Genomic DNA, 132,287 nt, shown 5'->3' on the forward strand with positions numbered 1-132,287 from the left:
ATAGTGGTGCAGCTGATACGTTTGTACGACCATTACTTACTTACTGTAGTGGCAACGGTCCGCTACTGGTCCTGCGCCGAACGAATTATGGTCCTCCAGTACCGTCGGTCCTGGGCTGCCCATTCTCCAATCCCCACGAACACCAGCTGAACGTGCATCGTCTTCGACAGCACATACCCACCGGGTGCGGGGTCTGCCTCGGTGTCTACGGCCTCTTCCTGGTTCTCTACTGAAAATAGTTTTGGCTAGTCTTTCATCGGGCATTCTGGCCACGTGTCCAGCCCACTGCAGCCTGCCACATTGCACTACCTTCACTATATCAGCATATGTGTATACTTGGTACAGCTCGTGATTCATGCGTCTACGCCACACTCCATTTTTCATTTTGCCACCAAGTATAGATCGCAGAATTTTACGCTCAAAAACCCCAAGCACTCGTCGATCAGCGTCCATGATTCGTGTCCCTAAAGGGCCACCGGGAGGATTAGTGTTCTGTAGAGCGCTTGGTTTGTGCGAAACAACTCGTCGTTTCACTTCGCGGCTTACATCGTTGTCACGTCACGAGTGTACCAAGGTATATAAATTCCTCCACTACATCATATCGTTCCCCATCTAACTCCACCTCGGCACCAACACCACTTGGACTCCCACGTTCCCTACCAGCAACCATGTAGTTCGTTTTGGCGGTGTTAACCCTTAAATGCGCACGCTGAAAAAATTCATTTAAAAAGAAAACTTACTTATCTATAGGCGGTAAACATAATTTACTTTTGGGATGTTTTTCACTATGTTGATTTAAAACAACATTGCGCATTTCCCTACAAGCACACTTGTTTAAAACCTGTTGTGGCAACCGATTTATGACTGATTTCAGTCATAAATAAGTTTCTGCAACCATAAGTGCGAAAAGTTTGCTGCTTGGGTTAAGGGTTAATGGTAAGTCCCAATCTCGCCGCTTCCCTTTTAAAAGGCCTGAAGGCCTCTTCCACTGCTCTACGGTTGATTCCGATGATATCGACGTTATCTGCAAAACCAAGAAGCATGTGAGATTTCGTGATGATAGTTCCATTCCGTTCCACGTTTGCCCTTCGTAATGCACCTTCCAAGGCAATGCTTAATAGCAGGTTAGAGAGTGCATCCCCTTGCTTCAGTCCATCCAACGTCACGAAAGCAGCTGAGCTCTCACCCGCTATTCTAACGCATGATTTGGATCCATCCAGCGTCGCACGAATCAGCGTAACTAGTTTCGTCGGAAAACCATGTTCTAGCATTATCTGACACAGCTCATTTCGTTTAACTGAATCGTACGCCGCTTTAAAGCCCACAAACAGATGGCGTGTCTTCAAGTTGTACTCCCGGAACTTGTCTAGCAACTGACGCAGGGTAAACATCTGATCCGTCGTGGAGCGAAAACCAGCTTGGTACTCGCCGACGAAGGACTCCGCTAACGGTATCAGTCTGCAGAACAGGATACGGGAAAGCACCTTGTAGGCAGAATTGACCAATGTAATTCCTCGATAGCTTTTACACTCCAGTCGATGTCCCTTTTTGAAAATGGGGCAATGTTTCCATCCTATCACTGTTCTGGCATTTGTTTTTCCTCCCAGATCCTGACAATGATCCGGTGGATTGCTTCGTACAACCGTTCGCTCCCCGCTTTTAGAAGTTCAGCCGGGATACCGTCCTTCCCAGCAGCCTTACCGTTTTTCAGCTCACTGATTGCTTTAACCTCCTCCTGTGTTGGTGGCTCCACAGCTTGACCATCGCTTACAATTCCTGTCTTGTCCCTGCTGATCTTCGCATTTACCTCTCCATTCAACAACTTCCATTCTGGAAGTGCTCCTTCCACCTGGCTGCTTCCGCTGTTTTGTCGGTAAGCAGGTTGCCGTGCTCCTCGTACTCGCGTTTCTCTAGACGATGGATTCTTTTTTCTGCAGCTCTAGTCTCTCTGTACCTCTCTCTGCTTTGACGCATTGCCGCAGTGAGCATGCGACTCCCGGCCTGGTTCTTTTCATCTGTCACTCTCTGGCATTCGGCATCAAACCAGCTATTACGCTGTCTTCCATGCGTCGTGCCTACCACCTCTCTCGCAGCTGTTTCGATGGCACTATGGATGTTCCTCCACAGCCCATTTATATCTTCTCCTTGTACCTGCTGTTCTGCGATTCGTTTATCAAGCTTCCTGGCGTACTCCACTAGCTATGACGTCTGCCGTTAACCGCTGGATGTTCAAACGCAGCGTTCTCTCAGTGTGAACTTTCGCAGTATTCGACAGCCTTGCGCGAATCTTACTCACTACGAGATAGTGGTCAGAGCCGATATTTGGTCCCCGAAAAGACCGTACATCGATAACATCCGAAAAGTGTCGACCGTCAATAAATACATGATCTGAGAGCTAGAGTCTCCATTTGGATGCCTCCAGGTGTGTTTTCGAATATTCAAACGTGGAAAGTAGGTGCTACAGATGGCCATTCCTCTGGCCGCGGCAAAATTTATGATCCTCAAACCGTTACCATTGGTCGATAGATGAAGGCTATGTCTTTCAACTGTACGACCATTATTCGATTCATATTCCACAATTCCTTTTAGCAATACTGCTGATATGTTTGCGCAACTTTTATTCCACTCTTATTTCACACTTGCTCTCAGTAATTAGGTGAGGCAGCGGACTCTTATCCTACTCGTATTCCACACTTACTGTAATGCTGCTGAGTCACTTGCGCAACGTTCAATCCACACTTATTCCACTGTTATTCCACACTTATTGGCAGTAATACTTCTGATATGTTTGCGCAACGTTCATTTCATTCTTATTTTACTTTTATTCCAATTAGTTTCCTTGGTTGCCTCTATCCAACCGGTATTCTACACCTGCACTTAGCGGTCCTGCTGATGCCTGATGCATCTGCACAACATTTGTTCGAGTATGACTTTTATAACGGGTGGCAACTCAAATTTTGGAATTTTTTCGTGGCCCTTATGCTCAACAACAAACGAGCTCAGAGAGAAATGAGAGTATGTATGGTTTAGCTATCTCCCTCCTCTTTTTGTTAATATTTTTTGTTTTGTTTATGCTTGCCTAAAAATGGCGTCGAAACCAGAAGCACTTCGAGAACGCGTTGTACACTTCTACGAACTGCAACAGAAATCTCGGCAAAAAGTAGACGGTACAACATTTAAAAAGCAAATATGTTGCGGCTTCGACTGTTTACCATATTCTACGATGCCTAACAACTATTCGCTAGCAGGGTAGTGGAAGACCAGCTAAAATTATGGACGCAGAAGGACATCGTTCTCTTTCTCGTTTCTTCAACAACAAGCCCTCTGGTTTGGCTATCAATTAAGATGCACCAGATGAATGTTTGAAGAAAATTTTGATCCCGTTTCTACAAAAACATCATGCAGATGGACAATAAGTGTTTTGACCGGATAGAGCATCATCGCATTACGCCAAAAAACACAATAGTTTATGAATATCCCATTTTTACCTGAAAACCACGACCCAAAAAATCAGTCTCAGTGCGCCCAATTGAAGATTTCTTCAGGATTTTGAGTTCCTTGGTGTACAAAAATAACTGGAGAGCCACGAATTGCAAACAGTTGATAGGTAGAATCAAGAAATGCATTCGCAAAGTTGACATGACGGCCGTACAACGCTCCTGTTTCGACGTCAAACGAAAGCTTCGCCGAACAGTTGATTACGGACCGTTTTCAAATGTACATTAATTTATTTTCAACAATGGATAATGTATCTTTAATTTCGGTAAATCAGATCTTCTTCATGCATCTTTGTCTTTTTTGACAGCTTGAGAAAAAAATTCCAAAATTTTAGTTGTCACCCGTTACAACATGTACATCAGCAATTTCATTTATTCAGCGCCGGATGCTACAACACAGCAGTTTTTTCACATCTAGTCTTTTAAGTACTGCTGGTTTGTTCCTTGGGACGTCATTGGAGTTTGTTATTCAATAATGAGTTAGATATTGACAAACAGCTTCTAATTTAAAAGAAGCGGCTTATCCTCAAACTACCGAGAGACTGTTAACCTTATCACAAACATTGCTTAAAAAAATACACAGAATGTGGAAAAAGCGCTAGTTTTGATGTATGGAACTTTTAACCAGCAAGTTTTTCAACACAAGTGTTATTCAGCTACCAACGCTTGTGTTAAGCACTTATTCAATAGCCATGTTAATTAATGACTTCAAATTGTTTTTTGGGACACACCCGATTACCTGGAAAATCGTCAAGGGAATACTTCCAACCAAATGCTACTTTTTAGGAATGTCGAAAATTCTTTATTTTTGCTCTTACAATAAACATTCATTGCTTGGAACTGCTTGTCGTATCCAGATGTAGAATCACACGTCTGTTCTTCTCGAAAGTCGCACACAGAATCGTCTCTTATTTTTCTAATGTTACTCGACCTTACTAGAATGTTGGCCACACGTCGAAGCATTCTTTACATGGTTGCCGTCTGAATTAGTTAGCGTTTGAACACTGCTAACATACACATTCATCGTTTTCATCAGATCTTCAAGTTAATGAGTGAAGGTGTTTTATAATTCCTACATTACATTCAACTTCGTCACTGGTATTCACTACACTGCTCAGGTTTAAATTTCGACTAAAAGCAATTGATTAAGAATTATCTTTAAGCAAAAATTAAAAAAAAAATTAGATTGACATATTTGAACTCGCGTTCGTAAATCAAATGAGCAGCAACATAAAAATAAGGAACATTACATTCCACGTGAAATACTAGATATTATCATTTCAGCCATCGGTTTATCCGGTGAAAATTTTGATAAACTCTGGAGTTTTTGATCAACGTGAGAAATTCTGAAAAAAGTAAATGCATAAAAGTACTCAACGGCTCATGTGTCTATACTTTGTATTGAATTTGTGCTACAGTAAACTTTAGCTTTAAAATTATGTCAGTCAATTACAACTTGATTGAATCGAAAGTCATCTCCAATAATAAGTGCCAAAATCACACGTTTAGGCAGATCACAACAGATTACATGCCAGCGTTACAATCAGAGACAATCACAAGTCGAATTAAATGTTAAATTAAATTAAATTTCGTGTCCAATTTAATATCCTATTTGAGGTTCAATTTCGACTCTAATTTAATTCCAATTTCCAATTCAATTCCAATGTCCCATTTTAAGTATAAATTTAAATCCGTTCAAATCAATGATTTCTGATTTCAAACCCAGTTTCAAGTTTAATTTCAAATCCAGTTGAGCCCCGATTTCAAATCCAATTCCAATTTAATGTCTAATTTTAAATGATAATGGAAACCGGAAAACGTCCCATTTCAAGACCAATTTCAAGTCTTATATAATTCAAATTTCATCTCCGATCTCCAGTCCAATTTAATATACAAATTCATGTCTAACTTCATGTCAAATTCATTCATTAAGTGCAAATTAAAGCCCAATTTTATGTGCAATATCAAATCCAATTTCAAGCACAATTTAGGTTCTATATCAAGTACAACTTCATGGCTCATTTGAAGCCCAATTTCTAATTTAGTTTAATTCCAATTTATGTCCAACTAGAAGTTTTACTTCAAGACTATTTTAATTCCAATTTATAAATACAATTTAAAGTCTAATTTCAATTCCAGTTTATGTTTAATTTTTTCGTACGACCTTTGAAGCAATACGACCATTAGTTTATTGTGGTATCAGTTCAATTTTGAGTCCAGTTTTAAATAAAACATCAAATTCAAGTTCGAATTTAAACGAAATTTTGACTTTAATCTCCAATCCTATTTGAAATTATTGTTATAAAGTCTGCATGGTGGAGCTCTAAAGTCTTAACTCAATCCAAAAGTTTGTAACGTAATCGGTAAATAGTAAGCATAGTTTCTTCACAAACTGCTAAATTTAGTGTACACGTAAATTACTTACTACAAAAAACATAGAAATCAATATAATTGTTCATAGCATTAAACAAACAATACATAACACGAATGGGTTCATTCTGGGCATATTCGTTGCGCCTGAAGTTCGGTTAAAGAAACTCTCTATTTCGTGAAAAGCTTGGGATGGCACTGAGCCAAGATGACAGGGCAATCCAACTCACCGACTAAAACCTTTCAATGTTTAGTCTTCTTTCCAATGTGTCAATAAGTATAACTAGTTTGTATAAACCACATTTAAATGCGTTATTTTTAGTAACCATTCATCAAAATAAATGCTTTGTCCGGTCTCCTTCAAAATAAAAAGCAATAACTATAAAATATTACCTCACATAGATGCACGTCCAATTCTTCAACACTATTCCATGTAGCTACATTTTTGTCGACCCACTTGGGCTGGATTATTGCTCAATATACATAATTAGTTATGTATGCAAAAAACAATACTTCGTTAGCGACCCCAGCGGGAACTCGACGCGAAGAAAATTCCAAACTCGTAAACAGCTTCGAGACTCAAAGGCGCCGCCCCGACCCTGCGGATGCTAAACGAACGCTTCTCCAAGTAGAGCCATTCTCGGCCTGGCTCGTCCTTTGCTAAAACATGTGCGTGCCCCAGTTGCTAGTGCACATAATAATTCGAAATATACCACTAACCCACTCGCCACATACCGACGCATTTCATATGCTCTCCTTTCACGTTCCACACTTTCGCCGCCCAACTGCCAGTCATGCAACCATGCTAGTTGCGAAAGTCCAAAACTAAACGCACAAAACAAAATATTTCCTGACACACCAATTTGTCCACTGACCGCAAATGGAAACCCTTATTTCACCTTTTCCCGCTCCCTGCAGACGTGAAATTAAGGTAGAACCTTCTTGGAACGCCAGAACGCCAGAAAATCACCCAAAATGCCAAAGAAGGTGGAAGAGCCATTCGATCAGTTCCAGCAGTACTACCGGACACCGAACGACAAAACGGCCTGGCAGAACTGCCAGCTGTTCCTATGGAATCCGGACGAAGGGGAAATCTTCGGCAGGACACCGGCCAGTTGGTGTAAGTAAATCACTTTATTTTTCTGCTTTCACGATATTCACCTGCCTAACGATCGATTAGAATGTTGATACAGAATCAAATGTTGGTTGTACGATTGATACTAAAACAGTACGGATTTTTACACCTAGTAAAATAATATATTTATGAAACACTTTTAGACTTTTTTTTTGCAGTATGACGTTTTTGGCTTAAGACTTTGTCATGTCTTATATCCGCCATCTGCTCCCTTTAGTTGTGTTCCAGCCATATCCTTCAATTTGCTAATTAGCTCAGCATAAGCTGGGCCATTGTTTACGTTTAGTGCAGTAGTAGGGTAAGGAACGAGCTAAGCAGTGTCACCTATTTTAATCAGTTGAAAATAAATGAGCCGAAAATGCACTTTTTTATTCATATTTTCAAAATCTTTTGATAGGATCATCTTCACAAATCACTTAACCATACATTTGATTCACACAAACACAATTTACTGGGTTTCCGACAAGAAATTTGATGAAATAAAAATTGTTGTCCAAAAACGTACATTTTTCATCTGCTAAAGGCAATCGCCACCTCGCTACTTACGAATACATCACATTTTTCAGCACTGATTACAACCACTCTAAAAGTCAAGCACTCAATTGTCACATACCATATCGTTCACTCTCTTTTTTTTATTATCTAAGGCTTTGTCACTAGCCGAAAGTTTTATTATTTTACAACAAAACTGAAAACAAATTCTGAATTGGCGGAACCTGTTCACCAGTAGCAGCAGCTGCAGCAAAACTGATAAACTATCGTGTTGCCAAGACACTGTTTCGGTTCTGAAAATAAGAATTATAGGTTTGAAATTAACTGAAACCTCCAATGGTGAAAACGTGGTTCAATACTTTCAAGAGAAATGTATGTTCATAATTAATTTTTACCTTTGTTATACTATAACAAAGGTTTAAAAATTGGTCGAAAAACACGAAATTGATCCGAGGCCCGGAGGGCCAAGTCACATATACCAATCGATAGGGTTCGACGATTTGAGCAATGTCTGTGTGTGTGTGTGTGTGTGTATGTATGTAATGATTTTTTCTATCGCCTGTTTCTCAGAGATGGCTGAACCGAATCGTTCGCTATTACTTTTGTTTGAAAGGTATTATTGTCTAGTAGATCACTATTGAGTTGCTTCGTGACACGACGTTTCGTTTAAAAGTTATAAACAAAAATGTGAAAAATACGTGACACGGGTTTCTCTAGAACTACATGACCGATTTCAACGATCTTAGTATCAAATGAAAGCCCTTATTAAAGCTAAATTATTCAGAAATTTTTAATTGAAAACAAACATGTAGTTTAAAAGTAATGCTTAAAAAACCTGTTTTGACAAGGTAATAATTATCGCCTGTTTCTTAGAGATGGCCAAACCGATTTATGCGCTATTAGTCTCATTTGAAAGATAATATATGCTAATAGATCACTATTGAATGGTTTTTTGATTGGACGTTTAATTTGAAAGTTATGAGCAACCGTATAGACCACACCAAAATTAACAATAATTTATAATGATTTTAACCAAGATAATTTACCTAATTTCAATTATTTTAATATCAAACGAGAGGTTTTGACACTACGAATATATATGCAAAATTTCATAAGAATTGGTTGTACCGGTCAAAAGATATTAACCCTCGAACACTTGCGCCGACTTTTGCAACACAGTTACTCGCGCGCACTATAACCCCAAACCAAAGAAAACGTGCGCACTAGAGGTTTGACTGGGAAAACTTGGTTTTAGGTTTATCGAACTTTTAAAATAGTTTCTTGAAATTAAAAGCTCTATCGTCTGGTGGAATCTAAATTTTGATTAATCCCCCTAAAAGTGAATAAAAAAAAAATTTTCTTCAGTGTCAATATAACACATTGATGTGTTCTGCAAAGTTATAGAGCATATTATTACAAGAAATTTTGCTAGAGACAGTAACCTTCCATCTGTACAGCTAAGATAGAAAAATCTTATTTATTGTATATGAATTTGTAAACTCAGTTTTTATATTTTTACTCTTTTTGTAATTGTTGTATGACTTTTTCTTGTATTACAAAATTGTACAAATGATAAAAATACACAACTTTGCTGAATATAGTATACCTCTATGTTTGCTTGTTTAGGAACTGTAGAACTTTGATTATAAAAAATACCTTAATTTTGACTACGAATTACTCGACTACCAGCAGACGGATACATTTTAAACATTTTACATTGGCTAGTTTTGCTGCATACAGACTCCATTTTTCCATATGAAGAAACGAGAGAAAATTCCACTTGGGGTCAATTGCGGTACACCTCGCATGCTGATTGTTTCGTTTCTGTGATGGCGGTTTATGCTGATCTATTTTTCCAACAATTTAAATTATTAATGCATTGAATAATTATGACATTTTGCTCAGAATAAGTTTATTGAAGAATATTCGTTAGTTAAACAACGATTTGTAACTTTATAACAATATGGCGTTGAAAAACCTACACGTGTTGTACAAAATACAACAGCGTGAGTAACCGAAGGTTAATAAAAATTGATTAAAATTATTCAAGAAAACTCTATTGATGTGAATCAAATAGAATGGCATTACAGGAAATTATGCATAGTTCAAAAACCTATAAACTAGACCTTTACTAGGCAATGTATATGTTAAAGAATAAGATTTCCTCTTACAACTTATTTTTATTTGCACTTACTCAAATTAATAACAACTTACTTATCCTTACTCAGCAATTACATGAAAAAAGGATCTATCAAAATTTAAAAGTGTTCCTATTTTGTTCAAAATTTGTAAACTTATTCAATTTTCAAAAATTTTATGTAAACCAACGCATTACGCAACGTTAACCACTCTGAAACAAAAACCATGGTATCTCGCACAATTTTGCAGAAAACGCATGCTTTTTGTAAGTACCATGAAAAAGCTATTCAAATTTACCATGATTCTTGTACAAGTAATATGTTCTCAGATAATTTTACTACCTTTCATGGTCATGTCTAGTAATTTTGACTACGATTCTGTTATTTTTCTCATGTATCGGGGTAACGCCGAAAACAACACATAGTAATTTTGACCAGAACACTGCTTAAGCTAAACAGAAATCTTTTCTGCAAAAATTCACTGGTGTGTCCTCTTAATTTTACCCTCTAATATGGTAACAATTACCATGATTCTTGTTTCAGTGCAATAGATGAATTGTATTCCGAAAACGTGTCGATTTCTATCTCAAATACCAAGTAAGACCGTATAACAAAGGTTCCATTCACCACTAGGTGGATTAAATCGGTTTTTTTTTTATTAAAAACAACAGAAAAGACCGCTTTTTCAATAATTTTCGAAGATTTTCTCAGTGATTTAATGAAGCAACGATGTGTTTCAATGTTATTTGCTTTGACAACACTGTTCTGAGTCGGACCGTGCGTACTGCTATGTTTACCTTTTTTGTTCTCCCACCATCCTTATGAACAGCGAGTGAGACGTCAAACTCGCAGTTTCCCATAAGAACACTAGAGAATAAAAGAGACGACGAAAACTGTTTGCCGAACGGTGCGGTGAGTGTATGCCCCGACAAACAATTTAGACAGATGGCATTTCACGCATCTATGCCGATACGCTATGCCGATTACGCATCAGATGCCAATTAGTAGGTCGCGGATAGGAACGCGAACTTACTGAATAGGGGGAAAAGTTCAAGGAATTTTTTACGGGGACGTAAAAAAACTCAGATTTCAGGATTGCTTAAAAAAGCACCTTGAGGGTGAAAATATGTTCGGTCTGATCAAAATTAGTTCCACCGCTCCAACTTTTAGAGCGGCAAATCAAAAGTTTAGCACAACAATAGTGTCTTCCAATGATAACAGCTTGAAGAAGTAAAGATAGCAAGAAGATTGGTATGCTAATATCCCCCACTTAGTCAACCCATCGCTTGTAATAAGGTAAAACATTCAGTGACACGCTTAGATTGCTTAAAACCGGTTCTTTACCCTAATTTCATTAAAAATTGCTTGGCTGCTTCTGTCGTAGTTAGAGATGTTGTTGTAAACTGATATTTTCAGTTTCGTTTTCTATTGCTTTACGTTTTCGTGTTGAGGTATTTGGATTTTCGACATGCTTCTCGATATTGTTTGTTTTCTCTTGGTCCTCTTTTTCCTGTGTCGTATCGCGGTAACTTATACCGTGGTCTCTTGCTTGTGAATTCGATTTTCCTTTTCGTGATTGAGTGCATTGGTTCAAGTTCAGAACATTTTCCTTCTGTTGTTGTATTCCTTGTTTAACCTTCTCGAGAAAGCTTTCCTTTATTGACATGAATTCATCTGCATTATAGTTACTATATATATAGTTCGGCGGATAGAAAACCAGGCGAATTGGCATCCCTGATTTATGTAATTAAATTTGAAATTATGGTGAAATGTGCAGGTTTTTACAAAAAATAATCACTGGCGGGTGTTGAAAATGACTAGTTCTATGAAAATAAAGTGTGTTTTTTTAACATTACTCCTGCATTTTGGATTTTGAAAAGCTTTTAGCTCCGCTTTTGACGTTTATTTGGCTCCCGATTTTCTATCCGCCGAACTATATATATAGTAACTATAATCTGCATGCTCTAGGACAGCGTTTCCCTAATTGGGGTTCACCAAAACTTTAGTTCGCTGCAGAATAGTATAGGGAAATCCGCCAGGGGGTTGGCGAACCGAAAAAAAATCTGAGGGGTTGTGCCCAAGACACGATCGCATAGGTGACGTAGGACTACGTAAGTCGCTTTGTAGCGATAGTAGGATGTATCCATGTATGTAATAACACGATTCTTCATGTATACAACCTACTCTGAAACAAAACCTGATTTAATCCACCTAGTGGTGAAAGGAACCTTTGTTATACGGTTATACTTGCTATTTCAGATAGAAATCGACACGTTTGGTTTACATGAAATTTTTGGAAATTGAATAAGTTTACAAAATTTGAACCAAATAGAAGCACTTATAAATTTTGATAGTTCCTTTTCTCATGAAATAGCTGAGTAAGTTGTTACTAATGAGGGTAAGTGCAAGTAAAAGTAAGTTGTAAGATGAAATATTATTTTTTAACATATACATTGCGTAGTAAAGGTCTAGTTTATAAGTTTTTAAGCTATGCATAATTTCTTGTAATGCCATTCTATTTGATTCACAACAATAAAGTTTTCTTGAATAAATTTCATCAATTTTTATTAACCTTCGGTTACTCACGCTGTTGTATTTTGTACAACATGTGTAGGTTTTTGAATGCCTTATTGTTATAAAGTTACAAATCGTATATTACGTATATACTAACGTATATTCTTCAGTAAACTTGTTATGAGCAAAATGTCAGAATTATTCAATGCATTAATACTTTAAATTGTTAGGAAACAAGATTAGCATAAACCGACATCACAGAAACGAAACAAGTAGCATGTGAGGTGTACCGCAATTGACCCCAACTGGAATTTTCTCTCGTTTCTTCATATGGAAAAATGGTGTCTGTATGCAGCAAAACTACCAGCAAATATAAAATGTTTAAGATGTATCCGTCTGTTGGTAATAGAGTAATTCGGGGTCAAAATCAGGTTATTTTTTACAATTAAAGTTCTACAGTTCCTAAACAAGCAAACATAGAGGTATACTAAATTAAGCAAAGTTGTGTATTTTTATTATTTGTACAACTTTGTAATACATGGAAAAGTCATACAACAATTACAAGAAGAGTTAGAATAGAAAAACTGATTTTACAAATTCATATACAATAAATAAGATTTTTCTACCTTCACTGAAGAGATAGAAGGTTACTGTTTTCAGTAAAATTTCTTGTAATAATATGCTCTAAAAGTTTGCAAAACACATCAATGTGTTGTATTGCACCTGAAGGAAAATAATTTTTTTATTTCACTTTTGGGGGGATTAATCAAAATTCAAATTCTACCAGACGATAGAGCTTTCAATTTTAAGAAACTCTTCCAAAGGTTCGATAAACTTAAAACCAAGTTTTCCTAGTCAAAATTCTAGTGCGCACGTTTTCTTTGGTTTTGGGCTATTGTGCGCGCAAGTAACCGTGTTATAAAAGTTGGCGCGAGTGTTCGAGGGTTAATATCTTTTGACCGGTAAAACCAATTCTTATGTAATTTTGCATATATATTCGTAGTGTGAAAACCTCTCGTTTGATATTAAAAAAATTGAAATTAGGTAAATTATCTTGGTTAAAATCATTATAAATTATTGTTAATTTTGGTGTGGTGTATTCGATTGCTCATAACTTTTAAATTAAACGTCCAATCAGAAAACCATTCAATAGTGATCTATCCGGCTATATTACCTGCCAAATGAAACTAATAGCGCGTAAATCGGTATAGTAATTTTGACCAGAACACTGCTTAAGCTAAACAGAAGTCTTTTCTGCAAAGATTCACTGGTGTGTCCTCTCAATTTTACCCTCTAATATGGTAACAATTACCATGATTCTTGTTTCAGTGTACATACGCAACGTTTATCCAAGCAGTAACATTGTATACGTTCAATCTTCAACCGATTTTGGACTTATTTCCATGAATTGATTAAATCTACGGTACGCGCGAGTTTTCAAAAAGCTGAAAAATTTGCGGAAAACTTTTCTGCAGTTTACAAAAGAAGAACACTGATAATAAAGCATTAATAAGCTGCAGACGTTTTGAAAGTGGCAGAAAATGTCGCCCGTGACCAGAAAATTTATCCCCGTCATTTGTTGGTCGTCCGCAACGGCGAAAAGTTCAACTTTTCCCTCGTTGCCTGTGTTATTATGGTATTAACTGGGCAAGAAAATATAATAAACTCTTCTATCGTTGTGTGATCTTTAAAAGGAACGATTGTTTGATTATCATAACTCTAGCTTGCAATCAACTTGCATTAACGCACCTAACGTAATTCTCTTTTCGGTAAATCGGAGTACCGATAACCGCTAACCAGGCACGGCTTGTAGCAACGGACCAGCCGGAAAGCCTCAGCAGCTATGCGATCGACGAAGCCGTTCGTGCATGGTCATGAGTCACGATGAAATACCAGTCCAGGTGGCCAACTGCAAGTGACGTGGCATAATTCTGGTCGTTTTGTTGTCGCGAGCAGCATATTTCCTGCCAATTCCAGAACTTCAGCAGCCAGATATTCCATCACGGCAGCGAGACGAGTGCTCCAGCTCCAACACGCTCAGCATACTTTCCTTTCCTCAGGAGCCGATGAACATGACCAACTGATGACGATGTGCACCGTAAGGCAAACAGTGTTTCAAATATAAGCTTTAAAATTATGCCGCGGATGTGACTCGAAAGCTGCCTGTCCGATGTGTCGCCAACGAAAGCCGCTAACCGACTGACGATGCGCAGCAAAAGGCATAGCAGCCAAAACCATATCGTTCACTGGCGGATGACTCGATGGATTCTTCGGTTTGTTGGCGTCTCGCTTGGTGAATTTGGTTATCTTCGTTGCCTTATCCGGGGAAGCAGCAACAGCTGAAGCTCAATAATTTTCGATCGGATTCTATTCTAGCGTAAATTAAATACAATCATAAGGAAGTTTAACCCGTAGCTTATATAATATATATTTCTGTCATCCGTGCTAGGGAAGCACTGACGTGGGAAGGCAAAAAAAATGAAAATAATTCAATTTTCCAATGACGCGCATTGAAAATCAATAGTTATCTATATTTTCAATATTTTCCAAATCGATTTTCCGATCAATTGGTATAAATATCTCGGAAATCTATTAAAAATTGACTGAATTATAAGCCGAAGTGTGAAAACGCATTTCCACTTTGATGACGTCATTTCCAACAACCAATCACGAAGCGAGAATTCTGGTAAAATTTAGGTTCATTATTTTCAATTTTTCAATAGCACGTGCCTTGAGACCAATAGGTTTAATTATTGGTGTGGACGCGTAGAAGATTTTCCAATCGATTGGTGTAAGAATATTGAAAATCGAACGGAAACCCGCTGAGCTATTAGCGCTCAAAACCTATCATTTTTCGTGACGCTCGCATTTTTCGATTTTTTGGAATGACACCCTATCTCAAAACTTGCCGTAAGACGTAGTGCTACGTCAAAATAACATGAAAATCATGTGTACGATAGTAAATACATCCCCAAAAATCTAGTATATTATTGCTACGAAAAAGAGATAGATCATTTCCATGATTGAAAGAAAAGTGCCACCCATACAGCGCAATTGAAAGATTATTGTCACGTAATTAAAACCACAAACTATTTCGTAATAAGTCATCAAGCAGCTGCTGACTCGCTTAGCGTTAAAAATTGAATTACATTTCACATACGTATTTATAACGACAAATCGACCGAATCTGCAACATTTCAAATGTAGAGGGCAACCTTTTCCACCGCACCCTAATGAACTACACCATGCAACTGGTGCCTGCTGCCTGGCGCTTGCGATACTGATACCGCGCGCACGGTATAAGTTCACTGGCTAGACGAAAAATTCACTCGAAAACGTGACTGTATGCGCCTCGAGCACGCACTTCGCTATGGCTAGGGTGTGGAGCGCCCGTCGTCAGCCAACCTACCTGTGACGCTGTCGCCTCGCTAGAACTTGTTCGTTCTTCCTTTCGGCCCTTCTGTCGGTCGGTCAGCCAAGACGGAACCATACCATAATGCGTTCTTTCGGTCGTTACACATGCGTAGCTCAACACGAAAGAGAAACTTCTCCAACCACTGAATGCCGAAGTTCTGGCTGTTTGTAGGAAAAAGGGGTTTCCGCGCATCTTGGTGTTTGTATGTCGATGCAATGAACACCGCATACCGTTACAAAGTGCGCGGTTGTGTAGGAAGAATAGAAAGCGCACTTCGTACAAAGAAAACTGGTTTTCCAACCTGTACGTGTGGCGGTGCTTTGGTTTCCGTTAGGGTGGTCAGGTACGGACGAACTTGGTTGAATAACGGTTGCTACTAGGATGCCAATCCAAGATGGTGACCCTACATTCGCCCGGTTGGCTGTGTTGGTGTTGCCACGACGGTTGGCGCAACGAAGAAAAAAGTTGCTTACTGGCAGAACGATCGTTGTAGCATCAACAATACATACAGTTTCTTCACGATCGGAGACCTGTTTGGACGGTTCCGCGGATTGGGAACTCCCTTCGAGATAGAATCTATCTTTAGTTGAACTTTATTTTTGTCTTATTATAAATAAGAGTTCCCACCCCATTTTACGCCTTTCGCCAGTCGAATAAGTACACACGGTTGTTTCGGCGGTCGTTATAATTTTCCAACTCTCGTTTTTCGCGCGTGAGAAAGAATATCAGAGTGAGTTTTTGCTGAATGTTGAAGTGATACAGCATAGCGAAAGAAGCTACCGTGTCTCGCGAGTTTGGTTTCGGAGATCTAAATTTGGCCCAGTATTACTTAAAATTATATTTCAGTAAAGTGCAAGACCGTCGAGGCGGCAGTGTTGCGTTCCATCAGCTCTGTAAAATCCGCGCCCAGCCCGAAACCAGTAAGAGTCTTTCACTTGAGGCCTTGAATAGTGTGTGGCGTCAAGGTGCTTTAGCGAGAATCTTAAGTTAAAATAAATCACTTGCATAGGATTTACAATTTAAATTGTGTTCGCTCCCCAAGCAAGTTTAAGCAGCACAATGTCCAAACAAATGTCTCCTATTCACCAAGCGGAAGCAGAACAGAAGCAAATGTTTCTGCGAGAGAAACCACCACCAATTCCGTTCAGAAAGTTTCTGTACAACTCCAACGAAGGAACAGTTCTCGGCCGTACCGCTGGATCATGGGGTAAGTGGTCATTCAGTTGAAGGGGGTCAAAGCGCTAGCTTTCTCGCTAGCATCCAAACGGGTTAGAACCTCACTGCGGGGCATTTATTGAGGCCCTGAATTCGGTCGCCTGCTGTTAATGATCTGTCAAAAAAAATGTGAATACCAATGCCTTGCATGCAAATGACTTTGCGCTAGCACAAAGCAAAATATTTGCCCAGCTTTGCGCTGGTAGTGGTGAGGCACAGTAAACATAGCTTTATGTATAATACATTTAAAAATCTTACGCGTGGAATTTTGCACACCTATTTATAATTCTGACACGGCAGAGTTCTTGAGGAGAGAACTATCGGATAGCTAAGTGAGAGGTTCTCGGTGCAAAAGTTTCGTTTATTTCTACATTTAATCACCATTCCAAGCGACATCGAACAGGTTCTTTTTTATCAACAAAACTGTTTTGATTGTTCATGGCTGAGTTCCGCAAGGCACTAAGCACAGCATGCTAGTATAATGGGGCAGCGTGCTTTATCTGATCCTTTTTTCCTGCGCTAATTTCGATGCGAGATAGATTGCATTGAGAATCTAGAGCACGTATTGTTTATTGTGGGCGTACCGTGAAGAAATTGATATCGCTTATCACTTTTGGCAATGAAATTATTTACTACAGTCCAATAGAAGTGAACATTTTAAATACCAATTATGGAGCAAAAAAAGATTGATCAAATATACCGGATTCTGTTATCTGGTGAGTGGATTTTCTGCTGTTGAATTATTGATTATTTATATGTAGCCCACTTTTGACCATGTTTATTAAGCGTCAAAAGTGGGCTACATATGACCATGTCCATGTCAAAAAAGCGTCTCGATTTTGGCACGGTTTCGATTTTGGCAACATAGGCGACCCGCAAATTTAAATTCCTACTGTATATTCTAAAATCTATTGTGAAAATGATTTAAATATTTGGCAAAAGCAAAGCGTGGCTTTAAAAAGATCAAAATTAACTGCCCGAAAAATATTTTTATCGCTAGGAATAAACATTCATATATTGAAAGCTAACAGTAATTTTAACAGTAGTGGGACTGCTCTCCGTGCCATACAGTCAGTCCACAATCATGGGTCACACACAATTATGGGTCGTTTTAGCTTTTTCTGCCAATTAATGCGTGAATATTATACTATTATTGATTGACAAAATTGTTACTTATATGTAGCACTAACAGTTTGATCAATCATTAGGTGATATTTAAACGGAAATCAGCAGCTAAAGCTAAAATGACCCACAATTGTGTGTGACCCATGATTGTGGACTGACTGTATACGTTCAACGATGTAGCAAAATTTGTCGAGGAACGAAGGCTTATGAAATTTCTTCAAAGCATTCGATCAATGAGGAAAATCTGAATTCGGAACAAAATCACTAGGGTTTATTTCTAATCCCCGTCGTAGTAAGTAAAGCCATTCTAATTTTAATCATTTGTTGGATGGATTTAATGAATACTCCAAAAGTTCTTGTGCTGATTTGACTAAAACACACTTACCTTCCGATCCGTGAACTTTGAAATCACTGAAAAGCGATTATTAAAGCATATTAGGCCATTGCAAATAATTTCAAAAGTTTTTGTCACCCTCCCCTACCCCCCTTGGAAGTAATTTGTAGGATATGAGTTTTTTTTTTTCATAAAATCAACTGTCTGTGGGTTCTACAGCCTGACTCGAAAAATGAGTGTTCGAGTTGAGTTAATGCCTATAGCACGAAACAGAAATGAAAATTCAAACAACGGAATTTCCGAATTTTTTTTCTATCGTTTTTGTCTTTTTTGGTAGATTTTCGCATGGAAAATAATAACGTATATATTTAAAGCAAGAATAGACTTGGTTTTCATGTTTAAACTTTAAGTAAAAATGCCTCAAATCAATATTTTTTTTTTGCTCGATTAAATAAATAACAAAGCTATTAACTTAAGCTTAAACAAGCTATTATTTTCCCTTACAAGAGTTCATCAAGCTTAAACCCGGGCACTGACTGCTCGATTACGATTGGAGTGAACCTAGGCATGACCATAAAGAGAAAATTATTATTTACAGCTCACCTAGAGAAAATCAAAACGAAATGTTCACTACTCATCCACTTATCAACAGAAAATCAGTATTATATTCCCTGTTCTAAGCTATGCTGCTCCGGTGCGGGAGCACTGTGCAAAAAGTCATAAGATCAAATTACAAATCATACAAAATGAGGCACTCAAAATGACATTAAACTTACTCTATCATACATGAATGCTAGAGGTGCACAGACTGGCACAGTTTGATAAGTTAGATGTCAAATTTGAGAAAATTCCGTCAAAAATATCGTACCTCAGAGTACGATTTAATTAACGCACTATTTGCATAAATTTTAGGTTAGTCATTAGGATTAAGATTAGATGAAAAATTTTGTTATAAAACTACTTGTTAAATAACATCAAAAATTTGGTCTCGCCGAAAAAAAGGTTAAACTCAAAACTAACCACAATATGATGAATGAGTAATTAAAGATGAAATAGTTTGTCTAAGTCTAAATCAGTTCAAATGTACACTTAACTAAAAATTGTTATAATATTATTACTGAAATAGGGTCTTTTTCTAATTCGCGTCGTAATAAGTAAAACCATTCTAATTTTCATCATTTGCTGGATGGATTTAATGAATACTCCAAAAGTTCTTGTGCTGATTTGACTAAAACACACTTACCTTCCGATCCGTGAACTTTCCAATCACTGAAAAGCGACTATTAAAGCATATTTTTGAAATTACGCAACTGACTTTATTTCTAAAATTCGTCGTACCGTTTTAAAATCCGTCCATCAAAATTTTTCATCGTCCGAACTAAAAATCACAACAACGTTTACGAAGCTAACGCGCATGTATGTGTGTAGAACGGCATGACATATGTTATTAGGTAAAATTTCTGCAAGTCAGGCAAGTTTTCCTGGCTGTAGAATACCGACAATGCCTTGTGTGAGTTATTTTCATTCATAAATGACGGAAATTAAAATGATTGGTCGACATTTTCTTCTTCGTCGTACGAAAAAACGTAGGAACTTTGGCCGGTAAGACTTCTTTAATGATAAAACGCATTTAAATAGATCTCAGGTCACTTTGCATGATCGCGTATGATAGACAACTAACTAAAATATTAGGGAATAACTAGTTTTGCATTGTGTGTCATAAAAATGTTGATATTTTTAATAATTTGTTTTGGATAGGACGGGAATAGGCAATTACGACGATGTAGCAATATACCCTATATTTAATTCTTAAAAAAGCATCCGCTACAAAACAAACTGCGACCGTCAGGAATACGTATAAGGTAGGACGGATCAAAGGCCTCCCAAATGGGCTCCAGGTGTGTGTCGCTGGGCTAGCAATCCAGTACACTTGTACGCTCTAATCTCAGCTGGGACAGGTTGTTGCAGTCAATAGAACGATACCGCTAGCCCAGCAATTGTCTAACAGCTGGCTGCGAAGTCAGTCGAAGTTCTTTCTGACAGACGCAAAGAACACAATGATAAATCGTCGTGAATATGCATTTTGTTTCAAACATAAAAACTGCTTTTTAAATCTCAGAAATCGGGGACACGTGTTTGAATAAACCTTAAAAGTCTGCAAGAGAGCCTAGTAAAAACGATGCTGATGAAATGTTTTGAGAAAAAAAAGTTAAGGAAATGAAAAAATTAAAACGATGATGTATCCGCGGTCGGAAATTACATGATGCAATTGTAGAACAGATAACGACTTAAATATACATAATATATTAATATATTAATACATTATATTAGTTGTGCAACAGATAATGGAATGAACGGAAACATCGAAATCAAAAAGATGACAAATGAGGTAAGAAAAAGTACATCGGACTACTTATGGAATCTAAGAATAGGAATAAAGGAAACACAGCGGAATCTCTAAAAAGTTAATCGAAAGGGGAATGGCCCAAGTAACAATGTCGGATTCTTTACACTCTTATAGCGGTTCTAGGTATCAAAATTGGCCATGAAAATCGCAATGAGAGTGCATTAAAACTCCAAGTGCTACTTGAGTCAATTAACTTTTCCGAAATAATTACTTCTTCAAGCACCTAGTCCGAAAAGTTATTCAAAAGCGATATTTACAAAAGCGAGAAATAGATTCGCGAATGTAAGATAAACATACAAATATTTTTATAAAATGATATTATGAGAAAAAGAAAGTCTCCTAGTCTCTTTTTCGATAATGTTCGTGCTCCTTTTCTGCCTCTGCCTCAAATATAGGAAATGAACATTTGACTACGTAAGAGGAACTAAAATCATTCTTAGGCTTCTTGTTGTTGCTACCATAGTTGAGTAGTTAATCATAAGCCAATATTTATGTTCATAGGATATGCACTAAATCTGCTATATCAGCGAAAGTCAAATAAACAACACAACCTCTACAAAACAACTGAAATTGTGAATCCCCTCTATCGCCATATCATGCAAATGAATAATGTTGGTGATTTGGTGAAAGATTGAAAGAAAAATCAATCTTTGACAATTTACTTCCTTGTTAATTTACTTCCTCAGTAATGCATTGTTCATGAAATTTGCTTCAAGTTCAGTTAGAGCGACGGGGAAGAGTTGTTACATCTTATTTTAGAATAGACACTTTGACGGACGACTGATTTCCAGCAATCAATAAATATTCCTTTCGAAACCCTCACGGTATAGTTGTTCAATGTTGTGTGATTTGCAATTCCTCGAGTGAGAACTTGATCGCCACAAAATAACACACTCTGATGACAGTACAGGAACTAAGGTAAACTTAAACAAACCATGGCTCCGAGCGTTGATCGGCACAGCAGCAGCGCAGTGCGGAAGAAGTCATCATCATCATCAGGCGTAATCTGGCTAGGTAGAAGGTACCTATATCAGTGTTTTCTACCTGGTAGAATGTGCGAAACACCGGCCGTAAGTGTTCGCGTCGATTGCTATCCTTGCATGCAGGGAAGGTCTAACGACCGCTACGACGTGTGACGTGCCAATGTGATTCCGGTACCGGTTCTAGCACTAGCTAGAACGTGTCCCTGATATTAATTTCACTTCAGGTTTTATCGGTGTAATATCATTTGATCGTCGGGTGATTGATGTAAGCGGCTTTTTGTTTTGGTAATACAGGACAACAATATATTGCATATTTTTGTGTCATTCTTTACTTTTCGAAAAACATCATTAGAATATTTGAACAAGTAGGTATAATAAACGATAACGAAAAAGTAACCAGTAGTGAAAACTGCTCAAGTTCACACAGGATATTTCTTGTTTCAAAACAGTAGCCAATGAACAAGATTGATGAATGTGGCATCTTTCCGGAGGCCTAATGCAGTTAGTGACTATGGTCGCTATGGTTTTGTCCATAACATTGCAATTGATACTAAAATTCTTTATAGTCGCAATTTGCGAAATCGAATATTGCGTGTTATACTAGGAATTTAATTATCATGTTTTTGTGAATAATTGAAAAAATTTCGCATCTATCAGCTAAACATTTATTTAGTCGATTTGATATGCATTGAAGTATATTTTTCTAAATGATAATACTTCTTTTCTCTATTGTGACAGTTCAGTCATCTATGTTTACTCTACTATCTATAGTCATGAATAATACGACGACTCGGTAGGTGTTGCGTTGAGCAGCATCAATTAAAGCAATGATTTCTCCTGGAAAAATGTTCCATTTCACCGTGTAACTAAGCATTTCGTCTAGTAACTAAGCAACCAGATGCGAAACTGTGCCAAATGAGATGCGAAATACTGTTTATAAAACATGCTGTGACTCATACAATAGATATCGTATCATATATACTCTGGTCGTTATATTACGAATGTTATTCTCGATTAGAAATGGCTGATGATTAATTGACAGTAGGTACTACGTAATAATTGCACAATGGTATATATTTATTTCTGTCCTATTTCATACCATGCTTAATTGGATGTTGCCACTTCGGCAAGTATTTCGGTGTTTCTTGGTTTTACGTTTGTGCCTCTTTTATGCGCTACAACATATCTCATTATTTTCTTATTGTTAAATTGACATACTTGTAGTGAATCTGTGAATTCGTAACCTTGATTATTTTGCTATTTGTGCAGTAGTACGATAGCTATGTTTCATTTGATTTGTGATTTATGTAATTTACAACTAATTAGTCAAGCTTAGAAATTTATTTGGTTCGAGATTGGACTGGACCAATCCTCTGTGCTTCAAGAGTTATGCAATATCGGCGAATTCAAGTTTATTTTCAATCACTTTTTGGCTTTTACGAAGATTTCCCTTCATAATAATCCAAAGTTTCTCGTTAGAGGGAAATCAAGATGTTTCGTGAGCTCTCCTGATGTACCTGACGGGCCGGGCATAATGGCAGGAAATAATGTCGAGCCTTTGTGAGATCTCAAGAAGAGCAGAAGTCGCTTTTGGAGATACAGTCGGATTTCGAATTTGGCATGGTTCGCTTTTGGCATGCCTCGATTTTGGCAACAAACGTATTCGCAACAAAAGTTAATTTTGGCAACGTAGGATATTTCACTTCCATAAATATGCTAAAATATCAATCAGTTTCCGCATGCATGCTTTAAATGACAAAAAAAAAATGCCCTCAGTATGTTCATGACAAACAGTTATGTGGTTTCAAATAATAATATTTTTATTGCCATAGGACTACGTCTTACTGTAGAGTGGCAATAGCTTATTTGCACCAGAATGATAGCTCTTGGCAGACTTTTTTTAGAGTTTCAATTTTGGCAACCTAGGCGATACGCATTTGTGCCAAATTCGAAATCCTACTGTATTCGTTCCTGTAGATTTGTCCGTTGACAGTCGCTTCCTCTTCCGTACACTCTTGAGGACTGCCAACTCAAAGGTGATAACGTAGTATTCCTGTTTCAGAATTTGTCTGTTGTCTACAATGAAATAGGTTTTATCATCCATCACATAGCAGCCATACATACACCTTTGCTAATCGTTTGATATCCTGTACAGGTTGCTTGCGCGAGCTTGGATCGCGGTTTTTAGTTTGTAACTCCAATTCAGTGACTTCCGAACTTTGTACACGTGTGGTCCAACCAAGTCGACAAATAATCATATCACTCCGTCAGAAATCTTTATACGAATTGGACAATATAGTGATGTAATCTGGGACGACAATCTGCCATCTCATTCATTTCCGTTTTATTTGAAAAACAGTGACCATATCCACTCGTCCCAACATGTCACGAACTATATTCTTTCTTGTTATTGTAAACAAATTTTACATCCTAAATGTAAAATCGTTCGATCGTATCCTACAGCATTTTAAAAAGGCATAATCGAGCTTTCATTACTACAAACATACCCAAGCTTACGATCAAGCAATACCGGAAAACCACAAGCTTTGTGGTTCCATTATTATGCTAGGGGTCTGCGCAAAAATTCAGGTAGAATTTCATAATAATCATTTAGAATACATCAATACAATTATTTAGAATACATCAACCACAAGTCTGGAGAGCGAAAGATTAGATTAGAAAAGACTAGATAAGATTAGAAAGATATTCGCAACGTAAAGTAGACAATAACTGAATAGTCGAATTTCCCGATGGTTAGAACGGTGGTCTTTCTGAAGATATTCAACGAATGACTGCTAAACTAAAATGCATCTGTCACACTTTCGGGAACTGAAGCACATACTGGGGTGTTGTGACTGAAGACATTCAGTCAGCGAAATGAATTACAATGGTCTGAAGAGTCTCACAAGCGCTTGCTTGATTTTCCTGCGTCGACAAGTTTCAACAGAATATTGATTTCACTTGATTTTCAAAAACTCTGCCTCACAGTTCTGGGATAAGTGCCAGAATATACAAACAAAAATTTTCAACACTTTCCCAATGATACTGAAGCACATTGAAAATGCCGTCAGAGCCCTGGGAATTAACCGGCTTAGAAATTCTACTCGCGATATTAAGTGTACGATAGAGGAATGTAACCTAAAGGAAAATCTACTGAGAGGAATCGTTGAATGGTGGCAGTTTAATTATCCATTTCCTGTTGACAGCAGGGATGAATATGAATATGAATATATGGTACTACCACCTGCCTTAGCAGAACATCCGTTCATAGCAATGAGCCTATCATGTCAAAAAGAGTTGAACATATTCAACGATTGGCCATGCTTCCCAACTCTTGTATGAAGGGCCAAAAGGGAATTGGTCGATAAGCAACATCACTTACACGTACCAGGATTTAGAGAATCTCCTTCCAAGGGCTAAGTCACTGAGTCAATCGTTGAATAAACCGTCTTAATGCAGAATGACTCCAGCAGGTGGGGAGAAGAGCCCGCTCATTATCCACGATGTGTTGTTAATCGGGCCAAGATTAACCCTAGAAAGTTGACTGTTTCACTCTACCTAGGCCCACCGCTTCAAACAAGTGCTCTGATGGTCCCTCCCTCTTCCCGATTCTAGTTTATTTATGAAATGTGGTATATATGGGTAAATATAGAACAATCTCACCAGCACTCCTTCGAATGGAATAGAGTTGCGTCCTTTTAGATTCCATAAATGCTTCTAATAATTAATTTAATTTTTCTTCTGGTATCCAATATCCATGTGCAGTATTAACACTCGTATTGGCCAAAGTTTTCACTATAAAACAGTAAATGATTTATAAGCTAAAACGAAAAAAAATATTAAAATAACTTATATTATGCTTACCCACACGATCTGGCTCCACCGTCTGCCCAAAACCTCGATTATGAGATCAGGCAGCCGGGAACCACACAGTATCGCACCTCCTAGTTTGGCTACTCAATAGAGCATTACCGGGTATGACCACGTGGAGGCGCTAGGTAGGGGCTTGGGATAGCTAGAGCTATATTGGACGCTCCTCATTTGCCTTCCCCCTTTTCATACCCATTTCCTGTTGACAGCAGGGATACACCAAAACTATACTTGAAAGGAAATTTTCCCAACTATAATTCTGATGCGCTTGTAATATAGAAATCGGAGTCAATTCCGATAAAAAAAATTTTTTGCTCTAGGTATTCTGTATCAAACATCAACTTTTTATTTTTGTTATAGTTGTTTTTTGACTACGTCTTACTAAAAGCTAACGAAGGTAGAAAGTAACGAATTTGATGTCCTGAACGTAAAACGTGTTCATAAAGTGTACAACCATCCCTTGCGCCTGACAGTTTAAACCGATATTCTATTAGAATCTAATCGAAACTGATGTCTCTTTCGAAAACGAAGGTAACTGAATATAGCTTTTCGTGCCTGTTACTGAACTAATCTTAATAGTTCATTGCGACACAATTACTAAGGAATCACATTCGAGCTCTAACAACACATTTATCCCAGAATTGATTGGGACAAAACAAACAGTTAACTGTTTCTGTAGCCCGAAAAAGGGGACAAAACTCGCTTATTCCGTACGCCGATTAGTCGTGCGTTCTTTCGTTTTCATTTTCGGGTTTTTGCTCAGTAGGTAGATGCTCATTTGGCTACAGTGAAACAGAATTCGGATAAGCAGTATAAAGAGCAATTGTAGAGGTAATTATTATCTACAATATTGTTCAAGAAAGTAGAATTGTGTCGTTTGTATTTACGGTGCCATTGGGCTGCTACCCGGTTGGTAGCCAAATGATCGCTCTTTTTGAAATTCAGTCACTCAAACATGTTTGATATTAACAAAACAATTCACAGCTTGTAACGTCGTACCTCGGGAAGTATAACATACAACCGTGATTAAGAAACTATAAATATGTTCAGCTAAATTCCCCACATCACTCCTTTTGACGGACTAATTAGCGGTAGGCTTAACACCTTCAGCTGTTGCAGTGCACTCGTTGCTTGTGTGACATTACTGGTGAAACTAGAGATGTTCAAATTCATAAACACAAATTTAAAGAGGCTGTCACATTATTCAAACCAACTTTTTCAGTTCAGGTGGGGTTCCAAATATTATGTTCATTAACGGACATTCCCACTCGAACGAAACGTTTGCATTTGCATGCCCTCCCTTGCCACTGGAAGCCTGTCCTGCTGAAGAAGCTTGTGCTACGAATAATCACTAGCGAAAACACGAATAAATTACCACCGTCTAAACCCTTTCAAACTAATGAATCCACTGTCCGTAATGGGACAATTGTGGCTTTCTAAGGCACCTTTCTGTATTCGTCGTCACCTCACCGGAGCCGTATGTAAGTGCTCCTCCTCCCATGGGGGCCCATAAGCGCAACAGTTTGGCAAGATCTACTACTAACGTGCAGGGTGGAATCTCCCCTTTCGCTGTGATGTCGTTCAACTGTTTCCGACGTGTTATTACGACGGTGCAAAAGTTCTTTCACCAATACTCACAACTCATACAATTTGTTGAATGAACAACAAAACGATCACCTTGCTTTATTCCGTTTCTTGTGAATCCATCGGGTGTGGTTGCCGTGGTTACTATCGTTTGCTAAACCGTGTCGCGTGCGCTGCTGCACACAAGCTATTGAATTGAATTGAATGGCATTGATGCCTACCTGCTGTAAAAGACAATCAAATTCTCCTGCATCACTTAATCCCCTAATTCTGTACACCCGTTTGCATTGTCGTTTCGCCAAATTTTGACCGATTGTATATAACCAAGACCGGCTTCGTACCGGTAAACCTTGCCGAAGGCCATCCGTGAAAATAAAAGCGCATACCTGAAGCCGTGTTTCGCTAGACGCAATGGTGCAAAACTGAGTCTCAATCCGGTTTTGCTACATCGTTGAGTGAACTGCTTTATGACCCCGTTCACGGTAATTCACCAGCCGTATGCCTTCCTCCATTAAGTCTAGAGTAAACGAAACACGTTGTTGACCGCGGTTGATCGCTTGTCTGAGTCTGGAATAGTAAGCAAGCTGTAAATGACGACAGTGACTCACTCAAAAATGCAGTGCAGCCAGCTTTCTGAACAAGCTTTCTACTATCTTCGATGACGAAAATAGCCTCTGTAGGCAATTCTGATAAAAAAAAACTGCGAAATAGAATTTTCGTCAGAGCACTTCTCGGTCGTCAGCACTGATCGAGTCCGTCCAACGTCTTACAGCCGCCGGTCAACGCAACTCACACATACACAGTTGGCTGGCACCGCTAGGTGCTAACCCTCAATGAATCAACCAACAGCCGCTCGTACTAGATTAATTAATTCAATTGCCATTGGACCTCGCGGTCAGCCGAATGCGCATGGGGTAATGAAAATTGCGTGATCAGTACCGATTACCATTGACAGACTGAGCACTGATCATAACCTGCATCGAATCATTCATTGGGATGGCACTGTTAGGTTGTGCATAGAGTTAGTTCACAATAACCATTCATGATACCATTTAGCTCAACCTGAAAGGTGGGTGCGGTCCTCCTGGTGACGCTATCGAATCTATTCGTCTTGTATATGACAAGAGAAACCATTGAACAGTTGTTACAACAAGCTGAATAGCGGCAAATCCACTGAGCAACAGCGTGTCTTCGCTTACTGACTAACGCACTAACAACGTAGGTGATAGCAACATATTGCCGTAATGTCAACATGCGGCTTCCAAAACACGCGGCACGCGGCAGCGAGCAACCACGACAGATGCACTCCGCATCCATACGCCGCGGCATGGCTGTTTGCATGGAAACAGAGCTTATAAACAGATCCGTTAGTGGAAGTTTACCTCCCCTTAAAAACTAATCGTAAAACCATCACAGCATAGTTGTGTGTTGCACTTCTCGAATATTATACGTATTTATGATGGAGTCAGTTTTAGTGGACTTTGCATACGTTTAGCCTTTTGCCCGGTTCATTTTGCGTCCAATCATATGTACATATGTACGTTTAGTTGTCGGTCTTTTGGGTATTGGTAGAGCACCGGTCGATCGGATGAATCTAGGGTGTGAATCAGGTAGCACTTTTTTGACACGAACTAGATGAATATGAAAATTAGACTTACCCAGTTTAGAGGGGTTGTTCATGCCGTTGGGAATAACTGCAATACAAAACTAACTGCAATACAGTTTGACAACAGCTGATATTTTTTACCAGTAATAACACCTCTTTAGTCAATATTTTTCACAGTCTGCTGTTTGTTATTCTTCCAATTCATTCAATTTCTTAATCATTTAAACTATGTTTACTCTTCTCATGACATTACGTAGAAACAAAGACCTTTGAAGACTAATTGGGAAATTTGAAATTGATTCCGATACCGATTCGTAATTAATTAATCTTCACTCCATTGAATAGAGAAGTTCCAACAATTTTATTAATACATTTTAAGACAAGATGACTGCAAGATATATTTAATGTAAGCAAAACAACCGCTCATAGTAATGAGCCTGTCATGACTATACAGTTAGTAATACCGTACTGTTTTAGAGACACTTGAACCCGAAAAAGTAGTGAAAGTAGTAGGAAGTAGCGCCACTGCTAGGAGGATTGATCAATCGGTGTAAAACTTTGGGAAGTTGGGTTACCAAAAATGTTTCCAAAATTAGCTTCTAGGGGCCAGAAAAGCCAAATTAATAGATAATTTTGGAATAAGCTTAAAGTGGCAGTAAATACTTTGAAAGTCCAGAAATGAAAAATATTGCAACTATCTTAAAATAACTTAGAAATAGTTGAAGAACACTTTTTAAGACCACAAAAGATCGAAACAAAATCATCTACGCATCAGGTACAACAAAAGACAAAACGCTTCTAGAAGAAGTGTTCAAAATAAAAATTGTTCGAAAAAAAATAAAATGGGTAAAAAATGCTTCACTGGGTGTGAAGCGGCGTAGAAACGATATGCAGAAAAATAACCGAAGTTCAGTTTAAAATCGCTTACCCTTTCAAAAAAGCACTGAACAAAAAACAAATCTCAAAGCGCAACCCAAGTAACCATAAGCATTAATCCAAAACCGTATATTGAAAATAATTCTGCATCCCTGGTGCCATAAACTTTTGTATATTAGAAATCTTAATGCTTATAAAACGTATATTAACAATCAGGCTTGGCATACACTTTTCGCTTTGATTTTGCTCTTTTGATTACTGCTCCTCAGCCAAGCAGAATTTGAAAAAGTGGTGTATGGGGCATATGTAGAGCTAGTAATTATCTATAATATTGCTGAAGAAAGTGAAGTTCTATCTTTAGTATTTACGGCGCTGTAGCGCAGTAATGTCGTTGGTAGCCAAAAGAGCGCTCTTTTGGCTACCAAGAGGGTAGCAGCCTTATAGCGTCATAAATACAAAACGCACAGTAACGCTTACTTCAGCAATATTGTAGATAATAACAAATTCTACAAACGCCCCATACGTCACTTTTTCAAATTTTGCTTGGCTGAGATGCAGTAATCAAAAAAGCAAAATCGAAGCGAAAAGTGTATGCCAAGCCTGTTAACAATGTTGATGCATAGAAGCATTAACGTAAATCAGCATTAAAGAAAGCAATATATGCGCATATAACGAACAATATAATGCATTTAGTCAATAGCATTAAACCGAGCCGTAAGTGTTGATAAACGGCTTGTACTTGACTTCTTATTTTGCTATTCGTGCGCTCTTCCATCTGTCTTTTTCTACCCTATTGGTAATGCAGGACAAGTAGCTATGATATGAGAGGAAATATCACAAGATTTAAATACGACTAATTTCAACTCACTCAATCACGTCCGCTATGATTTAAATAGCAAAGGTGCAAGGAAACGTATGAGGTTGCATGGCTAATTCCCGTTTCGAGCACTGTCTAGGTGGTAACAGTATTCAGCATTTCAAAAAATGGTTCTGTTTATTCTGCTCCCCTTGATATGATGCAAAAAAATCGCTTACTTTTTTAGTTTTTTAAATTCCGACCGAATCTATTTTTATTTTCCATTACAAGCAAACGATATACTGTCTACATTTTCGTCACGTCGATAATGTAGACAAAATGACGTTTCGATTAAGCCTCAAACAAACACTAATAATGTTTATTGAATACTTGTGGCGTAGCATTTTAATAATCCGCTATTTCGCCTTTTTAGCATTATGTGAGTTCTACAGAAGTATATAAAGTAAAATAAGCTTTTAATCATAGTTCTGTATGCTTATACAATGTTGTCAAAGGACTAGTGTTAGTGCTTAGTGCTTACTGGTTACTTGGGAAATGCGACGTAGGGTAGCCTGGGGTAATATGCACCGTTTAAGGAAATCTTGGTTTTTCTCTATTAAATCTTAAAGCAAATATCAATCTTGACTACTGAGAATAATCTCATGAATATTAGTTAAAAGTTTCTTAAGCTATCATGCTGGAAACCTTTGTGAAAAAGGCGTGCAAAGTGATTTTTGATACTGAGGCAAAAGTCTGAAAACGCAACTAGCCGGGGCAAAATGCACCCATGCATGTGTTTTATCAATTAATGGGAATATATTCAATGAATTCAATAATTGTAATACAATTCGTGCGTGCTAACTGACAATATCGTTTCTAGTTTTTACCAAATACTGTGATTACAGTACCTAAGCGAGGGAAGGAAGATGAATTATTGGAGGTGTGTTTTCTTTGGAATTCCGTGTACCCGAGAAGCATAATTTTTGAAACACAGTATTTAACCGCCTCCAGTGCTGACTGCAGTTGTTTAACAGTACCTGACATATTAGACATTCGGACGTAATTGCGTGTCATTTTTAAAAAGAAGCAAAGTAAATAAAGCATGTTTGCTGAGGGTGCCTTGTGCCCCGAGTAACGGGGTGCATTTTGCCCCGAACTTACACAAATAATGTTCCTGGTAAAAACAAAAGTAATAAATATCAAACCTTCTGATGTTTTATCAGAATTCTGTAGCTCAAACCACAATTAATCGAATTATAACATTTACTAGCAATTAATATGGCCGGAGCAGTTAAAAAGTGATAGTGAAGCGAAGCCAAAAGTTACAGGTTATTCATAGAAACCATATTTTTGTTATTATTTACGTTTCCTTATTAGATAGAACTGCCAAATTCACATAGTAGCCAAAGCAAACATCGATTTAACTGGCAGAATTACTTTTTTATTTTTAAATCGTGTTTTGGCTTAGAAACAAAGGGGGTGCACTTTGCCTCGACGGTGCTAATTACCCCAGGTGCCCCTAAACCTTTCTAAAGATAAAGATCGAAACGAAAAATGATCCCAGGCAGTGCTCAAACAAATTGACAGCTTCTACATGAAGGCGAATATAAGTAAAACGCATTCAGTGCAAACACCCTTACCCCTGATAGTATACTTTTATCTGTCAGCCCTTGGAGATGACTACCCAACTGCTGACAGTGTTTATCTTTCTCAGTTTTCTACCCTTCAAAACTAGTCATTCATGAATTGTAGTACTAAATGATTGCACGACTAACCTGTTAGTCAATTTTCTTGCTTTTGACTTATATTTGATTAAATGTTAAAATTTAGTTTCCTAAACTGACTGCTTTTTAAAATCAACCAAAACCTGGCTGAAGGAGCAATGTTTACATGATTTTGTGTGCCGTTGTCGGCTGTTGAAAATGAATGAATGATTCACATTTGATTCCATTTATGACGAGCTCGAGACGTTTCTCAAAAGAATCACACGCGGCACGCACCTGGTCCATGGGCATCTCGTCCCAGATTTTGGAATTGAGCTTTTTAAATTGGTCCATAGTGCTCACTTTATGTTCGCTCTGCGTGGCCGGCATGTTCGACCCAGTGGCGACTCGTCCGCATGTTCAACCTGTTCATAGGACAGGCAACAAAATTCAACCCGACAAAATTTTTTTTCATCACACTAGTTCATGATTTCGTTTGAACCGACGCATATGCAATACGAATAATTCGGTAAATTATTAGTTTAGTTTACGAAGCTGCTGAGCAAACCGTTCAACACGACGTTTGAACGTTGCTTTGATCTCAATGCACAAGCATATACCAACACATTATTCCTGGTGTTGATTCTGGGTACGAATGAGATAAAAAGAGAACGTGAAACAGCTTTTACTCGAAAGCGCGGGCGCATTATTGTCTCATTACTCGTTCATCTTCAGCATTGAACAACTTACTACCACATATCCCTATGGCCTGCGCTTTGATTCCATTTTATCTAGTCACGAAGCTAATGAGCAAAACGTTCAATACGACGCTTGAACGTTACTTTAGAGATTAGCACCAGGAACAATGTATTGGTACGAAGGGGATGGCATGCATTATTCGCAAAATTTTCTCATTAACTCGTTCATCTTTAGCATTGAACAACTTACGCATATTGCTTGTGGTGCGTGTGGTGGTTATTCTTGAATTTGGTTCAATAGATAAATTGAACGGAAAGTCTTAGGTTCGTAGTTTAAATTCAGAGACGAGTTTGCTGGTAAAGTAAACCGCCGTATTCCGTTGTTATTTAAATAATAGGAGTATTCACGTAGCGCTTGTTATGTTGCGTATACGGAGTATTGCGTATTTATACTGCCGCTACTCTGCCGCTTGCATAGAAACCGGAACTGCTATGCGAATTGCGGCAGCATATACACGAAATACTCCGTTTACGCAACATAGCAAGCGCTACGTGAATACCCCTAATGTTTGTTTTATGAATAAAATATAGAATTTCGATAATAAAAAAAGCTGCGTATTAATTTGTATTTTTCGCTGGTTGAACAGGTAAGCTAAACCACCACGAGTCGCCACTGGTTCGACCATACATTAAAATCCAGGGGATTAAGATCCGGATAGCTGGGAGGCCACAAAATCTTATCGAGAATGATCTTGAGTATGAAATCATCTAATGATCTTTCCCGGACCCCTTAAATAAGGCCCCCCAAACCATCACCGACGCAGTGTTCTGAAACCGCGGGATGTTTATGTGGGACAGGAGGATGCTGGCCAACGTCGGTGCCCACAGCTGATCATTTTGGACATTGTACGGCTGTTGCAAGATGAAGAGTTTCTCATCACAAACAAACTCTTGACCAGTGTGCCGCGAAAGTATCAGTTTTACTCTCTCCAGCCTCTTCTTCGTTGTAGACTCCGTTACCCCGTGAACCTTGCGTTTCTTGTACGGCTTGCATCCCAGGTCCTTCGCCATGATGATGTGGGTAGTCCCGATCGGCATATCCAGGACAACAGCGGTCTTCCGGATTGAGCAGTTCATTTTTCGACGAATCAGCTCCCTCACCACGTTGATGGTTGCTGGCATCCTCGCCGAACGCGACCGCCCGGATCTAGCACGGTCCTTGGCCGAGCCCGTCTCCCGGTACCGACGGATGGTTCTATAGATATTCCGCTTTACCTCGTGGGATTTCAACCACCGAAATACGCCGCAGGGTCGCTCACCTCTCGCAAATAACTTTACTACGACGGCCCCATGTTGAATTTTGGGCTGACAAAATGGGCAAACTGACAAAATCGGGAAATTTTTTTTTCGAAATTTTTTTCAAAATTCAAGACTTAAGACCTTGCAATATCGAAGACTTCTATTAAAAATTAAATTTTAACCCTCAATCGCTCAACCGAAAGCTCAATGAACCGGGCACAGCATACTGGTCCAGAACCTTTTTTGGTGCGCATTAGCTTTGAGCGGAAAAACTTGGTTTTAGGTTTATGGAACCTTTGGAAGACTTTCTTAAAATTAAAAGTTCTATCGTCCATCGGAATTCAAATTTTGATTAATCCCCCCAAAAGTGCAATAAAAAATTTATTTTTCTTCATTTTTAATATAGCACATTGATGTGATCTGCAAAGTCTTACTGCATATTATTACAAGAAATTTTGCTGAAGACAGTAACCTTCTACCTCATAAGCAAAGATAGACAAATCTTATTTCTCATAAATGAAAAATGACTTTTTCCTGTTTTACAAAGTTGTACAAATAGTAAAAGTACACAAAATTGCTGCATGTAGTATACCTCTATCTTTGCTTGTTTAGGAGCTATAGAACTTTTACAATAAAAAATACCTTAATTTGGACCCCGAATTACTCGCAAGAAAGCATCATTTTATTCAAAAACTCTCCCTAGAGAATTAGAATAGTTTCATGCAGGCCGAAAAGTTTTTGTAAATCATGTTTAAAAGCACAAAAGTTAAATAAAATTTATAGGCTGACAAAATCGGGATAGAAAACTGATAAAATCGGGGGTAGACAAAATCGGGAGCTGACAAAATCAGAACATTACTGTATATGTATAGGGCTAAAGCTGACACGAATACCAATACACAGAAGGCACACGATGCGCACTTACACAACGATGAAAAGTTGTATGCTAACTTATTGAACACCCTGTAAAAGAACCGGAGAAGGACTAAATTAAAGCATAATCTCTGAATAAGCTTAAAGTGTTCTGAAACTGAAACTGAAACTGTTCTTATAAAATGTTGTATACAAAATTGATATAAATTTGTAAATTTTTGTTATCTGATGAAAAACTGTTTTTCTGCAAAACTTTCACGACCTAGAAAATAATCGCTTGTATGCAACAAACTTATTTGACATTTTAAAGCAAAAACTAGGTGTCCAGAGATGGCAAAATATGACAGAAGTAACGGTTCGAGGGTGTTTTCCCCATAAGAGTACATTACCCTAGCATTTTATAGAACAAGGCGTAAAAGTGAATTCGAAATTCTACACTGACAATGTTTACAGAGTCATAAGCTTTCCTACGCTTCGAAATTGTACGGAAAATGTAAATTTTGCATTCAACAGGATTTTGCTTCATCCCATGATTCGAACTCGTCTAATCAGGAGTGGTATCAGGCGAATTAACTAGGGTTCATGCCCCCTAAAAACAAAATTAAAAAAATTAAATATTATTATTAAAAAAAAGGAGGCGTTATAAGTTAACTAACCAAAATCAAAACCCTGAAACGGTTGAAAAGTTGTCAACAGTTGGAGTGAAACGAAAAACACCGAAAACGATTCTGTTGCGAAATTGAACAACATTTACGTGATTGAAGGAGCGAAACCGGGAAATCACAACCCGCCCGGTCGTCCCTTCTGCCATAATAATCAGAGCGGAAACTTTTCCCAACACCCACTATGTAGGTATTTGATACGAAACAATACCATAGCTTGATTTTGTTTGGCAGCTCCTCATTCGCCTTACTTTGTAGAACAAATAATCGTCTAATCAAATCATCGCTGTTGCGGCTGTATGCAATCTCTGATTGAAACGATTGAATTTCGTTTGTTTCTTCGGCGGTATGGAAACATAAGCAGAATATTAAGATTTTCAGAATAGGCATTATTTTCTATTCATAAATCAACTAAACCAAAGCTAGGCTTGCAATCAATTCTGCTTAAAAGAAGCTTGTTGGAGAAGGAAGCAAAAAATCACATTTACCCATAGGCTTTGTCAAACTCATAAAGAAATTATTGAAAAATATGGTTTTTAAGGAACACATTAATACAAAAATATAGTTAAAAAATCTGCATCAACAATATAAGGATCGTAAAATACACCCTTTAGATTGAAACCTTGGGAAGAGACTGAAACTGATTTTTTATCCTTTTTGATCATGGAAGTGACTCCCTTAAGCATGGCAAAAACCCATGTTCAACTGCACTCAAGCGGATTATGAACGAAACCCAAATCGCTTAGACATCACAAAATAGAAAGCGGAAAAAAGTTTTCTCATCAACATGAAATAACCATTTCGTCTATGTAGTTGCTAAATGAGCAAAATTCGCAGAAACTGTTAGGCATGTAATCAGAAAAAAAAAGTCTATGATGAAAAAGAGCCTTGTAAGTAAACACTAAACACTTATCATTAGTAAGAACAGTCGTACATTTAGCTAAGCTATTTCGATACCATTTCATTATTGCTCGTGATAGTTTTGAAAGGACGGGAGGAAGACTTTCGATTCAGATGGTCGTCTCTATGCTACGCTGTGCTGGGAGAAATCCAAATGAAGAGCTAAATTCGGTTGGGGAGGCAATTTTTATTGATAGCTACAATTCTAAATAACCACAAAAAATGTGGGTAAATAGAAATAACACTGCAAAAGTAAACAAGAACTGGAGTAGTGCACCAGCATTTCAAATGTCAAATTATGCTATGAGATACAAACTGACATGTGTGTCTACTACTCTTTCCACTTTACATAAGGTAGTATTCACTATCTAGAATACTGATTTGGAAAGGTACTGAGTGCATCCCATTTTGATGTAGTTGAATTTTCCAACCAAAGCAGAAGCTTGTAACAAAATTACCAAGTTTGTTTTATATCATGAATGGGATTGATCCCAGATGGAAACTATTGCTTTCCACAGATTGCTGTCCCTTCTTATCGCTAGACACACAGCAACACAGAATTGGTGGCGCCAGAAGTTGCCGCATTTTATATGTACCATCCCGAGAATGACCTGCTTCATCACCCATGAATCTCAGTGCGTTTGATTATTATGCAAGGGATATATGCTCAGCAAAATCGAAAGGGTCACAAACTTCTTCTGTTCAATGAATGATTGGGACGGAGGACACGCTTCGAAAAACCGTGCGTGCCGGTTGCGATGTGCTCTGTAAAATTCTACCAATGCACAGTGGTTTGATTGCTCGGATTCGTGAACTTTTTTAATAACTCTTTTCATAGTGCTTTTTTCAATATGGCGTCTTCGGAAGAATTTCGGTATATCAATAGACGCAACAACTGGTGCTTAGTATTAGTTCGGAACTCAAACACAGGTGGCGCTGCAAAATTTAACTTTCTAATTTGATGATATAGAGCTATAGTATGTTCTAGAAAGTTTTAGATAATCTTAATATGAAGCTTTTTGCTGAAAACATTATTCCTCTAAGTATCACAGTTTTTGAGATATTAGGCATCTTTTCTGACGGACCCCTACAAATCGGGTTTTTCACTGTAGCTTCAAAACTATGTGATTTAGGGGAAAATAGTGTTCTACAAACATTTGCATCTATTAAAATCACACACTTTTTCAGAAGAAAGTGAACACGTATTTTCTATACAGAGCGAGTTACTAAACGATTTAGGTAAAATTAGCCATATTTCGTACTGCTATACAATAAAAACTTGGAAAAACTGGCGACCGAGATATAATTAAAGTGAAAGTACGTTCAAAACTGATTTTAAAACATGCTAAGTCATTTGTCTCTTTAAGTATCTTCATCATTTAATTTGCATTTCCAAAAAATGTTACTCAGTCTTTTAGAGACATATATATCATAATGTACTATATCCCATCGCCCTGTTAACAGCAAGGTACGATGCTAATCTAACAAGCCAGTCGTCGTATGTACTAATCTCGGCTGTGTGGTACTGCTAGAGTTTAATACGATCCTTACACTAGCCCTGTAATTGTCCTGTACTCTTATAACCGGCAGCGAAGCCTGCCGATAAAGAAGGCTAATATCCTCAAGACGGTTACCCCCAAAGCTTTGCTCTACTTGCATCGCAAGAGACTAGTAAGAAAAGCAAAAAAAATCCTTCCACAATTCAAAAAGCTTTCGTTTGTCGATTGCAGCTGAAATATTATGTTTATATTGTAACTTTATATAATATAAGAAACACATGTCTTTCTATGGAATAAACTGACATTTTTATTTCATCGATTTTAAATTAACTGAAGCGCCATGGTCGTCGCATTACACTAACCTGCATTATTGAAGGACATGCTTCTGGTTCTTGGATCTGTTATGAAACTGTAACAATTACCTACCTTATTATTGTTTTCCAATGATACAAAAGCTCACGATTATGAATTTGAAAAACCAACCACACGTAGTGAAACGATTTTTTTCATTACATAGTTTACTAGGATGTTTTTCACATATGCGCATTGTCACTTAGACGACTAGATGGTTTTTAAAATGGAAATTAAATGATGAAGATACTTAAAGAGACAAATGACTTAGCATGTTTTAAGATCAGTTTTGAATGTACTTTCACTTTAATTATATCTCGGTCGCCAGTTTTTCCAAGTTTTTATTGTATAGCAGCACGAAATATGGCTAATTTTTACCTAAATCGTTCAGTAACTCGCTCTGTATAGTAGATACGTGTTCACTTTCTTCTGCAAAAGTGTGTGATTTTAATAGATGCAAATGTTTGTAGAATACTGTTTTTCCCTAAATCACATAGTTTTCAAGCTACAGTGAAAAACCCGATTTGTAGGAGTCCGTCAGGAAAGACGCTTAATATCTCAAAAACTGTGATACTTAGAGTAATAATGTTTTCAGCAAAAAGCTTCATAATAAGATTATCTAAAGCTTTCTAGAACATACTATAGCTCTATATCATCAAATTAGAAAGTTAAATTTTGCAGCGCCACCTGTGTTTGAGTTCCGAACTAATACTAAGCACCAGTTGTTGCGTCTATTGATATACCGAAATTCTTCCGAAGACGCCATATTGAAAAAAACACTATGAAAAGAGTTATTAAAAAAGTACACGATTCCAGAGCAATCAAACCACTGTGCAATGGTTACAAAAGAAACGGGAGAAAGAATCCAACTGAACATGTGATTTTATAGCGATAAAATGTAGGCTTCAGGAAACTGAAACATTTGTTGATATTGAAAATTTCATTTTGATTTTATGAACAGTTCAATCCTGGATAAAACGAAATCTGGACGTGCCTCGTACGCCGCCATAGCTTTTTCTTTCTTTCGCTGTGCTTTCCCAAATAAAAATGTTGCCGCTATATAACCATGCTGAAAAGAATGTAGCACACATAGGGTTACGGACCCTCTTCGTCATACGTAAACACGATCCAAACTTTACTGCGAGTTTTCATAAGAATTAATCCACAAGTACTCAAGCTTTTTACACCAGATAAACCTGACACATTTTGCCTGTACGTGTATACCCATTTAGCCTGAAAAAATATTTCGGAACTTACATTTCTCAGTGGACCAATTTTTCATGCTCCAGCGGGAGTTCGTCATACGAAAATTCACTTGGTCATAAGCAAGATTTCTTTCGTTTATCATGGACAGACAGTAATCTTTGATCCGTGTCCAAGAGCTACCCAACTACCATAAAAAGAGTAAAAATAGTTTGAATCACAGCTCAAAATTTCAAATAGTTACTCTTCGTCATACTCAAGCTTCTCTTCGTCATACTCAAGCTTCTCTTCGTCATACTCAAAACTGGTAGAAAAACCAAAAGGACTTCGATTTTTTTTAACAAATATTGAAAAATAGTAATTTTCTAAAATAATTTTTTCCTGGATAGCGAAGAGACAATCCATAAATATCAATACCAGGTTGGTTTGACTGTAGTTCGTATCGAAATTGGTTATAATGCTGTTTTCTTGTCGATATGTCTGGAAAGTAGACGAAGACCCGCCGTTGACGAACCCATCCAGCATCCTACGCTTAAACTAGTTTCGCAAAAATGCACGTAAGCTGGTTTTTATTAAATGAACATCAAAATCACTGTTTCTCTACTAGAACCTAATTAGGCCGACGAAATTGAAGTAATCACTATGCAGCAATGTGTCACCGCTCTTGATGATGGTTTGAAAAACATTTAGAATCTTTTTCTAATTTCCGTCGTAATAAGTAAGCCATTCTAATTTTCATCATTTGTTGGATGGATTTATTGAATACTCCAAAAGTTCTTGTGCTGATTTGACTAAAACACACTTACCTTCCGATCCGTGAACTTTGAAATCACTGAAAAGCGACTATTAAAGCATATTATTGAAATTACGCAACTGACTTTATTTCTAAAATTCGTCGTACCGTTTTAAAATCCGTCCATCAAAATTTTTCATCGTCCGAACTAAAAATCACAACAATGTTTACGAAGCTAACGCGCATGTATTTGTGTAGGACGGCATGACAAATGTTATTCTACAAAATTTCTGCAGGTCAGGCAAGTTTTCCTGGCTGTAGAATAACGACAATGCCTTGCGTGAGTTATTTTCATTTATGAATGACGGAAATCAAAACGATTAGTCGACATTGTCTTCTTCGTCGCACGAAAAACGTAGGAAATTTGGCTGGTAAGACTTCTTTAATGATAAAAAGCATTTAAATAGATCTCAGCTCACTTTGACTGGTCGCGTATGATAGACAACTAACTAAAATATTAGGGAATAACTAGTTTTGCATTGTGTGTCAAAAAATGCTGATATTTTTAATAATTTGCGTTGGATAGGACGGGAATAGGCAATTACGACGACGTAGCAACATACCCTAATTTCGTTCACGTTTCCTTATTTCTGAAAATAAACAACTATTCATAGAGTATCTTTTAATAAAAAAGGAACATAAAAATTCCATTATGACACAAAAAATGCGGCAATTTACTCTCACTGGGTATTTGAAAATTCAAAACAATTTTAAACCCAGCCTAAACAAACTGAGGCGCATCATCAACACTACTATAAATGCACAAAGCAGAGGTGTCAAAAGCCTTTGATAAGCCCGAACAATTGGCCAAATATCAGTTTTATTTTTTATTGAGCAACTAAGAAATTACGGTGGGCGCACGCGCAGCACCATCCATTACGATGCTCGAGGAACTGCTGTACCGTGGACCCCCGTTCGTTTGACCATTTTTAATTTGAACCCCGTTGGTTTGCACGACGTGCAAATTAAAAATGGTTCAAATGTCATTCTGAACATGACATCATTTGTTTATGCAGACAATGCACATAAACACGTTTTTTTGTACTGACCTAGCGTGTTTAATCGGTTTCACATTTCATTTTCCTAACGATTAGGATAGAAATCCGATCGGAAAATGCAATATTCGCATTTGCAACTGCCAACTAAAACAAACCACCAAAACAATAACAAAGAGTAGGGCGGCCAGTTCACACAGGTTTCAGCATATTTCGGGTTACCAGTTGTTTAAATTAAAAAGTAACCCCGTTAGTTTGCATGAGGAATCGTTCAAACGAACGGGGGTCCACTGTATAAGTTTTGTGATTTGCATCATACAGGCGCAGTAGCGCAAAGCAAAGCAAAGCCTAGGTGCTACATTTCGTTATCGAAACTTGACCTTCTGTTTTTATACAGACTTCGCAGCCAGCTGGTAGAGTACAGGACAATTGCAGGGCCAGTTGCTACGATCCTATTGACTCTAACAGCCTCTCGCAGCCTAGATTCGAACATACGACGACTGGCTTATTAGGCCAGCATCATACCTCGACGCCAACTGGGAGGCGGATTAGCCCTGGATTTGATGCTTTCATTATTGTTCTTGAACGTTACACGGAGGAAGCTGTGGCCGAAAATATCGTCAGCGATATTTCTGTAAATCCTATAAATATGGAGTGACCCTGCTGCTGATTTCCACGACGAAACAAATGTTGCGAATTTCAAGGCAACGTTTGATTCAGTTAAATGAAATACAGATGTTGCAGGTGCTGGAAACTCCATATCTTTTAGCCGGTTAGAGAGCGAATATCCATGATATGTTGTCACAAAAGAGCTGTTGCTTTAATTGAGGCCCAAACACAATCTTTCGCTTCTCCTTATTTGGTCTCGTTCCATTTTTTATTCGCCTTTTTCTGTTATTGCAGCTATTTTGACTGATGGTCGTAAAATTTCTCAAAAAGCACTTAGTTAATATGAACTAGTATTCAAGGAATACAGCTGAACAGTCAACGATCAACCTAGTTTTATTGCATTTCATTTTTTACCATTGATACTGTTCAATTCTCGTTAGCTAACGTACTGTCGAAATGTTTTCACATTTCTACAAGTCACATACGTGCCAAGAAAATGCTTCACAGTTCCAACGAAAACAACAAATGTCCATATGCATCCATAAAAATACAACACTAATCCGAGCCATAGGCTAAGCGGCTCTCAAGCCGTGCCAAAGGAGTATACTTGAATATAATAATAATAATAAGGCAAGGTTAATATGTCAAAATATCTCGGGCGCAAAAATAAACGCGTTAGGTTGGATTTCATTTCTCTGTGATCACTCGGCAAACAATCGCTTTTCTTTCTCATGTTGTGTGTGCATACATACTTTTGAACAAACATCGTCAGAAGAGAACAGAAAAAGAAAAATCAACCAAAAATAAAGCTGGGCTTGAGCTCCGCTTTCGCCTGCTGTTGGATGGAAATATCGCACTGCTGGAGCATACGAAAATTGTTTAACATACAAACCATTTTATTAATATGTATCTGTTTGTTGAAAATCAAGGTTAGTCTTCAAAATAACGTTAGAAAGCAAAAAAATATTGACTTTTTTCAATGTCAGTGTGCCAAGGAGACGGAACGGATTAATTGTTTCGAAATTGTTGTAACAGTTTACTCGAATGAGTATGATTACCTTTTCCGTCGCAATGAAACAATCTAATTCCGTTCGCGAACAAGTGATTATTTACTACACTTCAGATAAATATTGGCCCAGAACGTTGTGAAACCTTCGTCAATCATGTGCCCGTACGGTTCGTCTCGGTCTACGGCAGCCCGGCGTCATCCAGTCTTAATGTGGTTCGTGACAATTTTGCACTCATCTGATACGAAACTATCAGAAAGGCACTCGAGTTTGACTGACCACTTAGTTCAGATGATGATGATGATGATGATGGCGGTAACACTACGTTATGGTTACGGTCGATTCGACACGTTCTTAGTGAGAGAGAGTGAGAAATAAATAAGCAAAAAGAAAAATACAGCGGACTTATCGATAGCACTGTCAAGTGGCCTCAGGTAGCGATCACCTCGCCACGAGAGGCTTTAGTTTCATTGAGAAATAACCGGTGGTTTATTGTTTCGAAACGGGGTTTTACTTCGATTGCTTGTTGCAATTATTTAGCACGAGCGTCAAAGTTATGCGAATCACGTGGCTGCTGATTGGTAGGATTCTGTCGTAACTAAACAGGTGTACTTGAGATCTACAATAAGCCTGTGATATTCAATTTGATTAGAAATCATAGACTGTTACGAAAGTATTTGGATGAAAATGAAAAATAATTTTGAGGTTCACATAAAACATTTATAGTAAAGAACAAACTGCTTACTTTTTGTAAACTGAATGCCAAACTGAACCTTATAACGACCGGTTTTATGACCGGTTTAAGAACAATTATTCTTAATTAATTTCAAGCTGGTTAACCAGAAACTAGTAAGTGGTTCCAACTACTCACGCCTTGGCGTAACCTTCCCTCACTAAACTATCTCTTCGTTCACACCGCATTTGTTCCATTTAAATGGGTATAAATATCTTTGGACGCTCACAAAAAACGTTTTTCTTTTTCCACCAAGTCATAAACCTACTCCTGACCAGTTTAACCTCCCGCCGACATCATCACTACGATCAGCGGACAAAGCTGCGCAAGTACAGCACGTTTACGTCACAACCTAACGTCCAAAACCTGTTGCGGGGACACGTTTGGCAAAGGAAACCCATCGGATGCTACGGCTACCGCCGACAGAGAAACAACTGCGATTCAAGGTGGAAAGTTTTACGGTCCCGTCCGGGGGCAGTTGGAGCTGTGAACAGATACGAACGTACGCCTGGCCGAACTAACCGGCCGACGTCCATCAGACTATTTATAGTGAATACGTCACATGGCGCGTAGGGTAAATGATTTTGAAATGGACCTAGTCGAATTCTGATCTTGAATGGACCTATTTTTAAATAAGAATTTTAGGATATAATTATCAAGTCTTTGTACTGTATTTAGCTTTTATGTTTATCTTTAATCATTTCTGAACGTAAATATACTAAAATTAAATTAAAATTATAGCCAAAACTACTTTATTGCCGCGTATTTAAAAGTAGCTGTTTTTCAGCGTTTTGGCAGTCACCATAGAGTATTTTCAAACTGTTACTACCCGGAACCCTTCTGGTTTGAAATAAAACAATACTCTTGAAATGATGCTAAAATATGTGTAATTTCAATTTAGGTATTTAAAAGTTCAGTAAAACCAGTAAAATCTTCAAATTCTTGAAAAATGTTAACCCCCTTTTTTGATCTTGAATGGACCTAGTATTGATTTTAGAATGGACCTAGTTTTGCGCTCCGAGACATCACTGCCGGTAGCTATCATTGCCTACCACCAACGAACACGCCGTTGTATATTCCATAAAACTGCTTGTTGTCACTATAGTATCTCCGTTTATAATTAATCTATAAGCACGGGATATTGAAAGTAGGCTTGATTTATAGCCTAAATAAAAACTTAATTATATTGATAAAACTAACTATCACTCATCCTTTTTTGTAGTTGCTTCATAGTGTTTGTATATTGTAGCCTCTAGTTTTGAAACTAAAAAGTCTTCCTAATTAGTTAGCTAACATATGTCATTTTATGCCTAAAATAATATAAACTTAATTTGTACAAAATCGGTATTGTACAAAAATTTTAACCATCATTGATTAAAAGATAATATGGATCAAAAGATAAGAGGGATACTAACTGCCTTCTGTTAAGGGGGCATAGTACCTTTTCAATTTTTTAAAACCTAAATTTTTTGATTGATTTTTTCGAAAGATTAACATTTTGACCATATGTGTTTGAAGTCGTTTGCATGAATTCCAAATATTGACAAAGTTACAGCTATTTGTACCACGCATGTCTGGAGCGATTAAACAACGAGTAAAAACTTCAACGTCGTTTTTCTCGAAACCAGATTTTGAAAGTCGGTACCATAAATATCTCAAGAACGGATCAAGCAATTCTTATGATTCTTTTTTTGTTTGAAAGCCAACAAAATTATCTAGTGTTTGACCCATCCTTTTCTTGATATTGTAATTTTTGTATTTTTTAGAAATGTTTAAAGTCAATTTTTTCGCTTAAAAACCATACTTTTATGTATTAATTGTCGCCATTTTGTTATGTGTTCGGATTCTAAAAAAGGATGGATCAAACACGAGATAATTTAATGTTCTTTCATGTCGTTTTGGAATTTTTCAATTCGGATAAGCCCCCAGCGCCAATCCATGGTACCGCAATTCATGGTTTTTTTGAACGACTATCTTCAAGGAGCCGTAGGGGCAAGGGCCAAATCTGTTCATGCTTTTAATATATACGTTATTATTTTCCATGCAAAAAGGTACGAAAAGAAGACAAAAACGAGAGAATTTTTTTGGACGATTTTCGGAAACTACGAATTCGAATTTCCATTTCTGTTTCGTGCTAGAAGTGTTAAGTACACTCATTTTTCGAGTTTTTCAGGCTGTAGAGCATACTGACAATTGATTTTATACTCATAGCCTACAAATTTTTTTAGCCCCCCGATTTTTCAAGCCAATTTCCAAAGGGGGGGGGGTGACAAAAACTTAAAAAATATTTGGCAAAGACCTTATATTCCGCCGATAAGTAAGCAGGTTGACTTCACATCACCTTTTGATCGATTGATAGATCGATTAAAAATCAGTTTAGTAAAATATTCAAAATCATGCAACCCGACTAACGTTGTACTACGTCATCCGTGGTCGCATCTTATACACAACCCCTCTGATTTTTTTCTTGGAGGATGTAAAGTTTTCTTTAAGAACCTCTCCCCTCTGACTTGTGACAAAATTAATACCTCCTTGTCCACCGAAATTGAGTGACCCTGAGATCTAAAATATTCAACGGTACCAGATAGAAAAAAGGAAGGTTCACCTATTTTCTATCTGGTACAGTTCTTCATCGACTATCATTTAAAATTAAAACCTTGTATCTAACCTTACCTTTAAACCTAGTAGAATTACCAAGTCTAATTTTTGCAAGCACCATTTACAGTATGCTTTCGAATTTGACAACAAATGCGTGTCGCCTATGTTGCCAAAATCGAAACCGTGGCAAAATCTAGACCATTTTTTAACTGAAAAAATTGCATATAAATGTGTCAAAAATTGAATAATTACCACTAATTAACGAATTTTTTACGATTGCAACGGTTTTATATTCAAAATGTTCGACAGGGGCTGTCGCAAACCTTTAGATACTTTGCAGTAAGACGTAGTCCTACGTCAGTAAAAGTCTGACCTTTCGAAATATGTAGTCACTAAATAAAAACTCGAACCCCACTGTACTTAATAAACTACGTTTAATACAAGTTATATTACATATTTTTAATGAATGGTTTAAATTTTTGAAACTAATAGGCGACATAATTTTTTTATGACGTAGAAATCGTTTCAACCATATCTGAACAACAGGTAATAATAAATTTCCAATATACAAATGTCACACACAGATACATACATAACGCATATCAAGTCACTGAAACATTGTTCAATTGTTGGGCTGACATAAAAACAAGACCCTCGGCGACTGTGACTGATTTCAAATTATTCAACCGACTTTCATACCTTTCTAACAGAGTATAAGAAAGGTAAAAGCTGTTCAACCTTGTGTCCTATTAATAAATAGCAGTAGTATAGTTGTACTATTAAAAAAAAGTTCTTTGTTATTATTTTGTTCATTTACATGGAAGAAACTATGACTTTGACAAATTTAGGTCCATTTCAAAATCAAAAATAGGTCCAATTCAAGATCATGTTGGGTCCATTCAAGATCAAAAATAGGCTTTGGCTAAAAACGATATATTTAATAAAAGTTTCATCAATTATACATTTTTAAAGTACTGATAATGTAGAAAAAAGGTGGTACTTTCCAACAAATAGTAACATCACCACATATTATTTATAAATGACGAGTAAACTGAGCAGGAGTGCGAGTGGTGGTGTTAAAAAGCGCTAAATAGGTCCATTCAAGATCAATTACCCTAATAATTTCAACCTATCAACATCATCACGGGAGCTGTCGGTTCGTCCGTCCGTCCGTATCCACCAACCACCACGAACAGTGGAGCAGTTTCGTTTGGTCCCTCCGTCCGTAGGGACGGTTGTGCAAAATTCATGAACTGCTAGTTTTCGACGGAAAATCTCACATACCTGCCGGTGCTATTATTGGATGCACCCTTGGCGCGAAAAGTGTAACCATCCATCAATTCAAATATCATGTACTACCTCCCTGATGATGCAAGGCCCCGAAAGTGTGCTCTTCTGTTGCCATTTGCTACGTGCGTTACACTTTATCACATGAATCCTCCCCGGACGGTGGGTACCGACCGGTGAGCAGCCTATCGATCGCATCGCATGGTGACTATCATCACATATTTATGGGAGCGTGTGATTGACAATTTCATTCTTTTGCTCGCCTGAATGCCATCGAAAGGTGCACAGGATGTTTGAAATTAATACTTAATTTAGGTTGCCATCTATCAAATTCGTCACATTTATTAAGTAAATATTACGGCTGGCTTGGTTGGTACATTAATCAAAGTTATAAAAAAATATCAATACACGTTTTCATCACCAATTTTTTTTATTTTATAAGTAGTCGACCAAAATGTGTCTTTAAAATTAATTTTATTGATCAAATTGACGATCTGTTAGAATGAATTTCATGCAAATCAGTGATACTAGTTCATTACGTGACTCTACTTTCACCAGGAAAAGTAGGTTGCTATGAAGCAAAACAGGGCATTATGAAGACTAAACTCCAGGTTAATCAATATATGCTGTTGGGCTATGAGGCTGTGAAGTCCAACGAAATGATACAGTCACAAATGATGCCGAACGTTCTGCATACCCCGGGGCACTCGTAAATAAGTCACAAAACAGTATTAGCCGATCGTAAAAGGAGGATGCGTATGATAGCTGAGATCGTAAAATCGTTTTTACCATGCAACTTTGGGGGTATGGCCAAATTATTCGCGCCATGGGTATTGTGCTTGCTGGCAGTCGACCAATAGCGAAAGAACTCGGTGATGATTCAGAGTACTACAGTTTGAAAATGTTTAAAAGGAATAGAAAACATTTTTATAATCGGTATGGTGCGAGAACATTGTGTATTTTAGATCCGTTATTACACTTCTGAATGGGAATGGGAATTTTAGGATACGCCTATTAACATTCTCGTCGAATAGATAGGGTAAAGGTACCTGAAATCGCCACTTTTGCAGACAGAAAACCAAAATTCGTTTCCGTATGGGGACGATTCAAATATGAAGTCCACCAAACTTCTGCTTTTATAGACCCCTCCCCCCCCCCTCCCACCTCTGTCCGATTGGGTCTCAATGCTCAACCTCTCCCTTCCCCTTTGGACGGCACACAAACCCAAAATAAAAATGAAAAGGATTTTGCAAGTAAAAAGTGGGTTATAAAAATAGTTTAACCTTTTAAGAGTTAATCAGCTTCATTTATTTGCTTCGACAATGTCAGGCCCTGCTGCGATCTTCTGAAGTAAGATAAGTTCGAAAATCGAAATGAATCGATAAGTGATGAATGACTGCAAAACATATTTTTGCAGCCTTATTCTGAAACTTAAATTTTCTTCGACGGATGTCACATTTGCCTAAACCACCTCCCCGCTTTTGTAACAACCTGTCAAAAAATTGACAGCCCCGTCACTTCCCTAAGGAATGGACGTCATTATTGAATGATCCCTAATACAGGGTGTGCGACGAATTTGTGGGGTTAAAGACATGCCTTGGAAAATTAAAACCAGTTAGTAATATAACGGGTGGCAAATAAAATTTTGGATTTATTTCGCGGCCCTTATGCTCAACAACAAACGAGCTCAGAGAGAAATGAGAGTATGTATGTGTTAGCTCTCTCTCTCTCCTCTTTTTGTTAATATATTTTGTTTTGTTCATGCTTGCTCAGTTTTGCTAAAAATGGCGTCGAAACAAGAAGCATTTCGAGGGCGCGTTGTACACTTATTCGAACTGCAACAGAAATCTCGGCAAAAAGTATACGGTACAACATTTAAAAAGCAGATGCCCAACAACTATTCGCAAGCAAGCTAGTGGAGTACCAGCCAAAATTATGGACGCAGAAAGACATCGTTCTCTTTCTCGTTTCTTCAACTACAAGCCCTCTGGTTTGGCTATCAATTAAGATGCACCAGACGAATGTTTGAAGAAAATTTTGATCCCGTTTCTACAAAACCATCTGCATGGGCAATACGTGTTTTGGCCGGATAGAGCATCATAACATTACGCCAAAAAAACACAATCGTTCCCGAATACCCATTCGATCCCATTTTTACTCAAAAACCACGACCCGAAAAATCTGTCTCAGTGCGCCCAATCGAAGATTTCTTCGGGATTTTGAGTTCCTTGGTATACAAAAATAGCCAGAGAGCCACGAATTGCAAACAGTTAGTTGGTAGAATCAAGAGACGCTCCTGTTTCGACATCAAACGAAAGCTTCGCCGGACAGCCGTTTACGGACCGTGTCCAAATGTACACTAATATTTTTTCGACAATGAATAATGTATCTTTAATTTCGGTAAATCAGATCTTCTTCATGTATCTTTCACTTTTTTTGACAGCGTGAGAAAAAAAATCCAAAATTTTAGATGCCATCCGTTATGTGAGGAATGTTTCGTGGCTTATTTTTTTTTTCTTAACATATGGGAATTGTAAATTAATTTCATTAAAAAAAATCCCCTTGGTTTTAAAGACTGTTGATAGACGCTTCCGGAAACATTTACCATGTTTCGATCCATATACGTCATCACCTCGATGATCTTAGCTTTGAGCGACCTAAGGGTGGTGTGAGGCGTCCTATTGGTATCCCCTCATAGACACCCCACGCAAAATAATCCAAAGGATTGATATCAGGATTGCTACGGGGCCAAATTTCCTTCTCCCAAACCACCGGAACATTTTCAGCAAGCCATTTTTGTGTTTTGTTGACATTATGAGCAGATGCTTTTTCGTAGGAAGATCAAATGACGGCCAGCAGCAACCTCCTACATCCACGGGACAACAACATCCTTCAGAACCTTCCGGTATACATCGGTTGTTACCTTTAGTTCTTGTTCAAAGAAATACGAAGGCATTCCGTCCCCCTTGCTGGAGACTATGCCTAGAACCATCACATGGGTCGAAAACTTTGTTGACATGACGATAGGAACCTGACTGTCATTTTTTCGATTCCCCTTTTTATCCTGATTGAAGCTTTTTTCATCAGAGAAAAAGATGACAGAATCATTATGATGAGCATGCTTCAACCGACTCAGAAGTTTTTTAGCTTTCTCCAATCGCCGTGATTTAGTCGCAACACTTATAAATTGACCTTTGCGTAGCGTATGCGACTTCTAACCAAAGTTTTTGGCCTCTACTCGCCGGATTGAGAAGTCCGAACAACCGATTTTCCGAGCCATGGACCTCATTGACCTCGCTGGGTTTTTTCATCATTCTTTCCACTTTTTTGACCCCTTCCGAGTAGGTGTGTAGGATAGTTTATCACTTTCCCAAGCCTTCTTCGTACAGTCAGTACAAAATCACGGGTCACACACAATTGTGGGTCATTTTAACTTTTACTGCCGATTAATACATGAATGTTAACTAATTGATTGACAAAATTGTTACTCATAAGTAGAACTAATAATTTAATCAATTATTAGGTAGGGTTTATTTCCAATTCCCGTCGTAGTAAGGAGAGCCACACTAATTCTCAGCATTTCTTAGGTGGACTTAATGAATACTCCAAAAGTTCTTGTGGTGATTTGACTTAAACACACTTACCTTCCAATCCGTGCACTTTGAATTCACTAAAAAGCGAATAGTCAAGCATTTTATTGAAATTACGCAACTGACTATATTTCTTAAATTCGTCGTACCGTTTTTAAATCCGTCCTTCAAAATTTTTCATCGTCCGAACTAAAAATAATAATAATGTTCACGAAGCTAGCGCGCATGTATTTGTGTAGGACGGCATGACAAATGTTATTCTGCAAAATTTCTGCTGGTCATGCAAGTTTCCCCGGCTGCAGAATAACGACAATGCGTTGCGTGAGTTATTTTCATTTTATGAATGACGGAAATTGAAACGATTAGTCGACATTTTCTTCTTCGTCGCACGAAAAAACGTAGGAAATTTGGCTGCTAGGAATGTTATGATAAAAAAAAGCATTTAAATAGATCTCAGCTCAATTTGATTGATCGCGTATGATAGTCAACAAATTAAAATATTAGGGAATAATTTTGCATTGTGTGTCATAGAAATCGCTGATATTTTTAATAATTTGAGTTGGATAGGACGGGAATAGGCAATTACGACGAAACAGCAACATACCCTAATAATCTATACCTATAAAGAAGGATTTCTGTCTGTCTGTCTGTCTGTCTGTCTGTCTGTCTGTCTGTCTGTCTGTCTGTCTGTCTGTCTGTCTGTCTGTCTGTCCGTATGTTCCTTATAGAATCGAAAACTACTGAACCAATCGGCATAAAAATATGCATGTAGAGGTTTTTTGAGGCCAGGAAAGGTTTTAGTGATGGTTAGAAACCCCTCCCACCACTAAGAGGGGGGGCTCCCATACAAATGAAACACAAATTTCTGCATAACTCGACAACTAATCAAGCAAATAGAACAAAATTTGGCATGTGGGTGTTTCCGGTGACAAGAATTTATTCTATGGTAAATTGAGACCCCTCTCCTCTTTATAAGGGGAATTATAACTCCTCTCCTCTTTAAAAGGGGGGGCTTCCATACAAATTTACTCATAACTCGAGAACTAATCAAGCAAATGGAACCAAATTTGGCATGTCAAGGTTTTCGAGGGCAAGAATATTTTCTATAGTAAATTAGGACCCCTCCCCACTTTAAGAGGGGGGGTTCCTGTACCAAAGAAACACAATTTTCCTCATAACTCGAGAACTAATCAAGCAAATAGAACCAAATTCGACACGTGGGTGTTTTTGGAGACAAAAATTTTTTCTATAATAAACTGGAACCCCTCCTCACTTTAGGAGGGGGGGGGGCTCCTATACAAATGAAATACAAATTTCCTCATAACTCGAGAGCTAATCAAGCAAATGAAACCAAATTTGGCATGTGAAAGTTTTCGAGGGCAAGAATATTTTCTATGGTGAATTAGGACCCCTCCCAACTTTAAGAGGGGGGGGCTCCTATACAAACGAAATACAAATTTCCTCGTAACTCGAGAACTAATCAAGCAAATGGAACCAAATTTGACACGTGGGTGTTTCTGGAGGCAACCATTTTTTCTATGATGAATTAGGACCCCTTACCTTTTTAAGAGGGGGGGCTCTCATACAAACGAAATACAAATTTCCTCATAACTCTAGAACTAATCAAGCAAATGGAACCAAATTTGACATGTAAGTGGTTTTGGACGCAAGATTTTTTTCTATGGTGAATTACGACCCCTTCCCCTTTTAAGAGGGGAGCTCCCATACAAATGAAATTCAAATTTCCTTATAACTTGAGAACTAATCAAGCAAATGGAACCAAAATTGGCATGTGGGAGATTTTGGAGTCTTGAATTCATTTTACGATAGTTAGAGACCTCTCACCCCTGTGGTAGGGGGATATGGACTCTCATATAAATAAAACAGAAATTTTTGCGAAACTCAAAAACTAATCGAACTCGAGAAATTCGAGACTCTTCCATAAAACATTAGTCAATACAAGACCACACAAACTATCTATAGTAACACTAGATCATTCAGGACGAGACGGTCGCGAGTGTTGCCGGTGACCCGCCGTCGGAAGCGCCGCCCACTGGGGGGCTTGCAAAACTCGAGATTGTGACAAAGATCATCCGAGATTCATGATTTATGTACAACACAGGTTAATTTGTGGCAATACGAAGTTTGTCGGGTCAGCTAGTAACCCCTATAAAAATGGATTTCTGTCTGTCGGGATGTTCCTTATAGAATCGAAAACTACTGAACCAATCGGCGTGAAAATTTACATGTAGAGATTTCTGGGGCCAGGGAAGGTTCTTATGATGGTTAGAGACCCCTCCCCCCACTAAGAGGGGAGGCTGCCATACAAATGAAACACAAATTTCTGCATAACTCGAGAACTAATCAAGCAAATGGAACCAAATTTGGCATGTGGGTGTTTTTGGAGACAATTTTTTTTCTATGGTGAATTGAGACCCCTCCCTTCTTTAGAACTCCTCACTCCTCACCCCTTTAAGAGGAGGGGCTTCCACACAAATGGAATACAAATTTCTTCATAACTCGAGAACTAATCAAACAAATGGAACCAAATTTGACATGTGAAGGTTTTTAGAGGAAAGAATTTTTTCTATGGTGAATTAAAACCCTTCCCCCACTTAAGGAGGAGGGCTCCTATACAAATGAAATACACATTTCCTCATAACTCGAGAACTAATCAATCAAATGGAACCATATTTGGCATGTGGCTGTTTTTGGAATCAAGAATTTCTTGTATGATGAATCAGGACCCCTTACCTTTTTAGGAGGGGAGGCTCCCATACAAATGAAATACAAATTTCCTCATAACTAGAGAACTAATCAAGCAAATGGAACCAAATTTGGCATGTAAGGGGTTTTGGAAGCAAGAATTTTTTTATGATGGTTTGAGACCCCTCACCCCTGTGGTAGGGGGATAAGGACTCTCATATAAATAAAACAGATATTTTTGCGTAACTCAAAAACTAATCGAACTCGAGAAATTTTAAACTCTTTCATAAACATTAGTCAAGAACAAGAGCACCAGAAACTATCAATAGTAACATTAGATGACTCAGGGCGAGACGGCCACAGACCGCGAGTGTTGCTGGCGACCTGCCGTCGGAAGCGCCGGCCACTGCGGTGGGGCAGCCCCCCGAAGAGATCACCTCTATCTAGGTTTATTTATTTTCCTAGATCTACTTACCTCTATTACTTTCTTTCCGTTGGGTCAGCCCTGCGAAATGGTACTTTCTACGAAAAGATTTTCCGTGAAATGGGACATCGCGCGTAAGGGTTTTCGCGAAATGGTATTCTGCGAAACTGTATATTCCGCGTTATGGTCAACCGAGAATGGGTGTTCCGCAAAATGGTATTCGGCGAAATGGTTTGTAATGATGGCGAATATTTAAATGCTATCTGCTTTATTTTATCAGGTTAAGCAATGGAGGGAGTTGTTTTCTATTTTACTGTTAGGAAAATTTGTATATTAAAACACTCATGAACTCCTCAGAAACTTGCAAAACTCGAGATTGTGATAAAGGTCATCTGAGATTCAGGACATTATGTACAACACAGTTTAATATGTGGCAATACGAGGTTTGTCGGGTCAGCTAGTTTTCTAATAAAAATAATTATTTTTAAGTGTAATTTTAGCAGTTTAGTTCTTAAATTCTTCAAAACAAAATTGTAAGCTTTGAGTCATTAAATCAAGGCATTGGGTTATATATCAATCGACAATAATATTAAAAAAAACCGCGTAAAATTATATCTTTAATTTAATCACCCCTCTGGCATTCTGTCAAATCTCGACGGACAGGGTCAGTACGCCCTCTACGGACGACGGTGTATATGTGCCATCACTCTAGCATCACAACCGCACTGACATCATTGCACGACATCGTACATCAACATCAATCACACGCATACATTCTATCAGATGGTTGCAATTAGAAATACTCAGAGTAGAGAGATACGCGAAAGCAGCCATCTTGGGAGCCAATCGAGCAGCGGGAATTGTCAAACTCAAAGGGGAGCCAACCAAACGCGCATACTGTTTGCTTAAAAGTTTGATTACCAAGTATTGAAATAGTTACAAAATCTACTTAAGCTATTGTCACGCATCTTGAATATTATACTCAGACACAGTGTATATAAAGCTTAGTAATGCATTTTACATTGATTAAGTTGAAAGTTATACCTATCGCTCTAGTGTGTAAATTTAATGTAAACAAAACAGAAGCGGGGATCATGTTGAAAACAATCAAGTCACACTGCTACAGCATTTTGCTCTGTAGCAAGTACTGGCAGTTTTTATAAACTGATACCAATCGTTGGCCTAAGTTTCCGCGTCTTTCTTACTGCGATCACTAGCACTTATAATCAGTAGTAACTCCCTTAGGATAAGAGATGCTGTTAGTAGTATCATCCTTTGCTGTAGATATGCCAACCTGCTACTGTGCTTAGTCTTGAGTTCTAAAGTCTTTGATTCAATCCATGCTATGTGTCTTGGATCACGGCAAAATCTTAATTAAAATGGTTTTCAAGAGATTTGTAACTTTCGATTCCAGCAGCATTCGCCTATTAGTTTGTACAGAACAAACCAATCTCAAAACGAAACGGACACAATTCTTAAGAATTTAATGTTTGCAGTTTTTGTAAAATGGGTAAAATGAATTTTCTGAAGTATTTTTTATACTCAAGCGCAGATGTCTTCGTAAATGCAGTGTGTAAAAGTAATAAAATAGATATCAAAATATAAGGAAATATAAGTCTCTCGAGAAAAACAGTCGTTATCATTTTTATCGTTAATCATTAATCGAACACAAAGATTCTGCAATCAGCATCTTTCCAAGTTTCGCAACAAAGCTTGTTACAGTGATTGAAGCCGGTACCTAAATCCTTAACAAAATTCTAGACAGCTGTCCACATAATCCTTTCCGTGACCGACGCCTTTCGTTGTCATTGACGTTGTTGCTTCGTTTCTATGCGGTTGGAGAAAAAAGGCTACTAATCACATAGGTATACCGAAAAAGATCGTTTTTCTTTAATGGTAAAATTAAATTAAAATATTTGTTGCTGCCTCATGTACGAAATCAAAACTTTATTTCATATGTGGCGAGGAAAATAGGTTATGAAAGTCATTTTTCTTATTTCTAATCCATCGCGTTAAAGTTAAATCTGGTCCACAATATATTATTGCTACTAACAACTGCTAATCAAACTGCAGGTATCAGTGCTAAAGCTAATGTTTTTTATCTTTCTTTTTTATCACAATAGCAAAAATCGGTACCTTCTACTTCCTGTTTTACTGCGTGCTAGCAGCCCTGGTCGCCGTGTGCATGTGGGTCTTCTTCCAAACTCTAGATCCTAGGACTCCGAAGTGGCAGCTGGATCAGTCACTAATCGGAACCAATCCAGGTAGGTTAATCGCCAGAACAGACCAACTGTAGGACTGTAGGAAGCATGTAAACATTCAATTATTCTTCCATTTGGAAATTTAAATTTAAATAAAAGGGATATATTCCTTAATCAAACAACGAAAATGAGTAATTTTCACTGACTCAAAAAGCGTAGTTTGTTCGTACTTTAAATCTTTTAATAGGTGCGATTGCTGTGTTTAACAACCGGAAATTTTTTTATTCCAAATTCCCTTTCTACATGTAAATTACTATCCTTAATAGTTGAACCCACCGTTAAATTTTGTGAGCCGATAAAAACCACCAATTTAGGAAAACGGAATTACATTAAAATAATTTATTCATTTTATTTAACCAAGAATGCCTTCATTCGTTGGAGATAGTAGCAATGTGTGTAAAACAAATGTTAGTTGTTATCGGTAACCCACTCGCTGCCCCAGTGCGGCATACTCACACAAACTGAAACCATTCTGATCATGAATAATCAAGTACGAACAGTAAATAATGGATATAACAACAGGTGTATGTTTGCTCCCGTATAGAATTTCCATATGTGTGGTTTTCCTTACGACTTCCTTTCTCTCTTATAGGTTGCCACCCGATAACCCAGCTTCGGCATGCAGACTGTTCTATTTCGGGGTGACTAATATTATCTTCTAACGCAGACCGTGACTTTACTCACACTTGGTGCTGAATGTGGAACCGTTCAATCAATAGGACCAATCTGTCGGAATGAAATAATTATGTTGCGAGCAAATATTGGCCGCAGTTAAACACAAGCTATCGTAAAGGGATAATAATTTTTCCGAGCGAAACCGGAAAAACGAAATCTCTAATCTTTGTTTCGCTCCCATAATGAACAGGGGTGATAAAATATTGTGCTTCGTTTGAGCGTAGAAAAGCAGCAAACCCCACCAAATGAAAGGGAAAATATCCGATTTCATGCGCCACGCTGATTGAATATCCAAGGAACATTATTCACATTGATGTTCTTCAATGTACGGGGACGACACGTGCGGCTCGCTCGCACATGCCCTTCGATAATAATTGTTCCTTTAAGTATCGGAGGCTAACCAGACACTGAAACGTCACACGTTTTTGCCGACTTTTTCGCCGCCGTAACCTTCACGTTATCACTGCAATTTGATCGCTTGCATTTGCACACTAACTGCATGACGCTAGGACGTGATAAATTATCGCCGGCACTAATTCACCGCGGATGTGCGGTGAGTTTCAACGCGCGAAACACGATCTCCACAGTCATTGCTAATCCAAGCGCTGCACCGAGCGAGTGCAGCGGCTTTGCTAGATTAGCCGAGCAGAAAAAAAAACAAAACCAATTATTCAATGTCCTCGAATGCATTCATAGCGTATTAATTGATACATTCGAAAGTCTTTTCTATTCTAAACCAAGTGAATCTGGTTGATTGGAAATAATGTGCCACCCGGCGAAGGATACCATTCCGTGGCATTACTCAATGCGAAATAGTGGCACGCATTCGTTATCTTCCCGATGACTGGAAATATAAATCATAGAAAATTTGACGCCGTGAACGGAGAGACTACGGCGGCCGGTGCTGCTGCGTCTCGCACTTTCGGCCGGATCAGTCAGTCGCAGTCAGTAGAACGTATCTAAATTGGGTCGTATAATGTACCCATTCGACCCGGTAATGGCACATAGGGGAAAAGTGTATAATGTGCCCCCCCTAAGAATAAATGGATATATCTCCGTTATACTTCCCCAAATTAACGTTACAACTACGTGTATATGTTGGTACTTAAGCTGACAACCAATTGCAATTGTTTATTTCATTTAGTATTGTGGAATAAACATGCTAGGAATTATTTAATAAAAGCACCTAAATGTTGTGTTTCTCGTCTGCGCGGGGTAAAATGCCCCACCTGCGGTATAATATGCCCAATGCGGTAATTTGAGTATTTCTACCAGTGACAGACCAACTCTATTTTGTAGAAAGTAAAACTATTTCCTTTGTTTTGCAAAATATCGTTATTTTATGTAAAATAAACCTATTTTCGGCCTTCTGGTGCACTTTTTCTTTTCTGCATGGGGCACATTATACGCAGCTGTGGCGTTTTGTACCGGGTAGTTGAATTACCTAGAATTTGGACGTTGGTAATAAATTATTCCCACCACGGTTGCTCTACAATACTAATTGAATTAAATAATGGCAATTGGCTTCAAGTTAGATCTGTTTACCTATGTTTATAGCCACATTTGCAAGGGGGGCAAATTGCACCACCGCAAGTGGGGCATATTGGCCTGCTTTTACTTATTTGAAACAATATTAAATGCTAAAGCAAATCAAGCGTTTCATACCGTTATTTTTAGCAGGGATGTCATTTTGAAGTTCACTTTACGCAATCGAATCGCAACAACCGGTTATTTACAGATTTGGACAAGAAAATAGCTTATGGAAATGACGCCAAAAGTTACATCGGAAGCTGCTCAAAAACAAATTTATTTTTGTTTTGTTTTTACAGCATGTGACAACTGTCATACTTGCATAGTAGGCTAGTTCCATCAAATACTATGGATTCTGGGTGGTTTTGCATTTTAATTTCGCTTGTTTAGCGAAAAACGAAGGGGGGGCACATTGGCCACGGGGGGCACGTTATACATAATTCCCCTATATCTCGACTCGAATCGTTTCTCATTCATCAGCCAGCAGGCAGTAACCGAGCAGCATCTCGTCGCCGCTATTTGCTTACTACAGCTCTGGCTCCGGCTCCGGTCGCTCATTCATAGATAGATTGCATAATGACAGGAAGTTGATGATTAAATTATTTCACTCCTATCTACGGTTCGGCCATTACGACCGACCGAGATATACCCAGTGAACTTGAACGAACAACCCTATCAAATTTTGCCTTGTACTTTTAGTACAGAGCATCGGCAGATGCAATTCGCAATATAGACTGATTCAAAATGACTTATGCGATCGGGGATCTCAAAACATCAAGGAAGTTTTCTTTATTTGCATTACTGTGCTCTTCTGTGCTATTAGTTACATTACCTATATCCAAAAAATTGCAAAAACACCGTCTTGAAATGCTTCATTTCTTGAAATATTTCAATAAATTAATACGAAAAAATGTAATGCAAAAGCAAACGAATTCTACATCAGGAAAAGGTTTGCAGTTATCGAAACCAAGAACGAATCAAAGTTTTGATTTCTGGTTCCGAAGTGAATAAGACCGTATGAGGGCCTTACATCGATCAAAACAAATGGTAATCGAACAGCATCATGTCTGGTGAACATGGCGGGTGGGATAAAACTTCCCTGCCATTATTCTACCACTATTATTTGACCGATACAGCAATATGCTCCCGGACACCGTCTTGATGCAAATGTGCCTTGTTGCATAACCCGACCGTTTTTATGCTCATAATGTATAAATTTACACAGCAACTGGTTCAGCAGAATCAAATCACACGAAAAGATGCCTGCTTCCACTAAACTTCCCAGAATTGAAGGAAAGAAGAAGGCCCCAAGCAGCACACTTTGCGCACTTCTTACGAACATCTTACGAACATTTGGGCAGATAGCTTCAACGATTCCCTACAAATTGGTATGCAAACTAATTGCATATACTTGCAGAAGGCTAAGATATTCGGATTTTTCGTCAGACTGTTTTCAACCTAAAATTAGTTATATCTTATTAATTAAAACAGATAAAGCAAAACAGTCTTCAGTAAAAATATTCCTCTTCTATGTACAAAATGTTTTTTAGAACATCACATTGAGGTGTCTGTGGAAATAAACATGTGAGTAAACAAGAAGAAATGTGATTTGAAGGGTCGTTTATAAACAAAGGTCAATTGCTGAAAATGAGTAAAAGGTAGAAGTTTGATATATTCAGAAAAAATACTTGAAATTGGTTTACCTTTAATATTTTGAAATAAAAATGGTGAAAAAAAAATTTACTCAAATAGTTATTATTTAAATTGTTGTTAAGGTAACACCTAAATAGTGGACGACCCCTTCGAAAGATGCATCATTTTTTCATTCAAAAAGTTGCCGAAGACAACAATGAGCTGAGACATGCCATTAAACCGCAAATATTGTTGTCCTGGAATTTTTATTTCCGGCCCATAGTGCTCGGGATGAGCTTCTGGAAATTAACCAAAAGTCAGGCCGTGATAGTGCAAGGTTTTGGTGTCCTATTTCAACTAAATCAAAAAATTAAATTATATTCAACTAATTTTGTCAAAAATTTGGATAAGTTCTTAAGCTTGAACTTAAGTTACTTTAATTCTTCACATATTTTTCCTTAACAATTTCAAAATCTTTCATTTAGACTACTCAAACATTCAGGTTCAGCCAGCCACAGCATGCCACATCGTAGCGTATTTTTATATCTGACAGAGCCCGAGGTTTATGTGTCTGCGACACACTCCATTTTCCATTTTGTCACCAAATAATGATCGCTTTCGTCCCCCAAGCTTTCATCGATCAGCTTCCTTCAACACACTTAAAAAAAGCATCAAATTCGATTAAATTTTACCGAAACCTAAACAGCTGAACGTTCGGTAAAAATTATTATGTTACCAAACGTTACTAAAGATCCGTAAACGTCGATACGCACTATCGAAATTTTTACCGAACATTCAGCTTTTTATATTTCTGTAAAATTTACAGAACTTTTTAAGTGTGAACGTCGTTGATTCATGTCCGTAAAGGACCATTGGGAGAATAAGCGTTCCGTAGAACGCTAGTTCTGCGCAAACTTGCAGACTACGGGACCTGAGTTGGTTACGTAATCCATAGAAAGCCCGATTTGTGGCTGCAACTCGTCATTTTACTTCGCTGCTCTCATCGCTGTCACATGCCATAAGCGTACGAAGATGTATACGAATTCATGCACTACTTCTTATAGTTCCCCATCCTGCTCCACCTCTTCAATTTGGACTGCCACGAATCCCAGCAACCATAATACTTCGAATCAATTTAATAGGTCTTAAGGCCAAGCCAGCGCACTAGAGAGAGAAAAAAGACGAAGCAAAACTTTCAATGGGAGTGCGCTTTTATTAGATGAATTTATTAGATTTTTGAATAATCAGCTGTAGTGACATAGGGTAGAGGATCCATATTTCGCCAGGAGCCATATTTCGCCAGTGTGATGAATGCAAAGCCTTTTTGCATATTTTTGGTAGACTTAAAAGAAATTATTTGACGAATTGGTAAAATTGAATTCCTCAGTTTTACAAATTCGTCAAATAATTTCTTTTAGGTCTACCAAAAATATGCAAAAAGGCTTTGGATTCATCACACTGGCGAAATATGGCTCCTGGCGAAATATGGATCCTCTACCCTATCATATCAGATACAGGTTTTACACACAATGATGTATTCGAAAAACTATTTTGTAGCGTTAGTTAAGAAATAATCAAGATATTCCAAATGTTATCTTTCTCGTTCGCACCAATGCCGTTTGATGCTAGCGCTGCCTCGACCTTAAGGTCTTTTCCACTGTTCTACGGTTGATTCCAACGATATCGACGACATCCGTAACACCAAGAAGCATGTTTGATTTAGTGATGATAGTCCTGTTCCCTTCGACGTTCGCTCTTCGTATTGTATTTTCCGAAGCATGGTTGATTAGCACGTAACAGAGTGCATTCTCTTGCTTCAGTCCATTAAACGTCACGAAAGCGGCTGAGGTCTCATCTGCTATTCTGATACATGATTTTGACCTATTCAGCATCACACAAATCAGACCAAACCTCGTGATTTTAGTCTTGACCTTGAAATGTGGCCAAACGGCGGGTGTTGTGGGTTCGAATCCGGTTATAATCTCAGATTCGACTCATTAACCTTCCAGCATTGGGCAAAAAGTAGGAATCACGACAACTTGTTAAGCGTAGCCACCAATAACCTCCCTTCCCCCCTCACCTTTCCACTCTTTCCCCACCATTTCAAAAACTTTTCATTACTTTCCCCTACCGACCCTTCATCAATTGTTGAACCACCGTTTCAAAAAATATCGCACGAATCGGCCTTACAAATTCCGCGCGAAAGACCATGGCTCATTTCGTTTGATTCAATCGTACGCCGCCTTAAACTCCACAAACAGATAATGAGCCTGCAAGTTGTACTTCCGCATTTGTCCAGTAACTGAGTAATTTAATACCTCATTAGTTTTTACACTCGTGTCGATCCTTTTTTAGTGCAAATAAGGTCATCTAACCGGCATTTGTTCTCCTGCCCAAATCCTAACAATGATTCGGTGCATTGTTTCGTTTAGCCGTTCGTTTCTCACTTTTAAAAGTTTGGCCGCGAAACCGTCCTTCCCAGCAACCTTACCATTGGTCGACAGATTAAGGCTAATGACAGGACAAACAAATTCGTCCCTTCCGATCTGCGCGTTTGCAGATTTCCGATGATGATTTTCACGCAATATTTTGAACACCTTCCATAGGTCTACTCAAGCCGGTCGAAGAGCTCGTCCTCAACATCATTACACCACCGGATAACCCGATGCTTTTGTTTTCCCAACATTGCAAAACCGAGTCCACGTTCTGCATTTCTACCGCGACTATAGTAAATGTGGTATCAAGTGCCTGCAGTAGGGTCTATAGGGTCTACTGCCACAGTAGTCCCTTTCTCTGGAATTTCGCCGCCAAACTTTCTGAATAGCAGCGGTTTTCACTCTAAGCCGATGTGTCTCTCGAGCAAGCAAACCAGTTCGTACCGGTCCTGAAGATTTAGGACATGCCAGATACCAAGTTTCCAATCCTTATCCATTAATCGTTTTCATGTACTCTGTCGTATCCTATACCGATTGGGCCGTTCTGCATCTCGGTTGTCGTTGTTTGTGAGGTATGTGGGTGCGGTATGTGAGAGTTACCTATATTTAACTAACAACAGTTATTTCAAACTTTAGCAAATTTAGTCGATTTTTCCCCTGAAGGGTCTATCATCTTAGGTACAATTTGCGGAATATACCATTTCATATTTAGCCGCTCGCTTCGAGACAGACGCTATGCGAGCCGCTCCTAACCCGGGGAACAGGTGCTCAAGTTCGCACCCCCTAGCTTAGTTGCTCCAGTATACACATTAAGCGTTTGGGTATGGCATAAAGGCCATGGTCATCGATCGTTATCTTGCGGCTTAGATATGCTAGGAGACGGTAGGTAGAGGCTTAGGAGCTAAGGGGCTTGAGAGAGCCAGAGCTATATTTGAAGCTCTTTCGAGGTAGCTCTCTCCTTTTCACACCAATTTTATGAAAAAAAATTACAAATCATGTCTTTTCTGACTTACTGAGAAAATTTTCTTGTGTTTTCATAAAAAAGTATGTTCTACTACGTTTCGCTCAAAAGCTATAAATTTTTGAAATAAACGATGTTCGAGAAAATCGGAAAGTTTCCTGGGGAGTTTTCAAGGAAAAATGGAGGCCTCAAATGTTTTAAATAAAAGATTGAGCACTGCTAAAAAATATTTAGGAGAAAGTTCATATCACCAAAATGAAATCTAAGTGACAATATTGAAACCTGTCGATTGATCAAAGTTAACCTAAATTCAAATAACTCTGCATTAAATGCAGCTTGGGCCATAATCAGAGAACCAGGTCGTTGTTTTAATGCTGTCCAATCACGTTCCGTTCTGTCCAATCATGTGCTCTCTTATCCGCTTGCGTATTCCAACCGTTGAAGTTGTAACTTTTAAAGCACGAAGATTAATTCACAGTAGCCAATGTGGTTACCCATATATTGCTGTATTTGGGAAGTTGAAAAGACACGGAGAAAATAACTTCCAAGAAAACTTCAAACAACTCTTCGAAAAGAATTCTTAGTAAATATTCCGAACGGCTGACACATTTTGCCACATCCGCAGATCTCTGGCCAAAAAGTAAATTTTAGCGAATTACGATTATGCCTTCCGAACGTTGTACACATGTAGTCTAGAATGCGATATTCACAAAACAAACCGAAGTTTTCGCTTTTTTGCCACATCCCGATTCGCAAATCACTGGATTGGCCTCCCAAGTAACAATACTAAGTTTTATACTGCGTTCCTCTAGTGGTTTTCATTACCAATTTCTTAAAACCGTTAATAAAACTTTGAGCTCCACCAGAACTTCTTGATGACCGCTATAAAACTACCTTCCGACCAAGTGGCCCACTCTTCAGAAGGTTTATACAATCTCTTTAACAATCAGGTTAGGGGCCATCCAGATACCACGTGGACAGAAAAATACCAATTTTGAACCCCCCCGTCCCCCTCCGTGGACAAGCGTGGACATTGACTCAACCCCTACCCCCCTCCCCTGTTTGTCCACGTGGACATTTTTTTATGTAAAATTTATCAAAACAGAAAGGCATGGTGCCAAATTTTGTTTTCAACTGGATTTATGCAGTATATATTAAAAAAGTTTGCGTGAAAGGAAGCTCCAGTCTAAAGGCCCCAATACAATTCATTCATATGAATGTAGTTGCAGAAATTTGAGTTTTTCCATGGACTTTCTGTTAAATTTCCGCAGTGTATTAAAATCCGTATGCAAGGTTTTAGGATTTTAATTCTTGTGATCTTGTCTACTGCAAATCATTATCGACTGGAATAAAGTCCGTTTTAGCTTGACGATTTTTCTCTGTCCAGAGTATCCCTGTCTAACTAGAGCAACTCAGCTTGGCCGTCTACTTCAACACAACACACAACACTGCATGTGCATTCTGCATGTGTTTTTGAGGCAAAATACAATCCACATTTGATGCAAGCGCGACCTAAATGATAAATGAGGATTCGTGGATTTAATTCTGTGACACCTCTTAGAATGAGCACGAAGGCTTAGGGTATACTTTCGTAACCTTTGTCATTTCCTAAAAGAGGCAAGGGTTGTAAAAAAATAATATCTTTATTATTGCATTACTTCAACTTTCAGACTGGGTAATTACCATCTAAGTGTACTAACGCAGGCTTAATCTTTTCAACAAGATTTATGCCAGATATGTGCTCTCGTACTGCTCGGTTCATGTGCTAAGGCTAACATAGACCTCAGAAGATAAAGCTTTATTTGAGCTTGAAAACAATCACTGATCAATGGTTGATGCTAATATATATAATTAATTTTATATTTCTTCTAACTTCTTTTTTTTTATGAAAAAAAATTTGTCCTCGTGGACATTTTCAGTACCCCCTCCCCCCTTCCGTGGACAAGCGTGGATATATTCATACCCCCCACCCCCCTCCAAGCTGTCCACGTGGTATATGGACGGCCCCTTATAAGCTCAAGTAGTATAATCACACTCTGTAGAAAGCAGCAATAAAATCGATTACACTTTTCGCTGCTTGACAGCTACCGTCATCATTTAATTAAGCTTTTCGCTACAAAGCTATAAAACGCTCCCCCCTAGTTCCACCAATAGTATATGGCAACATGGCCTGTATTACATGTTTGTAGAATTTGTTATTATCTGCAATATTGCTGAAGTAAGCATTACTGTGCATTTTGTATTTATGGCCCTATAAGGCTGCTACTCTCTTGGTAGCAAAAAGAACGCTTTTTCTGCTACCAACGACATTGCTGCAATACAGCACCGTAAATACTAACGATAAAACTTCAATTTTTCAGCAATATCATAGATGCCAGATAGATATCAAATGCCCCATACACCACTTTTTCAAATTCTGCTTGGCTAAGGAGCAGTAATCAAAAGAGCAAAATCTAAGTGAAAAGTGTATGCCACGCCTGGTCATAGTGTTACCGTTTTAAAAGCTCTTTAAAACTAACAGATTTATTGCGGTTCAACAAACCACCGTAACAAGATCAGTTTTGTTTGGTGCGCCATATTGTATTGCTACGTCCCACGTTAGTTTATAAGAGACATGGCGCAGCCTGCTAATTTTATCGTGCACTCTTAAATGATTCTACCCATAATCCTCTTGATATTGCGTAATACCATAAAATTATCAAAGATAATGATTATTACCTCAATAAAATCTTTATAAAATTTAAGTAAAACTAAATGGCTTTAGAATTGCTGTATAAAACTAAATGGCTTTAGAATTGCTGTAACCTTTTATCATTATTCATATTGACTTCTACTGGTCAAGTTAATTTGTATTTCTTACTAGGGATTTTACTTTTGTGAAGAACGAACATTGGAAGAACTGGGAAAAATTATATGCAAACTGTGAAAAATAATTGACTTCCCAGTTCCCACAACTGGGAATGTCCCACCTGATTGATTTTCAGATGCTCTGAATGTTTTCAAACAAATATCGTCATATTTGAACAAACATATTGAAAACAATTACTTACAGTATATACCCTGAACAAAATTATTTTATTTTCCATCTATTAGAAATTTAATCAAAAAACCAAATCCATCTTCTACAATACCAAAACAGCGGATTTCCAAAATTCCAAATCATAAAATAGACATCAATCAGATACAAAACGAAACATTACTGATCAGCGTCATTTCCTTTCCTTGCTAAATTAGTTCTGATCGAGTTCTAAATGATGTGCATCTTTCTTTCAGGCCTAGGCTTCCGTCCCCTGCCCTCCGAAGACAACGTGGAAAGTACGCTGATCTGGTACAAAGGTACGGAGGAGAAAAACTACAAACAGTGGACAGATGCGCTGGATGATTTCCTGCAAGGTAAGTCATGCAAGGTATTCGGAATTTCTTCGAAAATCATCGTGCACGATCAATATGCCAAACCGGACCAACTGACCAAACCGAAAATGCGATTCGGTGCTTTTGCAGTTAGAAACGTTATTAATTGACAGTGTATTTTCGCGCTAGTCCCTAATTAATAATGGATTTGATGGAACCGAGCCAGATGTAATGCTATTTTCGTATTGTTGTGCTCACTGGTCATGTCGAGTCTCGTGATGTGTCGCGATATATTAGTCTAGAGAATATTATTCTGTCTCAGAAAGAGCGAACGTAACATTTTTTTTCTCTGAAGGTCACCGTGCTGTTCACTCCGTCCCTAGTTATTTATGATGGCATGGTTGCTCTAGTGAAAATAAGCTTACATAACATTTTAAGCGGGGGCAAAAAAAAATTAACGATTCTCTGATGTATAGATTACAGGACACCCGGTCAGATTTCGGGACGCGGTCAGAACATTTACAACTGTGATTATACCCAACCACCACCACCGAAAACCGTATGCGATGTTGACATCAAACAGTACGGACCGTGCACGCTGGAGAACCATTACAATTACCACAAGAGCGCCCCGTGCGTATTCCTGAAGCTGAACAAAATCTACGGCTGGGTTCCGGCTTTCTTTAACGACACCAGCAATCTACCACGCAGCATGCCAACCGATCTGCAAGAATACATCAAGACTGTCGAACAGCAGGCGAAACACACCGTAATTATTGCAATCGTTATCTCGAAAGGAAAGCATTTTTTTCACTAACCCAATCCCTTTTTAGCTGAACACCATTTGGGTGTCGTGCGAGGGTGAAAATCCGGCTGACATCGAAAATGTTGGCCCAATTAAGTACTACCCGCGACGTGGCTTCCCTGGCTATTACTACCCGTTCGAGAACTCCGAAGGATACCTCAGTCCGCTGGTGGCGGTGCACTTCGAGCGGCCAGTTCGTAAGTATCAGTTTTCGTAATTCAAACTTTTTGAGAAGAAATTAAGGATGAATGATAGAATAACGGCACTCGTTCACTTTATACCTAGTCGGATAACAAGTAAACCGTATTTCAGTCTAATATATTTCCACATTTTGTCGCGAAACGTGAGAATAATTTTCAATTTATTTAATTTTAATTACTTCTGATATCACTACTAGAACATATTTCTGGTATTTGGATATTGAAGCGGCCACTATGGTTGTAATTAATTTTAAGATACTGCTATTTTTTTCAACATCACTAGAGGATTAGAATTCTTTGCAATGCCAATACTGTTTTCGACCATGCGCAGAGAAAAAAAACTTTTATAGTCCCAAAAACTATAATTACAGTATTTGCAGATTTGCAAATAAAAACTCAAGTGCAATTTTTATTTGCATCGCTTCAATGAGATTCTATGTAGGTATGAATCTACATTCCAATTTTAATGCGCTGTGGACAAAATGAAACTGCCAAATAGAAGTACCGGGTCTATAGGCTAGCCCCTTCTCCATAGAAATGAACGCCAATCCTGAAAATACATTTCATTAATGTTTATATGCCTTTATGGGCCATAAAAAATAACTAAACACGTCTATTAAATACGATCGGACCATCTGAAAGTGTCCTTCTGAATTGTCATATGCTGCGTAGACGCGGGGTAGCTGGTGCTGTACCAAGAATTCGTTTCCACTCCACCGGGCTATACGCCAATTCGTTAAGCATCTCGTCATTCACGAGTCTGCTTCGAACGGAACTCTCTATTCCCAGTGCCGTTGAGGTCCTTGAAAAGAACAGTTTCCAAGGTACTGTCATGCGGCAACATTGCAATGTATCTGACTCACCGTAATCTCCCGTCATTCATCATATGATCGATAACAATGTCTTAAGTAGTGTCTGTAGCTCGTAGTTCACACGTCTGCGCTACTCACCGGTTCCACTTTGTACTCCACTAAAAACTGTCCACAACCAGGGATGGTTCGATCACTTTGAGTCAATTTTGATTCGTTTGACAGTACCGTCTCAGCCGAGCCAAATATGACAAAGTTAATTATGAGACATTTGTAGAACTAGTTCATATCTACAATTTTGCTTAACAAAGTTTTGCTGTATCTTTTGTTTTTACGGTGCTACAATGCTAGTAACACGTCAGTGACTAAATGAACGTTCATTTAGTCACTAATAAGATACTAACATCGTAGCAACGTAACTATAAAGGATACAGCAAAACTGTATTCAACAAAATTATAGATAAGACTTTGCTCTACAAACGTCCCATATATAACTTTGTCCATATTTGGATCCACTGAGACGGTACTGTCAAATAAATCAAAATTGAGTCAAAGTGATCGAACCATCCCTATCCACAAAACATCTTTCATCCGAATACTGCCAGTGCAAATGGTTAGAATCTCCAGACAGTAGAGGATTACCGGTCTGATTAGTGTTTTTTGTATATTGTCAGCATCGTATGGCGACGTACGCTGCTTGTTCGAAAACTCTTGCATAAAGAAAAGTAGGCTCGATTTCTAGCTTGAATGCCTCATAGAATCTAATTATTAGTGTTACCACTTCGAGGTCAACACTGTCATGTCAATAGCTATTGCAATGGGAGGCGAACCTGGTCCGAACGGATTGATTCACTGGCGTAGATTGCCTCCGCCGTCCCAAGGTTTCTAGTAATGATGTAAAGGGGGTCTGTGAAGGCAAGGAGTTGGCTCCTATTGTTGAAGATCGTTCCTCTCGTTTCGATTCCTGTTCGTCGGATCATACCTTCAATAGTGATATTGACTAACATTGTCCTGTATGTTCATCCCCTTGTCGCAGCCCTCTGCGCGATGCGAAAGGACTCGAGAGCGTACGTAGCACATCACTCGCTCCGGAGTAGCTTTGATCAGCCGCGTCAGTTTGTCCGGAAAACCATACTCGTGCATTATCTGCCATAGCTTTTCTCGTTCAACTGTACCATATGCTGCCCTGAAATCCACGAAAATATGATGCGTGGGCACGTTGTACTCTACTCAAAAAAAGTTTAATTTTGAGCAAATCTTGAGATCTACCCAACTTAGATCTACTTATATAGCTTTTCTACAGCGATTATTGCTGCACTCTTCCACTTGACGGATGCTGTCTTTTTCTATCCTATTGGTTTTGCAGAACAGATTGATATGGTATGAGAAGCAATACCACCAAGATTTAAATACTACTAAAACCCACTCACTTATAGCAGCTGTGGTTGAGATAGCAAAGCCGCACAGAAACGAATGAGGTTTCAGGAATAATTCCGGTTCGAGCCCCGTCTATAAGAGGTAACATTATTTAGCATTTCAAAAAATCCACATTATCCACATAAATAAAAACGAATAAAACTGTTCCCCTTGAGGTTACAGAATAATTAATCCGCCATAATTTCGTGAGAAAATACTTTTTTCTTGTCATTTCGTTTTATCTTGTCACCGACCGAATCTTATTTCCATTTTTTATAACAAGCGAACGCGGAACGATATACCGTCGATACTTTTTCGATACGTCGATAATGTAGACAAAATGTCATTTTGATGAAGCCTCAAGCAAACACCAATAATGTTTATTAAATGCTTGCGGCATAGCATTTTAATAACTCGCTATTTCGCCTTTTTAGCATTATGTGAGTTCTACAGAAATATATGAAGAATAATAAGCTTTTAAGCATAGTTCTGTATGTAAGTATAATGTTGTTAAATGATTAATGTTTAGTGCTTAGTGGTTACTTGGGTATATCATGTGATATTTCATAAATTTGTCATGAAACAACTAACAAATAGCCCGGTTCTATAAAGAAGAAGAACAGGGCTTTCAAATGTAGTAAAAAAATTTTTGGCGGCCATCTTGGATTTTATCAAAAAATCGCCGTTTTCACCATGAGCTCTTCAACCGATTTTCATTTTAAGACCACCATTGGAAAGCTGGGGAAAAATGCTACAAGAAACGTTCATACAATTAGGTGTGCAATGGCATTAACTGAATAAAACAACCAGTTATTTGTAGAAAGGTTCACAATTTTCATATAATTATTGTGATATTTCCAAAATTTGTTATGAAACAAACTACAAACGACACGATTTTGTAAAGAGGAGAGATAAGGCTTATAAACGAAGTGAAAAAAAATCGGCGGCCATCTTGGATTTGGCCGCCATGTTAGATTTTATTCAAAAATCGCCGTTTTCGCCATTATCCGTCCAACCGATTTTAATTTTAAGACCACCATCGGAAAGCTGAGAAAAACTGCTATAAGAAACATTCATCAAATTACATGTGTAGTGGCATTAAATAAACGAAACAATTTATTATCTGTACCAAGGTTTACAACTCTCATATAACGGAATATCTTGCTACAGAAAATTAATTGTTTTATTTAGTTAATGCCATTGCACACCTAACTTGATGAATGTTTCTTATAGCATTTTTTCTCAGCTTTCCGATGATGATCTTGAAATTACAATCGGTTGGGGGACTCATGGTGAAAACGGTGATTGTTTAGAAAATTCAATATGGCGACCAAATCCAAGATGGCCGCCAAATTTTTTGTTACTTCATTTGAAAACCCTATTCTTCTTCTTTACAGAAGCGGGCCATTTGTTAGTTGTTTCATGGCAAATTTATGAAATATCACATGATATAGATCCCAAGGTTTACTCAAAATTCAACGTTTTTTGAACTCGTTAGACCCCTTGGTGCACGAGGGGTCCACTATTTCGAGGTATCAAAAGTGTAATTCTTATTTTTTAACCATTTTCAACCAATTAAGCGCAAAAGTTCCGAAATTTGAAGACCTCGTGTCAGTAGTGGCCCCGTTTCAGCGAGAACTACTCACTACCCTATTGTCTTGCTATTGGGAATAGACGTCGCACCAAAATCTAAGACGTGATGCCGCGGTATCACGCAGCAATCTAGCCGGTCGCCTTTTTGTAGATGGGACAGACTACACCTTCCTCCCACTTCTCCGGTAGTTTCTCCTCCTCCAAAATCCTAGAATTTATCCAATGAAGTGCCATTGCTACCGGTTCTTGGCCATTCTTGCAGAGCTCTGCCGGGAGTCGGTCCTTTCCGGCGGCTATATTATTCTTCAGCTGATGAATTTCTCGCCGGATCTCTTCGAGATCGGGAGTCGACACGCTGCACAGTGGTTCAAAAAGCGAAATACGTGATCGTATGATATTGCGCCAAAACGTGAAGTTTTTCGCATGTAGTGTCTTTAGGAACATTTCTTGGTATAATAAGCCCCTTCTTGTGAGAGAAATCTTTGGGTGATTGATTCCCTTAGAAGTGAGATACGAAATTTATTTTCTCATATATTCGAGATACAGGTGTGGTACTTTCGGTAAAGTTGTAGTAAATATTAATACAAACAACTTTGTCAGAGACACCATACTTGTATCTCTTCATGGAAATTATCTATGAAGAGTTATTCGTGGACAAACCCTTTAACACAGTTTTTAAACCCTGACTTATTCTGGTCAATTTTGACGTGTTCATAGTGTTCTAGAAAGTTGTTTATCTTGCTAAAATCAACGTTTCTGTAGAACATTATTATATGTTATTTTTCTAAAGTTTCGGAGATTTTGAGCTTTTTTGGTGAAAAATAGTACTTCTTTGAGCTTAAATATTTCCCAAGGTGGCAAATGGTGGCAGATCAATCAACCCCTACCTAAAAGTACAACAAAAACCCTGTAAAAGCAAGTGTCAATTGACTGTATCCGTTTGTATCCTCAAAAGTTATAGTTGTTTTAAAAATCCATCTCAGTCATGTTTACAGAACAATTAAACTGTACTTCGGATGCAAGAAGTGCCATTTTGGTTACGTTGACAATCGCTTTCTAACAAGTTAAGTTAACAACAATTTTTTCGCCTATTTCTGATTCGAAAATGAATGTAAACTTAAAATGGACGCAATTAATAAGAGAAAAGCTTCCAAATAACTAACTTAAGTCTATTTTGTTCAATTTTGCATTGATCTCTCCTTCCGCATTTTTTCAAAACAACATTTGATGATGAGTCGTCTCACCTACACCTTTATTTAACATAATTAACTATATATGACGTACTGCTTACTTAGTCATTCCGAGAAAATTCGGTCTTTCATGACTCGGCCTTTTGTGACTGTTGTTGAAATTCGGCCATTTGGATTTCGGCCATTCGTGATTCGACCATTTGTGTTTCGGCCATTCGGTACCAGCCAGAGTGTGTTCTTTTGAAAAGACATCAATCGAAGGAATTGAACAAAATAGGCATAGGTAAGTTAAATGGAAGCTTTTCTCTTATTAATTGCGTCAAATAATTTTAAGTCTACATTCATTTTCGACTCGAAAATAGGCGAAAAAATTGCCGGTAACTTAACTTGTTAGAAAGAGATTGTCAACGTAAACAAAATGGCGCTTATTGCATCCGAAGTACAGTTTAATTGTTCTGTAAACATGACTGAGATGGATTTTTAAAACAAATATAACTTTTGAGGGTACAAACGGATACAGTCAATTGACACTTGATTTTACAGGGTTTTTGTTGTACTTTTAGGTAGGAGTTGTTTGATCTGCCACCATTTGCCACCTTGGGAAATATTTAAGCTCAAAGAAGTACTATTTTTCACCAAAAAAGCTCAAAATCTCCGAAACTTTGAAAAATAACATATAATAATGTTCTACAGAAACGTTGATTTTAGCAAGATAAACAACTTTCTAGAACACTATGAACACGTCAAAATTGACCAGAATAAGTCAGGGTTCAAAAACTGTTTTAAAGGGTTTGTCCACGAATAACGCTTAATAGATAATTTCCATGAAGAGATACAAGTATGGTGTCTTTGACAAAGTTGTTTGTATTAATAATTACAACAACTTTGCCGAAAGTACCACACCTGTATCTCGAATATAAGAGAAAATAAATTTCGTATCTCACTTCTAAGGGAATCAATCACCCAAAAATTTCTCTCACAAGAAGAGGCTTATTATACCAAGAAATGTTTCTAAAGACACTACATGCGAAAAGCTTCACGTTTCGGCGCAATATCACACGATCACGTATTTCGCCTTTTGAACCACTGTGGCGCTGTTGTCGTTTGTGGGCACTCCGAAGTTAACTTCCATTGCGTCTCCTGCTGGTATATCGCCGTTGAGGTGCTCATCTAAATACTGCTTCCACCTGTCGACCACCTCGCACTCGTTTATGATAAAACCCCATCGTCCCTACACACGTCAGGTTACATGGTTACAGGTCAGGTCAGGTTAGGTGTATAGCCCTTACGAGTTTGGTACACTTTCTCGTAAAACTTGCGCGTGACCACAGGACAGAAGTGGAAGTAGAAAACCAAACACGTACATGCTACTTTCTACAGATACTAGCGAACCTGGCGGTAGCGAGTCACTTTTTTCCACGAAAACACACGAACGCATACGAATGCACACGAAAGCATGTGAAAGCTGCTATGCGATTGGCAACGAGCGTTCTGCTTATATTGCTGTTATTCGCTTCTATGCGAAAACCTTCCCAAAGAAAAATAAAAACAAAAAAGACTCTGTTACCAGTTTTGATCGCCGAATCGTTCGAACTTCTAATTCTGTTCTGTGGCGTGACGTTAGCTCGGAATAGTTGTTCCTGCTCCTCACGATCTCTGTCCTCCTTCTGGCAGTTTTTTCTCCTCAGGATAAAACAGCGGTTGCAACCTCGTTGACGGCCGAGCGTATCATACTCCATCCGTTCTGGAGGGTCGAAGCATTTTGCCCCTCTGAGGAAGGCAGAGCTTCATTCGGTACACGCGCGTCGATTTCAACAATTCGCGGGTTGTCTAATTGCTGAATGTTTAACCGATGAGCGCGGCTTTGTCGCGAGGTATGGACCGTCAATAGTTTTGAGCGTATAGGTACTGCTACTAGGGAATAGTCCGAGTTGATCTCCGCACCCCTTAGGGAGCGTACGTTTGTGATCTTCGAGAAAAATGCCCTCGATGAGAATATGGCCGATTAGGTTCGAGGTTCGATGGTCAGAGTATCTCTAGGTGGCTTTGTGGATATTTTTGTGGGGAAAGAAAGAACTTCTAATCATCAAGCCTCGGGAAGCTGCAAAGTTGATGCATCGCTGGCCGTTATCGTTCGTATCCCAGCTCGTTGGTCGCTGGTCCATCGAACTGATAAAATTGGGCTTAGCCGCCACGCCTTCTCGCCTTTTGCGACAGATCTCCTGCAGTGCCCCGATGCCAAACTTTCGGGGTTCTAACTGATCGAGCGGCACTCTGTCGACACCCACGAAATTTAGCGATCTGCAGTAACAGGTACCAGGGTTCCATTCTATATTCTATATTTCGTCGCTTTTTTCAGGCCGAATGTTCCGAGTAGGGATACCAACCTATTTTGGACCCCATCAGCAGCTGTACATAATTTGGACACTTCCATTTGATTTTGCTGAAGTGTCCAAATTATGTACAGCTGCTGGTGGGGTCCAAAATACGTTGCTTGCCCTAGAATTTCCTTGATTATTTTTAGTGTGTTGAAATTAGATATGTGGGCCACGCTACCGAGTCTTGTGATCTTATAGTGCGGAGACAACACTGTGCTTTCTTCTTTGTTGGTATACGACCTTAGCTTCTACCGGCGGAGTTGGTTTCCTCTAAGGTTGGTTCCGGTTGGTACCACGAGGATGTAGGGAAAGCAGTTGCTGGATAAGATGTTAGGGATCACTATAGGGTCTGTTTTACTCATTATCCAGCCATTCACCAAACCAGCCAGGCAGTCCAGCTCCCGACTTATTTCACTAGCAGTTGTTCACTCTTCTTCCATAGTCAATACAAATTGATTATAGTTTATTTACATGAATGGCCTTTTACAGCCACAAATCGTGTTTAAAATTAGTTATTTCTACAAAGATAATGTGATAGAGTTGTCTCCAATAGCCTATATTATAGATACAGCAGCCCCCGAATGGTTTCGAATAAGAATGTTTGCAATAAGGGCGGTCACGAGTGATTCCATTAGTGATTCTTCGCAGCATATGGGAATTTACTTAATTGGTTCCAACATGGAATAACTCGTGATTCTGACCGTACAGAAGGTCGGTGTCTTCGACAAAGTTGTTTAGTAGTTCAACGGGTTTCCGTTGGATTATAGTATTTCGAAATTGTCTCATTACGTGGGGCTAACGTATATGCAATATTCTTATATAGTAGTGTTCGACATCGGATCGAAAATTGAAGTCAGGATTCCGGTCCGGTCCGGTTAAAAATCGGCACGAACTTTGTTATTCCGACTTTATTCCGGTCCGATTTGGCTCTGTTCCGGAACCTGAGCAGAGCCAAATCGGACCGGATTATTAGTCTTTATAGTCGGAATACCAAAGTTTGTGCCAATTTTTAACCGGACCGGACCGGAACCCGGACTTCAATTTTCGTTCCGATGTCGAACACTATTATACAGGCTGTATCTTGCGCTGCTGACTAGCTAGAATGTTCCGGTCTTCGGGAAGGTTACTCAAATGACTGTCAGGTTGAAGATGATTTAGAAAATAGTACAGAATTGTCTCACTACTACTGAACCATGAGAAATACTCAACTTCAACGCTCAATTTTTTTCACTCACTGCCTGCAGAAAATTCATTATGCTAATCTACCATGCTACTTCCTCAATGGAGACGTTCCATGGTCCAGTCACGTGAACACATTTCTTTTTTTATACTTTCCCGATATGGCAAAGTAGTTTTACATGGCGTAGAGAATCACTGCTTCAAAAAAAAGTTATTTTGCTTATAGTTTTACATAAAAATGGGAAATTGCTTGCTTTAAAATGCTGTATCTCGGGATCGGCAACGAATACCTCGCGGTGATGAGTGATTCTTATGTAAAAAAAATCTTCGGAATACGATGAAGTTGAAATTTTTCAGATAAAATTGTCTTCGTTGATAGAAAAATGTGAATTTAGTTTTCAAATTGAGTTTAAAAATGTTTGGCAGCACTGGTGCTCAAAAATAATATCTTTTTTGAATGAATGATGATGAATGAAATGATGAATGAATGGCGATGAATGATTCTTATGTAAAAACATCTGCACAACACGATGAAGTTGGAATTTTTAAGATTAAATTGTCTTCATTGAGAGAAAAATGAAAATTTAGTTTTCAATTTGAGTTTAAAGATATTTGGCAGCACTGGTGCTTAAAAATAATATTTTTTCGAATTCCTTGGGCAATTTTCTTTGAAAATGTGAAAATAGTGTCTTTCTAAACTCAATACTTCCGTAAATATAAGCAAAAGAAAATGAGAGATTTTGACAAAAAAGAGTATTTTCCTTAAAAATGGAGGTGCTCCCATTAATCGAGGGAATTTCCGATCGGCACCAAATTTTCGATTTTGGCTTTTTGGCCGAAAACGAACAATCTGGCGAAATTTGGTTCAAATTCGTGAAGGTCGATTACACGGGGCTCGGACACTTCGCGTGGAATGACCCATATATATTCTTTCTTATTGGGAGGATTGCTGTAATTAGATTGTTTTGTCAATTCGAAATGCCAGATCATCTAAAAAAATCAGTCTCTCAGTATTTTGTTGAAAAAAATACCAAATCAATAATCATAATTAACACAATTTTCACTCTCTCCTTCTAGGTGGTATCATCATCAACGTCGAATGCAAAGCCTGGGCGCACAACATAATTCACGATAGACACGAACGTATCGGATCCGTACATTTCGAGCTCCTGATCGACTAGAGAGGCCCGTCGTCCCATCCTCTCCTCCCCCTACAAATACAGAACCATCTACCACTAGGACTATCCTTCTTTTCGCAGCTACTTTCTTAACAGTTTCGATCGAATGGTAACGTATAGTTAGAAAAAAAAACATTTTTATCGTCAAATTTTCTATTTGCCATGTTCCAAACAATGCTTTTCAAAACCGCCTATCAAATGCCTATCGCTGCAGGCAAGCCATTTTTTTAAGAAAAAAAAAGTAGATCTATACACTCGTGTCAATGTTTGAAAGTTTGGAAATTCTAAACCGTAAAGTCCACTTATAGAAGATAAGAGTTTCGTTAAAGCCATGGTAGGAAAGCAATTAGGCGATCTCATACCTACGATCTTCTTAAAATATCGCATTAAACAAAACCTGAAAAAAGACGTTAGGAAGCACCGCCACGTGTTACGAGGTAAGAATGTTGTGGTTGTATTTTAACTATTGTAAATAATAAAGAAAAACGTGAAAAGGCCAATACTGTTTGAACAAAAAAAAACGGAAATCGAAAGACTCCGATCGGCATTAATAAATCCTAATGAATGGCGCACAAACGGATTGTATTCTGTGTACAACCAGCAAGTAACAAGTTAAATGTTTGTTCGGTTCCTCACTTTTTGTACGACTGCCATCACTAAAGTCCACCTACAAAGTTAGTCGAACCGTCACCAGTCTGTGACAATGAAGGACAGCACAGTAAGGTTAGCTGCAACATGTTTGTTTCGCACGACAAATGCCTAAAACCCCGACCGCAGTGACGACCGTTTCGACGGTGTAGCACCATCATTAGAAAAAGCGAGGAAACCGCATTTACGGAATTGACCGATACTCCAGATAGAGAGACGAAACACGAGTGTGACCAATACTCGCCAATGTGTAGTTAAGCCACCTTTGATTTCACAGCCGTGGTCACAAAACCGTTCAAATGTGAAACAATAGTTAACATTAGTTCTTTCATTTGCAATCAAAAGTTAAACTACACTAATCACACACACACAATCAATGTAAGTCCACCACCCTATAGAATCAAACACACGATAGTTACGGTAGATAGTTTAATTTAAGAGATGGTAGAAAAAAGAAGATAGTATTATATGCACTGTGGCAATACACAAGTAAGATCGACCAACTCTTCACATTTTGAAATGAACGAAAGTGCCAACACTGAAAACTCAAACACCTCTCCAGTATCCTTTTATCGGAAACTCGTTTTATAGCGAACAGTAGCGCCATTTAGGCCTATAGAGGTAAACGTATTTGAGACGGCCGCAATATATTGAAAGAGAAGACGCGTTTATTCAAGACGTAATAGCAATCCACCATACAGTTTACTACATTTATATTATATCAGCACGAGCTAAGCTTTCAAATTTTTGCATTTCAAATCTAGATGTTGTACATTTTGTTTTTCTTTTATTCGAATGTTTCAAACAAAACCCATTTATTGCGTCCTAGGAATCTAAATTCCACGTTTTATGTAATATTGTTTTAAACATAACAGTTATAAAGTGAAAAAGTCCCCCTTACAGTTTAATCGGTGTGCTTCGGAATTGGACAAAATCGCCAGCCTGATGATTAGGCAATATCGATCAGCTGGGAATAATTCTCAGACACAATCGGATCTACATCTCTACTCATTATGCAGCTCTGTACATGATTACTAGATGAATAGACTAGAGATAGGAAGCGTTTTGTTGTTCGAATCTGGAAAGAAAAGTCCCTTTGTGATAATTGAGTGCGTAATTTCCTTAATTTTAACCCTATCCCAAGGTAGTACAGGTGATCCAAAGTTTTTTTTAGGCGAGCAAGAACTGTAAACCACTCTTGGGACAGAGAGGATTAAAATGTTTAGTTATGTGCCTGCCACGTATGTATGAATGTATGTAAATGGATTGATTTTAGCGATCAATTTAGCAATTACCTTGGAACCTTGAGGTGAATCCACCTACCCACTGTCAATCTTGTTATGTTCAGAAAAATGTTGACTGCGTTGCGTCAGTTGATTCGCAGCAACCATGTAGCGCACACAGTCAAGCAACTGCGCTCGATACTTTGTTCGTACTACCAGCTCCATCCCGGATCAAAAAGGTTGGACATCACAATGCACTTCAGGTCTGCCAGATATAGCTGATTCCACATTTACAACGCCCCCTTCCTTCTGAAGAAAAACGAAAACGTCGAACGAAAGTTTGGTTTTGGCTTTAAAAGACAGCATAAGCTGAAAAGGAAGACCAATCGCAAGGTGGCTTTATCGTTCTATACCTTGGGCCGGGAGATCGAAACAAAATAGACATTTTTTATGCGGAAAATGGAAGTTGAAGATGCTAATGAAAACCATCGGTTCAGTGCGGCGAAGCACAATGTCTTGGTCATAATGGATGACGAGACCTTCTTGACGCTGGATGCGAAAGTTCCCCACCAAGGAGTCCTGTGGCTGACGATCAGCAAAAAGTGAATGCCCATGTCGCTGTTTGCGGTGCTTGGGGCTTGCAGTGAATCGGGAGATATATAGTATGAAGTGCCTACCGGAAGTTGCCGCCTTCAACAAGAAGTATTTCCACATCCTTCTGGTCTTTTGGCAGGACCTGACATCGGCCCATTATTTATTCCAATTGATCATTGGAGGAGATGGACCGACTAAAAATAATTGTTGTACCAAATACCGCCAACTCTCTGAACGTCCCTCAGCTACGACCGTTAGAAAAATTTTGGGCGAATTTCAAACGGAGGAGCTACTTCGATGCCAAAACAAAGAAGTAGTCGTTAGCAAGGTGAGATACAATAGGTGATCTAGTTTTCGCGGTTTTAGAACAGCAGTGCGCGGAGCGAATGGTTAGCAAACATCGAATTTGTTTATTCACATTCAACAGTTTCCCCTTTCAAAATTTTCCGTTCCGAAAAAATTTCATTCGCGAACATTAGAATTACAAAGTTTTATGCGGTAAAAGGGCAGTAAAATGGATTCTCTGCAAAGAAGAACGTTAAGAAAATCATGATCTTACTATTTCAAGTGAATGTGAGAGTGAATGGTGAAAAAAAAACTACTCCATCCGTCTCCACAGAGAATAGACATCAAGATCGTCATCGGGGATATGAACGCCCCGGCCGGTAGGGAAGAAATGTATAGACCGGTGGTAGGACCACCATAGCCTGCACATCGACACGAACGATAACGGCCAACGATGTATAAACTTCGCAGCTTCCCGAGGCCTGGTGATCCGAAGCACCTTTTTCCCGCGCAGGGATATCCACAAAGCCACCTGGAGATCACCTGACCAACGTACAATGAACCAAATTGACCACGCTCTCATAGAAGGCCAATTTTTCTCTAATATCACGAACGTACGCCCCCGACGGGGTGCGGATATTGATTCTGACCATTACCTAGTAGCAGTACATGTGCGCTCAAAGCTGTCCTCCGTATACCGGATACGTCAAAGCCGCCCTCCTCGGCTGAACATCAGGCAGCTAGATAACCCGCAAGCTGCCGAGAACTACGCGCCAATACTGAATGAGGCACTGCCTTCTTCCAAGGAGTTATGTGCTTCAAACCTCGAAGACGGTTGGAGCAGAATACGCTCGGCCATCGGAGAGGCCGCTACCGCGGTACTAGGTATTGAACCTTTAATGGGGAATGCCAACAAGCGGTGGAGGGGAAAAAACTCCTTGGAAAAATTATCTAAGTATTGCCACTAGAGAGAATCTGGCCAAATACCGACGAGCTAGAAACCAGTTGACCACGATCCTGCGGAGAAAAAAGCGCCAAAAGGAGGACAGAGATCGTGAAGAATGAGAACAACTATTCCGAGCTAATGATACGCGCAAATTTTATGAGCAGGTAAACCAAACTCGGAAACCTGACATGTGTAGGGACGAGGGAGGGAATCTAATCACAAACGAGCGCGAGGTGGTCGACAGATGGAAGCAGTTCTTCGATGAACACCTCAATGGCGAAGTCGCAGAAGGAGGCGGAACCGAAATTAACCTAAGAGCGCCCATGGAAGATAGTAATGTCCTAGCACCTGATCTCCAAGAAGTGAAACGAGGCTGCTGAAGATCAATAAAGCCACTGAGAAGGACCGCCTACCGGCAGAGCTTTATAAACATGGCGAAAAAACGCTAGCAAAGGTTCTACACTGGGTTATTTCGAGGATTTGGGAGGAGGAAAAGTTACTGGAGGAATGGATGGAAGGAGTGGTTTGTCCCATCTACAAAAAAGGTGATCGACTAGACTGCGGCAACTATCGCGGTATTACGCTGGTAAACGTCACCTACAAGGTACTCTCCCAGATCCTATTACGCCGGTTGTCACCGATAGCACAAGGTTTCGTAGGGAATTATCAGGCGAGTTTCATGGGAGCTCGCGCAACTACGGACCAAATTTTTACAACCCGACAGATCTTGCAGAAATGTAGGGTATACAATGTGCCCACGCATCACATCTTTATTGATTTCGAAGCAGCATACGATACAGTCGATCGAGACAAGCTATGGATAATGCACGAACACGGTTTTCTGGACAAACTGACGCGACTGATCAGAGCTACATTGGATCGAGTGATGCGTTTCGTACGCATCTCTGGGACACTCTCGAGTTCCTTCGGGACGCGACGAGGATTGAGACAGAGTGACGGTTTATCCTGCATGCTGCTCAACATCGCTCTTGAGGGAGTGATCAGACAAGCGGGCATCGAAACGAGAGGCACGATTTTTACCAAGGGTAGCCAACTTCTAGGCTTTGCAGATGACTTCGATATCATAGCCAGGAACTTTGCGACGGTGGAGGTAATCTACGCCAGACTGAAAGCGGAATCTAGGAGAATTGGGCTAAAAATAAATGCGTCGAAGACCAAATACATGAAAGGAAGAGGCTCAAAGGAAATAAACGCGCGTCTCCTACGGACGGTAACCGTTGACGGCGATGAACTAGAAGTGGTAGAGGAGTTCGTGTATTTGGGATGGCTGGTGACCGCGGACAACAGCACTAGTAAGGAGACACTGCGGCGCATCCAAGCGGGAAATCGGGCCTGCTTTGCCCTTCGTAAAACGCTACGATCAAGAAGCGTACGCCGCCGCACGAAGCTAACAATGTACAAAACCCTTATTAGACCGGTAGTTCTTTATGGACTTGAAGCCGTGACGCTGCTCACGGAGGTCATACGCGCCCTTGCCGTGTTCGAGCGGAAAGTGCTGCGGACGATATTTGGCAGAGTACAAACTGAAAGCGGAGAGTGGCGAAGGCGTATGAACCACGAGCTACAGGCATTGCTTGGGGAGACTCCCATCGTACATCTAGCGAAAGTTAGCAGGCTACAGTGGGCCGGACACGTCGTAAGGATGCGGGACGACAGTGCGACGAAAATAGTCCTCTTCAACAACCCCACCGGCACCAGGAACAGGGGGGCCCAACGTGCACGATGGCTCTACCAGGTCGAAAGCGATTTGCGACTTCTGAGACGACTAGGAAATTGGCGACGACTGGCCCAAGACCGAGTTAAATGGAGACGAGTGCTTAAAATAGCACGGGCCTCACCGGCTCTATGTCGAAGAAGAAGATGACTTTTTGAATTTTTAATATTAAGCATAAATTTAGCTACTAATCAAAACTCATTTTTGAGCGCACTGGTAGAATATCAAATATGAGTTGCAGTCCAATTAAATCTACTATTGTCACAAATTCACAAGGCGAATGTTTCGTGAATTTGTGGCAATAATAAACCGCAATGGAAATTAATCTTCATTTTCTATATTTTTCAGCGCAAATAAGATTTTTTCGAGGCTATACCAAATTGTTGAAAGAGGTAAAATAAAAACATCTTCATAAAGTTATTTTGGATAAAGTTGCAGGAGAGCCTAAATGTGCCAAAATATGTAGAGTTAAAAATCAAAATTTACCAATGATCAATCCATAAGCAATAAACCAATCACAATCGGCAAACAAAGACCGGGCATGATCACTACCTACGAGCAGCAACGTTAAATTAGAACAAAATCCGGCAAATTGACTGAAGGCGTTTGTTTTAAACAAAGTATCCTTCAAGTTGTTCTTTAATAGCTGCCCCTGCGAGTAATTCACATGTAAATTAACAAAAATTAGCACATTCTTTACCCGTAGGGTAACTCCATGGCCATACCGCCACACTGAACGTTACCATGAAACTTCGTATAGCAGCGAGCACCAGTTATTACCGAACAATGATGCAGTATTTCCTGATTATTTCGGATTTTAACCATGGTAATTTAAGCTGTGATGTGATAATTATTCGATCATTTTCCAAAAACTAACTCGATAGCAACTGCTGTCCACCGAGGCACCAGTTTTCGACCGTCACTCCAGGCGACCAGGACGGCTTACTTTCGGTTTCATGTTTTTGAATCGTATTCCCCGGGCTAAATGTTTCGGTAGTGCCAAATGCTGATATCTGATATAACAGTTTTAGAGCTTATTTCCTGATAAAGTAACTTCCGGTACCCAAGATAGCTCCTGCGCAAGCGCGATGGTGAAAAATAGTGAAAAAAAGGTCGGAAAACTTTCCGAGTATGAATTCGTGTTTCCTCAGAAGCCGGAGCCGAAAACGTGGAGGCAGATTATCTGGGACGAAAGGGATAGAAAATTTTTCGGTCGTACGAAGCAGAGCTGGTGTAAGTTGCTGTTTGTTTGGGACAAATTTGTATTTTTACTAATATAGTACTCTTTATGGTGAATTGAATTGTGAATAAGTTTTGTTACAAATTGTACGCCCTGCGGGTTTTCCCGTGTGGTCCGTGGACTGATTTGAGGAATAATGAAAAGAACTATAGATTCAATGGTTTACTGACTTCTTTGTCAGTTTATTCGTAACGCCACATGCATGTTTAGGAGAATTCTTTTTTGGAAAGAGAGTTAGAGTGTAATTCAAAAAACAATTATTTGGATGAACTGGAAAATTTCATATAGACTCAAAATATACTAGACTGTTGCAATGGCAGGTTTGAATCGAACCAACGCACTGTGGGCAAAAACGAGCGAAAAACCAGACGCAATTAAGATACGGCCTGCAGGCTGATAAAATTTAGGTGATCTTACGTAAAATTTTCAGGACAATCTCGTGGTGCCCACCTCTTTCCTGTTTGCCATCGGGAAGTGCCCCATTATTTTAAATTTGGGGAAAATTAGCAAAATGGGGCACTTTTCAATGGCAATCAGGAAAGGAGCGGGCACCACGAGATTCTCCGGAAAATTTTACATAAGATCACCAATATTTTATCAGCCTGCAGGTCTTACCTTAATTGCGTGTGTTTTCCGCTCATTTTTGCCCATAGTGCAACGTGTTTCGATTGCCGGTCACCAGTGAGACCTGTACACCACCGCCGCACCCTCCTATTAGGTAGTCTATTATCTAGCTTTGTTTCGCTCTTCTAAGGAGCAAAAAAAATTGCCTGCTACCATGTATTGAACGCAGCATCATACGCTCAAAAACTCCGAGCATTCGTCGATCAACTTCCTGCAGCATTCATGCTCTATGTACGTAAAGGTCCGCCCCACCGAAAAGATCAATGTTCTCTACAACGCGAGTTATGTGCGTGTTTCTAAAGGACGGGACTTCAGTTAGCTACGTAGTCCCTAGAAGGCCCTATTCATCTGTTGTAACTCTTCTCGACTCACATAGTTGTCAAATGTCACGAGTGTACCTAGATATATAAATGCCTCGATTTAATTCCCCATCCAGTTTCTCTTTTACACCAGCATCATTGGGAATTCCAGTTTCTTGCCTGCATCAACACACCGTTTTGCCAGAATTCAATGAGCCTCAACATAGTAGCTTAACACTTAACTCTTAACAGTTCTTCAAGTTTCTATGTCGATATCATAGCACCAAGAAGCATGTTTTCAGATATCCGAATTTTTTGATCGAGTGTAGGTTTGACAGCCTTGATCATAAAACACCACGAAAACGTCTAAGGTCTTGCTCTAGCTTCAAGGCAAAGCCAAGGTGCTACATTCCGTTATCGAAACTTGACCTGTTTTTATACGACAGACTTCGCAGTCAGCTGTTAGAATACAGGACAATTGCTGGGCCAGTTGCTACGATCCTATCGATTCCAACAGCCTCTACCAGCCGAGATTCGAACCTACGATGACTGGCTTATTAGGCCAGCATCATACCTCGAGGCCAACTGGGAGGCTTGCTCTAGCCTCATTCGAATCAATTAATCAGTTCCATCGGAAAACCAGGAAACCACGTTCAATCCATCGAACGCCGCTTTAGAATCCACCAACAGATGATGGGTCTGCCGGTTGTACTCCCGGAACTTATCTAAAATCTTTCGCAAAATAAACAGTTTATTCGTTGTTTAATTTTTACTAGTTGCTAGTCGCAGAGCTTGTCTTCTTGCTTGGATAGGAATTTGACAAAAACAGCAAATAACAATCCTCTCCGAGATGCCTTCTTCAGACGTCATAGCCAAATGGATAATCAACTGAAACAGTATCTGAAGACAGTCGACTTGCACAGAAATTAATTTAGCTTTTCTAATTTCTGCTTGCACTTTGAATTTACTTCGTATGTAAACATAAACATTATTAAAAGAAATAATCCGTTTTTCACGAATCAATTCCGCTATTATTTTATTCACGACAGATACGCATTTCGCCTACAACATTACAGGCTTCATCAATGTCAGTTTTGAATCTGAAGTTTGTAATTCATAGGCGACTTACGTATTTGTCGTGAATTTAAATTATTAGGAAAATTTAATCGAAAAAGTTTTCTATCATTCAATTTTCGTATTCCATTAGGACGCTCGTAAAAACTTTAGTCATAAACACTGTATCTAGTTGACACCTCTGCTGCTGACCGCCGCGAAGAGCACCTGGCAGGCAGGGATGCCACATATAATTCTGTGTTTTTTGTTGGAAAAATCTGACAATCTGTACGGCGAGGAAAAAACTCTGTGCAAAAATCTGTCCAATGCAAAACAATGAGAGTGAAAGAGATAGAGAGTCAGCTTGCTGACTATTTCCGTCTCTTTCACTCTCATGTAAAAGCTCAAATATCTATTTAATCTGTGTAATTTGGCGAAAATCTGTATTCTATGCATACAGATTCTGTACAGGCGATTTCTTTCAAATATCCGTTAAACACAGAATAATCTGTGCATGTGGCAACCCTGCTGGCAGGCCGACGACGTCAATGCAAAGAACATAAAGACCGGTTGTTAGAGACGAGCCAGCTGGTTGGGAGAATTGATTGAGCCGGTTGAAATGCTTTGCTTCCGAATGCTGGGTGCAGTGCCGTAGCGTGCGTTTGGCCAGTATGGCACCCGCCAAAGGCGCTAGCTCTTGGGGGCGCTAAAAGGGCATGCATTTCAGTAAAGCATTAACCAGTGTTGGGCACCGCTAATTCGCTAATTCGCTAACCGATACAATTTGCTTCGATAATCGTGAAAATTTCGATAATCACTAATCGCAAACTGCAAATTAACAGTTACTGTTTATTTTTGAACATATCGCAATAACTTGCATTGTAATCTATCGCTGTACAAATTATTTGTAATTTACATTTATTACATGGCTTTTCTTAATTTACCTAAGATCAAAACCTATTATAATGGATAAAATGTTTTACAGTTTATTAATTTTAAAATAAACAGCGGCACTTCATTTGGAATCATGGCCCAGCAACAATTCGGCTAGTCTGGGTATAAATTATAAAGTATAACTTGCGTTTCTCGATTGGTCGGTTAGCGAATTAGCGAATTAGCGGTGCCCAACACTGGCATTAACAATAACATATACCATTAAAAACAGAAACAGAGATATAACAAAAACAGTCAAACAACTGCGCTCGATGCTTTGTTCGTACTGCTAGCTTCATCTCGTAGCGAAGGAGGGTGACATGGTGAAGCACTTCCTTTACGTTAAATACAGCCAATCTGGCATTTACAATCTGGCGAGAAAGGCAAAAGCGTTAATCGGAAGCCTGCTTCCGGACGCCCGCACAGTGCTGTGCGTCTGTAACGTGCAGCTGAAGATGAAGACCTCGAGAAGGGTGATCTCATCGTTCCGCGCATTGGGACGGGTAGTCTGAGCAACCGGCTCAACGGTGAAGAAGTACTCTAAAATGGACATTTTTATGCGAAGGCGTCACTCGAGGCTGTCAGAACGGCGAAAAGGTGCTGGTAAAAAACATGTTTGCATAGTCATAATGGGCGACGAAAACTACTTGACGCTAGAAGGCAACGGCTGCCAGAGAACCGAGTACTATACGTCCCCCATCAAGAAGGTAAGCGATGACGTCAAGTATATGTATCCTCCACGCTAAGTTCCTGAAGAAAATTTTTCTGTGGCTGAAAATGTTCAAGCCGCTGTTCTTTATTTCGGGGTTTACGATAGATACGAACATACAGTACGAAGTAGGGGGAGACTGTCCAGAACGCATCGGGGGGATAGAATGGCCCATGCTAATAATTGTTTAAAAATGCGGGACCTATTTGGTAAAATTATGAATGCGCATTTTATTTTGGTGCATAATAAGCTAATTCATAATTGTGTAGAATGTAAAAGCATCAAACATAGCCACATCCAATAAAATCAAGCGATTATCCGCGATCTCATTCCACATGTAAGAAATCACGGTTTTCTCTTAAGCTTTTACCACTAGTCGGTATGCAAATTTCATAATAAATACAGTCTATCTAATTGATATACTGTCATACTCGATGATTCATCACAAAAACGGCAATAACTAGGCATGTTTTACACATATATTGCAAAAAACTTCAAAATACAAAACAGGGGTAGAATGCATCACAGTGGGATCGAAGAGTTATAAAATATTTTTAAAATGTAGCAATATTATGTATTGTATAGGACTTTTTTTTTTTTTTTTGTATGCCAGAAGGGCATTGGGTTAAAAGGCCACTGCGACAGTCTTAATGATCGTCTTTTGTGGCAGGCCCCGATTGCTGTACACAGTTTACGGATCGCTCATACCCATTGATGGAGTTGAGCGGAATAGTTGTAATCCTGTGCCCCAATTCGGTACTACATGGTTTATAAAGCCAATGACCGTTTTGGGATTTAGGCTCCATACCTGATATGGAGTAAGAAGGAAACTTCCTAAGAAGTTGTGCCTTGATAATGCAAGAGCTCCGCAATAGCAGAGCAGATGCGCTGAACTTTCAGGTTCAGAGTTACAAAAGCGGCAGGTGTCAGATGATACCTTGCCGATATTCTTTAAATGATAAAGAGCGGGGCTGTGTCCTGTTAGGAGTCCCGTGATCGTGCGTAGTTCACTACGAGTTAAATGGAGTAGTTTTTTAGCTACTGCAGGGTTTGGGTAGATAAACTGTTTAGCTTGTCTACAACCCTGTGTTTGATTCCAACGGGATGCTATTTCTAGCTTTTCCCATGTCATCAGTTCGCCTTTCACGGCGGATGTGGAGGTGCCCAGAAACGGTTCAGGACCAATAAATTGCTGAGCTGATCCTTGTCTTGCTAGGTTGTCAGCAAATTCATTGCCCTCGATTCCGCAGTGACCGGGCACCCAAAGTAATAAAACTTTGTTTTGGCGGGAGAGTTCCCTCAATGCTGTGCTGCACTCCCAAACTAATTTGGACACGCATTTGGCGGACTTGAGAGCCAGTAGTGCTGCTTGGCTGTCCGTGAAGATACCGATTTTCGCATGCCTGTACTTTCGTTTCAAGCATATTGTCGCACAGATGTATATGGCATATACTTCTGCTTGAAAAACGGTGGGCCACTTTCCTAATGAGATAGTTTCCCTGATGCCGGGTCCGTAGACTCCGGAGCCTGTGCAGGCCCCCATTTTTGAACCATCTGTAAAAAAACAGATAGTTCCAGATGGAAGATCTGGCCCTCCATTATTCCACATTGAGCGATCTGTTTCAATCACCTCATATGGAACGTCCATATTGGGCCTGGCTTCCATGCAGTCAGAGACTGAAGTTACTAAGGGTGTCAGATTGAATTCCCGAAGTATGCGAAGATGACCGATTTGGTCACCTTCGAGTATGGTTTTACTCCTTTGCAACCGTAGTGCGCCGAGCTCTGCTTCCTTCTTCACATGAAGATGCAAAGGCAGTAAGCATAGCATTGCCTCCATGGCTGCAGTAGGTGTTGTACGCATGGCACTGGTAACTGTAAGACAGGCCAGGCGCTGAACTTTGTTTAGTTTGGCTTGGGCTGTCACCTCATTCACCTTTGGCCACCATACGACTGCAGCAAAGGTTATCCTAGGCCGTGCAATAGTAGTATATGACCAGAAGGCTAGTTGAGGTTTCAATCCCCAGGTTTTGCCAAACAGTGACCTGCATGCCCAGATAGCCGAAGTTGCTTTCTTAACAGCATAATCTAGGTGGGCAGCCCAGTTCAGTTTTTTATCGAGAATTATTCCGAGGTGTTTGACTTCATTACTGAAGCCCAGTCTGACACCATTCAGTATAGGCGGAGTAATGGTATGTTTCCTTCGCCTAGTGAATGGTATAACGACTGTTTTGGTGGGATTTACATTAAGTCCCTCTTGTGAGCACCATAACATGGTGGTGTTTAGAGCTCCTTGCAAGCGACTTGACAGTACTGCGTCAAACTTTCCTCTGACGATAAGTACAACGTCGTCGGCGTAAGCAATGGTCTCATAACCAAGCTGTGACAGCTTGTGAAGGAGTGCGTCGGCCACCAGTGACCAGAGCAGGGGGGAGAGAACTCCTCCCTGTGGACATCCTTTGATCACCGAAATCGTGACCGACGTATCTCCCAATGATGCTGTAATTTGTCTGCTCGAGAGCATTGCTTGAATCCAGCTCATTGTAGTGTTGACAGAGAGCCGTATTAATTGACGCAAAGGACGTGTTATCGAAAGCGCCTTCAATATCAAGAAAAGCACAAAGTGCCGTCTCTTGATATTTGAGCGATTTCTCAATTAACGTCACTAAGCAGTGCAGTGCGGTTTCCGTAGATTTACCGTGTTGGTATGCATGTTGATTTACATGTAACGGAGAGTTTTTTAAAAACTCATTGCGGATATAGTTATCCGCGATTTTCTCCATCATCTTAAGAAGCGTTGAAGTCAGACTTATCGGTCTGAAAGCCTTAGGCATGGTTTTGTCTTTTTTGCCAGCCTTAGGTATGAACACAACCCTTACTTTCCGCCAATTCTCTGGGATATACCCCAAAGTGAAACTGGCTCGAAAGAGGTTGATGAGCTCGGACATTATAACACCGTCCGTTTTTTGTAAGAAAATGGGTAGAATACCATCCGGACCTGGAGATTTCATTGGTTCAAAAGAGCTGAGTGCCCAATTGATCGAGGCCTCCGTAAACAATCGGCGTGCAAGTAGAACCGAATCATTTGGCACATTGTGTAATGACCCATTCCACTGTTGCCCACCTATGTTTTGCCCAGTGGTCACTGTCGAACCAGGGAAGTGCGTGTTCATCAGAACTTCCAGAGTTTCCCTGGTGGTAACAGTGAGACTCCCATCCTCTTTTTTCAATTGCCCTAGACCATTGCAATGGTCCTTGGACATCGCTTTCTGCAGACGCGTAGCCTCTGGCAGAGTTTGAATGCTTTCGCAAAATTTAACTCGAGATTTCCTTTTGGCTTTGCGTAGCTCAGCGTTGTATTTGGTGAGGGAAGCTCTGTAGTCTTCCCAGTTAGACGTGATTTTAGCCCTGTTGAACAGACGCCTTGCCTTCCGACGGAGATTGCTAAGCGTCTCATTCCACCAGGGCACATCACGGCAAACTGTTCGCGTGTTTACGGGACAGTTTGTGTTATATGCGTCTGTGATCCTACATTGCAGGTCACTAGCGGCGATATCCAGCTCAACTGGAGTTCGTATATTATTGTGACAGGAATTACGTGAGGCAATCAGATGATCCCTAAAGGAACTCCAATTGGTTTTCCTCGGATTCCTGAATTGTTCTCTCTTTAGAGGATTAGCCTCGATGTCGAAAATGATATGTCTGTGGTCTGATAAACTTGGTTCATCAGAGACATGCCAATTTTTGACTTTCTCAGCTATAGAGGCGCTACATAGAGTAAGGTCTAGGACCTCTTGTCTGATAGCGTTTATAAAGGTGGGGTCATTCCCTACATTGATTACATTGACATCGTTAGAAGTAAGATATTCAAGTAGGTACTCACCCCTGTTGTTTGTGTCCGAGCTGCCCCATATCGTGTGGTGCGCATTTGCGTCGCAGCCTATCACGTACGGCTTGTTGACTGCTCTGCAGTACCGCACAAGTTCAGCAACCTCGGGCGGTGGTATTTCGTCCTTGTCCCCTGGAAAGTAGGCGGACGCAACGACTATCTCCTGCTTCCCTCTAGTCGTCGGGACTACCACCGTAATGGCAACGACGTCGCGTTGGATGAATTCTGTAATTGGAGAAAATGTTATTCTCTTATTTAACAGAATGGCAGTCCTAGGCTTGGACTGTGTATTACAATAGATCAACTTACCATTAGCGCCGGATAGACCGAGGATCGTGGTATCGTTGATCCATGGCTCCTGGATCAGAGCAGCACTCAGCTGCTCTTTGGTGAACCTCCGGCATAGGACACTAGACGCGCCCTTAGCATGGTGGAGGTTCACCTGAATGCAGCGAAAGCTGCTCATTTGGAGGCAGGATTGCCGTTTTCAGCTTGATCCAGTACTGGATCGAGCCTTGGCGAACGGGTACCAGCAGCGTTTTCGCTGAGTTGAGCGGCTGGGTCGCTCACACCGGCAGGCTTCGGTTGCCGCAGGCGACAGGCCACAGATGTCCGACCCGCACTTAACAGCGGATTGAGCCTCTGAGGTCTGCTATCGACTGGTGATTGCTGCGTACGCCTCTTGCGAGGTTTTCGCGGCGCTCGCCTAGTCTTCGCAGGATTGCATTGTTTAGGTGGCGGCGGGGCACTTCCAGTGGGAAGTTCCGCACTTTCCACCCTCAACGTTGCAGGATTGCATTGTCTTGGTGGTGGCGGGGCGCTCCCAGAAGGGAGTTCCGCTCGTACCTTCCTCGACTTTGCAGCAGAGACTGTTGCGCCTGTGTTGATCAGACCTCTGCCAACCTGTCGCATGCGTGCTTTGCCAAACATAAAATTTAGCGTAAAGCGCTGCTCAGTGATCTGACTTGCCGACTTTTGGTCAACCTCCATTAACAGTTCCACGGTATTTCCACGCACAATGCGACGGCGTATCTGCCACGCTTGCGTTGAAAAGCCGTCGTTCTGGTTCTGGAGGAATCTCAGGATTTTCTCGTCCGTGGTACCGACACTGTCCTGGAAGTACCCTATGAAGGTGTGAGCCTTCGGCAGGTCCTTCGTGTCGTAGGCCCGTAGTTGTGCTCCTTCCCACGGGACGAGAGTAGATGCCGTTTGCTCCAGCCATTTGACCGTGTTCTGGTCAGAGCAAGCCAGTATCAAGTAGCCGTTCTTGAACTGGCAGCTCCTGAACTTGGGTCTAATGGCTGGAGTCTCCTGGTCAGCTATTTGATCCAGAAGAACGGCGCGGACAGTCTGGAGCTGATCCGTAGTGAGCAGGGAAACGGGATAATCAGCCGTAGTTATGGCTACACTGAAAGCATCCACCATTTCCCTGTAGGTGCACCCCGAGGATGGTTTTGGTGCCGAAGGACCCGCGCAGGCTCGACTGCGTGGTCTCTTTTTAGTGGGACCTTTGCTGCTGATGTTCGGCGACGCCGTATCAGCGGATCGTTGCCTTTTGGTAACGACAAGGTCCCGCTGGCTAGGCTGGCCGGCCGGCAGAAGGGCAAGTTCCTCCGCTTCGTCCTTTGAGTAGCCCTTGCTCCGATACCACTTCTGCCGTCGCCGTTGCGCTTTGGAGAGACGCTTGGCTACAACTCCGGAAGTCCCAGGTTGCCCCTTGACTTCAGGTAGCGTCACCGGATCGGGAAGGTTATCCGCGTCGCTTTCCGCATTCCCTGATGGCGAATTCAGGATCAGAGATGAAGCCGAGAGTCCTCCTTCCAGCGACATGCTGTCGAGGTTAAAGTCCTCTTCCATCCCTGTATCCATTACTTCGCCAGTATTGTCCGTGCCGATCGGACTGCGCACTTCCGGTCTACCGTCGTGCGCCACCTCTACACCTACTCCGGTGTTTATCACCAACTCTTGGGGGTCGTTGGTTGCCCCATCAATTATTGTTTCAAGGTTATCCATGGCGATGGTTGTACTCTGCTGGGGAGAAAATCAACGGTTCTTTACCAGCTTGGAACAGAGGGAGCAATATACTGCACAGGGTGCTCTGGTACCATGCAGGCTCCGTTCGACCTTGGGAAACTTTATTAGACCCCCCCAAGCATTCATCCCTAGGCACGGGTCGCGTTACACCGAGGATTGGGGTCCTCCTCCGCACTTTGCTCAGAATGTAGCATGCTCCTTGACTACTTGCTACATTGAGAGCAAAAGATTTTTACAAGATTTGCCGCGGAAGAGACTCGATGTGCAGTTCCGGATGGATCCACCATAAACTTACCATGGAGCCATCCGGAGCTGCAGACCGAGCGACAAATCTCAACACTCCTCCTTTATCCTGGCTTGTGACAGACAGCTCGGGTCCCGATCCAATTTCCCCATCACTTGTTCACTCTTTTTAGGGAGCCACCCGTGGCGGTTCATCAGCGAAGGTCCGTCACTGGCGGAGTTGGCATAGGATAGTTGGATAGTTGTATAGGACTTAGAATTTGCCTTAAACCTAATTGTACATTGTTTGACTTACAATATTTCATCACACATCAGTTGGAGAGAAGTAGATGATTAAATTTTATTGCCAATTATGTTCAGATATGAACCCATTGTATTCCAGCAAACAAGCGTAAGCGTATGTAACAAACGCTATAACGAACGCTTCCGCCATTTCGGCAGCCTAGTTTTAGGAGTTTATACAACACGTGATTGAATGTAAATTTTTTGGTTGCGTTTAACGCCTAGCTGGGCAAACTTGGTGCGTTTTGTCCACGGGCTTTAGCGTTCTGCCACATATAATGATTTTGACTCTTGCCAAAAATCGTCAAAAATAACAAAAAAATACTGGTTTTTGTTAGGAAATTTCACCAGGAGTAAGTGTAAAAAAGATTCCACAGTCTTCTAGAAGTTGAAAAACGTGGAACCAACACGCCGTTGCTCTGCAAAATGATGTTTTGCTTAAGCGGTGCATTCTGCACCACTTTACCCAAACGTTTTAAAACCACTTGGCAGGGCGTCGAAACGATTTTATAGGATTTAAGGAAAATTTGTTTGAATTATTCTTGGTATTTTTTTCATCACCATCCGAAATTAGTCCATTATTTCTATACACACGTTAAGTTCAGGGAAGTATTGGATAAGGGGCGATTGAAGTTTTTTGTTCATTTATCGTTTAACGGGAAATGAGCAGTCATTAACTTTTCGTCAGAAAGCCCAATTTCTGAAGCAGTTTTTGGGCCTAAAACAAGGGCTCTGTTTTTCAAAATCTATTCACTACATTCTTCATTTTACATTTAAAAAAAAACAGATTAATATTCTTCTCTTTTTTTTTCGCTGCAGTCTACCTATTTCTCTTCTACGGCGTGTACTTCATCATCCTGTTTGCTGTGTTCTGGGCGTGCATGGAAGGTCTGTTCCGAACGCTAAATGATCAGTACCCGAAATATCAGCAGGCGGACTCGCTGATCGGAGTGAACCCCGGGTTGGGCGTTCGACCGATACCGGCGAACCCGAAAAAGCCCGCAATCATACACTTCAAGCCGGGAGGATACAACGCCGAAATGGCCTATTGGGTCGAAATGTTGGACGATTTTCTGCAGCGTAAGTTATATTTTAAAAGTTTAAGTATTCCAAAAATAATATTTTTCACCATAATTTTAGCTTACCACAACACATCAATTCTTCCTGGAGAAGGTCTTAATCACATTAAATGTGAGCATGGCAAGGAGCTTCCGCCACAATCGGTCTGCACTGTGGATACAGTGAAGTTTGGTCCGTGCAATCGGGCCAACAAGTACGGATACAACATTTCGCAACCGTGTGTATTTTTGAAACTAAATCGGGTGAGTAAAATTTACTTTAATAATCTAAAGCTCTTCATTCCGACTGGTACATGCTATTAAGCATCAAAGCTTTCAGTCGAGCTGTACGAAGCCTACATTCTGGCGAAGTGATGAGTAAAAATGAAAACTTGTAAAGGTAATCACGGGTTAAGTTAAGTGTGATTACATGCTGGGATACTGAAACGTAGGAAGGTGTCAACATTAATTATTATCGCTCTACTAGTACTAATGTTTTCCGTGAGACTTCCGCTTTAACAATGTCATCAAAAACAAGTTAGCATTCATTGGCGTAACTTTACTAGTTGAATCCAGCTTCTAATTAGAGGATTACAGGCAAACCGGACATTAAACCACTGTCTGCATCGTTGCAACAGCAGCATGTAATGCACTAATAAATAAGTTTGTTAGGGCAGATTATCATATCATAGTGTAATATCTATCACGTTAATTTTTACAATACATTTCATAAATTGGAGAGTAGAATTTCAATCAATCAATTATTTGATTTAATTTGATTGACAGGTACTGGTGTTTGTTGCAGCTGACCTCAAACGAACATTTTGTCTGTATTATAATTTACTATACATTTATACTTAGTTCTACTCAAATATTTATAATTTTGCTACCTCAGAGATTTTCATGCACCAACAATCAGGTGTACACATTGGTATGAACTCATCAACCATTTCCAGTTCATCATCGTCAAGAACCACTGCCCGTGGGAGGCGAACGATGTTTTCTCTAAAGCCTAGGGTACGGGAGGGTATTCCCAGCACGCTACTAATTTCGGCATACATTACCTTTTTTGGCTACACTTTTCCAAATAAAAACTTTGCCGCTATATAACAATACTGAAACGAATGTCGCACTCATAGGCTTTAATGTGTTATAACTATTTTCATAAAAATGTAAGCAATTTGCTAAATTTTATTCAATAAACATCAAAACCACTGTTTTTACACTAGCACGTAACCAGGCTGAAAAACCAGCAGCAATCGCTTACGCGTATCCGCTCTTGATGATGGTTTGGAAAACACACAATTTTGGTAACGTTTATTTATTCTAGAAACTAAACAGCTGTGAATATGCTATCACAGAACAATTCTACTTCTTTTTATCACGGAAGAACACAAAAATTTCCCTCTGATATGAAAATATAAATCAATTTTCAATCACTAGCGATTAGCAGCCTTTTGTTTTGAATTCCAGCATATGGTGCGTTATTTACACTACTATCAATATGTGATGCCTGAAACGCCTGAAACTCTTCAATCGTGTTGACATAGCTAGTATCTGAGTGATAACCACTTGCTTCTGGTGCTAATGTATATGAACGATTATATGATACACTAGCGCCAGCAGCAAGCTGTTGTCAAAGCAAAACTAGTTATCTACAATGAGCCCGGAATATAGGCAATAGGGACACATTATCCATCGGTCTCTCTTTTGATCTGTTTTTGCAAAGCATCTTACCCCTGTGCAGGCTATTTCGGCCGGTCGGATTTAAAAAAACACAGACACCACTATAGAAAATGGGCCCAATTTAGCCGCAGCGACTTCATAATTTCTCGCGATTATAACACAAATTCAGTAGCGTTTCATTAAGACCAAAATACACGCCGATATTCAGTAAATATTATTCTATCAACTGGTATAAAAATCTTGTCTCGAATAAATATAATTTCAACGTAATTCCTGAATATTGTTCAGGCTACCGCTTAATTGGCTGGAAATACCCTCCCGTACCCTATGTGGTTATTGGCGCATTGATTTGTCATCCAGTCCAGATAACTTGCGTTTTTAGTCTTGCGCAGATTTCCTCCGCTGTCCTAAAAAGCAAAGCCAAAAGGTATAAACATACTCGGTCGGGCGGTGCTGCTATAGAGTCAGTAGGATCGAGCACTAAACCCGTAATTGTACTGTACTCTAGTAATCGACTGTGAAGTCTGTCGATAAAGAAAGGTTAAATTCTTACGAACGTTTATACCCGATTTTGCGACTGGTTATTAGAGCACAGGACTCTTATGGGGTTAATGCAATGATCCTACTTAACTCCAGTAGCAGCGCCCAGGTGAAATTCGAATATACTGACGACTGGCTTATTAGACCAGCGCCGTTCCAAAGTTTCCAGTAATGATGTCAAGGTCAACTGCTTGGAGTTGGCTACTTTTGCTGAAGATCGTTCCTCTCGTTTCGGAGTTCACTCGCTGGATCACACCTACAATAGCGATGCTAAATAATATACAAGACATGGCTCCTTGCCGTAACCATTTGTGTGATTCGAAAAGGTTCGAGAGTGCCAACGAAAAACGCAAGTAGCATGTCACTCGCTCCAGGGTAGCTTCGATCAGCCGAGACAGTTTTCCCGAAAAACTCGTTTTAAATTGCCAAAAAATGTATGATTGTATGATGTATGACAAATTATATAAAAACTGATGACATCATTCGATTGCGCGGCCAAAAAACCGTAGAAAAGTATATTGCCGTGTCTTCACATGAAACTGTTTCAGAGATATTTGAACCCGAAAAATGACTTTTTTGAAAATCTGTAAAATAGGAAGTAGCGCCACTGCTAGGGGGATTGATCAATCGGCAAAAAAACTTTGGGAAATTGGTTATAGGGTCGGAATGAACAATTATGCCAACTTTGGTTGAAATCGCTGATGGTCGGATTCAATTTTTCCGATTTTTGTGGACGTTTGAGATGGAATAACCCATACGTGATTCTTGAACCTTTGCAACGATGCATTTAGATTTCCAAAATTCCTTTTGAAACGAAAGGCCCAACCACGACGACACTCCACTACTCTCCGCCAGATCTCGCTCCATCTGGTGTAACCATCTTGCTCGCTGCGCTCCTGGTCGTCTTGTTCCTACCGGATCACCGTGGGGCAGATTGACCCGACGCTCGGACAAAACCTCATAAGTTCTTTTATATGCTTCGTAGAGCTTTATTGTCTTTAGAAACATTGTTTGTTATAAAATTTCGCATCTTTTTGGAAATTTTAAGTAGTTGTATTTTTATTCCTATAGGTGGCGTTGAAGTCTAACTTTTTAAATAATGACTTTTGAAATGTTGTGTCTTCAGAAAAGTGGTTTGTCCTGTTACTGTAAAGTTACTGAACATACCAATATTGTACGACTTACGGGAATCAAGTTATAAATATTTTAAATACTCAAACACATTTTTTTCAGTGTGTAGTCGAAATTGGTAGTCGGACGACCTCCTGTCCAAATTATCACAATCTGTATATCAAGAGGAATTTAGGATTAGAGTAGGGCGGGGCATAAGTGCGATGTTTGAAGTTGTCATAAATTTTCGTGAAACAACAACGTAATATATTTTATAGAGATGCAGTAACTCAATGTCTTTACATTCAACTATAAATCATCTGCGGTAATAGTGTTTTGCAAAATAAATACTTCTTTCTTCTGATCAAGTGCCGATTCGCATTTTTACCCCACCAGCGGGGCAAAAGTTCGAGTACCGCGGGGCAAAAGTTCGAAGCTCGAATCCATTAAATTAGCACAACAGTAGCTAACAAACCCATATTATCTCCAATCTGCGTTATGTTTCGGAGAGGAATATTCCCAATTTGCACCTTACCTATTTTGCGCTGGTGAATTGCAGCCTCCGTTAAATCGAAACTTTTCCAAACCTTTGTTTTTTGTTTTATCAGCGGAAAAACATTGTTTTCCTTCGGCCAACATCTGTAGAGCACACAGTTTTCTGTAGATCTTCCATTTCTAGTATCTGTAATATAGCGCCTAAAGCTGTATATAATTAGCTATACCTTTTTGCCTCGTCCATGAATCGAACTTTTGCCCCGTTCGTGAATCGCACTTTTACCCCGCTAAGCGCTTGACGGGGTTAGATTAAATTATGGAAAAGCGAAATATATTTTGTAAATTCTTTTCACCGCATTTTCAAAACAGATATGTGAGCGATGTAAAATGCTGCTTCAAATTTCCAACAAGTAAAATTTTCCTGTTGATGTCGTATTTGCCGTATAACGAAAAATTACATCAAAACCGCCCTAAAATAACATTTGCATATAACTCAGCAACTATGCTTCGTAAGCAAACAAAGTTTACGTTAGATTCAAGCTGTAAAAGTAGTCATCCATCCATGCCAACGTAATTAATTCACTCGGAATCTGCACCGATAAATCATTGAATCGCACTTTTACCCGCATCGCACTTTTACTCCTCCTTACTCTATTATTCTCATATATGGTAAATCAACCATTTGTGGACCTTTCTATACATTATTTTGAACTCGTAACGCTAAACAGCCAACCGATGGCACTTACAATATTAGTAACCTTGGAATAAGCCTAAATATATCAATTTATGCTGCAAATCTCTATATTTTACACATTTTAGGCATAAACAGATTGGAATGTCCATTTTCCTTTTATGGGTTCTAATGGTTTACTATAGAATTACGACCGGGTCCATTATAGGAATTCTAGTGTATTTTGCATGGAGAGGGTCCGCTAATGGCAACGTTTTTAAAGGACCCTCACTTGTTGAAAATGTTGAAAAAACAAAATGGAGACTAGTTCAATCGAGCTGAAAGTCCAACCGAACATATTCTACTGCCAATTTGACTTGAAACAGAGCTAATTGGGAAAAAGCTGTTAAGTAGTCACCTTTACAATGTCCTAAATTCCCCTTATCGACTCCAATGCATGTCATAACGATAATAATGTTATGTCTTACATACACAAGCATGACTCTTTAACGTACAGCAGGAATGAACTTCGCACTGGCGCGCGCGTTTACTAATTTGTAGCCTAAAATACCGGAAAAATGCATTCGGAACACTTTAATATCTCCGAACATCGCAACTAGTAGCAGCTAATTTTTTTGATTATTACTAGTTATCACCTTTAATGTTGATTTAATGGTAGTGTCAGAGCGGAAATCGGTGGAAATCTTTTTCTACACACTATTGAAAATTAACAAAAATAACAATTTTTTTTTCTAAAACACTTCGTCAGAACAAAGCCTACTAGCAAAAAATCTGTCCCAATATCACCTAAATTATTAGTTTATAATCCCTTTAATGTGAATTGACCTTTAACCCTTTATAAGGCCGTGGCAATTATATTGCCACTAACGAAAAATATTCGAAAAAAAAACAAAGTGAATTAATCCAGCAAAAAACATGGATTTTAAGAATTTTTGTTTAAGGTTTAAACGTGAAAACCGAATCTATTCTTGCTTATAATATATACGTTATTATTTTCTATGCAAAAATATACGAAAAAAGACAAAAACGGAGGAAAATTTTTTTGGACGATTTTCGGAAATTCCATTGTTCGAATTTCCATTTCTGTTTCGTGCTAGAAGCGTTAATTCAACTCGGAGACTCATTTTTCGAGTTTTTCAGACTGTAGAGCCCACAGACAATTGATTTTATAAAAAGAAATTTAACTCATATCTTACAAATTATTTTTTTGCCCCCCGATTTTTCAAGCCAATTTCCAAGGGGGGGTGACAAAAACTTTAAATATGATTTGCAATGGCCTAACTAGAAACTAAAAGATTAAATGATATTTATTTTTGCATTTTCCAATTTTTTTTACACTGTGTTTCACCTTCTTTAAAACCTATTGAAAAAACACTTATTAAAACAATTTATGCATATTTCTTATAGATTATATATCTACTATACGTAGAATATTAACTTTGACAGAATATCTCAAATAAAAATTTTGAGGTTTTGTCCGAGCTTTTTCGGGTTCTGCCCCATAGTGCGGATTTGAGGCGAACACCATCTTTGCAGGGTAGTTGTCCGGCATTCTTTGAACATGCCCTGCCCATCGTATCCGTCCAGCTTTAGCCACCTTCTGGATACTGGAATGGTGATCGCTCAATAATTCTCACAGTCCAACTTGTCGCCGTTTTTATAGATCGGGCAGATAACCCCATCTTTCCACTCCTCCGGTAGCTGTTCGGTATCCCAAATTAGACGGTGTAGACAAACGGCCAGCTTTTCTGGTCCCATTTTAATAAGCTCCGCTCCGATGCCATCTTTTCCAGCTGACAGGTTGTTCTTTAGCTGCATGATGGCCTCCTTAACTTCCCGTTTGTTGCACCGTCGAAATCGCTTTCCCCCGCCGCCATGGTTCTCCGCCTGGGCGCCATTCAGGTGTTCGTCGAAGTGCTGCTTCCACCTATCGGTCGCCTCACGATCGTCCGTCAGAATACTGCCAGTCTTATCCTGACACATTTCGGCTCGAAACACAAAGCCTTTGCGGGATCCGCTTAGTTTCTGGTAGAACTTTCGCGTTTCCTGAGAACGATGCAGCCGCTCCAACTCTGTATATTCCTGCTCTTCCAGGTAGTGCTTTTTCTCCCGAAATATTTGGTTTCACTGCATCTTCATTCTTTTTCTTCAATTTTAATACAATACAAAGCAATTATTGTTGCAAAATTATCTTTTGCGCAGCATATTAAAAATGTGACCTGCTTAAATGTCCAGATATTGCTAAATAACATATTTTTTGAAAGAGAATATCTATGCAATGTTTAGAGCTAAATCGGAAATGACAAATTAAAAAATATATTATTTTTCTTATTTACTATATCTCGCAACCTCATAAGTGCGAGACATTTCAGATGAAAAAATATTCTTTTTCAATGTTATTTCCTAAAATCGAAATGTATTTAAATTTATTACTTATGACTTTTCAATCTCCGATATACGCAGATATACGGCTGGGAGCCGGACTACTACGATGACGTAAATGAACTGCCGGAAAACATGCCAAAGGACTTGGTCGAGCACATCAATAAACTGCCAGCGAACGAGCGTAGACAGGTTTGGATTTCCTGCAACGGAGTCTATCCGGCCGATCAGGAAGCAATCGGACCGCTCGCGTATTATCCCGGCCAGGGCATTCCATCGTTTTACTATCCATACGTAAATACCAAGGGTTACCTGAGTCCACTGATTGCAGTTCAATTCACGAAACCGAAACGTAAGGCTGCTCAGTTTTGAAACTTTTGAAAGATTTTTGTTAATGATTAATTCTATTTACAGGTAAGCAGAACATGTTCGTCGAATGTCGCGCATGGGCCAAGAATATTAAATATAAAGGTGGTTCCCGATTACGTATGGGGTCGGTGCTATTTTCTGTGTTAGTTGAATGAGTAAACTCTATCGAACATAAAAAAGGAACTATAAGAGAAAATAAAACGATTTCAACTGAAGTGCAGCTTTTTTCGATAGCTTCCCAATGAGAAAGGTAAGCCCAAACTTATATCTTCAACCAAGGGGAAAACGTCTCTAGTCAATGTTGCTTGATTCAGAGTCACTCAAAAATTAACTTTCATAAACTAAACTGTAGGTCAGACAACCGCGAATTAGCAAAGTAGTGCTAAATGGTATTTGCCGCAGAATTCATCAGCGATTACATATTCCCTTGACGCAGTTTGCTTCGAACATTAACATTCTTCTGATGACTCTGAAATGCTTCTTTGCTTCGGTGAATTGGAAAACATGTTCAAAAGTTATTAGAACGCTTTGTTGTCCGTTGTTCATAATTACCACAACCTGTTTTTAATCGTAATATTCTCTCATATTAGTCTCACAACACGTCAAAACAACCTTTTTCGGATCGTTTTCCATTCGGAGCCTCACTGCAAAACACGCAAGACAGATTCTCGAGGAATCCCCACGAACGGAAAATATTCGGATCAAACTGGTTTATCCTCACGGTGAAGGTGAACCCTGCGTACGGCGCAGCCTTATATGACGCCAACTAGGCTGGCTGCCAGAGAGAGGCAGAGAGAAAGAAACAGCTCAAACAATTATCATAATTATTAAGCGTTCACGAACCGTGATCCGTCAATACACGGACGGACAGTTGCGTTGGGATTGCCTCACAACCCAAAGAAACACGAATGTTGTGATTAATTGACACATTTGTGGATACCGTCTTTGAGATTAACGTTGTTTTTTCTCAGATCTGAGATTGCATGTCCTGTTACTGACCTCTTGATTGGCGGTTTCTCGGTGGCTGTAACGCTAATCATTAAAGAAAAATGTTCAAAAGTTTGTCGTTTGTGTCCTTAATGACACAGAGCTTTGGCATCGACTGGACCACAATTATGATGATATAATTGAAGTTCATATGGTCAAAAATAAGCTGGGAGGAGAGACTCGTAACTTGGCTCAATGTTGTCTCATTCGATTTAAATATTTTTTGAATTGATGTCGTGCATCCAAATTTTTCTGCCGAGGTGACTTGAGATTTGACTGGTACCTGATTTCTACTCCAATTAAATAGTCTCAGTAAATTATTATTGAATTGAAGGTGCAGCTTACATTTTTATTTGCAAATCCAATTTGCAATCCGTAATTATAATAGTGATATTTCAATAATGTGCCGCCACATTATGTGGGTGTGGGTTTAATGGTAATTTCACCATTGAGTTATTTGAAACTTCTATGAAATCAACGATTATAGTTCAATTTCATTATTAATTAACCTTATTGCATTAATTAATTAGCATGAGAAATTCTGTTTTTCAAACATTAAATTCAAATTTTTGTTAAAATTTGTCAAATGTTTTTTTTATTTATACCGTAGAAAGGCCAGAGGCCAGTACCTTTTTCCAGCACAGAATCCACCATAAGTACACCTGGAGGTCACCAAATCAGACAGAATCACAGATCGACCACGTTTTGATCGACAGTCGGCACTTCTCAGACATTATCGACGTCAGATCCTATCGAAGCGCTAACGTTGACTCGGACCACTACCTAGTGATGGTTAAGATGCGCCCAAGACTCTCCGTTGTGAACAACATTCGGTACCGACGCCAGCCTCGGTTAGATCTCGCGCGGCTGAAGCAGCCAGACGTCGCCGCAAACTACGCGCATTCACTCGAAGCTGCACTGCCGGAAGAGGACGAGCTGGACGAAGCCCCTCTCGAGGACTGTTGGAACACTATCAAAACAGCCATCAGCAGTGTAGCGGAGAGCTCCATCGGGCATGTGGCCCGGAATCAGCGGAACGATTGGTTTGACGATGAATGTAGGAGGGTGATGGATGAGGAGAACGCTGCGCGGGCGGCCAAGATGCGCAGTGCCACACGTCAGAACGTGGAAAGACACAAACATAAGAAGATGCAGCGAAACCAAATCTTTCGGGAGAAAAAGCGCAACCTGGAAGAGCAGGAATATGCGGAGTTGGAGCGGCTGCATCGTTCTCAGGAAACGCGGAAGTTCTACCAGAAACTGAACGGATCCCGCATGGGCTTTGTGCCGCGAGCCGAAATGTGTCGGGATAAGACTGGAAGTATTCTGACGGACGATCGTGAGGTGACGGATAGGTGGAAGCAGCACTTCGACGAACACCTGAATGGCGCCCAGGCGGAAAACCATGGCGGCGGGGAAAGCGATTTCGACGGTGCAGCAAACGGGGAAGAGGTACCAGCCCCAACGATAGGCGAAGTTAAGGAGGCCATCATGCAGCTAAAGAACAACAAGTCAGCTGGAAAAGATGGCATCGGAGCGGAGCTTATTAAAATGGGACCAGAAAAGCTGGCCGTTTGTCTACACCGACTAATTGTTAGAATTTGGGATACGGAACAGCTACCGGAGGAGTGGAAAGATGGGGTTATCTGCCCGATCTACAAAAAGGGCGACAAGTTGGACTGTGAGAACTATCGAGCGATCACCGTTCTCAATGCCGCTTATAAAGTGCTGTCCCAAATCATTTTCCGCCGTCTATCACCAATTGCGAATAGATTTGTGGGAACTTATCAAGCCGGCTTCGTCGAAGGTCGGTCTACAACGGATCAAATATTTACACTGCGGCAAATCCTCCAAAAGGGCCGTGAATACAGAGTTCCCACGCATCATTTATTCGTTGACTTCAAAGCCGCATATGATACCATAGACCGGAAAGAGCTATGGAAAATCATGGACGAGAACAGCTTCCCCAGGAAGCTCATCAAACTGATTAAATCTACGATGGATGGTACGCAGTGCTGTGTTCGGATTTCGGGTGGATTGTCAAGTTCATTCGAATCACACAGAGGGCTTCGTCAAGGTGATGGTCTTTCATGCCTGCTGTTCAACATAGCGCTACAAGGTGTTATGAACCGAGCGGATATCAACACGCGGGGCACGATATTCAACAAATCTAGTCAATTCGTCTGCTTTGCCGATGACATGGATATTATCGGCAGAACATCTGTGGCGGTGGCTGAACAGTACACCAGACTAAAGCGCGAAGCAGAAAAGATTGGGTTAAAGGTAAATACGTCTAAAACAAAGTACATGCTGGCCAGCGGAACCGAGGCCGAACGACACCGCTTGGGCAGTAGTATATTGATCGACGGCGATGAGTTTGAGGTAGTCGATGAATTTGTCTACCTTGGCTCACTGGTAACGGCGGACAATGATACCAGCCGTGAGATTCGGAGGCGTATTATCAGCGGAAGTCGTGCTTACTATGGGCTTCACAAGCAATTGCGGTCGAGCAGACTAAGTCCCCGTACAAAATGCACCCTGTACAAGACGCTTATTAGACCGGTTGTTATCTACGGGCATGAAACATGGACAATGCTCGAGGAGGACCTGCGAGTGCTCGGAGTTTTCGAACGACGAGTGCTAAGAACGATCTTCGGCGGCGTACAGGAGAACGGAGTATGGAGGCGGAGGATGAACCATGAACTCGCACAGCTCTATGGCGAACCCAGTATCCAGAAGGTGGTTAAAGCTGGACGGATGCGATGGGCAGGGCATGTTGCAAGAATGCCGGACAACTACCCTGCAAAGATGGTGTTCGCCTCAAATCCGGTAGGAACAAGACGACCAGGAGCGCAGCGAGCAAGATGGTTAGACCAGGTGGAGCGAGATCTGGCGGAGAGTACTCGGTGTCCGAGGAATTGGAGAGCGGTAGCCCTCAACCGAGTTACATGGAGAAATTTTGTTCAACAGGCTTTGTCTTAGGACGGCAAGCCACCTAAGTAAGTAAGAAAGGCCAGATCGAAGAAAAATCACGAATTTGTGTTAGAAGTATTCGGAACATTTGGAAAAGTAATATCGAAGAAAGAAAAATGACAGTCGTCAACTTCAAGTTTGTTTGTTAATTTTTGCTGGAATGAACCAATTTTTATTAGCATCTCATATATATTTTTTATTAAGGGAAGTTCGCCACCAAACAAATTAGCGAAATCAATCATTTTTTTTTCATTCCCGCGCCCCGTAAAAGTTAAACCGGACGGATCATCGTGCCACAAACATTGGAAGATATCACGCAAAAAAATCATTTTCGCAGCAAATACAAACTGGATAACGCTGATGATTTTGCTGATCAACACCTAAAGCACCTAGCACCGTAATTGTTAGACCAAACAGGTTGGCTTCCGATTCCGAGACCGGTGCAGTGGCAAATATTGTTCCTTTCAATTATCAATCACATTTTCATCGAAGCTCGCGCGGAGCTCGTCGAGTTAGCACTCAACCTATTGCGCAGACGGATTATTTTTGGTACATCCTAGCTAGAGTATCACGAGCACGTGTATAGGTACGTGTGGAAACCTCGACAGCCGTCTTTGTTCATCAATCAGCAGTAGAATTTATCTTATCGCTCAACTACGCTAGAGCTAGGCCAACTTTATGTATAATAATACCTGCATTTGGACTGCGTCAGTTTGATACATGAAAATGCGATTTTTGTTGTGCCTAGTAAATACTACTATGCCGTCATATTTTATCGATACAAAACGTAATCTACATATTACACTGCAGAGGAATACCCACGGACTTTTTATCTAACGTAAAGTGAAGCACGTAAAGCATGTGTATAACGTTAATCCAAATTGTATGTTTCCGAAAATATTACATTTGTTCCACTACACAAGTGACAAGATTGATTTCCTTTCTTAGCTTGTGTCTAACATTATGTTCATACAACTTTAGGTACCTAGATCGGTACTTAATTTTAGCTATGGCGTTGAATGCTGTATCATCTTTCCGACAGATTCATCGTTCACTTGAAGTTATCATTATGATAACCGTTTGATTTGCATGTCTGATTACTATAGATAATGCAGTCTATTTGAAAAAAAACCAATTTGATGATTACGCTTTTCTCACATGCCGGCGAAACATTTTCACGTAAGCGTTGTAGAAGATTGTAAACGTCATCTTCAATAGGCAGTCGTGACGCGTAATGATGTGACTTCGAAACTGGCCTCTACCAGCGACACCGGAACGTGCCGGTCCATTCTACTTGCGAATCATTGTTATCGCTTTATTCGGTTTTCCCTACCAAATACTACATACATAAGTAAAATACCAAATATAGGTAAAAGGTTGTCAAACCTGTATCAATTGAATTAAAAATTTGAAACCAGTCAGTATCTACACTGCCGTCTTAATCGATGGTCATATGGTTTATTTCAAGTTTGCTTTTCGTTTGTAGGGTTAAATTTTGAAATTTGGGAATTCGAAAAATTGCCAGCCGTAATTAAAAGAGATTGATAAATAGTTTTATCCAGTTGTGTCTAGAATTTTGAGCGAATATGTTGAAATACTGCGCTTGCTTGGCATTTACTTACTAACCCACTAACGGATTTTGGAGCTTCAGTGCCACATACAAAATTTGTTTTGAATTGATAATACGGAAAATGCTTTCAAAACAAATTACTTGACATTTTTGATGTCACAATATTCTGACCAAGCGTTCGAGAGCTATCAACTTTTGAAAACAATTATTACGAGAATATTTCTTTTTTTTTAATTGTTGGTGAAAAAAAATTTCTAGACCAACATAATTGATCTCAAACTTTTTCTAAGAGTTATTTACATGCTTTATTTCATCTTTGTAATAGATTAACCATCAACGTAATAAAGTATTAACGGAAGCGTCCAAATTATATACAGCTGCTGATACGATCCAAAATAGGTTGTTTACACTATATCTGAATTGAAAAATAAATTGGGCATTTTTATATGTATAAAAAAGGTAAAAATCAGCCTTACGTACAGATATACATGCTAAGTAAATCGTATTTCATGCGCAAAATTGGCATATCCGTGCTATTTTGGAGGCGATATACGTGATTACGAATAGTTTTGAGCGTTACGGCTATATAAGTATTTATATACGATAATATCCGATCAGGCGCGAGTCACTCCGTACTACTCTACGATTTTGTGCTGAAAATCGTATGTATGTCAGTCTTTATCATTATATAAGACAGAAAATCAACTTGATCCCACTTTATCCAACTTTAGTTACGATTTCGAGTTTGTTAGGAGATATTTATGATAGTTTTCATACATTGATATACGAGTTGGTGCTAGCTGGGTTAGATATGAAAATCGAATAAGAGAAATTGAACTTTTTCTTATCTGACGCTCTGAACGATAATTATTTTTCCATGAAAATCAAAGAGGAAATCTCTCCACATAGCGCTTGCAACTCGTGGTTCATACGCCTACGCCACTCTCCGCTATCCGGTTGTACTCCATCAAAAATAGTCTACTAAACCTTTCGTTCAAATATGGCAAATGCACGTATGTCTTCCGTAAGTAAAGTTACTGTCTCAAGTCCACAGAGGACTACCGGTCTGATTAGCGTTTTGTACATCGTCAGCTTTCTGCGGCGGCGATGCTCCTTGATCAAAGCGTCTTGCGGTGGGAAAAGTAGGCTCGACTGCCAGCTTGAATGCGTCGTTGAATCTCCTTACTCGTATTATTGAGGTTGATGGTCGCCAGAGATCCCAAATATATATTAACTCATCAACCACTTCCAGTTGATCACCGTCAATAGTCACTGTCCGTGGGAGGGAAACGTTGCTTTCTCTTGAGCCCCTTCCTACCATATATTTGGTTTTCGACGCATTGATTTATAACCCATTCCTCCTAGCCTCCAGTTTAGGTCTGGCGTAGATTGTCTCCGCCGTCCCAAAGTTTCTAAAAATGATGTCAAGGTCATCTGCGAAGGCTAGGGGTTGGCTATTCTTGCTGAAGATCGTTCCTCTCGTATCAATGCCCGCTCGCCGGATCACACCTTCAATAGCGATATTGAATACCATACAGGACAGTCCATCCCCTTGTCACAAACATTTGCGCAATTCGAAAGACTTCGAGTGTGCCTCCGAAACGCGCACGTAGTATATCACTCGCTCCACGTCGAGTAGCTCTGATCTGCCACGCCGGTTTGTCCGGAAAACCATACTCGTGAATTATCTGCCATATCTGTTCGCGTTCTACTGTATCGTATATTGAAATCCACGAGAAATATGATTCATGGGCACATTGTATTCCCGACATTTCTGAAGGATTTGTCGGAGAGTGAAAATTTGATTCGTAATAGCTCGAGCCCCCTTAAAGCCCTCTTGATACTGCCCTACAGCAATCCGCCGACCGCCCATTTTGGAGATGGGATAGACCACACCTTTCATCTCCTCATCCGATAGTTTCTCCTCCTCCCAAATCCTTGTAATTATCCAGCAAAGTACCGTTGCCAGCTGTTTTCAGCCGTTATTTCTAAGTTCTGGCGGGAGTCATTCCTTTCCAGCAGCTCTATTATTTTTCGGCTGACCAATTTCTCGCTGGATCTTTTCGAGATCAGGAGCCGTCGCGCAGTTGTCGTTTGTAGGCCTAGGTGAACTTTCGTTGCATCTCCTTCTGTTATATCGCCGATGAGATGCTCATCGAAGAACTGCTTACAACTGTCGACAAAGCACTCATCCAAGATACTTTGGACAATTTATCCAACTGGGCTTAATATCGATTTATCCCGGAGAGAACTGAGCTGGTCGTTTTCTCACGGAAGCCCGATCCAGTACTACTGCAGCTTCTACTAATAGGTAGAATGATCTCGCAGATTTTAGTCACAAAATATCTCGGGGTCTGGTTCGATTCTAAATGCAGTTGGGCATGCCATATTAGGTATCTGAAACAAAAATGCCAACAAAGGATCAATTTTCTCCGTACAGTAACAGGAACCTGGTGGGGCGCCCACCTAGGAGAGTTGTACCAAACAACGATACTGTCGGTTCTCGAATACGGTTGTTTCTGTTTCCGCTCCGAAGCAAACACGTACATTATTAAGCTAGAGAGTCTCGAAATACTGGCTGGTGTTCTTCCGTCGAAACACCGTTTTTGGGAACTGTCATACCGTCTGCTCATTCGATGTGAGGTTATGAACCCATTAGTAATTTGGAATTTCGAGAAGCTTGTCGAACTTCAATTTCAGACTAGATTCATGACTTTATATTTCGATTACATGGCTCAAGATATGAGCCTTCATACACTTCCTTTTGTGTCACGTCGCAAAATACTTGTGATTCTGCTATAATCTTCGACATCACCATGAAAAAAGATGTTATTGGTATCCCGGATTCGGAAATTCGTGCACTTGAGATCCCTAAGATTTTCTTCAATAAGTTCGTAAACGTTAACTCTGATAAAATGTTCTTTACTGATGGATCTAATCATAATGAGTCCACTGGCCTCGGTGTCTTCCATGAAAATATCACTGCCTCTTACGATGCTCGATCCTTCTGCTTCTGTCTACGTGGCAGAATTCACCAAGCTCTTGGGATTATCGAAACAATGCCCACAGACCACTATTTTATCTTTACAGATAGTCTCAGTGCTATTGAGGCTTTTCGTTCAACGAAGCCTGCGAAGCACTCTCCGTATTTCTTGGAGAAAATACGAGAGCCTTCAAAAGCTTTGATGACCTATTGCCTATGATGAGTTCTTTAGCATTTTGCTCCAGAGAGCGCTCATCAGCTGGCAATCCTCAAGGAATAAAGGAGAACTGGGACGGTGGCGACATTTCATTACTCCTAAGGTATCGACGAAAGCATGGTTCAAGGGATTGAATGCGGGTCGAGACTTCATTCTTGATATCCAGGCTCATTTCCAATCACTATACGTTAAACTCGCATCTCTACTGAATAGGATTTGCAGAAAGCAATCACTGCGTTTGTGGCGGCGGCTACCACGACATCGAGGTCGTGTACCGAGTTTTTTGATGTCAGGTCCCAGCTAACAGATTCCCTTCGGGCCCGAGGAAGACAACCAAACGTGCCGGTGCGAGACATTCTGACGAGCAGGGATCTTCAGTACATGACTCAGGTTCAGGGATGACACAATCACTTTCGCTCAATTCACATTCATTTGACAGTACCGTTTCAGTCATGCAGAATTTAAAAAAGTTATGCATCGGACGATTGAAGAACTAGTTATTATCTACAACTTTGCTAAATAAAGTATTGTTGTATATTTTGTATTTACGGTGCTACAATGCTAGTACCTCTTTAGTGACTAAGTGAACGTTCATTTAGTCACTAATGAGTTACTAGCATTGTAGCGCCGTAACTACAAAAGATACATCAAAACTTAATTCAGCAAAATTGTAGAGTATAACTAATTCTACAAATGTCCCATACAAAACTTTGTCAAATTTTGCTTGGCTGAGACGGTACTGTCAAATGAATGTGAATTGAGTCAAAGTGATCGTGCCATCCCTGCTCAGGTTTATGACTTTCTAAAGAAAATTGACGTAAGAATTTAATTAATTATGAATTTAATTTAATTAAGTTGGCTCCTTAAAGCTACCGCATACGAGCCTGAACAAATAAACGACATGATAAAAGATAAGATTCTTCCTGTAAATAGGTCGGATTTAGCTAAAACTTGGTTGAAACTACTCAAAATGGCCTTAAAGTGCACAAACTCAAATTTTGAATAAAAAATTTAACCAAGCAAGTAGCCAAGCTCCCGATAATTGAATTATTCTCTATGACAAATAACGCACTTTTAAGTTCCTACTACTAATTTTTGGGTTGAAAAACTATTCAAAATCTGAGTTTGTACACTTTAAGGGCATTTTGAGTAGTTTTAACCAAATTTGAGCTAAATCCAACCAATTTACGGGTACATTTATTTAAGAGTGTGGGACAGGAAAGATCTATCCAGCTTTTTACGCGCTATAATGGCGGACGCTATAAATTGAGTTCGTAATATGCGAACAATCTTTTTGACAACTCTGCATCCATCAAAACTCGGCGTGGTGTCGGCGATGAGGGTTTCCAACTTGCTTCCATAGGCAAGTATCGACACGATAACTCGTCTTCGCTTCCTGAAGTTCCTTCCGTCCACAGCAACGGTTTCTGGAGCGACATGCCCCGTCGTCGAGCCTCTGATCCCAGCGTTCTCTCAAGCTGTTTTGCATCGTGTACCCCAGCTTCAGAGTCGATCTATCGTTCCATCTCAATTGACAACGTAGGAAACAACCAAAACGTGCGAACATCAGGGACAAAGCCCATAGCCACCCGCCAGAACGACGCCATGACAAAATCTGGACTCCACAGGACACCGGGACGCACCGACTTTGGTACTATGGAAGTTCCCATCCTCCCTGCCGCAGTCGAGCCTTTCTCACCAGTGTTCAACAGCCGTCCCGGCCCTGTGTGTGGGTATAATGATGGGGGCCTCCAAAACTCCTGGCCAGGCAAGCGCATTATCGCCAATTCAGATTCCAGCGTTGATTTGTCTTCCGATTCTAGCCCTTTGTCATATAACCGGCCACTGAACAGCACGCGCGACATACAATACGATAACATCCACGTTTATTACCAGAACATTGGCGGAATGAACGCAAGCGTCCACGACTACCTGCTAGCATGCGCTGATAGTCCATACGATATAATTGTCTTGGTCGAAACCTGGCTTGACGATCGAACTTCCTCTACACAAATCTTCGGACCAAACTACGAAGTCTTTCGCTGCGATCGAAGTGTGCACAACAGTCGTAAATCAACGGGTGGCGGCATTGTAATAGCAGTTCATCGCCAACTCAAGGCCGCTGTGCTGGAACACAACGATTGGTTACCTGTCGAGCAAGTTTGCGAAGTCACTATAAAATTAACCGATCGCTGTTTATACCTGTGCGCTGTCTATTTCCCACCAGACCGGATAAGAGATGCCGTTCTTCTTAAGGCTCACCTGGCTTCGGTTTCCGAGGCTTCCTCGGCAGCTTCCGTTTCTGACGACATGCTCATATTGGGCGATTTCAATCTTCCCAGTATTAATTGGTGTAAACGCGGCAACGGATATCTGTTCGTCGACTCCAGTTCTTCAACACTTCCCCCGATCAAAACAAATCAATAAAATCCTCAACGAAAACGGAATGTACAATATACGTTACAAAGTAACGACATCTGTTGTATTCAACAGGTAAACATTAATAGTTTCAAGCATACTCTCACGCATGGCGCATGATGAAACACTAGCGCCAATTTCTGTTATTTATTATCAGAAACTAGTGGCTAGGGGTGTCCTGTTGGCGGCCAACTTGGATTTGGCCGCAATGTTGGATTTTAGCAAAAAATCCCCATTTTCGCCATGATCTCCCAAACCGATTTTAATTTCCATTGGAAACTACCAAACTACCATTGGAAAGCTAAGAAAAAGTGCTATAAGAAACGTTAATCAAATTAGGTGTGCAATGGCATCGACTAAATGAAACAATTAATTATCTGCAGCAAAGTTTACAATTCACGTGTAATGTTAAATCTTGCTATAGAAAGTTAATTGTTTAACCGGGTTAATTCCACTGTACATCTAATTTAATGAATGTTCCATAAAGCGTTCCACAGTTGCGATTTTTTGATAAAATCCAATATTACGACCAAACCCAACATGCCCGCCAAAAATTTTTTTACCCCATTTGAAAACCTAGTTCCCCAGATAACACAACATCCTAATAGAAAGTTCACATTAAATCGTTTTCATGTCAATTTTACATTGGAATTGTATAATGATTAGAGTATGTCAAAACAAAGTGAACAATAAGTTGTTTTGCAGTCGTGCGTGTCCTCATATACAACTCATGACTGTGAATTATAAAGCAGTATAGATGACTGCAAAATTTAATTATATCTCAATCATATATTCAGGAGTATTAAGTTGCGTATTATAAAAACCGCCGTATAAAATGCAAGATAGAATTAAAAATAATCGTCAAAATTTTGACACGTATATTGCCTCCACTTTGGTACATACATATATGCTTTTATCTGACGTGAAATATAACTTTTTCGTTCAGATATGATGTCGTATTTCTCAGTTGCAATTGAGATATACAAACCAAATGGTTTACAGGGTACTTCTTCTTTACAGAACTGTGCCATTTGTTAGTTGTTTTGGTTGTTATAGTTGTTAGTAAAACTTCCACATTTTTTAAACTGTCGGGCCCCTTAGCGAACAAGGGATCCACTGTTTTGAGGTATTAAAAGTGTAATTCTCATTTTTTACCCATTTTCAACGAATCAAGCATGAGCATTTTAATATTTGAAGACCTCGTGTCAGCAGTGGCCCCGTTTCAACGAGAATTACTCACCTTAAAGTGCACACTCATCCTTAAAGTTAATGGTATGATTGCGTTAGGCTTGTAATTCTTAGTCAATCAAAAATTAATCGAAAAATCTGCCAAGCAGGCTAATCAGTAAAACAAATTAAGAAAACGTAATGCAGTGACATAGTTTCGCCAATTATACCTACCATTCCTCCAACGCTGAAACGGATGATCTTCATTGGACAAGGTAAACCATACCATACAGGCAAACGCCTACAGAGGAATGCTGTGCTGTTATCGGCTTTCTGCAGGTTATGGCCGAAAAAATTTGCCGCATGATAATCGAAACGTTATATATTTACTTTACGTTTTGTTGTTTGATTTGCACGTTATCAGGCCGAACCGAAAGATGGCGATTATCTCGGAAATCGCACGGTTCAGAAATAGCCAAGTTCCGTTTGAATCTTATCGAGAATGGTTTTACATGTTCACATTTTTAGTTTGCGTTATTCATGGTACCTAGTCTGTAAAATTCAAGTGAACATTGCAAGATAAAAATGACGTTAAATCAGCATGACTCACATATTTCTATATCATTTATAATTTTACTCAACTGAAAAAAATTTGGAAAAGTCTGATAAAAATTACTATTGAGTAAACGAATAATCTGCGAATGTTAGGTGCCATAAATCCATAAGATGATGTCTTCTTGAATGCTGCTATTTTTATTCAAGATTTTCACAAAACGGCCTTTACGGTACCAATCACACGACATGTGTGCTCTCCACCAACCATAACCGGCCAAAACAGCTGTTGTCCGTTCAGGACCTGATTCCACAGTGCTGCTCCGCCATGTCTATTCTCGGTTTCAGTTTTCTGTTAAGTTCGTTACGTAGAACGTACCTACCAGTTGACTGCATAATGATGGAAATTAACTTTCACGTTCGGACTCAACCTCATATGTTTCTGACTCATTAATGGAGTCAACGTTATTCGTGTAATTATAACTGAGATTCCAATACGCTGAGAAAAGTATTAGCTAAAAGCGCAAATGAAACAAAATGATCTAGTATAATGTAGGCGTAATGTAAGCGTCAACAGTCATGCTGCAGTAGACAAATATGGCTGATCTGTTGACTGCAACTTTGTAGAGTTTCAAACTTATAAAATTGAAATTTTCACTACAAAATTGCGTCACGACAAAACACAATTTCCGCGACACGCCCAGTAACGGAAAAATTCTTCTCTGTTCCAATGCGTTCTAACTATTCATTCTAACACATATTCAACTCGTATTCAAGAACGATACTGGATCCCGTGTGAAATGCTATTTTACTGATACCAGCTTGAAACATAACTTATCACGCTACTGTGCTAAGCCCATTTTGCTTATTAGGCCTTATCGAAGGATATCGTCACGCAGTGATATAAAGTTACTTTTGGTGTGTGTGTGTTGATTTATTTGCTGATCTATAATTTGGCCTAAAAGACACCCACGGGAGTCATTAACTGTACAATAGAAGAACCATTACGACCACTTTTGCGGCGGAAACAGTCAAAATATTACTATGCATGTAAGTTTCAAAATAAAACCCAATTAACATATCAGCAAACTCGAAAAGACGTTTCAGTTCGATTCTCTTTTTCTCTCTAAAAGTTGGGTTCTATAATTTTGAACTGTTGTAAGACCACAATCTGTCTTTTCATATTTTTGGAACAGAACAGAATTTCAAATGAACTTTTGAGTGCATGCATAGCATGCAAACGAGTAAAGCTTCACAAAGCAACATTCGACAGAAACAATCACAGTCCTATAGGACGAAAAACTGAAAACAATTAAATAGAGCTAGGTATGTAGCAATAAAACTGTCACAGGGGTTGCCAACATTATGTTCTATTTTTGATATGTTGAAAATTTTCAAACGAACATACCGATAAAATTTAGAATAGAATTGACATTGTGCAGCACCTGCCCTTAGAGCGATCTAAATTTGCATGAAAACCGGGCACAGCAATGCCCATGTCTATATTCTATATTAAATTTTTAACTCATAAAAACCTGAAACAGTATATTAACTGTAAAATAACTGAATCGACTACTGAAATGGAAACCACAAAAATTTTAAATTTTTAGATTTACTTTCAGTATTTAGAGCGGATTTCTATCAGCTTGAGACCCTCCACCTGCGTGTATTGCAAAATACCATAAATGATCATTCAATAATCACAACCGGAAGATTTTAATCTCCCTTAATCTATTACTTAATGTTACATTCGACCTACATCAGTTTCATCATTTCCACATTAAGGCTCGGTTCTAGTTTATCGCCTGCATATTCGAAGTTATCCTTGGTGAACGCACTACAATCGCCATGTATGACACCGGATTACTATACAAAACGGAACGTAGCGTGCAACCTTCCCACTACTGTTGCATCGATAGCAGCACGAGCGGATGTAAATAACCATACCGGTTCACACCGGTATGAACTTCTTAGGACAATCTTGACGTGATTCGTTACGGCGCGGGGCGTTAGGGTCTTTCCAACAACACACCGAGCGTCTCCACACACGTGGACCGGTTTTCCTTACGATTACATGTCCCGAGTGTGCGCAATCAATTGGCGGTTTCAAAACACAAGCCAAAAGGTAGGACAGCAGCGCTTCGAACAGGTATTTGTGCGTTTGTGAGTGTTTAATTCATTGATTGCAGCTGAGAAGCCAGAAAGAACGAAATCTGTTTCATAAATACAAAATAGCGGGCAGGAGCCCGGTTTGCGACCATTTAACTGGTTTGGCGTGGTCGCGATAGCACTACGCCAAAGCCCAACCGAACAGGTAAATTCCAATGAGCTGCCCATTGCATTATTATTTCTTAGTCAGCCTCGTCACAGCAGCAGTACGCAAAACGAATCGAGCAAAAACCAACCATAACCGGCCAAAACAGCTGTCATCCGTTCAGGACTTGATTCCACAGTATCGTTTCGATGTATTTATTCTCGGTTTTCTGCTGTTCACCGTGCTGCTGTGTGAAAGGTTTGAAAGCGAAGAAAAAATAGTTCATTATGTAGAGCGAAACTGACGACATAATGGAGTCAAAATTAGATGTTCCGCATTAATCCGATCTCCCTAGAACGAAACCGAAAAAATATGGTTTGAATAGCTGTTTTCCAATTTTCGATACGCGTCAGGAATAGTAGGATAAAAAATATGTAAAAAACCTACACTAACAACGTAAAATTCGCAAAAATCTATCAGAACATGCGAAATAAATAGAATGCACCAAATAGTATGCAAGAAGTATTCTTTTATCTGTCAGCCCATGGACATGGCTACTGAATTGCTGACAGTGTTTTTCTTTCTCAGTTTACCTACTACCCTTCAAAACAATTCATTCGTGAATTACAGTGCTGAATGACTGCTCGACTAACTTGCCAGTCAATTTTCTTGCCCTTGATAACTTTTAATAACTTTTTTACAATCAACCAAAACCTGGCTGAAGAAAAATAATTAAAACTTCGGAGCAATGTTTACATTTATTATAATTTTGTTTGATGTTGTCGGCAGTTCAAAAAGAATGAACAGGGATGGAAAAAATCGCTTCTAGCGATCAAGAGCATACGATCGATCAGATTCAAATCCATTGACATCACTACTTGTAAGCGACAAATACTTTTTCGCGATCTGTACAGATTATGACAAACATCACATCAGATCATGTTCATTGCTTGATTGCGTTGAGAAATTCAACAAATACAGACGATCGGTTGTGTGAAGTACGTGAATCTTAATGCAAACAATATTTTCTTGCAGCTAAGTAAAATTGAATTTAATATATTGCATCAATTCAGGCGTACTGCATAAATTGAATATGAGATTTCTAAGCACAGGTGCTGAATTTAGGACCCGCCTCCACGTTTGGTGGGTCTTGGACTGCCATTCTCTAACATTCGCTGTTCTAGCATTCTCACTGACAGCTTACATACAACCGGTACGGTGTATGCCTCGAAGTACAGTGGACCCCCGTTCGTTTGAACGATTCCTCATGCAAACTAACGGGGTTAGTTTTTAATTTGAACAACTAGTAACCCTAAATATGCTGAAGTTTGTGTGAACTGGCTGCCCTGCTCTTTGTTATTGTTTTGGTGGTTTGATTCAGTTGGCAGTTGCAAGCAGCGAATATTTCATTTTTCGATCGGATTTCTACCATAACCGTTGGGAAAACGCGGGAAAACGCAATGTGAAACAGATTAAACACGCTAGATCAGTACAAACAAATCGTGTTTATGTGCATTGTCCACACTGGCAAATGATGTCATATTGAGAATGACATTTGAACCATTTTTAGTTTGCACGTCGTGCAAAAAGTGCTCAGATTAAAAACGGTCAAATGAACGGGGGTCCACGGTATCAAGTTGGAGCAGGAGTGACTGGCCCAGGAATAGACATGTTAATTTCTATGGGCAGATGGCCAACTGTATTCCAAGCTGAAATGCAAGCAATTATAGAATGCACGACTGTGTGCTTTCGCAGGAATTATAGACATTCAAATATATGCATCATGTCCGACAGCCAAGCAGCTCTACACGCTCTAAAGTCGGCGACATGCACATCAAAACTTGTCTGGGAATGTATTCAATCACTCCAAAAATTGTCTTGTAGTAACCTAGTCAGCCTGCACTGGGTCCCAGGTCACTCTGGAATCGATGGAAATGAAAGCGCTGATACGCTTGCAAGACTCGGATCATCTCATGCGCCCTTCTGTTGTTTATCTGCTTCTGCTTTAAAAGCAGCTAACAGCATGGGAATGTACGAAAGTGGAATCAAATTGGAATAACACTTTCAATGCTAGGCAGTCGAAATGGTTTGTCTCTTCAAACGTTTCAATGACTAGCAAAATCCTGGAGCTTTCGAAGAAAGATCTTAGCATTTATACTGGTCTTATAACAGGACATTATCCGAGCCGCTATCATCTGAAGCTTATGGGAAAACTTCAAGATGATATATGTCGCTTCAGTGGCATAGAAAAAGAAGACTCGGAACACCTGTTATACCGATATCCGGCAATTCTCAATAAAAGATTAAGGTTCTTCGAAAGAGGGCTGTTAGAACCCTCTGATATTTGGAGATCAACTCCCAGCGCAGTAGTGCACTTCATCCGAAGTGCATCACCGGGCTGGACAAATGCGATAAGTCAAACAATGACAATCATTTCTGATAGTGGTACGTCATCTTGACAACATAGCTATAATAAAACGGGGAATATACCACAATAGATCAAACAAATGGTCGCAGTGATAAAAATACCCAACACGGAAAAAAATGCCTCAAAGTCAACGGCCTCTGTCAGGTTCTCTGCAGAATACAGTGGACCCCCGTTCGTTTGAACGATTTCTCATACAAACCAACGGGGTTAGTTTTTAATTTGAGCAACTGGCAACTCTAAACATGCTGGAACTTGTATGAACTGGCCGCCCTACTCTTTGTTATTGTTTTAGTGGTTTGATTTAGTTGGTAGTTGCAAGCAGCGAATATTTTATTCTCCGATCGGATTTCTATCATAATCGTCGGGAAAACGCAATGTGAAACATATTTAACACGATAGACTAGTACAAACAAATCGTGTTTATGTGCATTATCTGCATAAGCAAACGATGGCATGTTGAGAATGATATTTGTACAATTTTTAGTTTGCACGTCGTGCACCAGCGGGGTTCAAATTATAAAGTGTTCAGTTTAAGAACGGTCAAACAAACGGGGGTCAACGGTATTGTTTTTGCTCAACCGGCATCCTTACTACATGGCCAGTCGACTGCACTGTACCCAGAGCAATATCTTTGTATACTTCATATGTTTCGTGCTGCATGTGCCTGCACTGCGCTACACTCCTTCTAATATGCCGTCAAGAATTGATTACAGGATCTTACGCTCAAAAATGTTAAAAGCTGGTCGTCGCTCTCTTTCAACTTCCACGCTTCATGGTCGTAAAGAACTACCGAGAGAATTAATATAGCGCCGGTTTCGTACCAAGTTGCAGGTTACATGACCGCAACTGTTTACCTCATTGGCAGCTGCTATTCGCCATTTTACTTTACGGCTTTGCAATTACTTATTCACTGTTCTGTTCTGGCTTCTGGATCACCACATTCCGGATGGGTAAGTACGAACATGTTGGCCGAAAATGGAGGTGAATTCATGTTCGGCCGACACGCTCGGCTGTGTGTGACTGCCACGAACCAAGCTGACAAAAGAAGATGTCTAACCATCTTGTTTCTAGCGAATTTGAAGCGAACACCATCTTTGCGGAGTAGTTGTCCGGCATGCTTACCACATGCCCTGTTCATCGTATCCGTCCAGCTTAAGCTATCTTTTGAATACTGGATTCGCCATAGAGCTATGTCAAGATAAGTTAGTATATAGTATAACGTTCATTGATATCATTTTGTTGAATGGAAAATATATTAATTTAGCATGCTAAAAATCGAAATAAATATGCTGCGGAGATGAATATCAATTAGAAAACAATTAAATGTGTAATTTTTTAAGAGTTTTTATATTAAAAGTGTGAATTCAATACGAATATTACATGTTCGATATTTTTGTATCGGGCTAAACTGAACAAAATAATTCAAATTTTGTGCGACATTGTGCAAAACTGTTGAATTTTCAGGACTTCGTTCACCTGCATCCATATGAAGCCATAAGCCAAGTCCGCCAACAGTTACACAATTGAGATTTTACCTAGTATAACAAAGATAAGCGCTGGATTTACCTGGAGCTCGAGTACTCAACCATCAATAATGGTGTGATTCTAATAGACAAACAAAGAAGTGAGCCAGTACTTGAAATCCCGCCATTGAAATGTGGAGAATGCATTTGGATTTATTACCTTTGCTTAAATGATAATCGCACTTTATCAGAGTGCAAGAGTAACCACTGAAGTATACGAATCCGCAATTTCTTGCCTTTTGTCGTTAGGGTAAGTTAGAGGAAGCTATTCATTTATTGTACTTTTTCATTCATTCAGTTTGAACGATTAAGGAAAATTTCTTCCAATAGGTTTTCCGAGTAAAGTAAAAAGTGTTCATTTGTATAAACAAAAATTTTACTCGCTTTCCACGCGCACAATATAGTACCTAGTGGTAAACCTAGGAGGTTAAACGATTTCCTTCCTGACGTCACACGCCGTGTGCTTAACGATCATATCATAACGAAGCTGCTGGTCTGCTACTACTTACGTGCTAATATTAGTTTTCACGCAGCGCAGCGGTAGACTGATACTTACCCACTCAAAATGAATCAACCACTCGGTAAATTCAAGCGGACACAAGCAAGAGGAAAACAGCAATCCACTGAAGACGAAATTCGAAAAATTTCCCTTCGGCTATGAAGTTGTAAATATTTGTATTCTTATTTGCATTAAACGTTTTTCTAAACTGAGTTGCTAGTTTGGTAATTGTAGAGTAATACTTCGATGCAAAGCAACTTTATTTTTATTTTCGTTACGTTATCTCAAAGTTATGTTACATCGAAGCAAAACCAAAATTTATTCCTATTTGAACGAAATGAATCAATAAATAAACCCTTTCAAACTGTTAACTTTCAAATTTTATGATGATTGGTCTTGTAGTTTGAAAGATACATTAAGAAATGCGAAGAAGCGAGAAGCGTGAAAACATTTTGTTGATTGGAATTTGAAAATTTAAGTAACGGAATTGTATCATAACTTACATTTAAAAGATAGCAATATTTTTATTGTTTTAAAAAATTACGTCATATCGAGGTAAACGTTATGTTATGTCGAGTTACGTTATTTCGAAGTTGCTTTGAAACAGGGTTGCCTTAGCTACTGTATTAGAAAGCGTATGTTTATAATTACATCTAAAACCGTAGTTAATCATCGATTGAGTTGCTATTTAAGACCTCGGCACGCTTCCAGTACCCACGATGCGGTAATGATATTTACCGCGTATTTTTGTTTCCAGGAACAGGTTGTCTGTTTGAGGCTTGTTGCACTTAACCTTCAAGGGCTCAAGATATTTTTCAGTTTACATTAACTTCTTATGTTGCGCACTTTATTTGGTTTCAACGTTTTAAATCCGGTTTCAAATTAACGTATAAATAAATCAAACTATGTATTTGAATAGATAGATTATAATGGATTGTTATGGAAAGTTATGAGTTTATGTTAACGTTTTTGGGCCCAAATGCGGTGTTCTGTTTATAGAAATTTATTCACCTCATTTTTCTTGCCAATTCGAACACAGCAAATATATTTTCAAGGACAGAATGTTTGTTTCAAACAAAAAAACTGCTTTCGAAATTTGCAGAATCAATGACGACTAATTTCACTTTAACACAAAAAAAATTGAATGCGGGAGGGTATTTTCAGCCTGCTTCTAAATTCAGCCGACATTTCTGTCACTGCGCTTTCCTAAATAAAAACTATATAACAATACTGGAAAGAATGTAGCATGCGTACGCTTTAATGTGTTATAACTATTTTCACAAAATTCCACAAATTTTGCTGGTTTTTAATAAGTGAACATCAAGACCACTGTTTCTCCACAATCGATTAATTAGCCAGAAGAAATAGATGCAATCGCCTAGATGTAACAATTCTCGATGTTGGTATGAAAAACACACAATTTTGTTCACATTTGCTTATTCCATTTTTTTATTTGACATATAATTATCGCACAGACTTATTATTTATATGCTAACTCTTAGTCTAAATGCATTCTTTGTCATACCGAAATTAGAAATTAAATAACTGTTAATACAGTATCACAAAACAATTCTAATTGGGTATTTTATTTTATTTTAATAAATAAATAAATATCGTCTTTTTCTTAAAAAATTTAAAAAAAATGCTTTTTTTATTAATTTCACTCGTCAAAATTGAAAAAGTCTTCATGTGACGATGCAGTGACATCATATCTTATCATAACATGCGAAAATGTTTATACCGGTAAAATACCCAATTCTTATCATCAAGGAGGAACACAAAAATTACATCTTGACATAAAATAATAAATCAATTTTTATTTACTAGTAGAAAATTCAGCCCAAACAAACTGAGGTCACTTACATTACTAAAAAGGCGCAAAGCAGAGGCGCCAAGAACGCTTCTAGCATATTGAGTAAAACTCCATACTGAATTAAGTGTATTGCTGGTATATTGGCAGCACTTCAAAAACACTAACACCTAAACCATCTCACTTTGTCTTAAAATTAAATAAAAAGAAAACTTATCCAATTTAATTCTACTATGTATATTTCACTCACGACAGATACGTAGGGTAACCAACCTATTTTAAACCCCATCAGCAGCTGTACATAATTTGGACACTTGCATTTGATTTTGCTGTAAGTGTCCAAATTATGTACAGCTGCTGAGGGGGTCCAAAATACGTTGGTTACTCTATTTCGCCTACGACTTGAAGGCTTCCTCAGTGTCTGTTTTCTGACTTTGGTCTGCTTTTGTAAGACAACAATCCGCCGAAAAAGCCCTTGGGTGGTGCTGTGGGCTCATCGAAATTTCTCCCGCAGTTTCTTCAAATAGACATAACTGATTTTTGGCAGGCGATAAGCCTTTGATAAATCCAAACAATATACCAAAAACCGCTTAATTGTTAATTGAGCATCTTAGAAATTACGGTGGGCGCGTTCGGCTCAGGGCTTCGACCGATCCTTTTTTCTACCGCAGTCACACCAACGCGCAATCAAGTTCACACCGTCCGTTTAGTGGTAGAATATGAACGCTATGCATAACACAACTGGCAGTTTGCTCAGTCAAACGCCGATTGCACGCAGTAGAACGAACGCGTTCTAAAGCTTTTTAACATTTTCGTTTCGATCAAGTTGCCTTTACCGTTTGGAGCAGCGAATGGCTGCAAAACAGTCAAATGACTGGCAGTCACCACGCTAACGAAAAGCAACCGCACAATCGTATGATTCTATAGTACAAAAAAACAACCACTACATGTGCATGGAAGAAGTCGGTCGGACTCCGTCCAATACAAACGAATATTTTGCTTGCGTCGGACCGGCGTCCGGGTGACAAACTATTACTGTGAGCAGCCGATTTAGAGACAAAAAGAAAAACGAAAAAATACGTCACCGGATGCTTCCAGTCAGTTTGCAGTTTATATTCTCAAAGCGCAAAGCAAAACGGGAGATCGACTGTTTGCTTTTGCTGAGATGCCGCATAAATTGTAAGACGGTAGCAGTGCAAGCGGCAGATTGACTGGATTCAAAAAACAGTCAAATGATCGTTCAAAAAGCGGAGTTTGAATGCGGAAAGTTCGCATTCACGGCAATCACATTCAACCTGCGATCCCTTTTAAGCCCTGGTTCGGCCTGCTGAAAATACAAACCACACAGACATCACAATAGTGTCGCAGGCTTAAAATACCCGCAGCAAGCACATCGTTTAACGCGATCATTACTCAAATATTTGTATAAATATAAACTCAAATATAAAAGCATTTTCTTAATACCAAAATGCACTACATCATTCTCTCAGAACGATCAGCCTCTTCTAAACAGGATTGAAGACGTATGACATTTATCTTCGTACTCACTTTATCTTCTTTTAAAATGAACATTGGGTCTATTTTTTCTGCATCCGAACCATAACACATTCATTTTTTTTCTACACCATTTTTTGTGTTTCCGGATTTAATTGTGTTAAACCTTTGCTAATATAATACAATGCTACAGTATCAGCTATTATTATTGTCACATCATTTTTCGACTGCAACGAAACTTGTCTAACATGTTTAGATAAACCGGTACCTACTTACCAGTTATCACCTATTTTTATTTTCAGGTTCCCGCCTTCATTATATACTAGTTAATTCGTTACTCAACAAACCTGAGCTCCAGACAGAACGTTTTGGATAACTCGATACGCCTGATTTTAGTGAAGGAGAATGTAGTGTGTCAAACTTCTGTGATGCCAAAGCGGACAGGAATTTCAAAGAAACTAAACTGATATCTAACTGATGAAAATGTGCAATAAATACCCTTTCTGATCCAACCAATGCACACTAAATTATTGCCACTGGCTTGTCTCTAATGCTTAATGACTTAATGACTAGTAGGTTAATGACAATTTACTACAATGCAGATTAAATATAATATATGCTGTCAGTTACGTAAACACAATACTACAGTTACCGAGCAATAATTTCTGCTGTGTACATAACTATTAAAATTCAGATTATTTGTTTTTATTCTTTTTTAATTGCATTATGATAAACCTAAAAGTTTTAAGTCGGGGACGTCGTGGCCAGAATGCCCGACAGAAGAGTAGCGAAAACTATTTTCAACCAATAAGAGGGCGCTGTCGATGACGATGCACGTTCAATTGGTGTTCGAGAAGATTGGAGAACGGCAGCCCAAGACCGACAATACTGGAGGACCATAATTCGTTCAGTGAAGTATAGATAATGGACCGTCGCCACTAAAGTAAGTAAAGTAAGCAAAATCCTCCGTTTTTCCGTTTATGGTTCGCCAAAAAATTTCTATCGGTAGCAACTGGGGCACGTTGGGAGGGCTGACGATCTTCGGTACAACGTTTATCTTTAACTCCGAGTGATAAATACTTTTTGATGAAGGCGGCAAGCACTTCGTACTGTATATTTCCCCGTTCAACGCAAGCCACAAGGGATAGAACAGCTGCCTGGATATTCCCTAGTCCCCTAGTTCCCTAGTTAGTCATAGAAGGATTTTTATCGATAACTTAATATGGGAGATATATTTGATGTCTTCCTTTACTTCCTGAGTGGGGGACATAAGTACTCGGTCCCCTGCCTGCCAGTCGATACCGTGTCTAGCGTTAAGTAGGTCTCGTCATGCATTACGGTCACGACGTCGCGCTTTACCGGAAAAATGTTTATCACTAGTAGGGGTAATCCGGGTACAACCGACTCTGTGGGTAAAAGCGACCGTCTCGTCGTCGTCGTCCATAGCTGTCAAACAAACCACACAGCAAAACATGACCGGTAAGCAGTGAAGAAACAGTCCTTGTAAAATTTCGCAAGTGGAATTTAAGCGAATTTTAAGGGAATTAGTAGGGAAAATCTGTAAAATTCGATGCTTGTTGCATCCTTGATTTATCAGCGATTACCACCATCCGGGGTGAGATTGTGCCACGGGGGTGAGATTGTGCCAAAAACCAAAAATGTTTATTTGTGAAAATTTATTATATCTATAGAAACTGGTGACCTAAATTCAAAATGACGATGAACACAACATATTTATTCATAACTTAGAATGGAACACAGATAATATGAGCAAACTATTTAGCCTAAACAGGGTTTCAAAGTTCGCGATCAAAAATACGCGGAAATAACGCTTGTAAAAAATGTCCCGTATAAACCACCTCAAACAAGAAATCGCAACAACTTGCTATCTTGAAGGTATATAAACTAATCATTTACAATGTATTGAAAGGTTATTATGCGTTGGATAAGTTTTGATTACGAAAATCATATTTTTCGAAACTATGTACTTTTCGAACTTCACGGGGGTGAGATTGTGCCAAGCCATAATGATCGATCCAATTTGTAGATTTTACATACACAACAAAAATACGTCAGTATACACCAGCACACTCACATTCGTTACTATTGAGCACAATATTTTGACAGATTAGATTGCATCATCCATTTTGGAGCAAACAGCATCATAGGTCTGCTAAATAATTTAAACTAATTGTTACTTTTTCTCTGGAAATTTCAGATACTCTGCATAAACACTCTAATATAAGACGAATATATTATACCGTGTATAAACTGCCAGTTTTAAGGAGGGGGGTGGGGGTGCGGCCAGTACAATTAGGTTTCATTGTAAATAAACCATCTCTACGGTAGTTGTTAATTGAACAATGCGGCTAAGGACCCTAATGAAATTGTCACACATTTAAACCAAGATTTACGTTATCTTTCGAATTGGTTGAAATTTAAACAGCTTAAGCTCAACATTAGCAAGACAAAATATATGATCATTTCAGCCAACTCCAAGCCAGACGTAAACGTTGAAATTGATGGTGAGACTATTGACCGCGTAAATGAACTAAAGTATCTTGGAGTAACCATTGATGACAAGTTAACCTTTAAGTCTCACATTGATAATGTCATCAAAAAAATGGCGAAAAAGTACGGTGTCTTGTGCCGTTTAAAAAATGAATTGACGATTAGTAGTAAAATTCTTTTATATAAGTCAATCATTTCACCACATATAGATTTTTGCTCATCCATCCTATTCCTTGCAAACGATACACAAATATTGAAGTTGCAACGCTTGCAAAATAAAGTTATGCGATTAATTTTAAGATGTAATAGATACACTTCCTCATATATTATGCTGGACGCATTGCAATGGCTTTCTGTGAAGCAAAGAGTTTATTTTTTGACAATGGTGTTTCTATATAAAATTCTTAACGGGATGGTACCTCGATATTTGTGTGACCGAATTGAACGAGGAAGAGATTTGCATTCGTACAACACTAGAAACGCGGAAGATGCAAGAACGCCACATTTTTTGTTTGGAAGATCACAGAACTCTCTGTTGTACAAAGGAATAAATTATTTCAATTCGATGCCCAGAGAAATAAAACGTGCAGCAACAACGGCGGAATTCAAAAGGCTTTGCATTTCACACATAAAATCTACCTTATAGACACAATTTGATGATTTTTTTAAGAAGATTGTTTATTTAGTTATTTTTTGTATATTTAGTGGATATAGTAAGTTATCATGTTCACTGATGATGATGGATTTGAAATTGTTATTATTATTAATTAAAAAAGTTTAGAGAAGGCTACACATGTTTGAGCCACGCGCGCGAGAACAGACATACACAATCTGGAAATTGAATGATCAGGTTAAAGTCCTGAACAAAGGGTTTGGAGCGGAAGCTGGACAGGCTTGGGTTTGCTTGTGGGCTTTTGAACTCGTATACCATCGCTTTGTTGCGGAGTTGTATATCGAGCACCAAAGTTCTGCAGGATCTCCCTCGTAGTTCTAGATCGTTATCTAGAACCAACTCTGACCAGCTTGTGCTGCTAAATATTAGGTTCAATTCCTAATCAAGTCCAGATAATTTTCGGGTTGGAAACGTTTTGGACGAGCCTTGGACATTTTTTGAAAATGTTGATATTCACTTGAAAGTTTGATATGTCTGTATTAGAAGCCAGTTCGTTATTTGCTTTTGCACCTGGCTACATTGTTATTACATAAATATCTTAATAGATAAATCGTCTCGCTCAAACCGTTGTAGGGGTATGAGGTGGGACCATCATCATCATCATTAAAAATACAATTTAGTATATATTGACAGGTTTGAAATCAACTTAATTCCTAAATTGTGTATATACTGAGCTAAAGAACAAAAATACATGCTTTTTTGGCACAATCTCGCCCCGGATGACGGTATTCTTTAGTTTACATTGTAAAAATACAGATGATTGTTTCATTTATTGCTGCTCTAAACCATTCTTCTGAAATTTTGAGTCAATTTGGGGTAAAACCGATACTTTTAGTCAGGATAAAACCAACACAGGCTTTGTGCTCCTAGATAGTACGTGTTTTAAGTTGAATGCGTTTATTTTTATGTTTTGGTATAAAACTGAAAGTCTGAACCGTGAAACAAGTGAAAAATGTCAAAAGTGCTATTGACCGTAGAATTAAAAAGACGAATTCAAGGATAAATGAAAAATTCAAGGGGGCAGGTGGAGAGGGTATAGGCATACTATAGGCACCTTCCCTGAGAATCATAATTTTTTCTAAGAAAAGATTGTATGTACTTGGTATTTATGAGGTGTCGGTTTTACCCTGATAGGGTATCGAGTTTACCCGCACTGCTGCTTGTTACGCCTGAAGACACAGAGTTTTCTTTTTCATTATATATCAAACACATTCAAAATATGTATCAAACAAACTTCGCGGAATGAAGGATTTAGAGTTAAACTAAGATTTTGGGAGGTTTGTTAAACAATAATTGACGTATAAAAATGGAATTTCTGTGAAGTTGGTTAGGGTGTCGGTTTTACCCACTGTTCCCCTACATTCAGCTACGCCTTCTGGGTGATTAACTGCACTCAAAAAAATTGGCACGTCAAGTTTGCGTGAAAACATAGGTAATTCTCATTCATCACACTTTTCATGTAACATTCCCGTGAATTATTGGTAACTCGCACTCATACTAACCAGTTTACGTGCGATCCCGGTAAATTTTATCAACTTTCCCATTAACTAGTACATGAAGTTCATGTAAGTTGCTGTACAGAAGTTTACATGATTTTTCACGTGGATGCGACGTGTCGATTTTTTTGAATGTGCTGTTCAGAAACGACCGGCCTCGACTAACGCTTCAACATAAAAATCAGAGGGGTTGTATACAAGACACGACCGCATATATAGGTGACGCAGGACTACGTAAGTCTCTTTGTAGTGATAGTGGCATGTATTCTTGCTTGTAATCATTCGATTCTTCATGTATACATGCTATATGCAACATATATACATGCTACATGCGTTGTATGTAACATTTATCAAAGTAATAACATTGCATACGTTCAATTCTCAAAAGATTGTGCATTTGAAAACAATTTAACAAAATCAAGAACACAAACTATTGCTTTCCTGCTACCTTACTGAAATTAAAGATTGTTTTTATTATCCATGGTTTCCCACGTTGAAGGGATTTTACCAATTCAATCCTATTTTATCAACAGCACATCTTTTCATTACACTTCTAATGAAACGGCAAGCATGCGTATTCATACAGAGTCGTATTATAACCGAACAGTACAGCTGTAGCATATTTTTCCAACACAGATATCAAGTTCGCCGAGGTTTAATCGTCTCGCAGTAAAGAATTTGCGATCTGTTGGGACGACGAACTTGTGTCATTTTTTCTGGCACACTTCGCAAACACAGGCATCAAATTGGACTAGGTTTAACCCATTATGTCCTAGCGTATGATATATCATACCTCGTCTTCAAAACCTGTTTACTGCTGAATTTCAATAGTTAGCATTGTTAATATATCACTACAAGAGAGATAAGACATCAATCTGATGTGTGTGTGATATAATTTGTCAGTTTTTGTCATTTCATCTGTATTTTCAACAGTGTAAAGTTGTTCAACATTTCAACATTTTCAACAGTTCAAAAAGTTGAAAAAATGGCGAAAAAAACTTTGTTTCCAAAACGCATGAAAAAGTCTACATTTAGTGACGAAACATTACCTGACATGTAAATTGGTATTTAAATGTAAAGTCTATCACAAAATTCGATAAGAAATCTGTAAACAACTTTGTAATTTGTTTGTTTGAAACTGAGCCTATGAAATATTAAACCTGCGATATTTTGGCCTTGAAAGCAGTCCAAATGACGATTTTGCGTTTCCCGACACATTCGAGCCATAATATAATGGATTACAGAGTTTCACTTCATTTGGTCCAAATTTAGGTATGCCCGGGTCATAATGGGTTAATCGCGTTCGTAAGAAATCTGCTGGCACGAGGGGGCTTTGTTACTCTCTCTGGCGTACTTCCCAAGCAAGGACATCAAAATGGTCTAGGTTGAACCGCGGTGTTAAGAAATCTTGTTGAAATGAGGAAACTGTCACTTGTTTCGGCTTACTTCCCAAGCATAGATATCAAATTGGTATAGGTTTAGATCATCGTAAAGAATCTTCCAACCAATCACGAAGCGAAAATTCTGGTAAAACATAGGTTCATTATTTTCAACTTTTCAATAGTTCAACATCAAGAATCCATACTTTTTTTCATTTGGGTCAATTCTTAGAAAATTTTCCGATCGATTGGTGTAAGAATATTGAAAATCGATAGGAAAACCGCTGAGCTATTAGCGCTCAAAACCTTTCATTTTTCGTGACGCTCGCATTTTTCGATTTTTTGGAATGACACCCTATCTCAAAACTTGCCGTAAGACGTAGTCCTACGTCAAAATTTTCATTT

The 132,287-nt window shown here is 39.3% G+C and overlaps 2 protein-coding genes across 2 annotated transcripts; both read left to right on the top strand.

Moving 5' to 3' along the window:
• Positions 1 to 16,091: 16,091 nt before the first annotated feature.
• LOC128744267 (sodium/potassium-transporting ATPase subunit beta-2) lies at positions 16,092 to 79,580 on the top strand. The gene is made up of 6 exons (XM_053841123.1): positions 16,092 to 16,768; positions 56,411 to 56,551; positions 67,055 to 67,174; positions 67,609 to 67,901; positions 67,966 to 68,134; positions 77,780 to 79,580. The coding sequence occupies exons 1-6, from the start codon at positions 16,621 to 16,623 to the stop codon at positions 77,881 to 77,883; spliced, it is 975 nt and encodes a 324-aa protein (XP_053697098.1). The 5' UTR covers positions 16,092 to 16,620; the 3' UTR covers positions 77,884 to 79,580.
• Positions 79,581 to 84,399: 4,819 nt separating this feature from the next.
• On the top strand, positions 84,400 to 103,103 carry LOC128740503 (sodium/potassium-transporting ATPase subunit beta-1). The gene is made up of 5 exons (XM_053836046.1): positions 84,400 to 84,544; positions 95,437 to 95,697; positions 95,758 to 95,939; positions 102,661 to 102,931; positions 102,994 to 103,103. Exons 1-5 carry the CDS (start codon positions 84,400 to 84,402, stop codon positions 103,101 to 103,103), a joined length of 969 nt encoding a protein of 322 aa, XP_053692021.1.
• The last annotated feature ends 29,184 nt before the right edge of the window (positions 103,104 to 132,287 follow it).

This window comes from Sabethes cyaneus, chromosome 3, assembly GCF_943734655.1.
Source record: "Sabethes cyaneus chromosome 3, idSabCyanKW18_F2, whole genome shotgun sequence".
In the NCBI taxonomy this organism is placed as follows: domain Eukaryota; kingdom Metazoa; phylum Arthropoda; class Insecta; order Diptera; family Culicidae; genus Sabethes; species Sabethes cyaneus.

What these genes read in the sequence shown, in the direction of transcription:
- LOC128744267 (XM_053841123.1), top strand. Translation starts at nt 16,621, where the DNA reads ATGTCCAAACAAATGTCTCCTATTCACCAAGCGGAAGCAGAACAGAAG. An exon ending in ACTAATCGGAACCAATCCAG is followed by an intron (nt 56,552 to 67,054) that starts GTAGGTTAATCG and finishes TCTTTCTTTCAG; the next exon opens with GCCTAGGCTTCCGTCCCCTG. An exon ending in GCACTTCGAGCGGCCAGTTC is followed by an intron (nt 68,135 to 77,779) that starts GTAAGTATCAGT and finishes CTCTCCTTCTAG; the next exon opens with GTGGTATCATCATCAACGTC.
- LOC128740503 (XM_053836046.1), top strand. Translation starts at nt 84,400, where the DNA reads ATGGTGAAAAATAGTGAAAAAAAGGTCGGAAAACTTTCCGAGTATGAA. An exon ending in GTTGGACGATTTTCTGCAGC is followed by an intron (nt 95,698 to 95,757) that starts GTAAGTTATATT and finishes CCATAATTTTAG; the next exon opens with CTTACCACAACACATCAATT. An exon ending in TCAATTCACGAAACCGAAAC is followed by an intron (nt 102,932 to 102,993) that starts GTAAGGCTGCTC and finishes TTCTATTTACAG; the next exon opens with GTAAGCAGAACATGTTCGTC.